Here is a 121896-nt window from a genome sequence, read left to right on the forward strand (position 1 = left end):
GCGGGGGCCGGGCGGGGGGCGCCGGGGGCGCCGCGGCGGCGCGGAGGCCTGGCGCGCGGGGCGGCCGGCGCGCGGGGGGCGTGTGCGCGCGGCAGGTGCGGCCGCGGGTCGGTCCCCAGTCGGGGTGGGGGCGGGGGGGCGGGGCCGGGGACGGAGGGGGCCGGGCCCGGGAGGGGGCGGGGCCCCGGGCCGAGGTGATCCTCGTTTTTCGTGGGCGGGGACCCACCCTTCTCCCTCCTCCGGGCGCCTCGGGAGAAGGTTAACCGTGTGAGCACTGGAGTTCTCCCGGCCGCCGCCACGCCTCGGGTTGGTCACCACGCTCGAGGAAAACCCTCCATGGCGGGCACGCGAGGCCGGGGACGCGGGGAAGGGGCCTCCGCCAGGCTCCCGTCCTCCTGCAGGCGGCTGGCCTCGCCCTAAGCCTTACCGCCCCGAGACGGCGGAGACCTGCCGGGGTTAGGAAGAAGGGGTTTGTGTTGTCCTATTGCTGTGGCACTGCACAGCCAGTGACCGTTCCCGTGTCGCCAGGGCGTGGAGGATCTGCTGACTTGTGAAAATATACCAGGAAAAAGGGGCTCTCACCCAACACCGGGCACAATGTGAAGGGGCAGGGCGGGGAGACCCACTGTGATGTGCGTGTGTCATCAGCACTTCACTGTGAGTGGCTGGCTTGGTTTTGGGAGATGCTCTCCATGCCCACGGTGGAGACCGTGCGTTTATTTTCTTTTGAAACTTCTTGTGACACCTTGCCTTGCCCTTGGGGTACACTTCATAAATGCACTGGGGAGTAAAGGGACATCACAGGCATTCAGCAACCCAGTGAACTGGATATGACTACAGCGTGTCCATTTGGGAAATGAGGAAGGAGCGGCACAAAGGGTTAATTCAATTTCTCAGTAAGTGGTGGCAACTGAACACCAGAACTGACTCACTGCGCAGCCCAGGCTCTTCCTAATATACCTTACTGCCTGCAGGAGAAAATAAAATGGACAGGCAATAATGAGCACGGGCATTTGATAAGTAGTTACTATGTACCACACACTCTGCTAAGTCCTTTCCATATGTTATCTCAACCCTCATAGCCATCCCCGGGAGATGAGTACCATTTTTATCCTGATTTTACAGATAAGGAAATTTACTATTCCAAGATCATGCAGCTAGAAAGTTAGCCAAGGTTCAAACCCAGGGCTGCCTGCTATCGGCAGAGATTTTAAATAAAGAACTGGGGAAGACTTAAAAGATGTTTAGTAATAAGTAACAGCACAAGTATATTTTTAAATTTTTTTATGGAATTCAGTATTCTGTGATTTCAATAGAAAGGTTCAAAGTATTTGGTAAATTATGATTACTCATGGGAGGTTTCCTGAAGGAAGTAGATTTTGAACTAGTGTGTTTTTTGCTTGTTTCCTTATGTTTTAGAACCTGTTTTAATGATAAGATGATATTATATGTGATAATAACATGATCCTTGACATAATGGGATTAACCAGACCAGTTAAAGAAGCAAGTCATTGAATTCATTTTGAAAGTTGCTATTTTCCTAATGTTGTCACCTAAGCAAAACACACTTTTTCTAAAATATACTGTAAGTATTCAACTGCTCAGAGCTAAAAATCACCCCCAGTTTTCACATGCAACATGTAATCATGGCTGAGCTAGTGATCAGGAGGCTCCTGAGTTGTCTTATCAGAATCAACTCCCAGTGGGAAACCATTAGTAATGACTTACCCTAAGGATCAGTTCCACAGTTCCAGGCAGTATCTGATACTCAGAGCAGTTTTCCAACTCCAAACTCTTTGTTTTTAGTTACATCATAGCTTCTTGTTGAAAAGGAGAAAGGCTGGGCTGCATGGGAACTAACATGCAAATTAAAAGTGAAAACATACTTCCAAATTTCTGAAGAGGCAAAAAACAAACAAACAAAAAACACCTCCAGATTTTTTTTTAAACATCAGATTTCATTAAGATATTTTGCATCTGTATCTGGTGGAAATAGCCAGAAAGTCTTGGGGACTAATTAGATCTCAGTTTGCATGCATGTGAAATATGTGAAATGAAGACATCGTGCCTGATGGTCTTCACTGGCCTTTCCAGCCCTAATATTCTGTGCCTAGGATGACATATGGTCTAAGTCCTTTAAGTCATATGCATAATTGAAGCTGTAAATCAAGCATGGGATAGATTTGTGATCAATTTCTATTCTGTTTTTAATTACAAAAAAAAAGCTATCTATTCTCCAGGTTTTTCTAATTGAATAGTTTTATCAAAATCTCTGTTCCTGCCGAAACCGGTTTGGCTCAGTGGATAGAGCGTCGGCCTGAGGACTGAAAGGTCCCAGGTTCGATTCCGGTCAAGGGCATGTACCTGGGTTGCGGGCACATCCCCAGTGGGAGATGTGCAGGAGGCAGCTGATCGATGTTTCTCGCTCATCGATATTTCTAACTCTCTCTCTCCCTTCCTCTCTGTAAAAAATCAATAAAATATATTTTTAAAAAAAAATCTCTGTTCCTTATTCTCAATATTAATAACAGTTGTAAGTGCATATTATATACCAGGAATGATACTAGATTCTTTTTCTCATTATATACTGTATATATAATTGTATATATAGTATACTATATATACAATGCACAAATTCGTGCACCTTGGAAGGAACTGTGGGCCGCAAGGCAGCAGTAGGCACAGGGGCAGATCTTGGCCCATCCTCCGTGCCCCTGCCCAGCCCCTCTCGCCACAGTCCCTGGTCCCCTGTCTGCCAGCAGCCCCGCTCCCACTGCCGCTCCCACGCGCTGACGGCGCTGGCCCCCACTCACACCCGCTGACAGTGCAGAGCAATTGGGGCTGGCTCCAGCAGCAGGTGCAAGCGGGGTCGGTGCCTTCAGTGGGTGCAAGCAGCAACTGCTGCCCCGATCGCCCCTCAGGAGCAGGGGAGATGGAGAAGCCTCAGGGGCAATCAGAGTTGACAGCTGCCACTCGCACCCACTGATGGTGCTGAGCAATCAGGACTGGCGCCAGGCACCAGCAGCATGTACAGGTGTCAGCATCAGGTGCAAGCGCCAGGCGGGACTGTGGTGCGCAGGAGCAAAGAATTTTTAATAGCCACCCGAGGCTCACCCCAATGACAGCCACTGGTGCCCCGCCTTGGTCTGGTGCCCCCACTCACCTGCTCCACCATCTTGCCGCAGCCCACACCCACCATGTTCCACACACATACCCTAGTGGTCAGTGCACATCATAGCAAACGGTTATTCTGTTGTTCAATTGTTCCACCGTTTGGTCTATTTGCATATTAGCCTTTTATTTTATAGGATATTATTGTATTATACACACACACACACACCTGTACCTGTCAGAATTAAATGAGACAAAGTAAAGAATCTAGTATCTTTCCTACTACATAATAACACAATCCTATATAATAAAAGCCTAATATGCAAATTGACAAAAAGGCAGAATGACCAGTCGCTATGACACACACTGACCATCAGGAGCCAGATGCTCAACACAGGAGCTGCCCCCAGCCCACAGGCCCTAGTCCAGCCAAGGCACATGTGGGCAGGGGCCACCCAATTGCCCTACCGGTTGCCCCACAGATCAGCCCTGATCACCAGCCAGGCCGTGCACGAATTTTGTGTACCAGGCCTTTAGTTTTACTATATTTATGTACACATAACGTATATTATATATAACCATATGATATCTACCCTTTGAGGTAGATATTATAAAAAACCTCTGAAACCCTTATTATAAAACTGATATATACAGATCTAATTGTGTATACTTTTTGGCAAGTTGAGAATTATTACTCCAATATACACATATTGCAATTCACTCCTCTTGGATTAATAAAAAGAGGTACTAGGGATTGAGGCTAGAAAAAGGAGATAAAGCAAAAGACAAAACAAGTATAGAAGTGTTTTCACACCCATTAAAAAAAAAAAAAGCCTTTGGAAACATAAATGGAAGGAACATTGATCTTGATCAATCTTAGAATTATATACCAAAGTCTCTTTCCACTGAGGAAGAGAAAATGATGATGTTTTACAGCATCAAGTTATCAGCTGAGCTAGGAGAGGATAAACCTGTGATTTAGGGAGTGGGTTTGGAAAATATCTACTTTATGTCGAGCTCTGCAGTTACTGGGACTGATAGGCTGTGGGATAGAAGTCAACAGCTTCAGGTTACAGAACGTGAAGATACTAGATATCTAAAAAGAAGACCACGCTTTCACCTTCTGCATTTCATTTGTTTGTCTCCTTACACCTACTTGGCACAAACTCTGCCTTTCATTGTCTTCCTGAGGAAACCCAGGCACCAAGCATATCACGATGTTTGCAGTCTTTTTGAATTTATGGTCATGAGTGTTGAAGGCCATAGAATATCAGTCACCCATGTTCTCCAGGTTCTAACCAACTGAGAATAGACACAGGGAATCAAATGAGCGTCTCACTAGAGCATCATCTTTATTATCAGATCAAGTAAGTATCTAATATCCCTCACAATGCAGGGATCCCTACTAAAACTAGACTGAAAATGAGACTGGGGCCTACCTCTCTGTAAATGTGCACCCTGAGACCTGCCTATGGAGAAAGCTGGATCTACAAATATGACTTTACTAGAGGTCTGGTGCACGAATTCGTGCATGGGTGGGGTCTGGCCACCTGCCCTGAGGGGACAGAGGAAGTTGGGGGGAGGGAGTGATCAGGGGCGGGGCAAGCTGTGGGTGGGGGACTGCAGGAGGTTGGCCGCCCTGCCATGCCCAGGTCAAGGTTGGGGGACCAATCGGGGACCAGGTTGGTCAGAGGGAAGGGATGAGGGAAGTTGGGAGGGGCCAATCAGGGCCCCAATCGGACTGGTTGGCCGCCACAGTGCACATCATAGCAACCAGTTACTTTGATTGTTCCATCATTCTGGTCACTTGGCTTTTATATATATATAGGTACAGCCAACCAGACTAAAGCCTGTCTCACAAGGGCGTGTCAGAGGACTGGAGAGAATGATGTTTTCAGGGCTGCCTTTGGAAAGCATGCTGAGACAGGTCCTGATCCAAGTATGCCCACCATCTTGGGGTAGGAATTGGAAGAAAGCTCACTGCCCTTCTTAGTGATTCATAACACAGGGACATCAAGACAGAAAGAAAGCCAGAGTTGCACCAGAATCTTGTCTAGAAAGCAAGGTAACCCTACCCACATAGATCTGCCAGAAGAGAACTTTAGGAGTATTACATTAAGTAACCTTGGGCAACCAGTTGGCTATACATTTGACCAGTTCTGCCCCTTGCACAATTTTTCATTGAATTGAAATATAATGCAAGTCCTTGACTATTATCAGCAGTTATATGACATCTGGTATCCATGGGGTGTAGGAATGTTCTTGGAAGTTTTGTCCATTACTTATTTAGTGAATTCTATATTGAACCCCACACTTACATTAAACTATACAGGAAAGTTTGCTCCCCCTAAGGAATTCATTTTCTGATAATATTAACTAATAAACTGACTTTTACTTTCCACATTAGCTCTCAGGTAACTCAACCAAATTTAAAATTTGATATATTTTTGATCTTTTTGCATCCTAGTCATTACTCTTTACATATTTTTGCCTTAATTTTTATTGATATTCAGTTATATTTTATTCAATATGTTTTTATTATAAGAGATATGTATGCATCTGTATTATTGAACTTGCATCTGTATTATTGAATTTGCTATATGCCATATTCTAAGTACTAGAATAATGAGTATAAACAAACATATTCTCATTCCTCATGGAGATTCCATTGAAAGTAATTTTAAAAATGCCAGGAATTAAGGAAAAGTACCCTGTTCTCTTTCTTTTTCTTTTCTTTTTTTTTTTCTTTGGTAATTCTTTCACTTATTCTCACATGAAAGCAGGCATAGGGAATATCTTAGAGATTGCTTCTCCTTCAAAAATTTTATAAGAAACAAGCTTATTTTGGCTTTAAAGATATAAATAAAGTATACATTTCTCATCTTTTCATTCACTCATTGTCTGTGATATGCCAGGAAACTCACTAGGTGCTGGTGATTCATCAGTGAACAAGGCAAATATAGTCACAACTGCCATGGAGCTCACATTCTTTTCAAGAGCAGAGACATGGAACAAGTATTCACAAATGTGCCGCGTGCTACAAAGAAGATGCCATAGGGCTATGGGTGTGAATAACAGGGCCATCTAAGTCTTAGAGGTGAGCACAAGGCCTGAGACCTGAGCGATAAATGGCAAAGAGAAGCAGGTGGTGGAGATAGAATGTTCCAGGCAGAGAGCTGTTTGGGAATCACTACACCTTGCTTTTTAGAGGACAGTCTGGAATTATACTCTCAGAACTAAATTCCCAAGTCGCCTCCTGCCATCTCTTTCTTTACCTTTGCTCTTACTTTATTCATTCACCTCTCCCAATCACATTTGTATTCTTATGAAATTTAAGTTTATTGTTGTTATTGTTATTGCACGTTCTTAATTTCAAAATTATATAAAGTATTATCCAAATGCTTTTTCTAAAGATAAAGTTGCTTTTTTTACTTGTATATGGCCTCTAGTTCCTTTTTTAATCAAATTAGCCCCCTTCAAAGAGGTTTCCCTCTTTCTTCATATGAAGAAAACCCAAATAAGTAAACCATGGCTTTTTTTTTTTTCATGTCTAGGTATACTTTATGGATCAATGAATAGGAATGGGAATTAGTTGCATGAAACAACATGAAAACAAAGCTAAGCTGAATATGAAAAATTAAATCGTTAATTCTAACTATAACTGTCCAGCATACATATGCTTTCTAATTCTCTTACGCTAACAAAGAAACATGTGCAACTAATTATTTATTTGCCACAATCCAAAGTCCTCCCACCTTCCATATTCATGGGCCAGCTTCTTCCTGTCACCCAGCTGAGGTCCAAGCCTGCCAACTGGGAGACCAAGCTGGGCTGGATTTGCAGCCAAGAACAGAAGGGAAGTAATTGTGAGATATTTTTTCCTGGACTCAGTAGCTAACATCATCTGTCTAAATGGATGTGTCATCTTCTACATTGGTACCTAAGTGCTTTCCAAAGCACTCTTTCCATTATACCATAAATTATGGTTTTCTAAAAGAAAAGGCACTAGCATTGTGTTCAGAAGACCTGGTTTGCAATCCTTGTGTGACCTCGTTTTAGCTTAGGAAACTTCTAGAAGTCATCAGTGTCAACGCGGAAGTGTAACACACACCTTTATAAGTATATCAGTAACACAGTACCACAGACTGGGTGGCTTCAACAATTGAAATGTATTTCCTCACAGTTCTGGAGGCTGTAAGTCTGACATCAAGGTGTCAGCAGGGTTGTGTTTTTTAAGGCCTCTCTCCTTGGCTTGTAGATGGACATCTTCTCCCCATGTCCTCACCTAGTCTTTGCTTTATGTGTGTATGTCCTAATTTTCTCTTCTTCTTAGGACACCAGTTACATTGGATGAAGGCCCATTCTAATGACCTCATTTTAACAATTTCCTCTTTAAAGACCTTGTCTCCAAATACAATCACATTCTTAGCTATTAGGGGTTAGTAATAAAGGCTAATACCATCAACATATGTATTCGGGGAGGATACAATTCAGTTCATAACAACAGGGTTGATTGATGTTTTGAGAATCACATTAAATGAGACTAAAGAAGTGAAGGCATTAAGAGATTAGCTGAAGAACATATCTGCATAGCCCGTGGACACAGACAACAGTGTGGTGAAGGCCAGAGGCGGGGCAGGGGGTTGTGCGGGAGGATGGGTGGAGGTGGGCAAAGGTGGGGGAAATGGGGACATCTGTAATAGTGTCAACAATTTAAGAAATAGTGAAGGCATTTGACTTACTAAATTTTAGATAATCATATACTTGACAAAGCGTTCTCTCCAATATTACAAGTACCACATACATGGTAATTACAATATTATTGACTATATTCCCTGTGCTTTGCTTTGTATCACCATGACTATTTTGTAACTACCAATTAGTACTTCTTAATCCCTTCACCTTTTTCACCCAGCCCCTCAACCTCCCTCCCTTCTGGCATCCATTAGTCTGTTCTCTGTATCTATAAGTCTGTTTCTATTTTGTTTGTTCTTTAGATTCCACATACAAGTGAAATCATATGGGATTTGTCTTTTTCTGTTTGGCATATATTTTTTTTTTTAGAATAATACCCTCTAGGTCCACCCATGCTATTGCAAATGGTAAGATTTTATTTTTTTATGGTCGAGTAATATTCCATTGTACATATGTACAACCTTTTTATAGACTTGTCTAGTGATGGGCACTTTGGCTTACTTCCATATCTTGCCTATTGTAAATAATGCTGGAATGAATATGAGTGCATATATTTTTTCAAATTCGTGTTCTGGGTTTCTTCAGAATATACCCAGAAGTTGGATCACTGGGTCATCAGGCACTTTCATCTTTAATTTTTTTTAGGAAACTCCTTACTGTTTTCCATAGTAGCTGCACCAATCTGTATTTCCCACCAACAGAGCATGAGGGTTCCCTTTTCTCCACATCCTCACCAACACTTGTTTGTTGATTTATTGATGACAGCCATTCTGACAGGTGTGAGGTGATATCTCATTGTGGTTTTAATTTGCATTTCTCTGATGATTAATAATGATGAGCATCTTTTTTCTTTTAGGACAAAGGAGATGTATGTATTTCATCTTCCCAACTTCCTCCCATCATCTTCCTAATTCTTTCTTTGTTTTATATTTTTATTTAAGAGACAAATGTCTTCTCTCAAGACAATACTCATAGAAAAAATGGCATTTTGAAGGTAAGATTTAACTTCAAATTAATCTGATATATTTTGTTAAATTGGAGGAAAGGTTTTTTTATATATAGCTCTGTAATTTGTTATATTAAATCTTAAATTTGTTACTTTCCTCTTCAATGATTGTTACTGCAATAAACTATTATACCAGAAAAACATTTGTGAATTACATTATTGACAGTTGGCAATATGTTCATTTCTTTGTCAACAGAAATACTATTCTTTTTGACTGCTCCTAAAGTCTTAAGATTAGAAGTTTTGGTCCAAAATCAGAATAAGTAAAAAAAAAAAAAATGTATTCTTCTTCTAATAATAGATTATAAAAGTGGTTGCAAAGATTATGAAAAATAATAAATAGCTAAATATTGATTTATTCATTTATACATTTTTATTCCCTGTGTAAACTGTTCTATTCATTTTTGGCAAATAATATATTTTTCAGTGACTTGACCAACACTTACCTTTAAAATGTTTAAAATTAATATATACATATACATTTACTTTTATATGGCCTCTGATCACAAATATAGACATTGTGATCTCAAAATCAGCTATAAAACATATTTTTATTATTTATACATTCCTGAATTTGTTACAGACAGCTAAACTTCAAATAAATGGAGTGTTACTGAAAACTTTACAATTATGTTAAATTTATAATCTCACAATTCTATAACTCAAATCATGATTGCTATCAAATTACAATATGATTAGGATTTTTAAATTTTATAACTGTACTGAACAAAGACAATTATGTTTTGTACAAAATGGATTGTTAGGCTTTTTAAACTAATGTTCATCAGCAACAATTTATTTGCTAAATAGAAATTCTTTTTTCATTTTAAGAGAAACCACTGTGCCCGGCCACCGTGACTCAGTGGTTGAGCGTCAGCCTATGAACCAAGAGGTCACGGTTTGATTCCCGGTTGGGGCATATGAAATCAATAAAAATATATTTTTTAAAAAGAGAGAGAAACCACCTTCAGGTTTAATGGACACACCCTTAAAACCATTATTGAAGCATACTTATATAACATCAAATTCACCCACTTTAAGTGGTTGTATGAGTTTTAGTAAATATACAAGGTTGTGCAACCACTACTGGAATCATGTCTGAGAGTACTTTAATCACACTCAAAATTCCCTGTTTCCCATCAAGCCGGCCTTCATCTGCAGCCACAAAGCAAGCACTGAACTGCTTTCTACTGTTATTTTTTTTTTCAGAATTTTATATTCATTTCATGTGTTTTTATGTCTGGTTTCTTTCACTTACCATTATGCTTTTGAAATTCTTCCTCATTGTTCTGTATACCAATAGTTTACTCTGTTACATTTGCTAGATTGTATTATATTGAATGCATTTGCCACATTTTATTTATACATTGACCAGCTGATGGACATTTCAGTTGTTTCTATTGTTATTATGAATAATGCTGCTATGGATATTTGTGTACAAGTCTTTGTGTGGACGTGTATTTTCATTGATGGGTAAACACCTAGGAGTGGCATTGCTGGGTCATGTAGAAGGGGTTTGTTTCCATTGTTAAGACACTGACAAACTGTTATCTCTAAGGATAATACTTAGAGATAAACAACCATGTTCCATGGCTTCCATTGAAGCAGACAATTTATCAAAATTTAAATACAGTAATAGGCAAACAAGGATGATTAATATTTCTTAAAATTTATTCTTTACTACACAGTTTAAAGCAAAAGTCATAATAAGATCATTTCAGATTTTTTTTAACTGGTTTTGAAAAAAATTAGAAGGAAAAGCCTATTGCTTGAGGTAGTAAACTATTATAAATACTGTGTTGCTTATATTCATTACATTCAAATTTAAGAGGGTTAGCCCTGGCCAGTGTGCTCAGTGATTAGAGGTTGGCTGCCACATCTTTACCAACACTTGGCATTTCAGTCTTTCTAAGCTATTCTAATAGGTATGTATCTCATTACGGTTTTAATAAGCATTTTCCTAATAACCAATGATGTTGAGCTTTTTTTGTTAAATACCAACCAATACAGATATTTTTTCTGTTTCTTCCTATTGAGTTATCTTACTATTATGTTGCAAAAGTTCTTTTGTTGTTGCTAATCCTCACCCAAGGATATTTTTCCATTGATTTTAGAAAGAGTGGGAGGAAAATAGACAGACAGAAACATCGGCATGAGAGATACACATCACATCTATTGGTTGCCTCCTGCACATGCCCCAACCAGGGCCAGGGATCAAGCCTGCAACTGAGGTACTTGCCTTTGACTGAAATCGAACCCAGACCCTTCAGTCCTCGGGCCAACACTCTGTCCACTGAGCCAAACTGGCTAGAGCTGTTGCAAAAGTTCTTAATCACATCTGGGTATGTCTTTTGTCAGATATACTATGTTTTGCAAATATTTTTTCCCAAGCTGAAGTTTGTCTTTTCATTTTCTTAATGGTTTCAACAAACAAAAGATTTTAATTTTTTAAAAAACTCATCAGTTTTTCCATTCATGGTTCATGCTTTTTCGTATCTTATCCCAGGGTTACAAGTATTTTTCTTCTATGCTTTGTTCCATAGAAAGTATGTGTTTTTGCATTTAGGTCTATGATGGTTTTTGAATTAATTTTAGTGTATTGTATGAAGAAAGATCAAAGTTTATTTTTTTTCTATGTGGATATATGGTGTCCCAAAAACATTTCTTGTAAAGACTATATTCTTTTTAAAAAATTCTATTAGCCCTAGCCAGTTTGGCTCAGTGGATAGAGCATCAGCCTGCGGACTGAAGGATTCCAGGTTCGATTCTGGTCAAGGGCACATGCCCGGGTTGCAGGCTCTATCCCCAGTGGAGGGCATGCAGGAGGCATCCAGTCAATGATTCTCTCTCATCATTGATGTTTCTCTCTCTCTCTCCCTCTTCCTTCCTCTCTGAAATCAATAAAAATACATTTAAAAAAAATCTTTTTCTATTAAATTTCTGTGACACCTTTACTGAAAATCAATTCACCACATAAGTGTGGATCCATTTCTGGATTCTTAATTCTGTTTCATTGATCTATATGTCTATCCTTATATATCCTTTCATTTTAATCTTGCATCCCAGATAACACTTAGGGAAAAATAAACATGTTCACTGCCCTCCATTGAAGCAGACAATTAATCAAAATTTAAATATAGTAATAGGCAAACAAGGATGATTAATAGTTCTTAAAATTTATTCTTTACTACGCAGTTTAAAGCAAAAGTCATAATTAGATCATTACAGACATTTTTTTTAACTGGTTCTGAAAAAAATTTGAAGGAAAAGCCTATTGCTTGATGTAGTAAACTATTATTAAATACTGTGTTGCTTATACTCATTACATTCAAATTTAAGAGGGTTAGGCCTGGCCAGTATGCTCAGTGATTAGAACATCAGCCCTTGCACCAAAGGGTCACAGGTTCGATTCCCTGACAAAGGCACATACCTGGGTTGCAGGTGAGGATTAACAACAACAACAAAAAATTTAAGAGGGTTTAAGAAGCATGATTATTAGACAATTAAAGCACAGTAAGAATACACATAGTTCCGTTAAACTGGTTAAGTCTTCAGCCACAGATGACTTGCATCCATGCCTATAAAACATAATAATACTAGGTGATATAATGATAGAATCATTGTCACTAATTTTGAGAAATGGAGAAGAATGCAAGAGTTCCAGAAGACTGAAGATGGCCCTAGCCCGTGGTCGGCAAACTGCGGCTCACGAGCCACATGCGGCTCTCTGGCCCCTTGAGTGTGGCTCTTCCTAAGCCTTAGGAGTACCCTAATTAAGTTAATAACAATGTACCTACCTATATAGTTTAAGTTTAAAAAATTAGGCTCTCAAAAGAAATTTCAATCGTTGTACTGTTGATATTTGGCTCTGTTGACTAATGAGTTTGCCGACCACTGCGTAGCCAGTTTGGCTCAGTGAGTAGAGCGTCGGCCTGCAGACTGAAGGGTCCCGGGTTTGATTCTGGCCAAGGGCACATGCCTGGCTTGTGGGCTCGATCCCCAGTGTGGGGCGTGCAGGAGGCAGCCAATCAATGATTCTTTCTCATCATTGATGTTTCTATCTCTCTCTCCCTCTCCCTCCCTCTCTGAAATCAATAAAAATATATTTTTTACAAAAAGACTGAAGATGAACAGATGTTTACATTTTCAAAACATAAAAAAACAGATTCCAGGAACTAAATACTAATAAGCATGACATTGAAAGCTGGCAAAATTATAGAACAGATGAAGCACATAAAGCACATAGCTTATCAAGATCTTTTCAGGTGATCACAGAGGATAGATTTTTTTCACCGAATTAAATTACTTAAATTATACACCTGAAAATGACTAACATAGATCCTGATTTATTGTGAATATTTTTTAAATAATGCAACCTCAAACCTTTCTCTGAGAAACATAATATATAATAGAAAGAAATAAAGAAAATGAAGTAAAAAAAAAGGAAACTAAACAAAATTATTTTTAAAATATCATGTATAATCTACAAGTAAAACATAGAAAATTTATAAAATAGACTCATCTCAAACGATTAAAATCGATGCCCCTCCTCTGTGCTTGGCCAGTCTAGTGACACCAAGTATAAACTGAGAAAGACCCAGGTGGAAGTTAAGTATATGAGTTTGAGTCCAATTAAGGAGTCAGAGCTGAAAATATGAATATGGAAATAGTCAATGTGTCTGTGGGATTTAAAGCGGGACTGGAAGAGATCTCCTAGGAAATAAGTATGGACAGGGAAGAGCCAAAACTGAGTCTTGGGACACTTAGGAATATAAGGAAAACTCATTAAAAAAAGATTGAGAAGGGGCAACCAGTGAGGTAGGGGGAGAACACAGGCTAGTGAGTCCTGAAAACCAAATGAAGCAAGTGTTTCAAAAGCAGGAAATGATCAACTGTGTTGATTGGTCCTGAGAGGTCAGATATGATGAGTACTGAGACCTGAAGCAAAGTGGAGATAGAACAGTTTCAGTGGAATAGTAGGAACAAAACCTGATTGCAGTTGGTTCAAGACAAAATGGGGACAAAAGAGAGAGAGGGACAGGGAGGCAGACAGTACTTTGAAGAGCTTTTCTCTAGAAAGGAGCAGAAAAAAATAGAAGCTGAAGGGGAATGTATGTATGGTCAAGGGAAGTTTTTTGTTTGATTTTGTAGGTTGAAAGATTTACAACACGTTTGTATACTGGTAAAAATACTACTATAGGAAAAGATATATGATGTGGGGGAGAGAGGAAAACAGAGAAGAAAAAGCCTCGAATGATTTAGAAGCAATAGTATTCATGCAAATTGAGGATTTGGCCTGAGTTAGCAGTCCACACATTTCACTTATGCAAGGCACAGAAATTGTTAGGCCAATAAATTTAGGGAGTGTTTCAGGTTCAGAGGGTATGTAAGTTTTCCAAGAAGCAGACACTGAGGCAGGGTGAGGAGCCTAAAATGGTGACTGGGAAATGACGCCTATGAAAGGAAAAGACCTGGGTCAGGGGAGCCATCACATTACGACGTAGACTTCTGCAATGCTGTCCTAACAATCTGTGCCAGCCCACATGCAGGGTCAAGGCTGCGTTATAGTAGCCCCGTCTTGAATGAAAATGGATTTATCCTTGCACACCACCTTGCTCTGTCATTGTCTGGGGGCCTTTCAAGAAGCCCATGGTTAAAGCTTGAAAGCTGAAGTGGACCCTGAAGGCATTAATAGCTGGAAGCTATCAGCCAAGCACACACCTAGGAACTGGGCAACAAGTCCTTTCTTGAAGGGGTGTCTGAGTGGGTACACATTTTCATATCTGACACAGGGTAAGAAGATATAGAAATTCTCTTTTATTTCCATCATCACAGTAAACAAGCAGTCCTGGACTTGAGTGGGAGAAGAGAAGGAATGTTAAAGGTTTGTGGAAAGAAGAGAAATCATGACATAGTTGACTTGAAGAGGATAACTGATTATAGAGGGATTATGAGGCAGCCCTGATGATTTAGTAATGCTTGTCATTAATTTAAAGCAGTCATCAGAAGAAGGATCAGGAGAAACCAGAATTATTGAAAAAAATGAAGAAAACTTTTAGTATCTGACTTGAATCTGCAAATTTAAAGGCCAAGAATCAAGAAAAATAGAGACCAACGGTTATACATGCTACAAAGTTTTTTTAAAATATATATTTTTTAATTGATATCAGAGAGGAAGGGAGAGGGAAAGAGAGAGAGAAACATCAATGATGAGAGAGAATCATTGATTGCCTGCCTCCTGCATACCCCACACTGGGAATTAAGCCTGCAACCCGGTCATGTGCCCTGACTGGGAATTGAACTGTGACCTCCTGGCTCATATGTTGATGCTCAACCACTAAGCCACCCCAGCTGGGCAAATATTTTTATTTTATTTTAAATATTTATTTTTAAATATTGCTAGCAATCAGTCGACAAAAACAACTGATATATAAAGGAACAAGAATCATACTGTCCTTATATTTCCCCAGTGAAGCAAGGAACAACATATAGAATTATAAGTTGTGTACCAGGAGATTTTTAGAAAACCCAGTACAACTATAAGTATAAGCAATAAAGCAAATTTAACATCTCACATAAGAACTCCTAAATTGACGCTCAGACTAGTTAAGTTAGTGGCTCAAGGACCTGAGTTCCTTCCATCATTCTGTTTTGCCAAGCTCAGGGGACCAGTCTTGTCCTGAGCTACTCATTATTTTATTCATAAGAATAACTGTCCACAGTTCCAGACATTACAAGTAGACATTATAATATCAAGCAGAAGAAAGATCGCACTGGCCAGACTTGTGTCACATGCCCATTCTTAAACCAATCACAGAATGCAACTGGCTTAGTATAGTGCATGGCTGGGTAGAGAAGGATGGATTATCCAAACAAAACCAGAGATCTCATCGTAAGAATGGGAAATGGCTGTTGGGTAGGCAACCAACAGTGTTACGTTCATGAGAGGACATAAATATTGTAACATGAAAATAAAAAGCCACTAAACTGTTTTGTTGTTATTTTAATGAGGACACATTCTTGGACATAAAATGTTTAGAAAAAATACATCACTGCTGGGCCAGTGTGGTGCAGTGGTTGAGCATTGATCTATGAACCAGGAGGCCATGGTTTGATTCCCAGGTAGGGTACATGCCCAGGTTGCAGGCTCGATCCCCAGTGTGGGGTGAGTGGGAGGCAGGTGATCAAAGATTCTCATCATTGATGTTTCTCTCCCTTCCTCTCTGGAATCTATCTATCTATCTATCTATCTATCTATCTATCTATCATCTATCTATCTATCTATTTATCATCTATCTATATATTTAAAGAGCCAGTCTTGAATATATCACCCATTTATCCTTCATGAAAAATTTTCTTGAAAATATTACAGATGACTGAAAGGACAATCAAAACAACTCCAAAAGGGGAAGTCATGTTATAAAAGAGGTGGTAGTAATCAATGAATCCAGTAAAACAAAGTAAAGTCTACTTGTCTGTAATAAGCGTATCTGCATATTATATTAAAAGCCAAACACTTAAATGGCATTTAAGTGGGGACTTGAAAACTGAGAAGTAAACTGGTAAAGAAATGGGAAAAGGGCATTACAGACAGAAGGAACAACGTGTGAGCATTTCCTTAAGGCTGGAGTGGAGATAAGCACAAGATGGATTAGTCAGAAGTCAGATCATGCTGAGTCTTGTGAGACATGTTAGGGATTTGGAGTTCTATTTTAAGTATATTGAAAATCAATGCTGTATTTTGAATAGAGGAGTGATGTATCTGTATTCTGTTTCAAGATCATTCTGGTTTCTCTTTAAAAAGATAGATGGGAGGTGAGCAAGGATGAAGTTGAGACAATATTGAAGGTAAGAAATTATGTTACTTGGACTGGGAAGGAGTGTGAAAATGGTGAGCAATTCTTATATTGGAAATATGTGTAGAGACTAAACAGGGCAAGCTGATGGATTGCATGTATATGAGGAAAAGTTGAGAGAAATTATAGAAACAAAGATCCAAGCTTTTGGCTGTGTGAATGATAGTGCCATTTACTAAAATGAGAAATACACAAAGATTCTCATGAATGTTAACATGGGAAGAGGAGAGGGGAAAGTGGGACCAAGAGCTCTATTTTGAACATTTTAAGTGTGAGGTTGTGACACATCTGAGTGAAGATGTTAAGGAGGCATTTTGAGTTCAGACAGTAGTCTGAGCTAGAAATATATTTTTGGAATTCTTGGCACATAGAAGATACCTAGAAACCACAGGAAATGAATAAGATTACCTAAAAAAAAAAGAAAAAGGCAGGGAATCCCAGCATATAAAGGTTGGATAGAGAAGAAAATAAAGGGGATGGAAAAGGAATAGGCATGAGTTATGAGGAAAACCAAAAGTGTTGGAATCTTGGAAGCCAAGAACAAGAAGTATTTGTGTCAAAAAACTCCAGAAACTCTAGTAAGATGAGGACATGTGCACTTTCATTAGAAATGGCAACATAAAGGGTGATGGTACAAAAGCAGTTTCAGTTGAATGGTGGTGGTGAGGTGGAACTTCAGACTGCAATGGAATCCTACCCAAAAAATAAAAAAGCCTAATATGCAAATTGTCCCCTTGACCAGGAGTTTGACCAGGGGGTGGGGCAGGCCTGCCAGGTGCAGCGGCAGAAGGCGGCCAGGGGAAGGGAGGCCCCGACCGGCAGCTGGTCACTAGGGACCCTACTCATGCACGAATTTCATGCACTGGGCCTCTAGTTGAGAATAGAGTGTGCGAAGATATGGAGACTGTTTTGGATAACTCTTCTGAGTTTGGCCATGAAGATTGGAGCAATATCTGGATAGAAATAAAAACTCAAGAACTAAAGGGGAATTTTTTTTTATATTGTTATTGATTTCAGAGATTGGGGGGGGGGGGAGAGAGAGAGAGAGAGATTGGCTGCCTCCTGCATGCCCCACACTGGGGATGGAGCCCCAAACCTGGGCATGTGCCCTGACTGGGAATTGAACTGTGACCTCCTGGTTCATAGGTTGATACTCAAACCACAGAGCCACGCTGGCTGGGCAAATTTGTTTGTTCTTAAAGATGGGAAATATTATATTTGTATGTAGATAAATGATCTGATAGGTTGAAGATAGGGAGATGGAGTTGAAGGTTGTACAGTGAGTCCCTCTAGAACTCAGTCATCAGAACAATCAATTTCCTTAATGTCTCCCTTATTCCTTTTACCTACTTTATCTAACTGAAGCCTGTCTCTTCCCTAAGGGCCTTGCTTCTCCTACAGCTCTCTCAAGGAGTGGCAGTTTTTCCTCCTGCATCATTCATATCACAGGGCCTTGGGTGGGATAGATGTTTTTCTTGCACTTTATTAATGTTTCAAGAACATTTCCCCTCCCTGCTCTCTTCAAAAACAGTCATCTTTGAATCTTGTAGCATCAAACCATAGCACCCATTACTCATTCTTGTTGAAGTTATCTTCCAACACCATAGCTTACTCCTTCTTGGTCCATGAACAGTTTACTCTCTGGATCACTTCACTCTCTCTAATACTCCTTTTGTCATTATTCTTGGGGATTTCAAGATCCTCACTGTGGAAGCCATCGACACCCTGGACTCAGTTTTCTTGGTCTTCCTTGCTTCAATGAGATTGTCCTTCACTCTTTGTTAGCTACTCACTCCTAATGTCATTCTAGATCTTTCACTACCATTCATAACCCTTACATAATCTCAATTTCAAACATCCTATCCTTCAATCTCTACCTTATTTCTAGATTCCCAACTCCAAGCACCCTTCAATATCACTGGGGTCTATAATCTACTGATTCTACCACTATTTCATTATCTCTTATCCCTATCTAGTCCTTCTTTTTAAAATTTTTTTTTTTGTATTTTTAGAGAGATAAGAAGGGAAGATAGAAATATCAATCCTGCACAACTCTTACCGGGGATTGAGCCCACAACTTGGGTACGTGCCCTGACCAGGAATTGAACCAGCAACCCTTCGGTGAATGGGATGATGCTCAACCAAGTCACAACTGGCCAGGACATGCTTACTTCTTTTTACTCAGGTGTTATAAGTTGACCTGTGTCCTCCCAAAATATATGTCGAAGTCCTTGTACCTGCATCCAGTATTCCCCAGTACCTATGAATGTGACCTTTGAATATAGGAGCTTTGCAGATGTAGTCAAGATGAGGATGGGCCGCCGAAACCGGTTTGGCTCAGTGGATAGAGCGTCGGCCTGCGGACTGAAGGGTCCCAGGTTCGATTCTGGTCAAGGGCATGTACTTGGGTTGCGGGCACATCCCCAGTGGGAGATGTGCAGGAGGCAGCTGATCGATGTTTCTCTCTCATCGATGTTTCTAACTATCTCTCTCCCTCCCTCTCTGTGAAAAATCAATAAAAATATATTTTTTAAAAAAAAGATGAGGATGGGCCTTAATTTGATATGACTGGCATCCTTACAAAAAGAGAAAAAATTGGATAACCATATGAAGACAAGGTAAAGATCTGAATTCTGCTACCACAGCCAAGGAACGAACGCTTGGGATTACTAGAAGCTGGAAGAGGCAAGGAAGGATCCTCCCTTAAGCTTCAGAGGGAGCATGGCCCTGCCAGCACTGTGATTACTGACATCTCGCCTCCAGACTGTGAAACAAATTCCTATTGTTTTAAACTACTGTCTGTGGCACTTTGCTACAGCAGCCCTGTGAAACTAACACACCAGGTTAAATTACATATGGCCAAATACAATAATCATTAGTGAAATAAAATCATTCCCTTGCATACACTCTGAATCCCCTTGCTTTTTCTTCAATGTACTAAATAAACCCTGATTAAACTCAGTGTTCAGCTCTGACCACACCTGCAGTGAAACCTGACTTGAAAAACACAACCACGTTGATTGGTCTCACTTGAACACGTGACTAAATGCAATTGGACTCTAATGGTGCTTGGCAACCATATCGAATCTATCTACTCTGTTCATTCACTTCTATAAAACTATTTCATATCTTCTCTTCTAAAACCTTCAGTAACTCCTCCCTAATCCTCACTCTCAGCTAATGACCTCACTACCTATTTCAATGAGAAAGTACCTTTCTAAGAAAAGTTCCATGACCTTCCATAATATCACCTTCCTACCTTTGTCCCCATATTTTTTGCCTTCCTACCTTTGTCCCCATATTTTTTGCCTTCTATCTGTGCCCCTGGCTAATAGGCCATTCCACATGTGCACCATATACTACCCCCCACCCCTGGTTACTCAAAGACATCCCTACAAAAATTTTTCTCCTCCATCATAAATCTTTCCCTCTCTTCCAGAGATCATCCCTATTGCCTATTATTTCTCCCTTCTTAAAAAAAAAAGTAAACCAATTAATCCAGCAAATCCTCTTTCATAAAATGACATTTGTTGTGACAGTTCGTTTATACTTGATTAAATTTTGGCTTAATTTATTTTTTTAAAATATATTTTGATTTTTTACAGAGAGGAAGGGAGAGGGATAGAGTCAGAAACATCAATGAGAGAGAAACATCGATCAGCTGCTTCCTGCACGCCTCCCACTGGGGATGTGCCCGCAACTAAGGTATATGCCCTTGACCGGAATCGAACCTGGGACCCTTCAGTCCGCAGGCCAACGCTCTATCCATTGGGCCAACCCAGTCAGGGCAAATTTTGGCTTAATTATTAATGGTGCCCTTTGCAAACATGTTCCAGTTTGGATTGTAAATTATGTGGTTAGCTTACCTTTTAATAGAAAACTCCTTGAAAGTGGTGTCTATGTTCAGTCTCCCCAGTTTTTCACCTTTTATTCTCTCCTGTGCCCCACTTCAAACAGGTCTTGATCCTATTTGCACTGAAACTGTTTTCAAGTTCACCAAACGTCATTATTGTTAAATCTAATTGTCAATTTTCACTCATCTTTTGTTACCTTTGAGCAACATCTGACATAGCCAATCATTTCCCTCCTTTAAAACAACCTTCCTACTTCCCTTTCAGGGCACACACTGTCCTGATTGTCCTCCTGTCACTGTTCTGGGTATCCTGTCCTGGTTCTTCCTTACCTGTCTGACCTATGAACACTGGAGTGGCAAAGAGGTGTGTCTAAACCTCTTCTGCTTTTTATCTACTTGTTCTACTTAGGGAAGGAGCTAGAATCCATCATACTTACACACATACATAGTTACACAAAAGAGATGTGCTCAAGTAAGAATAGATAGCTCCCAACTTTGTCTAAGAAGTTACTGCAGGGATTTCGTTTGCTGAAGGTGGTGTGCAATCGCTGCACAGTTGCTCAGGTGAGAAACAAACACCAATCCTAGTCTTCTTTTACACAACCAATCCAAATCCTCAACAGATGCACCTTCAAAATGTATCAGGCTCCAACCACTTCTCACTTCTGATCCTGTAACAGCTCCATCCCTACTCTTTTCAGTTGTTAATGTCACACAAAAGTACATCTTTGTATGTTTGGTCCAAAAACATAAACTAGTAATTTTTAATGCCTTAACCTCTTAAATTATATAGAAAATAAAATACGTAGTTACAAGTTACTGCCGGGAGCCGGTCCATGCTTGTTGTTTCAAGGGACCTGGCATATATGGCATACTGTTCTTAATATGTTTGCTCACCTTCTTGGCACTATGTGTTTTAACCAAGGTCGCCTCTCTGAGAAAGGTTGTTTCCCCAGGTAGGGATTTTCCCCTGAAGTTAGGGAGGGAATAAAACCTCTTAACTAAGTGCCAGGCAGGTAATTAATCACTTTAACTATGAACAATCATGCTTAAGCTACATAATCTTTACTCCCTGGAATGGAGATAAGAAACGCCCTAACCTTTGTAATAGAGATTGATAGGATTGAATCAACTGGTATAAATACAGATGTAAGAAGACAGAACTTAGGAGACAGAGAGAGAGACGGAACCTAGGCACAGAACCTACACAGAATGTTCTCTAGAGACAGAAGAACTTCGCTGGAGAGAACATGGCAAAAGATCCTGGACTGAACCTGACTACAGAAATTGGCAAGAGAACCTGACTAGAACCTGGTGACTGAACCTGGCTGGAGAACCTGGACAGAACCCAGCTGGAGAACCTAGCGAGGGAACATGGCTACAGAACCTGGCTGGAGAACTTGGAGAACCTAGCAAGAGAACATGGACACAGAACCTGGCTGGAGATCCAAAGCAGAACCTCTCTGGAGATCGAGACCAGAACTTGGCTGGAGATCCTGGCTAGGCTGCTGATCAACTGAACGCTGTCTCCGTGTCATTCCTTCTTCGCCAACTCCGTCTACGCCTTTGGGGACCCCTGGACCCGCTGGGGTTGGACCCCGGCATCTGGCCCCCGAACAGGGACCCCAGGTAAGCGCCCCACACTCGGGACGGATAGGACTCCACCGTAGGAAGAGGGTGGATAGTCTTCGCCGACTCCATCCACACCTTTGGGGACCCCTGGACCCGCTGGGGTTGGACCCCGGCAAGTTACAATACTAGCTTTCAGACTAGCAGTTTTTTAAAAATGTATCTCAAATCTTGTAGAAAAAGTGGAGTTACACAACCACTGCCACCTATTATAACTGCTTATGCATTTACTGACATTTTCACTCCTTCATATGACTCTGAGTTATTGTGTAATGTCCTTGCATTTCAACCTTTGTTTACTTTGTTCTTATGATGATATTCACTACTGGTAACAGTGCTTCTGAGGATACAAACTTTGCTGAAGTCTTCTGGAAAGCAGTTCCGATCATAGGAAATTCATGGCCTTTCATGGAGTTATTCTACTTTTGGGAATCTATCCTAATAATCCAACATGTAAATAATCTTTTGGCACAAAAAGTGTTCATTACAGTTATTTATAATAGTAAAACATTGGGAAATCCCAAATGATTAATACAGCAATTATTAAATTTCAGTAATCTACTCAATGAAATATACAATAAGATGACAAAGAACACATAGTGATATGGTGAAGTAAATTTTCATGGTATAGCAAAGAGGAAAAGTATTTCATGATTACATAAATGCAAATGCCAAGTAATTTGTATAACTAGAAAATGAGAAGTAACATTAACAACAAAAATACTTAGAATGCTCATAAGATATATTAAGAAGATATTTTAGAACTAGTGGACAATCCAAGCAATTATACTAAGGAAATAAAAAATGGAACCAAGAGTACAAGAAGGTTGTGGTAAGTGGAATAATGGTACCCACCTCCATCCCCAGCACGTTGTATGTTGTTTTACAAGACAAAAGGAACTTTTGCAGTGTATATTTTTATATTATTTGTGCTTCAGTTTCTAAAATTGGTCACATTATAATGGCCACCAGATATAATAATGGAACTACACAAAAAGGTAGATCAAAAGGAAGTCAAAGATGAAGCTACTCAGTCAATATATTAACAAGAAACTGAATTCTGAAGGCAAAAGGGAGGGAGGGGACTTATTGAAGACTAGAGACCCGATGCACGAAATTCATGCCAAGAGTAGGCCCTCCTTCCCAAGGATGCCAGCACCGGCTTCCCTCTGGCACCCGGGACCTGGGCTTCCCTTACACCCCCGGCTTCATCCAGAAGGTCATCTGGTCTAATTAGCATATTACACTTTTATTATTATAGATACAGGGGGAAATGGCAAAGTATTAACTAGACTCCCACTAGACTACAGATAAGGCTTAAATACATTACAGTAATTCTCAAATATGTATGCTAACACAAGACCCTATCACTTTTAATATACTTGGCTTTTGCATGTTTTTATATTGATATGATAATATGAGAATGTCGTAAGTTCTGGAAATTTATAGAAATAGGATATTAAAAAGTTGCTTTATTTGCTCATTTTTTATCCCTCTTTAAAACTCTTTTGCCTTCAAAGCTAATATTTACTATAGAAAAATCTTGTTTGACTGCAAGGAATGGAGAAAGTAAAACCAGAGAAGCACCAAATCATTATCATATCTATGCTAATTATACTAATAAGAATTATGAAGTAAATATACTGAATTCAGATAAATGCTAAGATGCCACATTAGTTTGATACAAATAAAACGTCTCCAATAGCAATGAGTGCCCTATTAATATCAAAATTGGAATCAAGATTTCAATAAAAAATTTTAAATCTTCACCCGAGGACATTTTTATTGATTCTTAGAGAGAGGGGAAGGGAGATAGATAGACAGACAGACTGACTGATAAACATCGACTGGTTGCCTCTAGTACATGTCCTGTCCCCAAAACTTCTGCAATGTTTGGGACCATGCTCCTACCAATTGAGCCACACAGGGCACAACTCAACAGATATACTTTTGGGGCATATCATTATTCACAAAAATTCTGAATGTGCCAATTTTTGCATATTAAGTTGGAGAATTTCTGTATTTTTTTGCTTAAGGCTTTAATTCATTATGATACACCAAGTGAACTTTTTATCATAGATCTTTCTCAAGTGTTTATTATAATTTTGTTCAACATATTTCCTTGCACAAGATTTGTTCAGTGGTTACTTTTTAATGTTCCTGCTCTGATTTTACTGTATATCTATCCTTATTGATTTTTAAATATTGTGAAAGATGGACTTTGATCATACCCTATAAATTTATTTCACCCATATCCTACAGGGACTCTTTTAATCTCTACTTATTTAAACCTTTATTCACATGCCTGTCTTTAAAAATATTCTCACTTATTCCTGATGACATTTATCATACCAACAAAAACAATTCTGCCCAATGATCACAAGAAAAAGTTTAATCACCTCACTGTACTCTCCTAACCACCACCCAGAAAGTATTTCTTCACTTAAACTATCAATTTCTGCACATAAAAATTAATAAAGTCAAGAATGAGAAATTTTACTTACCATTCAACCAGTTAAGTATAACATGTAAAGAATCAATTGACTTTTGATTAGTGATGCAAATTGAAAATAAAATCTAATTTATAAGTGTTGCTTTTTTTGTCCAAATATTTTTTCACAAGTTTTTTAAAACCAGATTACTCTTCTTGGTGATTTAGATACCTTTTTTATTCTAAGATCAAAAAATTATCATACATTTTTTATTATATAAATAGAAAAAAAGACATTAAGTTGATTTCACATTTTTCTATTAAAAGAGTTTCAAACTCTGACACCTGCCAAGACTACATAGAAGTGTTGGTAACAGATATGCTGAATTTCAATATTGTAACATGAATTTCCTTCCACTTTATGATAATCCATTAGGTTAATATCTAATGGTTTATAAAAACCATCATGCTTACTTTATTTGCTTCATGTTACCATAATTTTTGTATTTCTCAATAAAAACTGCAAAACATTTATGAGAACTTATAATTGAATGAATTAGTGTTTTAAAAGCATTACTATATTAGTGCTTTTATGTCCTGTGTGATTTCAACTTTCAATATCTTATGTATTCTAAAAGGAAACCGAAACAAGTTCAAAATCTACTTTACTTTAGGCGTAAGCTAAAAGAGATAGTTTGCACTTTAAGGAATTAGACACAACAGATCCTGTGTATCAGTCAATTTCTCAAAATCAAAAACTTTCAGCCATTACTCTCTGGGCCTCGTTTCCATTCTGTTTAGCTGATGGGACAGGCACATTTTGACAGTCACAACACCATATGCCACAATCAAAGCCAGATGACATTCTGGCACTGTAGTAGTATTATCAAGTGATATGCTAATTTTGCTTTGTGATGGCTTGCGATAAATTAACTAGAAGCTCAGCTATTCAAAATTCTGAAGAACACAATATGGCAAATTTCTCCATCCCCCACCTTTTCCCCCAAGGACTCAAGGAGACTGTTCCTTTTAATAACCACCACCTACTTTTCTGCCTACATTCCATCTCCCCTCAGTCCAACTGAGAGGAAGAACTCAATACCTGAAAACATCCTTGATACCTCATCCATTTTATTCAACGAACTTATTGAGCACCTACTATGTGCCAGGCCCTGTATGAGGCATAAGAAATACAAAGGTCAACAATGACAACAACAAAACATAATTCCTGTCCTCACTGAGTTTACAATCTTCTAGATGATCTACATTAATCAAATACATATAAAATTACAAAGGTGTTCAATGCTAACTGGAGGTATGTGTTCATGTGACAATGTGTCCCAGCAGTTTTGCTTTGTGATAGAAATTAGGGAATGAGCTGAGATATGAAAGATATGAAATAGGAGTTACATGAGTAGGGAAAGGTATTTCAAGCCAAAGGAATAGCATGAGCAAAGTTTCCAATGTGGAAGAAGTACTCTATTCTCACTTATTCCAGATACTTAAGTAGAACACAAAGCAACTGAAACATAGTACACAATGAGGCTAACTAAGCAGTAGTAACAATAACTAGCTCCTACTGAGTGCTTTTTAAGGTGATGTGTCAGCCACTGTTTTAATTTTATGAGACATTACCTCTTCTAATGCTCAGTTATTCTATAAATAAATGATAGACCTAATGTATGTGACCTCATAGGTCACAACATATTTTTGTTTTCATCTTAAGAGCAATTAAAAGTCATTAAAGTGGCTTAAGCTGTGGGTAAGAATGAGTAGGTTGCCTTATATCCTGTGTGATTTCAAAACGAGAACTCTGCCTGGATATACAGAATGAATCGTAGTAGGTTCAGAGTAGCTGTAAGACGACCAGTTAGGAGGCAATTCAAGTAATGCAGGCCAAACATGCTGATGGTAGCTTAGATTTAAAAGGTGGTGAGAAGCGAAGATAAGTGGACAAGTTTGAGAGATGTTTGCATGGTAAATTGACAGGCAATAAATTGACAGGGAGGGAGGGAAGGAGGGGGGGAAAGAGAAGGAGGGGGGGAGAGAGATAATATGAATGAATTAGAGAGAAGACAGTGTCTAAGATGAATTCTAGGTTACTAGTTTGGGAACCAGGGTGATGGTGTTGCCATTTACTGAGATAGGATGATGCTTTGAATAAACTGGAGGTTAATAAAAACCTGTTAGAGAGGAAATTATAACTCCTGTATTGGCAAGTATCGAATAATAATAACTACAATAAAAACCCATATATATTTGCCTGCAATCATACCCTGCCATACTAACATGCCTTAAATAAAAAATAATGCTTCAGGCCCTGACCAGTTTGGCTCAGTGAATAGAGCGTCAGCTTGCGGACTGAAGGGTCCCAGGTTCAATTCCAGTCAAGGGCATGTACCTTGGTTGCGGGCACATCCCCAGTAGGGAGTGTGCAGGAGGCAGCTGATCGATGTTTCTCTCTCATTGATGTTTCTAACTCTCTATCTCTCTCCCTTCTTCTCTGTAAAAAAATCAATAAAATATATTAAAATTAAAATAAAGTTTGTATCTTAAGCCTGTTTCACTTAAAAAAACAAACAAACATGCCTCTTATTTAAAAAATAAAAAAATAATGCTTCAGCCCTGGTCGGTGTGGCTCGGTTAGTTGGAGCATCATCCTGTGCACCTAAAGGTTGTGGGTTCGATTCACAGTCAGAGACACATACCTAGGTTGCAAGTTCAATCCCCAAACAGGGCACAAACATGAGGCAACCATCTATATTTCTCTCTCACAGCGAGGTCTCTCTCTCTTCCCCTCTCTCTAAAATCAATAAGCATGTTCTCCAGTGAGGGTTAATAATAATGGTGATGATGCTTTATAGTGTCACAAGACGGTCTTCTGAAATTCTAGGATAAAATATGAGAAAAGGGAAAAAAATACAAGACACCAAGAAAATGTTTTTTGACATACACAAAATTAAAATGCAAAACTGATTACATCGCCCTTACCGGTTTGGCTCAGTGGATAGAGCATCAGCCTGCGGACTGAAGGGTCCCAGGTTCGATTCCAATCAAGGGCATGTACCTTGGTTGCGTGCACATCCCCAGTAGGGAGTGTGCAGGAGGCAGCTGATCAATGTTTCTCTCTCATCGATATTTCTAACTCTCTATCCCTCTCCCTTCCTCTCTGTAAAAAATCAATATTAAAAAAAAACAGGGAGGAAACTAAGATGGCGGCATAGATAAACACCGGGAAATAGTCGCCTCCCACAACAATTGAAAAATACCCTAAAGGAAGGAGCAAACATCGTCCAAAACAACAGGAAGGCTGGCTGAGTAATTTCTAAAACTAGAAGAAAAGAAAAGCACGCTGAGAGCCAGAGGAGCTGCGAAGGCTGAGTGCAGAGGTACGGCGGCAGCTCACGCACGCGGAAAGGGGGTGGCACCTGAGGACACGGCTGTCTTTTTGAATCACAAGCTCCCGACTGCTCTGAACTCCGGTTCTGGGAAGTCTCTGGGGACCCAGGACTCATACGGGGAGAGGCTGCTCTGTCAGGCGGCAGCGGGCGAACTTGAGGGCGGATTTCCCTCAGAGGTGCTTGCAGCCGTTACCGGGACACTGAGATGCGCGACTCCAGGCGCGGAGAATCACCATAGCTTCTTTCTCCGCCCTTTGATTCCCTGAGACCCCGCTCCACCCAGGCTGCAGCAGAGGCTTTTGCATGTGAATGTACCTAACTACAGGCCAGCCAGGCAGACCCGGAACTTCCAAGAGAAGGCCCAAGGCCCCGCAGCGGCTTGCATTGCTTCACAGCTGAGCCTCTTCCTGGCTCCTGCTGTGTGGCCTCAGGCAGGGGCTGAATTAGCACCTCCTTAGATCCAGGAGCCACTGTACCCAGTGGTCAGAGGAGGACCATTCTCCCACTTCAGACACAGCTGATTCCCACAGCCAATTGGCCTGGAGGTCAATTCCTCCCAGTGATCCTACAACAACCAAGGCACCAAGAGTGCACCAAGAGTGTCCACCCCAGGTAACTGAGGAGGCTGAGCTACTGGGCCCTACAGGACACCTGGCGCGCAGGGCCACTCTATCAACACAGGGAAGCAGCCAAAATGCAGAGACAAAGAAACAGGTCACAAATGGCAGAAACGGAGGAAAGCAAACGACTGGATATAGAGTTCAAGGCCACGTTTATAAGGTTTTTCAAGAATTTTATGGAAACCGCCGATAAATTTAATGAATCCCTCAAGGAGTATAGTGAGACCATGGAGGACATGAAAAAGGACCAACTAGAAATTAAGCATACACTGACTGAAATAAAGAATAATTTACAGAGATCCAACAGCAGACAAGAGGATCCCAAGAATCAAGTCAAAGATTTGAAATACAAAGAAACAAAAAATACCCAACCGAAAAAGAAAAAAGAAAAGAGATTCAAAAAATATGAAGACAGTGTAAGGAACCTCTGGGACAACTTCAAGCGTACCAACATCAGAATTATAGGGGTACCAGAAGGAGAGAGAGGGCAAGATATTGAAAACCTTTTTGAAGAAATAATGACAGAAAACTTCCCCCACCTGGTGAAAGAAATGGACCTACAAGTCCAGGAAGCGCAGAGAACCCCAAACAAAAGGAATCCAAAGAGGACCACACCAAGACTCATCATAATTAAAATGCCAAGAGCAAAAGACAAAGAGAGAATCTTAAAAGCAGCAAGAGAAAGACAGTCAGTTACCTACAAGGGAGTACCCATACGACTGTCAGCTGATTTCTCAACAGAAACCATGCAGGCCAGAAGAGAGTGGCAAGAAATATTCAAAGAGATGAATAGCAAGAACCTGCAACCAAGATTACTTTATCCAGCAAAGCTATCGTTCAGAATGGAAGGTCAGATAAAGAGCTTCACGGATAAGAAAAAGCTAAAGGAGTTCATCACCACCAAACCAGCTTTATATGAAATGCTGAAAGGTATTCTTTAAGAAGAGGAAGAAGAAAAAGGAACTCTTACCATTTGCCACAGCATGGATGGAACTGGAGAGCGGATAAATACCACAGGATCTCACTCATTTTTGGAATATAATGAACAACATAAACTGATGAACAAGGACTGATCCAGAGACGGAGAGGCATTGATTGGACTGTCGAGCCTTGGAGGGAAGGTAGGGGAGGGTGGGGGCAAGGGGGAAAGATCAACCAAAGGACTTATATGCAAGCATATAGGCCTAACCAATGGACACGGACAACGGGGGGGTGAGGGGATGAGCTGGAGGGGGGGGGGGGTAGAGGGTACACATATGTAATATCTTAATCAATACAAAAATTAATTAATTAATTAATTAATTAAAAAAAAAAACAACAACATGATTACAATTTCCTTCCACTGATCAGTAAAGTCTTACAGAGATTTAGAAAATTTTTTTTTCAAGATTTGGCAACTTTATTTCTAATATGTGGTTTACTTCTATACTTTTCAATCACCAAAAAGGATGGGATTCACTTAATCAATCAAAAATCCTCCCACTAGCTTATACATAGTTTGCATAATACATCTCTCTCTCTCTCTCACACACACACACACACACACATAATTAAAAGTACTTTATTTATCTTTAAAAGAAAAACAGATAAGAGACAGTGATTCTCCCCACCCCTGGCAAAATCTGCGAATTAATGACCAAAGTAAAATAAAAGCATATAACTGGGATTTAAGTCAAAAGAGCAAGTTATTAACTATGATTTCAGTAAAGTCACTTGTCCCTTCTGAGCCTTAGTGTTTTTATTTAACTTCTAAAATGTAAATAATACTCAGGTTTTCTTGTGGGAATTACATGAGATAGTGAATTTTAAATCTCTATAAAAACAGTACCCACTATAAATTTTTTAAAAATCCAACATTGCAAGTAGAATGCTCAGATCCACATTAATTATCATATCTACTGTTTGTATGGCTTTCTTGAGATGGCCAATAAAAAGGAATAAGACAGACATTTGGCTTCCATAACACTAAACAACTGTAATATGCCACAAATTTAAAATTTCTATAGAGCAAATCGGTCAATCCTGAGAAACACTGTCGGCTCTGAAGAAGTTAATGTCCCATCAAATCCGTTTTTCTATATGAGACTGCATTCGTTGAATATATGCTTATAAATCAAAAGTACTCTACAAAGGATATTAGCTATAATATTAAATATTGAATTAGACCTTTGTTTTTAATCTAAGACTATTACATAGTTTTAGATTAACACAGTTTAACATAAGTTTTAAATACTTTGAGGTAAAATATTCACAATTTAAATCTGTTCTTTGCTGTAGCCTCAGCTCCCAAAACAAGGCCTGTATTAAAGTCATGCCAATGAAAATGGATGTTACAGAAGAAAAGACCAGTACTATTTTAAATAAAATCCAAGTCACTCCAACACTTAAGTAAATGAAGCCTGTATTCTCCTCCAAGTGCTCAGACATAGGGATGGCTGTACGTCCTGCCAACAAGCAAAGCACCATAAAGTGTCGTAACGTGGTTTAAAATTGTCAAGTACCTTACAGAACAAGTAGTCCAGCTGTTTCATGTTCTATCTTGGATATACTTATATTTAAGAATGCAAATTTTAAAATAGACTATCTATTTAAGTCTGTCTGTTTAATTATATCACAAATATACTTTAAGTCTTCAAAAGCCTCTCTTGCTTAAACACTAGGAACTTTTATTTCATAATGCATGAAAGAGATTCTCTCTCATGTTGGTTTCAACCTCAACAATTCCTAGAAAATAGAATTCAAAATTTACCAGTCATTCTTATTATAGAAGACAGTATATATATCACAAAAAACTTTAATCAAAACTAGCTATATAAACTGGATATGTGCAAACATCCACCTAATCTGATACTATAAGAATGGTATGAAATTTTTTTTGTATGTATAAAGAAAATACTCTGAAAATTTTACTCTTAAATAGAGAAAAGATAAAGGTAAAGAAATAATATAAATCGTATTAATTAAAATTCGTAGTTACAAATGCTGCCAAATTTAGCTGGTTACTCTTTTACTTCTAACAAGAAATGTTCCAAAGAATGTACAAGTAATGCTTTTCAAATCAGTTGGCCATAGACTCTATTGCAGTGGTTCTCAACCTTCTGGCCCTTTAAATACAGTTCCTCATGTTGTGACCCAACCATAAAATTATTTTCGTTGCTACTTCATAACTGTAATGTTGCTACTGTTATGAATCCTAATGTAAATATCTGATATGCAGGATGGTCTTAGGTGACCCCTGTAAAAGGGTCGTTTGACCGACAAAGGGGTCGCGACCCACAGATTGAGAACCGCTGCTCTAATGTTTTGTTTTTTACAGTTTGTGCTTTTTATTTTTACCCTTGTACCATTTTTTGTTGCAAATTATAGTCTCAATTTATACAGTTTACCCATCATTTAAAATGATTTCTTTTTCACATTTCCAAGTTACTTTATAAGTTCAGTAGGGTGATTTGCCAGAATTTTCAAACCCAAAATTATATAATTTATTGTCTGATTGGACTTTTTACAGTAATTAAATACTTATAGATTTAAGTACATTATTTTAAAACATTTAAAATGTAAGCCTTTTATTTTACATTAGCCCTAAAAGCATTTGAATCTTTGTAAATCATAGTAATCATTAACAGAGAGTGATCAATTCAATAATCTGAGGAATACAATAGGTTTTCATTTTTCTTTTTAAAAAAATGCCTATAGTGTGATATCAAAATTAGGAAATGACATCTTCATTAGGCATGAAATTACTTTACAGTATGTGTTGACTTCCCTATATCAGACCAGTTTAAAAGAGGGTTAACAAACACAAAACAACCAAAGATTGTAATGCCCATACCTAATTACTTCCTAAACTAGCTTTGGACTAGTCACCACTTCATCACATACCATTTAATTTTATTGTCTTTTCATTAAAAGAAAATTCTCCCACTCGTTGGTAACATCACATTATAAATATAACCTCCCGACTGCAGAGCTATAATTTGGGTTTTGACTGCCACTCCTGCTATTCAGCTGTCATCTTCTTTATATGATGAAGAAGAGCATCTTTCTCCAGGTGAGCCTCTGCAAGAGCCATTTTAGCTTTAGCCAATTCCTGCTTAAGAGATTCATTCTCTTCCATGAGCTGAAATGATAAATTTGAAAAATCAGAGAAGTTAATCATTTTCAGAAAATATAGACAATTTATATATCAACTAAAGGTGTGACACTTGGAACAGAAAAATAACCAATGCTGGCAAAGGTACACTTATGCTGAAAACTGCTTTGAGAAGCTATTTGGAAATACATATCAAGCCCTTAAAAATGTTCATAAGTACTGACCCAGCAATTCAAAACACTAATTAAAGCCTACTTTCGAAATCTAGCAGTGACTTAGTCTAACTTTAGTTTCCCTGGACCTCTGTGGCGTTAGACGCTGCGGACCTCTCTTCTCCTTCCTACGCGTCTCTCCTCTCTGCCTTTCCTGCCACAGCTCTTTCATGTTTATCCCTCCCACACACGGACTTTTTATCCTCTCCTCCACTATGTAGGAACCCTTAAATTTTAATGTTCTGTTAGCTTCCATAATTGGTCATCTTCCTTTATCACTGAGTCATTCTCTTAGGTCATCTCATGTACTCCTGTGGCCTGATCCACTATCAATCACTCTCGAGCTTCAGACCCACATTCTGAATATCTTATTAGATATTTTTATCTAGATGGCTAATAGGTCTCCCCTCCTCATTAAGACTCCGTTCAGGTATTTTATCTTCTTAGGACTGTTTCTTAACCCCTACTTATGAAGATTTGATAAAACTAAGTACTTTCTCCCCAGAAAAACGCATTTACTAATACGTGAAAATATTTGCATTTAATTTCAAAAAGTTCTCAGATTTCTTTGGTACAGCTTAAGAATTCCTGTCTTATAAACCAAGCTGGGTACTTGACTGTCTGTCCTCAATTGCTAGCATAGCATTACACAGTACATGGTAACCAAAATTCGCACACCCCTGTCTTTCCCACTAGTCTTTGAGTTTTTCAATAGAGAAGAGTAGTATACTGTCTAATTCTATATCCTAGCTCAGAGCTGACATCCAACAAATCCTGTTGAACAGATGAAATAGCTCATTCTGTGGTTCTATCATAGAAAATTAAACTTCTACTGGACATTTTATTTATAGTGGCAAAAAATAAGAAGCAACTCAAATGTTAACAAATATTAAGAGGAAGGTTTAGAAATGACAGTACATCTGCATCCATATTACTCTGTCATTAAAATAAATATGAAGCATAAGTAGCAATATCCAAAAATAATTGTTAAACAATGTTAAGTAAAAAAAATACAATATATACACTAGAATAACAACTGTTTAGGAAAATTATGGAAAAGAACCTAGGAAGAAAATAAAGTAGTATTAATAGCACTGTAGGAGGTTAGAATATATTTAAGTTGTTTTAAATATTTTTATGAAATATTATAACACTTTTGCAACTTAAAAAAAGACATCAAAATGAATATGTCATCTAGGAAGTGTTTCTGGATTCCAGAAACCAGAACTCTTTCCACATTTACTCCTCTATCTCCCCATGAGACTACAACCCCTCTGAAGGCTGGGCCTGTCCCTATCTTGCTCAACAGCGTAATCCTCACTAGGTGGGGGTTCATGACAGGTACTCAGTAAACATTACTTAGATAAGTAAATAACTTCTTAATTATTTAGTATCTAACATTTATTTTAATTACTGACACTGAATGAGAATGAATTAGTTTTTCCCATTACCTGTTCCCGAGTGAAGTTAAAGGAGCGCTCGGGAGAGTGAACTGACTGAGAAGGCCAAGGTGTCTCTGGACTTGTCTGAGTGGCTTGAGTGACACTGTGCTGTTCCTTCAGATCATACTTTCCACTGGAAAGCTGCACTGATTCACTTGTGATGTTTTCTTTCAAATCATTCCCAGTGTTAAGCATCTGAGAATCTGAACAAGTAAAATGCTCAGGTAAAACATTTTCAAATACTTGATAAATCTGAATTTTTAATGTGAAAGACGAATTTTAAAATGAATATATATCTATTAGTATGAAGACATTATTATGAAATAGAAAAAACAATAAAGTCAATAAACCAAAAGCTCACTTACTGTAAAGATGAACAAAATTGACAAAACTTTAGTTAGATTGACCAAAAAAAGAGAAAAGAAATTATTAGAATTAGAAATAAAACATGGGACATTACTACCAGCCTTAATGAAATAAAAATTATTATAAAGGAATACTATGAACAACTGTATTCCAATAAAGATAACTTAGATGAAATAGAAAAATTCCTTGGAAGACAAACAACCAAAATAGACTACAGAAGAACTAGACAATGTGAAAAGACATATAACAGTTAAAGAGATTGGATCAGTGATTAAAAAAAAAAAAAAAGCTACCCATAAAGAAAAGCTTTCAAGTGAAGTCTACCAAACATTTAAAGAAGAATGAATATCAAATCTTTACAAACTCTACCAAAACATAGAAGAGGAGAAACATTGCTCAGGTCATGCTATGAAGCCAATATTACTGATTGTAAAATCAGACAAAACTAAAATCAAAATGTTCATAAATATAAACACAAAAATCCTCCACAAAATATTAGCAAATCCATATATATAAAAGCCAAGCAACCAGAACGATGGAATGACCAGTTGCTATGACTCGCACTGCAGCGACCAACCAATCCGATCAGGGCCTTCCCCCAAGCCAGCCTGGCACCCCCTTCTTCACCTCCCCCAGCCCGTGGCCGGCCCCTCATCCGGCCAGCCCTGCCCCCAATCGGTCCCCCACCCCCATCAGGGGCAGAGCCGGTTGGCCAACTGCCTGTGGCCTTCTACCCTCCCCAGCCCAGCCCAATCAGCCCCGCAGCTGGCCGGACCCCACCTGTGCACAAATTCGTCTACCAGGCCACTAGTATAAAAATAATTGTACACCATGGCCAAGTGGGATTTATCTCAGGAATGCAAGTTTGACTTACTATCAAAAAGCAATTAGCATAACACATCACATTAACAGAATAAAACAAGTCACATGATTATCTCAATAAATGCAGGAAAAACATCTGATAAAATCCAACGCTTTCTCATGATAAAAACACTCAGAACTAGGAATAGAATTTCTCAATCTGATAAAGGCTAGCTACAAAAAACCCACAGCCAATATCCCTCTACTTAATGGTATAAGACTAAATGCTATTCTCCTAAGATCAGAAATAAAATGTTTGCTCTCACCACTTTTATTTAACAACTAGTAGCCCTGTGCACGAATCTGTGTGCCAGTAGTTCGCTGCGCCCTCCTGTAGCTCTCTGCCAGTTCCCCTACCCCCCACTCATAGCTTGCTGCCCTGCCCCCTCCAGTAGCTCTCCACCTCCTGCTTGCTTGCTGCCCTGCCGGCTCCTTAGCTCTCCACCTCCCACTTGCTTGCTGCCCTGCCCACTCCTGTAGCTCTCCACCTCCCGCTTGTAGCTCGCTGCCCCACCCTCCAACTGATCTGGTCATGACTCAGTCAGTCATTATGCTTCATAGCATAACGACCATTTGCATATTACATCTTTATTATATAGGATGTCCTAAAGGTTTTAGGTAAGACAATTAGGAAAGAAAAAGAAATAGAGGAGAAACCAAGATGGCGGCATAGGTAAACACCGGAGATTGCTGCCTCGCACAACCACTTCAAAAATACAACTAAAAGACGGAACGGACATCACCCAGAACCACAGGAAGGCTGGCTGAGGGGAAATTCTACAACTAGAAGGAAAGAGAAAAGCATACCGGGACTCAGAGGAGGTGCGGTGCGGATGTAAAATATAAAGGTGCAGAGGTGCATGCAGAGCTGGCTGGCAGCTGAGGGCACGATTGTGTCAATCGGGAGGGAGTCTCAGGATTTGGGCTCCAGTTCCGGGCAAGTCTCTGGGGACCCAGATTCAAACGGGAGAAGCGGGACTGTCTGGCATCGGTCAGAACTCGAGGGCAGCTTTCTCTCCAAGGTACTTGCAAAAGTTGCTGGGACACTGAGGCAGAGCCTCTGAGGATGGGACTGAGAGCAGCCATAACTGCTCGCTCCGCCCGCCCGCCCTGTAGATCCCCTGGGACCCGCCCTGCCCAAGCCTTGCACAGAGGCATTTGTGGGATAGCCTCAGGCAAAGGCTAGATTAGCACCTCCCTAGAGGACAGAAGTTCTCCCACTGCAGACACAGCTGATTCTTACAGCCAGTTGGCCTGGAGGTCAAATCCCCCCCAGTATTACCTACAACAATCAAGGCTTAACTACAACAAGACTGCGCACTAAGACCACAAGGGGGTGCACCAAGAAAGCATAAAAAATGCAGAGACAATGAAACAGGACACAAATGACAGAAATGGAGGATATAGAGTTCAAAACCAAACTTTTAAGGTCTCTCAAGAACTGTCTAGAAGCCGCCAATAAATTTAGTAAGATGCTCGAAAAGACTGGTGAGACTGCCGATAAATGTAGTGAGATCCTCAAGAAATCTAATGAGACCCTCGATGTTGTGATAAAGGACCAACTAGAAATTAAGCATACACTGACTGAAATAAAGAATATTATACAGACTCCCGACAGCAGAACAGAGGAGCGCAAGAATCAAGTCAAAGATTTGAAATGCGAAGAAGCAAAAAACACCCAACCAGAAAAGCAAAATGAAAAAAGAATCCGAAAATACAAAGATAGTGTAAGGAGCCTCTGGGACAGCTTCAAGCGTACCAACATCAGAATTATAGGGGTGCCAGAAGAAGAGAGAGAGCAAGATATTGAAAACCTATTTGAAGAAATAATGACAAAACTTCCCGCACCTGGTGAAAGAAATAGACTTCCAAGTCCAGGAAGCGCAGAGAACCCCAAACAAAAGGAATCCAAAGAGGACCACACCAGGACACATCATAATTAAAATGCCAAGAGCAAAAGACAAAGAGAGAATCTTAAAAGCAGCAAGAGAAAGAAACTCAGTTACCTACAAGGGAATACCCATACGACTGTCAGCTGATTTCTCAACAGACACTTTGCAGGCCAGAATGGAGTGGCAAGAAATATTCAAAGTGATGAATACCAAGAACCTACAACCAAGATTACTTTATCCAGCAAAGCTATCATTCAGAATTGAAGGTCAGATAAAGAGCTTCACAGATAAGGAAAAGCTAAAGGAGTTCATCACCACCAAACCAGGATTATATGAAATGCTGAAAGGTATCCTTTAAGAAGAGGAAGAAGAAAAAAAAGGTAAAGATACAAATTATGAACAACAAATATGCATCTATCAACAAGTGAATCTAAGAATCAAGTGAATAAATAATCTGATGAACAGAATTGCCGGGAGCCAGTCCATCCTTGCTGTTTCAAGGGACCTGGCATATATGGCATACTGTTCTTAATATTTTTGCTCACCTTCTTGGCACCATGTGTTTTAACCAAGGTCTCCTCTCTGAGAAAGGTTGTTTCCCCAGGTAGGGATTTTCCCCTGAAGTTAGGGAGGAAATAAAACCTCTTAACTAAGTGCCAGGTGGGTAATTAATCACTTTAACTATGAACAATCATGCCTAAGCTACATAATCTTTACTCCCTGGAATGGAGATAAGAAACGCCCTAACCTTTGTAATAGAGATTGATAGGATTGAATCAACTGGTATAAATACAGTTGTAACAAGACAGCAAGACACAGAACTTAGAACACAGAACTTAGGAGACAGAGAGAGAGAGACAGAACCTAGGCACAGAACCTACACAGAACGTTCTCTAGGGACAGAAGAACTTCGCTGGAGAGAACATGGCAAAAGATCCTGGACAGAAACTGGCCTCAGAACCTAGAGACAGAACCTAGCGAGAGAACATGGCAAAAGATCCTGGACTGAACCTGACTACAGAAATTGGCAAGAGAACCTGACTAGAACCTGGTGACTGAACCTGGCTGGAGAACCTGGACAGAACCTGGCAGGACAACCTAGTGAGGGAACATGGCTACAGAACCTGGCTGGAGAACCTGGAGAACCTGGCTGGAGAACCTAGCAAGAGACCATGGACACAGAACCTGGCTGGAGATCCAAAGCAGAACCTCTCTGGAGATCTAGATCAGAACTTGGCTGGAGATCCTGGCTAGGCTGCTGATCAACTGAACGCTGTCTCCGTGTCATTCCTTCTTCGCCGACTCCGTCCACGCCTTTGGGGACCCCTGGACCTGCTGGGGTTGGACCCCGGCACAGAATGAACTGGTGATTATAATAGAATCAGGGACATAGAAAGGGAATGGACTGACTATTCTTGGGGGGGGGGGGGGGAAGGGGTGTGGGGGATGCGGGAAGAGACTGGACAAAAATCGTGCACCTATGGATGAGGACAATGGGTGGGGAGTGAGGGCGGAGGGTGGGGTGGGAACTGGGAGGAAGGGAGTTATGGGGGGGAAAAGAGGAACAAATATAATGTGAACAATAAAGATTTAATTTAAAAAAAAAAGAAAAGAAAAAGAAATAAAAGGCTCTCCCTTCCCCTGTCTAAAATCAATAAAATATAAATAAAATAAAATAAAATAAAAAAGAATTTCTGACCCACTAATGGTACTTATAGTTCTTTTGCAGTATTGTTATAACTTTATTCTTCTTTTAACATATTTTATGTCATTTGATGAGATTTTGGTAGGCAATGAATGCATGCACATATCAGTCCCTCATATTTCGCTCTGAAGTAGCTACTAACAATTGAGGAATAGAACACCTAGGTCTATGGACTCAAGCAAGCTCTTTCTACTACTCCACACTACCTTATAAGATATAATCCTTACATTAGAGACCTTAAAAATCTTGCTAGAATGAATACAGACATTAAAGCAGAACTAAACACATGGCAATATACCATAAGTAAAAAGGGAAGCTACAGATAACCTTGGAAGAAAATTAACAGTTCTACTGAGGAATAACAAGCAATAAGATTATAGAAGTGGGAAAGTGGAAGACAAATTCCTATACAGGGAGTATAACAGGTCGGTCGAGCAAATGTACAAAAATTGTGGGAAATAAAGCTAGGAAAGAGATCAAATAAGAGACCCAAGTAAGATCAAGAAAGATGTAGGACCATAAAAACTATCTTGCTTCATTCAAAACACATTTGTAGGATAGGTACTAAATCAACTGTAGATGAGTTATTTCTGAAGTAGAGATCTACACATAGGTAATATTTTATTACAATGTATGGAAAGTGTCTCTCACTCATCTACTCCTGCATATGTGCACACATATAATGGTAGTAGGGGTGAAAAGAAACAATCAGCATGTAAATAATTTAATTCCAAATTTCAGTAGGTATTCACTTAAATTGTTTTTCATATATACCTCTGATATGAAAAGAGCCATCGTCATTTCTCTCTACCACAAGATGATCAATATGAATGGCTACAGGAGCTGGTTCAAGGGATATTGTACCACTACGAGGACTGTCATCCTATAGGAAAGAAAAACAGTATCAGCATGTTGTTATTAAAGTAAATGATAAAATCAAGATTATCATTTTCTTAACACATATTACTTCAGTCAATATTTTTAATGAGTTAGAAATGTATCTTTTAGTTAATACAGAGAAAACTGCCTATTCTATTTTTATATTTTCTAATTTCTATGAAGGATCTCCACATCATTCACTAAAAACACCAACATATTCATTTCAATACCGGTAAAGTATATATTACAGGGAAGGCATATTCTCAGGCATGAATCCGAAGTTCAGGTAGGCAAAGTTAACATGTATAATATGAAAATGTGAAAATATTTATTGACATACTTTTAAATTTATTTTTGTATTAGAAACTTGTATCTTCATTGGCATCACTGTTGCAACAGTATCATCTTCCAAAAAATGTTGAATATTCGTAAGAGAAGATGTAAGAAACTCAGTGCTAAAGTTTTCTATATGGCATTGCAGAAATCCATTTTTTTCTGCAAGTAAAGAGTGCATTATAGCACCAGGCCCACTTTCAAATCTCAGAGTAATCTCAGGAGAGGATTTGGAATGAATAACAGCTTTATGATCAGAACCTACGGAAAAAGAACATGTAAAAATTGTAACTTGAAGTACTACTCAAAAATGTCACTCTCGTATGTCATTAAAGGTTACAATCATTTTATACAATGGGAAAGCAGTAATAAGGTTTAATATTCACCCTTAATTTAAGTGATAGTTACAGTACTTATACAACACTAGTGGTCCAGTGCACAGATTCGTGCACATTGAAAGGAAATTAATTAGAAGAAAGATTCGTGCGGTAATTACGTTACTGCAAAAAGTTATACATCAAAATAGTATATATAATATAGTATTATAAAATTAAAACACGCATGTGATTGGCGCCAGCATGAGCTTCATATGTATCGATGCCGGTCGGGTGATGAATAAATCGTAATGTGGTTCATGTTGAATGTCAACTAAAACAACCAAATTCACAATCAACAATGACAGATTGAAACACATGTGTGCAAATGACGCCAGCTAGAGCTTTATATGTATCATGCATGCGCAAGTCAACATTTATTTATTTAGTTAGTTAGTTATTTTAGAAGAAAATGTCTTTATGTCTCCGGAATAGGAAAGTGTTTCTTTTTTTTCTTTTTATTATTATTATTATTATTTTCTTTATTGATTAAAGTATTACATATGTGTCCTTATCCCCCCATTACCCCCCAACCCCCTCAACATTTATTTTTAAATTGCTAGTGCACGTCTTATGTACCAGCCGGTTGGTAGGTCGGACGGTCGGACAGTCTGTCATTTAGCCTTTTATATATATAGATACCATATATAACCCTCACATCCTATTTTATAGATAATTTTATACTGAAATAATGTTCATTTGTCTCTATTTTCTACTTTTTGGTAACATGAAACAACATACCATGATATAAATCTGATATCATATAGACATATACAATACTTTCAACAATAAAGATTTCATAAAAAAGAAAAGAAACATAAATCTGGTATCCTGCATACCTCAGATACTTAAGAGTGTATCTGGATATGTACCTATCTACAAATTTGTAATATAATGGACGATGGTCATGAAAAAACATTCATGGCATTTAAAGTAAGTGACTACTAAGACATTTCTCAAGAAGTAATGAAATGGCTTTGCACCTTCCTCATTAAAACTGGGTATTAAATATTTACATTTATTAAGCCTTGGCCTTGTTCAAAAAATTTTTAGGTAGCTTACAGGCATATAAATACTTGAGTTCAAAAACAAATTTTAAAACTTTAATAAAGCACGTAAAGAATATCCAACTTGCCCTAACCGGTTTGGCTTAGTGGATAGAGCGTCAGCCTGTGGACTGAGGGTCCCTGGTTAGATTCCAGTCAGGGGCATGTACCTTGGTTGCGGCACATCCCCAGTGGGGGGTGTGCAGGAGGCAGCTGATCGATGTTTCTAACTATCACTCTCCCTTCCTCTCTGTAAAAAATTAATAAAAATATTTTAAAAAAGAAAGAAAAAAGAATATCCAACTAATAAAAGAAAAGTTTCTAGTGGAATCACTGAAGTGAATTGACCCTTCTGGTAACTACTTTGTTTATTTTACTTTACCCAACTCTTAAAAGAACAGGAGGAAACATGCACATGGCATAATCAGATAAAAAGTAAGCAATAGAAAAATAAGAACAGAAGGGAAAAGGAAAAAATAGGTAGGAAAGTTAATAACTCAAAATACATTATTTAAGTTTCTGTATCAAAGGTAGACCAAAAATGAGCTTTCCAGCAACAGAAAGAAAAATACGATCCATTTCGCAATTCATAACACCCATGAGTTAAAAACAAACTAATTGTTCTGGAAAGGCAAAGAGGTATCAATTGTTGAGGAACCAAAGTTATCTGTGCCATGGGTCCGCATAAGAAACCCCACTAATTAAATTCATGAAATGTTTATTTTCCCTCAGCATGAGTGTGAACATGTACTTAGATATGTTAGTATTTCCTATATCAAGAAAAAATAAGTTAATTAACTTGTCTATTCTATATAATAAAAGCCTAATATGCAAATTGACCAAACACCATAACGACTGGTGGAATGACTGGTTGCTATTATATGCACTGACCACCAGGGGGCAGCCACTCAACTCATGAGCTGCCCCCAGCCCACAAGCCCCAGGCCAGCCAAGGCAGGTGCCACTGGGGCCTCCCGACCACCCTGCCGGTCGCCCTTCAGAGGGAGGCGACCGGCAGCAGCGGCAGGGAAATCAAGGTGCGAGGCTGGCTGGCAAGCAGGCTGGTGCCACCCCCCGGTCACTCTGCCAGTCGCCCCACAGATCGGCCCTGATTGCCAGCCAGGCCTACTGACCCTACCCATGCATGAATTTCATGCATCGGGCCTATAGTTTAAAAATAAGAGCAATTAGAAACAACTTGGTATATGTGATTTCATAGTATATTTTAATGATCTGTACATCTACATATCTATGTCTACACATACACACACACACCAGATACATACTCCAGGGAGGTGAGAGCTAGAAGTAATTATCTTCATTAGTCAAATACCATTCCTCCCTACTATCACTTATGTCATGAAGCTATTACAGTAAGGTCTTCCTATTAAAGGAATCCAAAATCCACATATTATAGAAAAACAAAAACAAGCAAACAAAAGCAACCAAATACAATCTTTGTTCATATGTTAATAATGTTTGAAATGCTAAAGCTAATTTTTTAAAATCTTTTTTAACCCTTTCCCCATACTTTTCCTCTTTCTCTCTCCTTGATTTTTTTGTTTGTTTGTTTGTTTGGGGTGTGTGTGTGTGTATGTGTGTGTGTGTGTGTGTGTGTGTGTGTGTGTTTATCCTTCTAGCAACCAGCTGAGTGAGACAGTTCAGAAAAATTAAGGTATTAGATAGCACCGACTATATAACCCAGCCGTGGGCAAACTACGGCCCGCGGGCCGGATCCGGCCTGTTTGAAATGAATAAAACTAAAAAAATAAAAGACCGTTCCCTTTTATGTAATGATGTTTACTTTGAATTTATATTAGTTCACACAAACACTCCATCCATGCTTTTGTTCCGGCCCTCCAGTCCAGTTTAAGAACCCATTGTGGCCCTCGAGTCAAAAAGTTTGCCCACCCCTGATATAACCCATACATACAAGGCATTTCAAATGGACTTCTTCATTGAAGAACAACAGGAATGCCAAACCGGTTTGGCTCAGTGGATAGAGCATCGGCCTGCGGACTGAAAGGTCCCAAGTTCGATTCCGGTCAAGGGCATGCACCTTGGTTGCAGGCACATCCCCAGTGGGGGGTGTGCAGGAGGCAGCTGGTCGATGTTTCTCTCTCATCGATATTTCTAACTCTCTGTCCCTCTCCCTTCCTCTCTGTAAAGAATCAATAAAATATATTTAAAAAAAAAAAAAGAACAGGAATAAAAGTAATAAGGTATGATACTAAATGAAGTATAAAAAAAGTTAAGAAAATAATTGTGCAACTGGAAATAATCTATGAATGTACAATTAGAAAAGTGGTTGAGTTGTATATAGAACACGGTCTAGGTTCTGAAATTTTATGTTCAAACTTTTTAAAATTTTTGTCCATTGTAAAACCTTTCCAACGATATACTTAGTTTCCTTCTTTTTGCATGTTATTGGAATTTTACACTTGCTAATATAAAATTCTTGACATTTTTTTTTTTTAGCAGATACATTGTAAACTACAAGGCGTACACACAGAAAAAAGCCAGGAGCCAATTTTTTCCATAATGGTTTATAGGAAAACTAGAGGCCTGATGCACAAAATTCATGCATGTGTAGGGTCCTTAGGACTGGCCAGCAATCAGGGCTGATCTGTGTGGTGACCGGCGGGGCAACCAGGGGGCCCCCGCTGGCACCCGCCTTGGCTGGCCTGGTGCTGCCTGCTCACAGGCCCCGCCCCCGGCAGGGCGATCAAGGGGTGGCGTCAGCCTGCTGTCACCAGTCGCCTCTTTCAGTGGGGCAGCTGGTGGGGTGACCAGGGAGCCCCACTGGCACCTGCCTTGGCTGGCCTGGGGCCTGCGGGCTGGGGGCAGCTCATGCATTGAGTGTCTGCCCCCTGGTGGTCAGTGCACATCACAGCAACTGGTCGTTCCACCATTCTGTCAATTTGCATATTAGGCTTCTATTATATAGGATAGCAAATTTATCTGCAATTCCCATGATGTGAAGTGATAGCATACTTATTTGATATCATGTAGGACTATATGTATTTCAACATGTTATATATCAGATACAGCATTCTGTATATATGGCAAAGAAAAACATTACAGGGCTGTGATTTTTTTAAAACATTTTAAAACTTAAATATTGTCATTTTAAATTCTTAGTATAACTAGTCTATTAAATCATTTCTTCAAATGACTAAAAACCATAAATATCTTTATTTAAACTTTGAAAAAGGGATGGCTTCCTCTTCATACCCTGCATTTTTTTTGTTTATATCCCTCTATGTCCAAGGGAGAGTGTTGATCTTAGAATACAGAACCACAAGAACAGGATACGTGATTTTTTCAAATACCAAGTATTTGGAAATGTTTGCTTATAAACAAAAATATGGAATATAGAAATTGACACTTATTTTAGTATGGACCTAAATCTGACCTTCTAGGATTACTATATCACTCTTTTCATATAGAAAGAACTCAGTTTTCTCAGACCCTTATATCCTCAACAGATTATATTTCTAAATCAAAATGAAAATAAACTGATGTAAAACAAGTCTCTAATGTAAACGTAATTTTTCTTGAATTCATTTATATGGTAACTAGTGACCCGGTGCATGGATTTGTGCACATTAAAAAGAAATTAATTAGAAGGTGGCCAGTGGGGCAGTACTTGGTAAGATGGGCCACACACGCCCTGGAGCTAACCTCCCACAGTCCCTCTCCAGGCAGCCGCACCTGGGGTGGCACTGTGGCTCAAAGGGCATCTACAGAGTAAGCAGGGTCCCTCCGGCAGGTAGGGTCCCTCAGCCGGGCCTGCAGGGATTGGGCCGAAGTCAGCTCTCCAACATCCTCCAAGGGGTCCTAGAGTGCAAGAGGGCACTCGGCAAAGTTGCTATCGTACAGGGTGTGAAACACAAATGCAAGTGTGCAGTAAACCAGATTCAGGGCCGACAGTGCCCCAGCAACAACATAACCCACAGCTGAAGGTGAAATCACACGGCCCCACGAGGAATCGGGCTCCCTCCTCTCTGGTTTTGGGGTGCATTACCCGAGAACTGCCGCTGCAAAGTCACTGCCACTAGGCAGCTCCTGCGTTGAGTGCCTGCCCCATGGTGGTCAGTATGCATCATAGCAACCAGTTGGACGGGCGGAGGGACACTTAGCATATTAGCCTTTTATATATATAGATGAGTCACAGGTATTAAAAAATAAAAGTTTAAGTCATATTAAAATCTCACCTACTGAACGATTGGAAAGGTAATTCCGAAGACTGATATTGCCTAATTGATCCGGTGTCACTTGGTCCACTTGAAGACAGATTTCTGTATCTTCCCCTCGGATGTGAATCTCCCCATTAACACCAGTAATTTTAAACATCACGACTGACATCTAACAATGATTACATAAATAATATTAGTATACCAAGTAATTAAAACAAAAATTTTAAAAAATAACTCAAGAAACTACAATCTCTAAAAATACAACTTAGGCCTAATAAACCAAATACATACTTGTGATCAAAAGAATGTGGTTACTACATTATTGTCATAAATTTCAGCCCCCTTTCTTCTTACTCAGTCAAGAGAATTTTTTGAACACAAAGACTAATTACATGACATTTTCATGAGAAATTATTTTCATTAAAAGCTGAACATATTTTCCAAATCATCCACAGAATATCTCACTGGGTGAAGAGGCTTAAATAAACCAGTAATATATTTCTTTTGTAGAAAGCCCCTCATAGGAACTACCAACCTTATCATCAAACTATTTCAAAGTATATTTAAATTGAAACTAAAATAAAGGTGAAAAATAAAAGATGAAAAAAGATAGAACCTCCCCTCCTCAATACAAAAAAACAAAATTTTTAAGTGAAATTCAGAGAAAAACAATTCAGTAAGATGAATTTTCAAGAATAGAAAATGAGTTTTCAAGAGAGAACAAAGTGAATCACCCACAATCTGATCATTTTATATATTAATGTCTTAACATGTGAACACATTAAGTTGGCATTTCTCTTCATAGAATTTCTGAAATGATTACCAGGTCACTATGGTTTTCTTGAGCACCCTCTGAATTTGTACTGATGGCATCTGGAGAGGTTTCACCATAATTCTGTAGGTTTGCAGTGGCATTTGCACTATTTGCTGGGTTCTGATAATTTGTACTTGAGTTCTTTTTAATAACTGAAATAATACAAAATAAACTAATAAAATCAGTTTTACCAATAATCCAAAAATGTTTATTTATCTAACCAAAATGGGCTATCCCTTTAACTTTTTCCAAAGCATAGCCTTGTTTAAAAGACAATAAACAAAGAAAAATTAAATTGTAATTAGTTAGCAAATAATAATAACTTCTCACAATAAAATGTTAGAGATACTTAAGCCCTAAACTTAGTCTGAAATCTACCACAGCTGACTTCAGCCTGTGTTCTCCATGCAGGCACAGTGCTTCTGTAACTAGCAGGTTCGTGGTCAGCCAGCGTGGCCCGCTTTACTCTATTCTACATTGGATAATTCCAGTCTGACCACTTAATTTTTCTTTTTAGTACCCTACAGTAGCTTCTAATGATCTTCTACATGAAGTTAATTCCACTACCATCAATGTAATAATTCTCCACTCTTATCTACCTGCCATACTTTCTCAATGTGCTGTTATTATTTCCATATTTCTCAAATTCTCTGAGGTAAAAGACAATTTTTTTAAGTGTCTGTCACAAATCAATTATTAGAAAATTACTAGAAAAATTAGTAAATTACTAGAAAGACTAGAAAAGCCAAAGACATACAAAACATAGTCTCAATGTTTTTATTATATTTACTACCATATAATAAGCTTCCATGAGCAAATCCTGCTATGGAATTAAGTAGATACAGTCTGGAGTCCTGTCCTAGGACCACATACTTAAGAATCATCATGCTAATTAAGGTCACCTAATCAACATTTCACATATAGAAGTCTCTGTAAGAGTGCTAGTAGCCTTAATGCTATTCTGCTTTATGATCTACTAGAGGCCCGTGCATGAATTCATGCATGGGTGGGGTCCAGCCAGCACACCCCAATCGAGGCTGATCAGGCAGGACCAGTCGGGGGGAGGGGACGCGGCCAGCTGGGAAGGGCTGCAGGCAGTTGGCCGGCCAGCCCCGCCCCCTGGTCGAACTCCAGGTTGAGGGGACAATTTGCATATTAGCCTTTCATTATATAGGATATACAAATAAATGCTAGGTGTCAGCCACACACAAAAAAGAGAAATATATGGTTAAAAGAAGCACATATAAGATACATATATATAATATAAATGCTTTATTGTATTGTTTTACCTTTTTCCAGAAAACTATCACTTCCATCACTTTCTAACAACTGTTCTTCCAATAACGTGCTGTCAAGTGAAATGGTATCCAATGAAGTTTGTGAGGAGCTTCTTTTTATGTTCTTGTAAGATGTACAGTGTGGAACCAGGTTCGATGGGCAGTGTTCCTTAGGCTTCCCACTGTTAACAAACAAAATTATTAGAAGATCATCACATATAAGGTAAAAAAGTCTTTCTAAAAAATACCTCTAACAAAATAAAAATATGTATACAGTATCCACAAATTTATAAATTATATTTTATAAATATAACCTTAAAGTATTTTCATGTTTTGAAGAACCTGCTCTTCCATGTGTTAATTCTAACAATGCCATATTTTGCCATGCGATTTCAGGTCCAAAATATGCTCACACACAAACTCCCCCGCCCCCTCCCAATAGCACACTGTTACCTTAAAGATGACTGTGATTTAAGTGTTCTCACTGTGGGTGCTTCTTCTTTACTGAATTCCAGGTTCTCAGTGAGTGAAGCTGTTTCTGGGAGCAAATCTTCAGCTTTGAAGATCGACTTTATGGTTTCATTTCTTTCACTAGTTAAACTACTTGAAAGCACATTTTGATTACCATCATTATCAAATGACAGCATGTCTGAATGTTCTCTGTAGTTTAAGACACTATTTGAATCTGTATGAGATAATTTCCTTTTGTCCCTTGTTTCTAATCCAATTTGTTCTGAGCCACTTTTGCAAAGAATTCCACTACTTTCATCTTCACTTATTCTCTCTAAATTTTTATCTGACAAATAATCCAGAAAAGAAATACCTTTTTGCAGATTTGTGTCACTAGCTGATTTAAAAAGCAAAGGATCCTTCAAAGGGACATGGCTAAGGTCAACACTCATAGATCTGTTCTCTGACATATGATTAACAGTTACACTTCTAATTTGATTGATACCATTACTAACTTGTTTCCTTTTTGAAGACAAGAATTCTCTGTTTTCTGTAGGCAAATAATCGGGAACTACTGGGTTCACACCTCCAGAAATAGAAGACTTAAGAGTATTTGCTTGTTCCACTGGATGTAGTAAAAGAGCCACTTCTGCACTTTTAAGTAAAATTCCAATGCAAACGGATGTCTGACTAGCAGGACTGCCAGTCACCGCTTCTACATCATTCCTTAAGTTCTCTGAAAGGAGGATAAGTGATTCATGGAGGAAAAGCAAGAACAAATACTGGTAGTGATTGATCTGCATACTGACGTGTTTATGAACATGAACCAGGACATGAATATCTGCATCTGATGAAGAGGAAAATCTTAAAAATGTATCGGAAGATTTCTGCCTTCCATTTGTTAAGGGCTCAGACTCTGTACTGTAATACTCCTTCAAGAGCTTTTTCCGCTTCAATCGGCCAGTCAGATCACTAGATTCACTTTGTGATGTATTTAGAGATATTTGATTACAAGTCTGAAGCTCTTTTTGAGACAGTGCATACCTTGTTGGCTGACAAATCCAGAAGGAAAGAGGGAAAGAGTCTACAAAACTTAGTGGTCGTCCTTTTCCGCTTTTCATCCCTTCATAATCTATCCAAAATTGAGAAAAGTACACAGCCCAAACATCTGTGGCAGCAGAAGTTTTAAGAGTGTGTTTACTCAACTTGGGAGTAATATTTCCTTTATAAACTTCATGCATTTTGGTATCTTGTTCATGAGCATGTCTCTGGAAGATTGGATGTAGAAGATTAAAACTGTCACCTGACTTGGGGAAGCTAGTATATGTTTTACTGAAAAAGTCACAATCTTTAAAGTCTTGAAACAAGGCTTCTAGGTCAGAATGTCGACAGTTTGGACAGTGCCTTGTATTTGTGGCAATCATTTCAGAACTCTGAATAGAAATTGCATGTGGTTGATCTTGATGACATTCAGATTTCATTTCAGAAGGAATAACAACCTAGAAAAGAGAAAATATTTAAAAAAATAAAAATATATTAAAATCCATATAAGATAAAATAATCAAGAACATGACTTAGCTAAGGAATTCTTTTTGATATTACCCCTCAAAATACTAGTTTCCTATCCAGACATAAAATACTCTCCCCCCAAAAAAATCTTTTTATTAAACTGAGTAAAAAGGATTTAAGTGATTTACCACTAAGAAACACTTGAAAAACAAACATAAGTAATGAATAATGTGCATAGCATACAAATATATTTGCATATAACATATCACAAAGTTAAAAATTTTTTAATTAAATCAGTACTATTAAATGCTTACTATGCCCTGTACATATAAGAAAGTGCCAAGTTTAAAAAAGGAAAAATTTTAAAGATATTTGAGGTTCAAGGAATTTGGAGGATGAATACATGAGTAAATGGAATGACTTGATAGATGTTAATCACTTTTCTGGGAGAAAACAATTAAGAAAATAAACTTAAGTGCATAGGTGCAACTATTTACTAAAATAATTTTCCAGAGATGATTAATCCCAGTGCTTAAGATACATCAAAGAATTCAAAGTGATTGTTTTTAAAACTTTTCATACTCAGAAAATGTAAAGATCATTATATAATTGTATCTTAAATTATAATTATAAATATCACAAAATGTGTTTCTTTATATTGAATATAAAGATCTTTGAAACATTTCTGCACTGTAATTGTTAAGTATTATTAACTTCATTTTACAGAGAATTAAAGGTACATAAATTTAGTCTTCCATCAACACTGAAATTTTCATCCATGCCCAAGTCTTATTCTATTTACTACACTAAACTGTTATTCTTTTTTTAATTTTCCCTCCGTTAAAGTTTAAATATCCAAGGAATTCAGACTACTAGTTACCTGGCTATAATTTAAAGCAACTTTCTATTACCTTTGGGTATTAATAATAGAATAAGTGTGAATAAATAATACTTAGATATAATTTTAAAGCTTCATTGTATTATTTACTCTCCTTAAAACAAAATTTTATCAGCTCCGGTGAGAAGTATGAAAAAAATGACTGATTTAAACTTCTACTGATTACCTCCAAATGGATAAGCAATGAAAAATAAATAAAAGAAAGATAAAGAAGCAGGAAAAAGTCTCTTAAAGCTTCTATAACTGAAAACCAAAATTAAAACAAATTTCAAAATCAAAATTAAGATCGCAATGAAGCTGATTTAAATTAAGCACCCCTCTTAAACTCTGGAAATTAAAATGGTGTTAACTTTTCTTCTATAACAATGGTTATGTTCTCATAGGCACTTGTTTATATGGTACCTTTAGCATTAGGCCATCAACTCGAATATCAACATGCTCATCAGATTTTGAATTGTCATTCAACTTGTATATAGCCATAAATTGACTAAGGCTCTGTTTTAAATCCAATAGAAATTGATTTAACCACAGAATACTTCTTTCATCCACAGTAAACTGTAGTGCATTCAGCTGGCTATAAAGGTTGGGAGATGGAACTGTGGAGAAAAAAAATTTTTAAAGATTTTTAATAAACAGATAGTTCTTAACCTTCTCTGAGAACAGAAAAGACATTTTTCACAAGTTTTATTCTTTTTCAATTTAGGTAAAAAGATTTTCAGATGTTCTTTCCAAAATTGAAGTGACACGTGTGGATTGATAGCAAACACATTTAGACAGATAAAAACAATTTTTTGTTTCACTAACTAAAAAAATATGTAACTTAATCTAAAACTAGCTATATAAATGGGAAATACTGTTTACATCTATTTTCCGAATGTGATAGTACCAATTAGCAAACTTCAAAAAACCTTATCTTTTTAATGAATTATGACACCAAAGTTGTGATCGTTAATCCCTTATTTCAATAAGGACTTTTACTACCTGAATCTGAATATGAATCCTCCACAATGAAAGAACCAAGTCTTAACGATTAATTTCTTATGAAAGTGGTAAACCAGGCAAATCTTTTTGACAGGAGGGACCACGTGCAGTTTTACTCTCCCCTTAATCCTAAACCTACCATAGTACTTAGTGCAAAGTGAAAACTCAATTATCCCTTAAATGATCAAATGAATACTCTTTTTCATAGCTTCCCAAAATAGAAGAATGTCTAGGAGTTGATAAATGTTTTAGTGCCAATATATATTCAAGTAATATTTATAATTAGAGTGTATATCGGTTCCTGAAATCCACATATATTTGCATCATAAAAGCCAATATTATGTTCAGATCATTTTGATGAAGATATTTTATTCTAAATATTCAGACCTATTTACTTCTACCAAAGCAAAGTAGTATGTATATGTATGTATGTATGTGTGTGTGTGTGTGTGTGTGTGTGTGTATATATATATATATATATATATATATATATATATATATAAATTTTAAACTATATTAATTTAAGGAAAATAGGCTCAAGTGGTGGGATACCAGTAAAGATAGCATTATAACAATGTCCTGAATAGGATTTATTTGCCTGCTTGCCTGCCTGCCTTCCTTCCTCCCTCCCTCCCTTCCTTCCTTTCCTCCTTCCCTCCCTCCCTTCTTCCTTCCCTCTCTCTTTTCTCTCTCTCTCTCTCTCTCTCTCTCTCTCTCTCATTTACTTTCTTTTAGCAAAGATTCACTGAATGGTAACTAATTTTGTGAATTGTGTTAAGCACAAAGAATTAATTTTTAAAAATAGGGTATGGTCCTTTTCTTAAAAAGTTCATAGTCCATTACACAAGACAGACATGAAAATAGCAAAATTATAATTCAAGTCCAACAGAGAAATTCAATTGGGATGTAGAGGGGCTTGTCAGAAATAGCAAGGAAGTGGGATGCTGAGAAAGGGAAGAAAGGAGAAGGAATCTCAAGTATATATTAAGTGATGATGACAGCCACAGAAGAGACTAGACAGCAAATGTGGTCCTCAAGGCTAGAGCACAAAAGGAAAGGACCCTGACTGAGATCTGAGACAGAGGAAGAACCCTGGTGCTCTAAGCAGCAGAAAGATCTATATGCAGTTTCTAATGGGGGTCTACTTCTGAAATAGATAATTATGTAGCGATTAAAGTATTTAAAATCAACTTGGAGAAACCTAGGATATGCTCATATAATTGAGAGAAAAGAACAGTATGTAAATCAAGTATGTAAAAGAAGCATGCAATAAAAACAGAACAATACAAAAACCAAGATGGCGGCATAGGTAAACACTGGAAATTGCTGCCTCCCACAACAACTTCAAAAAAACAAGGAAAAGACAAAACGGACATCATCCAGAACTACAGGAAGGCTGGCTGAGTGGAAATTCTACAACTAGAAGAAAAGAGAAAAGCACACTGAGACCCAGAGGCGCTGCGGAAGTAAAGTGCAGAGGTACGGAGGCTCGAGCACGCGCACGGAAAGGGGCTCGTACCTGAGGACACGGCTGTCTTTTTGAATCAGGAGGGAGTCACAAGCTCCGAACTGCTCTGAACTCCGGTTCCGGGAAGTCTCTGGAGACCCAGGACTCATAGGGGGAGAAACTGGACTGTCTGGCAGCAGGAAGAACTCGGAACTTGAGGGCGGCTTTCCCTCAGAGGTGCTTGCAGCAATTATCGGGACACTGAGACGTGCGACCCCTTAGGGCAGGACTGAGAACCAGTCATAGCTGCTTGCTCCACCCTTTGATTCCCTGAGACCTCGCCCCACCCAGGCTGCAGCAGAGGCTTTTGCATATGAATGCCCTGGCCCTTTGCAACCTGAAAATTACCTAACAAATTGTAGCTGGGCCAGACAGACCCAGAACTTCCAAGAGAAGGTCCAAGGCCCCACAGCAGCTTGCATTGCTTCACAGCTGGGCCTCATCTGGGCACCTCCAAACTCCAAAAAAGGAAGGGGAATCTGCAGTTCTCTTCGTAGCTCCTGCTGGGTAACCTCAGGCAGAGGCTAAATTAGCACCTCCTTAGATCCAAGAGCCAGTATACCCAGTGGTCAGACGGGGACCATCCAGATTACAACTCTTCAGATCCATAAGGGACACACTCAGGGGGCAGACTCAGTGAGCACCAAAGCCCCACTGAAGCAAGTCTTGCCCCAGAAGGGTGTCTTCAGCACAGAAGTTCTCCCACTGCAGACACAGCTGATTCTCACTGCCAACTGGCCTGGAGGTCAATTCCTCCCAGTGATACCTACAACAATCAAGGCATAACTACAACAAGACTGTGCACAAAGCCCACAAGGGGGTGCACCAAGAGTGTCCAACTCAGGTAACTGGGGAGGCTGAGCCACTGGGCCCTATAGGACACCTAGCACACAAAACCACTCTACCAACACAGGGAAGCATAAAAAATGTGGAGACAAAGAAACAGGTCACAAATGACAGAAATGGAGGAAAGCAAACGACTGGATATAGAGTTCAAAACCACGTTTATAAGGTTTTTCAAGAATTTTATGGAAACCGCCGATAAATTTAGTAAGACCCTCAAAAAGACGGGTGAGACCGCCAATAAATGTAGTGAGATCCTCAAGAAATCTAATGAGACCCTCGATGTTGTGATAAAGGACCAACTAGAAATTAAGCATACACTGACTGAAATAAAGAATATTATGCAGAGTTCCAACAGCAGACTAGAGGATCACAAGAATCAAGTCAAAGATTTGAAATACGAAGAAGCAAAAAACACCCAACCGGAAAAACAAAACGAAAAAAGAATCCAAAAATATGAAGATAGTGTAAGGAGCCTCTGGGACAGCTTCAAGCATACCAACATCCGAATTATAAAGGTGCCAGAAGAAGAGAGAGAGCAAAATATTGAAAACCTATTTGAAGAAATAATGACAGAAAACTTCCCCTACCTGGTGCAAGAAATAGACTTCCAAGTCCAGGAAGCGCAGAGAACCCCAAACAAAAGGAATCCAAAGAGGACCACACCAAGACACATCATAATTAAAATGCCAAGAGCAAAAGACAAAGAGAGAATCTTAAAAGCAGCAAGAGAAAGACAGTCAGTTACCTACAAGGAGTAACCATATGACCGTCAGCTGATTTCTCAACAGAAACTTTGCAGGCCTGAAGGAAATGGCAAAAAATATTCAAAGTGATGAATGCCAAGAACCTACAACCAAGATTACTTTACACAGCAACGCTGTCATTCAAAATTGAAGGTCAGATAAAGAGCTTCACAGATAAGGAAAAGCTAAAGGACTTCATCACCACCAAACCAGTATTATATGAAATGCTGAAAGGTAGCCTTTAAGAAGAGGAAGAAGAAGAAGAATGTAAAGATACAAATTATGAACAACAAATACACATCTATCAACAAGTGAATCTAAAAATCAAGTGAATAAATAATCTGATGAACAGAATAAACTGGTGATTATAATAGAATTAGGGGCATAGAAAGGGAGTGGATTAACTATTCTTGGGGGGGAAAGGGGAGGGGATGTGGGAAGAGACCGGACAAAAATCATGCATCTATGGATGAGGACAGTGGGGGCGGGGGGGGGGGGGGTGAGTGCGGAGGGGGGGTGGGAACCGGGTGGAGGGGAGCTATGGGGGGATAAAAGAGAAACAACTGTAATACTCTGATTAATAAAGATTTAATTATTTAAAAAAGAACAGAACAATACTCTACTTCTTGTTATGGTTTGAACTATGTCCCCTCAAAATTGATATGCTGAAGTTCTAATCTCCAGTACCTCATAATGTGAATGCATATGCAGATAAGGCTTTTAAAGAGACAATCGTATATAGTAAAAGGCTAATATGCAAATATACCGAACAGCAGAACAACCAAACAACTGGTCACTATGACATGCGCTGACCACCAGGGGCCAGACCAAGGCAGGGCGCCAGTCGCTGTCATTGGGGCAAGCCTCTGATGGTTACTGAAAATTCTTTGCTCCCGCGCACCGTGGTCCCACCCGGCGCTCACACCCGCTGCCAGGGCCAGAGCCTCTGCTCTGTTGTTTAAACCACTCAGTGTGTGCTTCTTTGTTATGGCAGTGCTATCACACTAATACGTTTAGGTATTAGAAGAAGTTGCTCTAAATTATAGGCTATTTTTTAAATTTTGGCAGTTTATAAATATATAATAAACATATTACATTTATAATTATTTTAAAAGTTGTATTTTTTTGTGTGTTTTTTTAAATATATTTTATTGATTTTTTACAGAGAGGAAGGGCGAGGGATAGAGAGTTAGAAACATCAATGAGAGAGAAACATCGATCAGCTGCCTCTTGCACACTCCCTACTGGGGATGTGCCCGCAACCAAGGCACACACCCTTGACCGGAATCGAACCTGGGACCTTTGAGTCCGCAGGTCGATGCTCTATCCACCAAGCCAAACAGGTTAGGGGAAAAGTTGTATGTTTTTATTTTTATTTTTATTTTTTTTTTTTTTAAATATATTTTATTGATTTTTTACAGAGAGGAAGAGAGAGAGATAGAGAGTCAGAAACATCGATGAGAGAGAAACATCGACCAGCTGCCTCCTGCACATCCCCCACTGGGGATATGCCCGCAACCCAGGCACATGCCCTCGACCGGAATCGAACCCGGGACCTTTCAGTCCGCAGGCCAACGCTCTATCCACTGAGCCAAACCGGTCTCGGCAAAAGTTGTATGTTTTTAAAGTTAGATAGGTTAACTGAGAAATGAAACATAAGGAATGAAAGTGGATCCCTATACATGGGAATTCAGTATACTACCCTCTTAACATTTAAGTGTGTTTGAAAATTTTCCATAATAAAAATTTAAAACATAACCTAGCAATTCCACTCCTACATATCTAGGGGTCTAGAATTTAAATTGCTGGGAGAAAATTTATATTTGTATCAGAAAAAATGTATAGATTATAGAATGAGATTTTAATTCCTTTGGCACGTGTTAATAAAACTGATTGAAATAAACCTAGATTAGAAGTTAGAAATCCTGGAAACTAGCCTTCACTCTGAAGAAAAATTACTAGTTCAATGATGCATTACTTAAGGAAAACAATTTTGGGAGGTGTGGGAGAGGGCTGGAAACAACAGGATTACCCAATAATAGACAAATGGCTGTGAATGCCTGGGGAAACAGTGGGGAGAAATGAATTTCGATTTAGAAGACCCATGCTTGAGTTTCAGCTGTGCCATTCTACTGTTTATAAGGTGTTGAGCAAATATCTTTATCTTAATTTTCTCATCATTTTAGTCAGAAAGGTAGAAGAAACAAACTAATGAGAAACACACAAGACTGTTGGAAACATAAAGCGGTGAGGATTAGATCCCAAAATCTGGCACAAAGAAAAATTAAAGTGATAAAATAGTTCTATGTTTGTTTCTCCAAAGTAATTTCCAGGCTACCCCCCTTTGTTTTTAAATATTTTTTAAATTTATTTTTAGAGAGAGAAATATTGATATGAAAGCAAAACATTGATCAGCTGCCTCCTGCACACCCCCAGCCAGGAATCTAGCCCACAACCAGGACATGTGCCCTGACTGGGAATTGAACCAGCAACCTTTCATGGTACGGGATGATGCCCAGCTGAGCCACACTGCCCAGGGCAGGCTACCTTCCTTTTATGTAACAACGAAGGCATGAGATCAGAAATCCCCTTTGAAACTAAGAACCTATATTAAGTCAATATTAAACAAATGGGCAAAGTAGGTCAAACTATTTTGGAATCCCACTTTTAAAGAGAGGACGTAAAAAAATTTTTTCCCAATAACATAACCTATTTCATTTAAACACTTTTATTCAACTACGATTTTTAACTGCAATAATGAAAAAGGTACCACATAAACAAGGCAAATTTTAGTTTGAAGGACTCCTAGATCAATGGAGACAAACAAAACAGAATTTTAACATTCAAAGAACACAAATGTAGAATCATTTTAACTTTAAGCAGAGAAAGTAGGTTACAAATAAAAATTCATGTAATATATGTTTAACTAAAGACAAATGCCAAAAGTTGTCCAAGGTGTATATATATATGGACATTAAAACCAGGCCAAAAAATTCTGTGTAGCTAAAAGGATAACTTCATTATTTATTTTTTCCAATTAAATACAGTTTTATATTTATGTAGCAGAAATATCAATGGAGTTTGACTAAAGGGAAAAAATTATCTTAGTCTATAAATAGCCTAACTGTCATTAAACAGTCACCAAGTATAAAAATAAGTAAAAATTCAGGGATAAAATGAAACACGAATACTACATAATTCCTGACATCAAGTATCCTACAAGCTAGTGAGGGAAAAGAACATATGAACAAATAATAATATATTAAAAGGCTATACTAGAATCGTATACTATACACAACGATAACAAGAGTAAAGAACAATGGACCTTTGCTTCTTTTTTCACATTTATAAAACTAAAAAACTTAGCAAGAAAAAAAACAACTTCCCAAGTCTTGAACAAATGATAACAAAACAGGAAACCCTCTTACTTGGAAAATCCTTTCCATCTGGATAGTAATATTCTGTGAATTCTATATAGACAGCTGACATTTCTTGTGGAAGATACAGGGATTTTTTATTGCAAGAAATCATACTTTTGGGGGAAGAACGACATTGTTCTGCTGTAGAGACCTAAAAAAATAATTAAATTTCCTAAAGTAACACTGAATATCAAAGCCCTTATGCAGCATAAATATCACTTCAAACCCTTAAAACTGCTTCCAATAATTTCTGAATGGTTAATTTCCAAAGAAAATTTTATTATATAATTAACTTCACATTAAGTTATTTTAAAATCAACTATTCAGAAAACTATAATCTCTTTGGAATATTATCAATTACAAAATCAACTTGTACAACATTCCTTGCGAACTTATTATTTTGAGCCTTAAGATAACAGACAGAATATTTCTTTTTTTTTCTTTTCTTTTTTTTTAGACAGAATATTTCTATAAGATAATACAAATAAGTCAATGGCAGGGTCTGGACATAGTTCTAAGTCCACAAGATTAAAAAGCTTCTCTAATATATACTTTATAATAATTCTCTACTCAAATTTCTTTATTAAGAAAAGTATTATATACAGTTTTAGTTTGAGATGATAAAAAATTATGAAGATAAACAGTGGTGATAGTTGTACAACAATGTGAATATACTTAATGCCAATGAACTCCACACTTAAAAATGATTAAGATGGTAATTTTTATGTTACATATATTTTACAATAAAAATAATACAATTATGCTCCTCAAATCCTTTAAATTATTAAAAATACACTATTAGTTGTTTTTTTGTTTGTTTGTTTTTTAATATTTTATTGATTTTTTACAGAGAGGAAGGGAGAGAGATAGAGAGTTAGAAACATCGATGAGAGAGAAACACCCAGGTACATGCCCTTGACCAGAATCGAACCCGGGACCCTTCAGTCCGCAAGCCGACGCTCTATCCACTGAGCCAAACCGGTTTCGGCATAAATACACTATTAGTTTTAAGGTTCTCATTATACTCACCCCAAAACTGATGATTTATAATTATATTAAAAATGTATATACTAATTTCCCCAAAGTTCAACCAATAGAGTTTTATCAATTTCACTTATTTATGCTTACTTAGTAGACTAGAGATGTATCTACAAGTAATTTTTTTCATTCATTCAACAAACATGTATATTTCTCACAAAGTGAAATGCTTTTTCAATAGTTTTCTCCTATGTAAGTTACTAATCAAACCTTTTGATTATTTGTAGTCTATAAATTTAAGTCAGTTCTTTATATTATTTAATTAAGAAGCTTTTCTCTGCATATGTGAAAATAAATCCTTTTCAAGTCAAAGTGTCGTTATTTTAATAGTCAATGGCTTATTCCCCCTTTTTCTTTAATAGTTAGAAAGTTATTAAAAATGGAATGAATATCCTATTTTATTTTCTTCCAGTTACTGTTGTTTTGTTTTCGTGTATTTGTATTTGTATATGTGGAATTTCTTTACCATATTTCACCTTCAACCATTTGAGATTATGGATAATTCATTACCATTTAAATTTATCAAATCTTCCTAATTTAAAGTCTGTTTCAAATGAAATGCACTATGTATAGAATGTAAAGAAAGAAGCAAGTGCACAATAAAAAACACACACACACAACTCTTAAATCAGGATTTCCCAAAATTAGCACCATTTAGGGCCAGATAATTCTTTGTTGTGGGGGTCATCCAGTACATTGTACAATGTTAAGCAGAATCACTGGTCTCTACCCACTAATGTCAGTAGCAACCTCCTCCAACTGTGATAACCAAAATTGTCCTCGGACAATACCAAATATCCCCTAGGGAGCGAAATTGGCCTCAACTGAAAATCAATGAGTAAAATGAAAACTTTTCAGATAAAACTAAGTTCAAAGTCATAGGCTTATCAAAATAAATGAGAACATTTCATAAATGCTAATACACATCTGAAATACTTCCTTTTATTTTTAAAAAATACATCACATATTCTATTGTGTTGGTCTCAAGGACTGTGAGGTTAGACCATGTTGTGAGATCACAGCCTGAATAATATTTTTAGTGGAAATAGGATATAGAGTTCTTAGCTATAAAATTATGTGCACTATATAGACAATACTTGGTAGTTCAATAAAGCAAAAAGGTATTTTAGTTTCTTCCACTAAGACAATTGTGTAATAAGGAATCTGGACTACAGAGGAAGGTCTGGCCTTTGTCCCTGCCCCTGGGAGGCAATTCTAAGCTACTGGAATTTCCTATTCATGGTGGATGACTCCAGGACCACAACACGATAGTTTATGCCCACAAGATGTCTCAGAGTAGGACTGGCCACATTTTGATTGCCTTAGTAGTGACTAGGGTGGACACCTTGGGTCACGGGGTATCAGTCTACCTAGAGACTGAATTCAACTACGTGGGCAATATTTCATGCATACTGGTATATGTCCATGTCAGGAGGCTAAGGTATCCTGAGGAAAAAAGCAAGTTCTGAATTTAGAACCCTCCCAGGCTCCATGTTATGCTCTCCTATGGCTGATTCTAATTTATATTCTTTCCCCTGTAATAAATGTGACTCTGACTATAATTGATTTCAGCAAGTTCTGTGAATTTTTCCAGTGAATTCTCCAATCAGTGGGCAGCTTATGGAAACTCCTGAACTTGAGTTGCTATCAGAAGTCTGGTGCAGACTTGGCAATTTAAAAGGACTTCGAGCTTAACCACACAATGAGCCTAACCCTGGGAAACTACACACACAGAAATTAATGAACTAATATTTTCTATCCTATCTAATTTAGTCACTTCACAAAACTAGTCAAGATGTTTTAAAACAAAATGGTGGCATTAGTTTAGAAAAGTTGCTTGCAGAAGATACTAAATGTATTTATCAGAAGATTTAATTTAAAAAGTGAAACATACCTGATATATATTGAAATCTGCAAGTCTAACCACAACAGAACTAGACATTAACTTAGCTTTGGACTGTTGAGAAAACACTGAATGTATTCTGGAAGTCCCTTTCACAGCAGAGTCTTTCTCTGTGGGAAAAAAATTCCTTTCAGTTTACTGCAAATATTTTTTTCTAACAGTCATTCTTTTACTGTTATGACAGCTACTAAAAATAAAGGGAAACTCTGATTTCTCAAATGAGATAATATATGTGGAAATACCTAACTAATATATGTAAATTGATATAAAAATGTTAAGTTATTGTGATTATTTTTTCATGTTGATTAGCCCTTAACTAGGAATCACATCACATTTAAGGTACTTTCATGTGATAACTTTTGGCTGAAATATTTATTAAGAGAAGTCTAAACATTTAAGAGTCAAATATTCTATCTGGGTATTAGCTTTATATATTTTTAAAAAGTGCTTTGTTCCATACACATATGGTCTGAATGAGATGCAGGATATTCATACACTAATTAAACACAATAGTTATTCACAGAAACCACCATTTTATGAACACACACATACACACACACACACACACACCAGGGTAATGCCATGAATACAATATCAGGGGAATGCCATAATGTTGTTATAAGTAAAATACCTGTTTGTGTGTGCTGGGGAGAGGCATGTGTTGGGGATTTAGGTGGTGAACCTACATTATGATCCTTTATAGCCTGTTTAAGCATTTCAACGTTGCACTCAAATTCATGTAACAACTCGTCAGCCCATCCATTTTTTGTCTTGGTTGCATCACTAAAATACATCCAATGATTACAACTATCTCCTGAAAAACAAGAAATTGCACTGAAAAGTTCACCATTTTCATTTATTCTCTTATGCTTTTAGTGAGATTTATTCATATTCAAGGGATTCTTCACTTTCCCAATAAATTTATAGCCTTTACCTACTACAGGTTTTAATATTCCTAGAAAATATGAGCAAACATTTGGAATAGAGGGAAAGAAGATCAAAAGGAAATAATCTAGGAGGGTTTCCACCTAGAAGCAACCCTTGCTAAAATGTCACTAATAGTTTCCAATGGAAGCAGCACTGCTGGTGTACCTTCACTGAATGCTCCACCACCTGGTATAGCTCCACCAGACAGAATCCCAGAGAACACCAGCATAGAAAATAGTCTTTTCATCAAAGATCCATTGAAAAGTGATTGACAAAAACTTACCCATAAAAATGATGAGGATTATTAAAAAACTGAAGAAATCAATAAAAATTCCCAAGATAGACATCAGTCATAAAGATATCTATACTAATAAAAGGATAATATGCTAATTACACCGGACGTCTTCCAGACCACCTTTGGGATGTCCTTCCTGACAAAGCCGGCCAGGGCAAAGCTTCCCAAGGTCCCAGGCACATGTGGCTGCAGCCGGCCTGGGCAAACCCACCCCTGTTCCCAGGTGCCTGTGGCTGGCCAGAGAGAGGGAAGCCCAGGTTCCAGGTGCCTGTGACCGGCCCAAGGAGGGGAGCCTGGGTCCCTGGTGCGGGGCCAAGGCAGAGGCAGCTGGGGGCAATCAGATCAGCAGGGGAGCAGTTAGGGATGATCAGTCAGGCAGGCAGAGGTGGTTAGGGGCAATCAGGCAGGCAAGCAGAGGGGTTAGGGGCGATCAGGCAGGCAGGCAAGCACTCAGGAGCCAGCGGTCCCGAATGTGAGAGGGATGTCCCAAATTGGAGAGGGTGCAGGCCAGGCTGAGAGACCCTACACCCATCCGCCCGCCCCTCCCCCCCCCCCGGCCGTGCATGAATTTCTAGTATCTATATAGAAGTTTTTACAGAAATAATTTAAAAATCAGGATTATGTTTCTCTGTAGCAACTAATGAAAGAAATCTACACTAATAAAAGAAAAAGACGCTAATTGACCGTACCTTCGCTATGCCCAAGCCACGCTCACCAGCCAATTAGAGCGACTATATGCAAATTAACCAAACCAGGATGGCGGCCAGCAGCCACGGAGCTGGAGCAAGCCAGAGGCTTGGTTGCCCCAGCGATGGAGGAAGCTAAGCTTCCCGCCTGCCCTGGCCGGCTGTGGCCTCCACAAAAGGCAAGAAAGTTTCAATTATAGAAGCTAAATAAATCCCAGATACCTGCTTCCAGCCAGCCTCTACTGGGAGCTTGGGTGGCTGTGGGCTGTGGCCAGACTGCAAACAGCCATCAGCCCCTCACCCAGGTTGGCCAGGCACCCCAGCAGAGAACCCTACCCTGAAGGGGTGGTGGCCAGCCTGCAAACAGCCATCAGCCCCTCACCCAGGCTGGCCAGGCACCCCAGGGGGGACCCCTATCCCTGAAGGGGGTGTGGCCAGCCTGAAAATGGCCCTGAGCCCCTCACCCAGGCTGGCCAGGCACCCCAGGAGGGACCCCCATCCTGAAGGGGCTGTTGCCAGCCTGAAAACAGTCATCAGCCCCTCACCCAGGCTGGCCAGGCACGCCAGCAGGACCCCCCACCCTGAAGGAGGTGTAGCCAGCCTGCAAACAGCCCTCAGCCCCTCACCCAGGCTGGCCAGGCACCCCAGCGGGACTCCCACCCTGATCTGGGACATGCGTCAGGGCAAACCAGCCAGTCCCACCCATGCACCAGGCCTCTATCCTATACAATAAAAGGTAATATGCAAATTGACCCTAACAGCAGAAAGACTGGGAACGACTGGTCACTATGACACAAACTGACCACCAGGGGGCAGATGCTCAATGCAGGAGCTGCCCTCTGGTGGTCAGTGTGCTCCCACAGGGGGAGCTCTGCTCAGCCACAAGCCAGGCTGACAGCTGCCAGTACAGCGGTGGTGGTGGGAGCCTCTCCCGTCTCCTCAACAGCGCTAAGGATGTCCGATTGCAGCTAGGCCTGCTCCCCGTTGGCAAGTGGACATCCCCCGAGGGCTGCCGGGCTGCCAGAGGGATGTCTGACTACCAGCTTAGGCCCAATCCCCCGGGAGCGGGCCTAAGCCAGCAGGTGGTCATCCCCCAAGGGGTCCCAGACTGCGAGAGGGCACAGGCCGGGCTGAGGGACCCTCCCGAGTGCACAATTTTTTGTGCACCGGGCCTCTAGTATGTATATAAAAGGGTTAAGAAAAGAAAATCTACTTTATAACTAAAAGTTTTACCTCAAAATATGAATGATTTCTACTGTTAAAAATATTTTAGGTATATGTAGCTAACTTATGAATCCGGAGAAATAAAATATAAGAAAAAGCCCCTCTAACAAAAATCAAAACAAATAGTACAATCTTTAAAAGCTGTCAGGTAGTGATATAGAAAGGACAAACAATGGGAGATAACAAATTGTAAACAGAAAAATGTTATCACTTTTTAAAATCCTAGAAAACTTAGTTATTTGTGTGAATTAAAAACAACAAACCACATACCACCAAAATGCAGAGATGTGCATAAGGTCAAATTACTTAATTTGGCCATAAACATACATTCTTTTGCTTTTATAAATTATTTGAGGTGAGGAACCTATCACTATTTGATTATTAAGGAGCCTAATTAAATCTTATTGACAAAATTTCAAAAATAGAGAAAATTTTTTTTAATGTACCTGGACTTCTATGACTTTGCTAAAATCTTTTGTTATTCTTTTGCTTTAAATTCTTTTCATTTTTTAAATATCTAAAAATATCATTAAAAAATTTAAACATATATTGATTAATAAACTTTTTGGGTAACAACAGAATTACACAAATATATATCCTCTGTATTATGATTTTTTTAAAAAGTTTTAAATTAGTTATTTAGATTATTGCCATTGTCTAACAACTATACTTTCTAATAATCTACATAAACTCAATATAAAATGCATGAAAATTTCCTATGGCAGTTATATTTTCTTGGTAAGACACTATAGGGGGGGAAAAAACAAAAGCCTTGATTTCCTTTTGCTTTAAAAATTACATTAGCTCTCTAAGTGTGAAGAAGAGAGCACTCCATCAGCAGAGGCCCTGCCACACAAGGAGGAATGAAAGGGTGGACTTTGTTTTTCTAGTGCAGTTTGGAGAAAAATAGATAGGATGGAGCTCAGTCTGAAAAGAGCAAGAACACGAATACGCTAATTTAGGCCTTTGTCTTCATTTCAATTCTAAAGAAAAGAATGCAATGAAGAGTTCTATCAGGGGAGAGGAATAAACTGGAATTACAACTGAAATACGGAAAGGCTTCCTGAATAATCAACGGAAAACTCACAAGAGAGAACCCTGATACCCAAGGACCAAAGGTGGAGACCACAAAGAGACTGGTAGGAGGGGCGGAGCTGCCAAAGGGCTGGCCGGGCACCCACAGATGGCAAGTGAAGTCCCAGAGAGATATCTCAGCTGTGTGTGTGTGTGGCGGGGGGGGGCGGCGGGGGGTAGTGCCACTGAGAACTCTGGTATCTAATCCAGAAGCTGGGCTCCCAAGCAGAGAACACCAAACTGCAGAAGGTAGCCAGATAACAACTAGCTGTGAAAAGCAGTGGGGTGCTGTCTGCCAGGGAGTGGCAGCTGAAAGTTCAGGCACCGTATTAAAGGGCCAATGCACAAAATTTCCCTGTGGAGCCACCCACCTTGTGCTCTGGCAGAGGGAGGGTGAAGTGGACTGGAGCTGTGAGACCAGAACCCAGGACAGAGGACTCGGAGGACAGAGTTCAGAAGGCAGACACCCCAAATTTCCAGGGCTGAATCATTCCCTCACACAGCAGAGGACACCTTTCCCACATAGACATCTGCCTTGCCTGGGGAAAAGACAGTTGACACATCCTATTGGAAAACATCTTGCGCTGGGGCCACTTAAGAGATAAAAAATAACAATTAGCCTCCAGGCAGAAGCAACTGCTCCACCCTGCTGAAAAACTCTCACTACACCTTAGGATGATTGCCTTGGGGCAATTCAAATCAGAATCCTATTAGTCTGTAGACAGAGGCGGTATCTGGTGACTTTGAGTCTTTGCCTGATCCAATTAGTCAGAAACAGCCTTTAACACTGTCCTGCCATAGAGATTGAGAGGTGAAGAGAATCTACCTAATACATAGTCATAAATTCAAACAGACAACCAAAACGAGGAAACAAAGAAACAACCCCCAAATGAAAGAACTAGTGAATTCTCCAGAAGAAGAGATAAATGAGGCAGAGATAAAAAATTTATCTGAAACAGAGTTTAGAGTAATCATGTTAAAAATGCTCAACAGGAGAAATCAAGATGGCGGCATAGGTAAACAACTGAAATTGCTGCCTTGCACAACCACTTCAAAAATACAACTAAAAGACAAAACAGACATCATCCAGAACCACAGAAAGGCTGGCTGAGTGGGAATTCTACAACTAGAAGGAAAGAGAAAAGCACACTGAGACTCAGAGGAGGTGCAGAAGTAAAGTACAGAGGTACGGAGGGGCACGTGGAAAGGGCTAGCAACTGAGGACGCGGTTTACTTTTTCAATCCGGAGGGAGTCACAAGCTCTGGACGGCTCTGAACTCCAGTTCCAGGTGAGTCTCTGGAGACCCAGACTCATATGGGGAAAAACTGGACTTTCTGGCAGCAGGTGGAACTTGAAGGCAGCTTTCTCTCAGAGGTGCTTGCAATAATTACGGTGGGACACTGAGACCCGAGGACTCTTAGGGCAGGACTGAGGGTAAGCCATAGCTGTTTGCTCTGCCCTGTTGATTCCCTGAGACCCCGCACCACCCAAGCTGTGCACAGAGGCTTTTGCATATGAATGGCCTGGCCCTTTGCAATCTAAAATTACCTAACAAATAAAACTGGGTCAGAGAGAACCAGAACATCCAAAAGAAGGCCCAAGGCCCCACAGCAGATTGCATTGCTTCACAGCTGGGCCTCATCTGAGCACCTCTAAAACCCAAACAAATAAGAGGAATCTACAGATCTCTCCCTAGCTCCTGCTGGGTAGCCTCAGGCAGAGGCTAAATTAGCACCTCCTTAGAGATCCAAGAGCCAGTGTACCCCGTGGTCAGAGTGGGACCATCCAGATTACAACTCTTCAGATCCATAAGGGACACACTCAGGGGGCAGACTCGGTGAGCACCAAAGCCCCACTGAAGCAAGTCTTGCCCCAGAAGGGTGTCTCCAGCACAGAAGTTCTCCCACTGCAGACAAAGCTGATTCTCACAGCCAATTGGCCTGGAGGTCAATTCCTCCCAGTGAATACCTACAACAATCAAGGCTTAACTACAACAAGACTGTGAACAAAGCCCACAAAGGGGTGCACCAAGAGTGTCCACCTCAGGTATTTGGGGAGGCTGAGCCACTGGGTCCTATAGGACACCTAGGACAGAAAGCCACTCTATCAACACAGGGAAGCAGCCAAAATGCGGAGACAAAGAAACAGGTCACAAATGACAGAAATGGAGGAAAGCAACCTACTGGATATAGAGTTCAAAACCACACTTTTAAGGTTTTTCAAGAATTTTCTAGAAACCACCAATAAATTTAGTGAGATCCTCAAGAAATCTAGTGAGACCCTAGAGGATATAAAAAAGGACTAACTAGAAATTAAGCATACACTGACTGAAAGAAAGAATATTATACAGACTCCCAACAGCAGACCAGAGGAGCGCAAGAATCAAGTCAAAGATTTGAAATACGAAGAAGCAAAAAACACCCAACCGGAAAAACAAAACGAAAAAAGAATCCAAAAATATGAAGATAGTGTAAGGAGTCTCTGGGAAAACTTCAAGCATACCAACATCCGAATTATGGGGGTGCCAGAAGAAGAGAGAGAGCAAGATACTGAAAACCTATTTGAAGAAATAATGACAGAAAACTTCCCCTACCTGGTGCAAGAAATAGACTTACAAGTCCAGGAAGCGCAGAGAACCCCAAACAAAAGGAATCCAAAGAGGACCACACCAAGACACATCATAATTAAAATGCCAAGAGCAAAAGACAAAGAGAGAATCTTAAAAACAGCAAGAGAAAGACAGTCAGTTACCTACAAGGGAATACCCATACAACTGTCAGCTGATTTCTCAACAAGAACTTTGCAGGCCAGAAGGAAATAGCAAGAAATATTCAAAGTGATGAATGCCAGGAACCTACAACCAAGATTACATTACCCAGCAAAGCTATCATTCAGAATTGAAGGTCAGATAAAGAGTTTCACAGAAGAAAATGCTAAAGGAGTTCATCACCATCAAACCAGTATTATATGAAATGCTGAAAGGTATCCTTTAAGAAGAGGAAGAAGAAAAAAAAAGTAAAGATCCAAATTATGAACAACAAATACACATCTATCAACAAGTTAATCTAAAAATCAAGTGAATAAGTAATCTGAGGAACAGAATAAACTGGTGAATATAATAGAATCAGGGGCATAGAAAGGAATGGACTGACTATTCTCAGGGGTGGGGGAAAGGGGTGTGGGGGGTGCGGGAAGAGACTGGACAAAAATCATACACCTATGGATGACAACAGTGCCGGGGGGGGGGGGGGGTAAGGGCAGAGGGTGGGGTGGGAACCAGGTGGAGGGGAGCTATGGGGGGAAAAAAGAGGAGCAACTGTAATAATCTGAACAATAAAGATTTAATTTAAAAAAAAATAATAAAATAATAAAAAATAAATGCTCACCAGTATGAAAAAAGATATAGTAACTATGAAAAAAAGAACAGTCTGAGATAAAGAATGACATAACAGAAATAAAGAACACATTGGAAGGAATACACAGCAGCTTAGGGGAAACTGAAGATCTAATCAGTGAATTAGAAGACAGAGTTGAAAATATCACTCAATTAGAGAACCAAAAAGAAAAAAACAACTAAAAAACAGGAGGACAGCTTAAGGGAGCTGTGGGGCAATGAGAAACGTAACAATATTAGAATAGTAAGTGTGCCAGAAGAGGCAGAAAGGAAGAAAGGCATAGAGAAGGTGTTTGAAGAAATAAACTCCCTAACCTGGTACAGTAAAAAGTCACACAAGTTCAGGAGGCACAAAGAACCCCCAACAAGAAGAGCCCAAACAGACCCAGGCCCAGACACATCATAATTAAAATGCCAAAAAATTAAAGACAAAGAGTGAATCTTAAAGGCAGCAAGAGAAAAGAAAACTGTTACCTACAAAGGAGTTCCTATAAGGCTGACACCTGACTTCTCATCAGAAACTCTACAGGCCAGAAGGGAATGGCATGAAGTACTCAAGGTAATGGAAACAAGGATCTGAGACCAAGATTACTATATCCAGCAAGGCTATCATTCAAAATAGACGGTCAAATAAAGAGCTTCCCAGTCAAAAAAAAAAAAAAAAAAAGGCTAAAGGAGTTCATTACCACCAAACCAGCATTACAAGAAATGCTAAAGGGATTTGTTGTAAGGGATTGCCAAGAAGAAACAGAGATAGAAACCTGGCCATACAGAATTGAAATGGCTATAAATAAGTACTTATCAATAATAACCCTAAATATAAATGGATTAAATGCTCCAATCAAAAGGTGTAGGGTAGCTGAATGGATATAAAAACAAGACCCAACTATATGCTGCCTAAAAGAGACCTACCTCAAAACAAAAGACACACACAGGATGAAAGTGAAAGGATGGGGAAAAATTTTCCATGCAAATGGAAAAGAAAAAAAGCTGGAGTAGCAATACTCATATCCAACAAAATAGACTTTAAAAGCCTCATACTAAGCGAAATAAGTCAGTCGGAGAGAGACAAATATCATATGATCTCACTCATTTGTGGAATATAATGAACAACATAAACTGATGAAAAAAAAGAGAGCCAGAGGGGGGAAAAATATTCTAGAATGTAATAGAAGTAATCCTGTTATTTGCAGATTTTTAATATTTCCTACAACTTTCGTGATATCATACTATGTTAGTACAGTTTTGGTAACATTATTATACTTAAAATCCTTTTATTCTTGAAATATTAATGTATACTGTATGTAATATTATTATATGCAAGATCGTTTTTCTTGAATAATTGGTGTTTATTGCATATAACATTATTATATTTAAGATCGTTTTTCTTGAAATATTAAGGTTTATTGCATATAACATTCTATTTAAAATCATTTTTCTTGAAATAAAAAACAAAAAAATTACATCAAAGTAAAATAAATTGGTTTTATAATATAATGCAAGATTTATGTCATTTAAAGAAATTGTTATACATACCTGCTTTGTGATACGGATAATAATCTATAGTCAATTTTGTAAAAGACAGTTGCATAGCCCCTCCAGTAATACGTCTATTCGACTCTGGGAAAAGAAAAAAATGGATTTGAGAGAAAGTGAAAAGAATATTAAGCAAATATCAGAAACACTTAATTTACCACACCTACAGTACAAGCAGTAATAACTGTCTCTCTATTATCATGAATAATACGTTAAAGATTTTAGGAAATGCAATTCAATCTAATAAGTATTAAGCCTCAATCCCTTGCAAGGTACTAGGATTAAAAATGAGGATGCAATCTACTTTTATATTTATAGCCCTAACCACATGTCAAGCATTGTTTTAAATACTTTAGGTAGACTTACTCATTTGCTATTCATAACAACCCTATAAGATAGGTACTATTATTAGTAGTATGCCCATTTTCTAAATAAAGAAATTAAGACACAAAGAAGTTAAGTAAAATAGGCCAATGTCATACAGCCAATAAGTGTAGAGTTGGTTTTGAACCCAGAAAATATTTACTACTACACTATATCATGTTTTCTCTTACTGAAGAGGAAACTGAGTCTATTAGGTTGGATTAGTTGTCTAAGATCACATAGCTAAATTAAGGTCAGAAGTACCTAAGTTAATGTAACTCCAACATAAAAATCAAATTTTATAATAGCATGGACAAATCAAATACAAATTAAGACAAAAGCTATGTACATACTCTCTACATTCATTTGATAACTCTAATTTATTTCAACTAGCAGAATTTCTAGTACAGACTTACAACCACTCATTTAAAACTCCTGGCCAAATATTTCAGAATTCAGGTTTTTTTTTAATATTTTATGAAAGTAATATGGTATCTATATATGCAAGACACATCATATTCTAAGCAGATTTGAAGGCAGCACCAAGTAATAAAAAATAGTAATTATTCAGCAAAACTCAAATATTTACACTAAGTGGATAAAATAAAGATGATAAATAGCAATGTGTTTAAGTAGTTTTTCGAGCAAGTTTTTCACAAACCTAAGAAGAAACATTTCAGAACTTTCTGGATTTTAGAATAGCAGAGAACTAATCACACATCTGTACAACAGAAATACTGTGTTTTGGTAGAGGGGCTTTCCAGTTAGTAACATCATTCAGCTTATTCTCTGAGGGAATATATAAAGTAAGGAATGAAAGAGCTTAGAAAACACTTTTCTCTGTTCTTTTGCTTATTATTTAACTTTGACCCCTCTTTTTGTTATTTTGGTTTGTTTTAATTTTTTGGATTTTCCTTCCAAATCACTAAAACAGAAGATACCAACTATGTCAAATGACACAAAGGACGGACAACAAAGCTTCTCCAAATTCCAAATATTCACCTTTTATGCTCCACCCTTTGATATTATATATGATGAAGGCAAGATGTTTTCTACTGCTAAGTATCCAGTACAGTTGGGCCTTGACTTACGAGTTTAATTCGTTCCGTGATGGAGCTCGTAACTCAAATTACTCGTATGTCAAATCAACAGTGAACGAGTGAGACACGTGATGCTGGGCTGATGTTGTGGTGTTCACTGTGACGTTCGCTACGCCAACTAGCGGTGGGGTATCTGAAGCTGGCTCGTAACCCGAATTTTAGCTCACAACTCAAAGCAAAAAATCGGCCAAGAGACGGCTCATATCTCGAAAAACTCGTTAGTCAGGACACTCGTAAGTCAAGGCCCCACTGTATCAGTCTGAATATTCACTCTCATAGCTTTAAAAATCCAGAGCAGCAATTGTCATAGCTATCATTCTGATTCAGGTCTGAGGGACACAGGTCAGATATCCCCATTTTAAAAAAATCCTCCCCCGAGGGCTGCCGGGCTGCCAGAGGGATGTCTGATTGCCATCTTAGGCCCAATCCCCCGGGGAGCAGGCCTAAGCCAGCAGGTGGTCATCCCCCAAGGGGTCCCAGACTGCAAGAGGGCACAGACCGGGGTGAGGGACCCCCACCCCGAGTGCACAAATTTTTGTGTACCGGGCCTCTAGTTCAAAATTATAAACAAGTTAATTCACAGGTTAAGTCTAATATTTATCCTCCTCCAAGGATGTCATCTACTAAGTCTTTGATTTTATTTAAACTTAATTTTATTAGCATTGATAGCTAACAATTATGCTGAAATACTAAATACTAAAGCAAAATAACATTTCATACCAATATGTAATGTCTATTTTTTAATTAAAATACTGTATTTACTTAGAGGCATACAGAATGTCAACAAAACAGCTGCAACTGTTTTTTCAATTACAGAGTGACACTGAGTTACAAAACAACCATTATTTCGTATTAGTGGCACCAGAGACAACTGAAGATGAAAATACTACCATCCCCACATAAACTAAGTTGTTCTGAGCACCAAGAACCTGCTTTAAATGTCCATGCTAATTTATAACCCCCATACTGTATAGCAGGCAAGGTTAGTGGCTACTGAAAATACCACCAAGACGGGAGTATCTAACGTCACATTCAGTAGTATGTTAACTATAAAAAAAGAAAAAAAAAAGACTCTGTACAGTTTAAAAACAAATCTTACTCAACCTTACATTTCAATTTTTTTTCTCTAAAATGAGTGAGTTGTGTACAGGGCAGTTAACTACTTTATAGATAAAAAAAAAAAAAACCTGTGCTAGAACCAACTTATTCATCATCATCTTCTTCTCCTTCTTTCTCCTGATCATCATCCTCTTTACCTCCTTCCTCTTCCTTCTTTTTCTTGCTTTTTCAGCCATGATGACACCCTTCTATGCCACATCAGGCTCTCCCCATAGCTAGTTATGCAGCAATCTCCTTTCCATGTTTCTCCTTCAGCTTAACAGCCTTGTTTTCATCTGGCTGCTTGTCATCTGCAGCAGTGTGAATCCATATCTCTCCTAGCTTTTTTGCAGCATCACCCATGGATAGGCCAGAATGCTCATTTTACTTTGATTTTTGGGTGATATTCAGAACAAAACAAGAAAAAAGCTGAAGAAGGTGGCCTCTTGGGTGCATTGAGATCCTTGAACTTCTTGTTTCCCCTTTAGGAGGGCTGTAAGTTTTCATTTCTCTTTCATTAACAGGCCTTGTCCACCTTTGCCATGTCTGCAAATTTTCCTTTCTCTTTAGCAGACATGGTCTTCTACCTCTCTGAGCACTTCTTAGAAAACTCTTGAAAAGGTGACTGAAGCACCTGGAGGTTTCTCCTTGTGTTCCTCCCAGCAAGTTTGCACAAAGAAAGTATATGATGACATTTTGCCTCTCAGCTTCTTAGGATCTCCTTTTCCTCAGCAAGCACAGTCACCCAGTGCCTGCCAACTTCCACTTGCCTGAGTGTGTTTCTATGGAGCTCAATGTACTGTAATCTACAATGTTTAGCATTACACCTTTCATGCATGTATCTCTTATGAATGATAAAGTTATGACCAGTTATCTTATGTACATACTACATAATAAACAATCCATTTTATAGTAAATTCTAGGAAAACCAAAATAGTTTAAAATAAGCAGCTTTAGTTACCTTTTTCTTTAGCATGAATATCATCACATATGTGTAGGTCTAGATGAGAAATCACTAAATGATGGGAAGTTTCTTTGACATCGAAGTCATTGAACAGTTTCACGATTGCATCATTTAGATCAGGAGCATTTGAAGCCTGGGGTGACTTCACTTGCTGCGTAGATGGGGCTGCTGTGGAGCTCTAAAAGGTTCAATACCGCCTTAGCACTGCAGGTTAAACACTTGCAATTCCCACACAAGAAAATATAAGTATTCTTAGGAATAGCGATGAAAAATAAGCTAATACATTTTCTTTTGTATCAACTATACACAATTTGAATATGAACCCAATATGTTTTGGTAAATAATTGAATAGTTATATTCACATATTTGTAGCCTTTCTTGTCTTAGAAAACATACTTATTAACTACTAAAGGCAGTTTATTTATTTATTTGACTATTATTAGTTCTATCTATTAAAGAGAAAAGAAATGTGAGCCCTGTATATATCAACTGTATACACTATTATATATCCTGTAGAAATTAATCATTTCTTTGTAAAAGCCCTTGTGTAAGTGCTCTAGTGCCTCTTATAAGATGCGGTGTGTCTTTGAACTTGGATATATAAAGAAGCTAGAAAGCAGAAGAGACATAAGAGATTTTAAGTTCAAAGTCCTTTCTCCCCCAAGAGAAAAAACACAGAATAGTGAAGTGTATAGATATATGTGTACCTCTAATAGCCTAAAACAATTCTGCATACATATTCTGATGACATATTAGCCTTAGAACTGTACGTGAAACACCAATGGATGTTTCTCTCTCACATCAATGCTTCTCTTTCTCTCCCTTCTTCTTTCTCTATTATAATCTATTTCACATAAACAAAACAACTAACCATTCTGATTTTTAAACCATTTACAGGTAAAGTAGAGTTTTCGTTCCTGTTAACTTAATAGCATACCTGTGTAGGTTCAGAAGCCATACTCTTCCTTTGGTCTGTTGATTTTTCTATTGCTTCACTAAGAGATTTTGCATATTGTACCATAGCCTTCAACTGAGAATCCGTTAAAACCCATAACAAGTCATCCAATATTAGAACTAACTTTGTTGCAATGACGTTGCAGTCCTTTAACTGTCAAAAAAAATTGATTCGTAAAATGAAGCCAAGAAGTAGAACTTATAATGTACTTTTATTTTTTAATTTAATTTTTGAGTAGAAATATGGATCCTCCGTTATTCATCAAATATTTAATGAGTTCCAAAAGTATGGAAAGAATATTTCTTAGTATAAGCAATACAGTGGTAAAAAAAAGCCTGACAAATTCCTGTACCTAAATAGGTAAAAGCTATATAGGTACGAGTATCTAAATAATTTAATTTTACATTTAAAGGTAATAAATCATTTAATTACCTATGTTAATTTTAATTCTAGTATAAAAAAGGGCATTAAAATTCATTAAATACTAAAATGCTATTTTAACCACATATTCTAAAAAAATTCTTTTCCAACTTAATTTAGTATAGTAATGTATGTCCGGTGATACAAAACATGTTATTGAGACTTTAAGCCGTGGTTAAAATAAGTCATTACTCTGTCATTAGATTTCATCATAATCCACAGCGGACTTTCAGCTACTTAAATCTTTTAGTACCAATCTTCCCTATTTATCTTAGTTACCAGTCAATATCTTAATAACCTTCAAAAGCTAGTAGTTTTGGTTACTGTTTACTTACTCTTGAGCGATTCAACAGGAGAAATAAAATGTTAAAACTGTTAATGCTCAACAGTTATTTGGCAACTGAGAAATCTATTCAATCATAAGAAATAAAAATCTAAGTATTAAATCCAGAGGACTGAAAAATGTTATTATAGTAGGTTTCTTCAAATATTGGTTTAGGCACTATATTTTATTTTGCATTCTTTTAATATGCCAATATTTTGCTTAAAAATTATTTTAATAGTTATCACATGAATCACAAAGGAAACCCTGTTAACTTACTCTTCTTTTAAGTGTAACTCTGATTTTTGATTGGTTGGTTATTAATCGAACAGGAGCGCACATAATTTCAAGATGTGAACTTTGGGTAGCATCTGCCTCTATTCGAATCATCTGCCAATTTATTTCTTTAAATGTCAAAACCTAAAGAGAACACAGAGATTGGCTTCACTTATACAAAAGAGAATGGGAAAAATGTAGATTAAAAAAAAAAGAAATAGAAACATATCTTCACTAATTTTCATGACATTCTAGATAGTCACTATGATTTTATTTTTTGAAATTGTATACTTCCAGCAAATTCAGTAACACATCTTAATAATTATAGTCCTCATCTGTAAAGCTGTTAATACTTTTATTCTAAGTAATTTAATTTTACTATAAAGTACAAAGATCATTTGAATCATGGGACCAAGAATTTAAATGACATATTTTAGTTTGGTAAATGTAAACTTCAATTCTGAGTAGCCATGAAGCTAAAATAGATTAGCTCTGAGTTGAAAGATTACAATAATGATATTAAAATATGCATATTTAATAATGAGTAAGATTAAAACAGAGATATAGTTAAAAAGCAAATCCAGTAGTATGTGAATCTAAGTTACCATAAGAAGTAATTATTTTAAACATCCTCTTTTATTTATCAGTGACTAAAATAATTTTTAAGCCAACAACAACAAAAAAATCTTTACCTCTCCTCTCTGTGGATCTTGAATACGAGTAAATCTTAAATCTCCATGCTCCCAGTTTGCATTCACGCTATAGATCCGCAGCTGGGAAAGTTCAAAGGACGCATTGAAGGCTTTTGCTCCAATGCGGATGACAATAGAATTTACAGAAACAGTGATTCCCTCAACTACTTTTTCAGCAAAGCTGTATTCACTGGAAAACAAAATATAATGTGCTAAAGCCAAAAAATCATTTAAAAAGTTATCTGTTAATATTCTCAAACATGTTCACAAACTATCATATTTACTCATTTTGGCTTAAAAGAACAAATTTTTGTTAAAACAATAGCCTAGCCTGGTCACATGTAAGTTATAAAAATGCTCTTCTCAAAATGATAAAAAGATTTTTTAAATTGGAGGTTATTTCCTAAGTTAAATTAACAATATCAGTATCTCAAAAATTATCAGTTCAGAGAGCAGGCATTTATAACAAATAAGGATGACACAAAGAAGGATGAAGGAACCAGTGAAATAATTTCATCATTTCAGAATAAGGTTAAAAAAGTTTACATTCTCTAATTCAATTCAGCAAATACTTACTGAACATCTACTATATGAACAACACTGTGACATAAGGAAAACTAAAATATAGTTATGGCATTATAGGGCTCACAAGTTACTTGGGGAGGAAAAAAAACACCCTAGTAACTAAAACATGAGGCAATCTGTAATTGTTTTTTAAAAGGAGAATCATCAGTACATTTGGTAGAAGAAGAAATTGCGTATAACTAGGAAGATATATATCCAGGAAAAAATGATGAAGTTTCCGAAGGGAGAAATAGGAAGGAAGGGAAACCCTGGAATGGAGAAAGCATGAGCAAAGGCACAGATAAGAGAGCAGAGGTTATGTTTCAATAATGGTAAGTAGTACAGTATCTATAATAATAAAAGCATAATATGCTAATTAGACCAGACGAAGCCGGAAGGTCGAAGCTGCGGTGGCACAAATTTCAGGCATCAGGCCTCTAGTAACTAGAATATAAACTATCAATATATTTTGGCAGGAGGGAAGGTAAAAGTTTGCCCAACTAGTATATTACTTCTATGATCATCAATCAATATAACCATTATTCCTAAATCTATGTCTTCATCCAGATCTGGAACTTCAGACTATAAACTTCAAATGTCCCCTGGGGAGCAAAATTGGCCTCAACTGAAAACCAATGAGTAAAATGAAAACTTTTCTGATAAAACGAAGTCTCAAAATTATAGGCTTTTATCTATCAAAATCCAATTTGCAAGCATTCTTTACTTAATGAATTTTATAATAATCCAAAAGGTCTAAAATTTTTTAGGCATCAATTTAACTCTTAAGAATCATAAAAACTCCTTTGATGCATAAAATAAATGATATCCATCTGATTTATAGAATGCCTAAGCTGTGCTGCTTTCATTTTCTGCTACTGCTCTGCCTTTGGTTGATCGTTACTATTTAAATATCAAGAAAAACAAGATGAATAAAAGAGGCTAAAATCACTTCTGCTACTTTTGTAATGTATATACTAAAACTGTACAATGTGTGATGGGAAAGGTGACTGAAATAGAGACTGTCTGAGGTTAGTGGATTTTATGTTCCCTTACTACAAATAATAGAGATGACTATCGGTAAAAATAAAGGAAAAAAAGAAAACACAAAACAATGAATGCATAAATCAACCAATGATTCAACCAATGGAACAACAAATTAACAAGGAAAAAAAGTAGAGATGACTCTAGGAAAGAATTCCCTTTGCCAGTCATACAGTTTAATGGAAATAGCTTACCTCTGTCCTGAAGCAGTTGCAATTGGTGATGGGCCATTAGGATTTCGTGGTTCTTCACATGTACTCATTTCCATTATTACTTTATCTAAGGACTAATAAAAATGCATTAAAACTGTAAGCAATTAGATATTTTATTTTATGTATATTATAAAAATACTAGTGGCCCGGTGCACGTAATTTGTGCACATTAAAAGGGAATTAATTAGAGGAAATATTTTAATATTGCTATTTGCCCTTTCTCTATAAATAGAAGTGTCAGAGATGAAAGAAAATTAGTAAAATGTCTAAGAAAATCTCCCTCCTGTCAGAGTCTGGGGTGCGCCGCAGGACCCAGAGTCAAGTCGGAGAAATCACTTGAGACTCAGACCCGCCAGCTCCACCCCCACTGAGCACGACCCAGAGCCAGCTCACCATACACCTGTCAAGCCCTCCCTCCCCCGCAGCGTCACGTCAGCGCTGGGTGGCAACGTACCACGTTCCCAGCAGGGGACACAGGCAGGCAGCATCATGTTAGCACTGGGCAGGCCTCCGCACGCCTCCACCGGAGGCCGCCCCCGGGCCAGGCTGGGCCGCACAGAGGCCCTCCTGGTGATAGCAGTCCCTGCCCACCCACTTCTGCTGTGCATGCCGCCTGCTGAGCGGTCATGACATGACAGCATCCCAGATAATTTGCATATTCCTCTATTATTAGTATAGATTTAAGACTATATCCTCTTTCATTTCTTTATGAGCTAAGTAAACATTAAGTGAACAGAGTCATTTTAAGTGCCTCTCTAAAGGCCTAAAGAGACTAGTATCAAAACAGAAAACAATGCATTCAGTCCTTTCTCAAGGCACTTACTATATGGTGGGAAAATTGTGTGTTTTATAGGAGTGTAACAGAAAAACAGTAAGAAGTAGTCATATACTGCTGAGAAAATCATATTTTATACAAGTGCAATTTCTAATCCTAGAGTGTGTTAATATTAAAAGTTAGATGCTTAGATAAATGTTTATTTCTGAAGCAATTCAGAACTCACCAAACAGATGGGATGTGTTTTCAGTTTTGTCCATGGGATCTGAAAAAAAGAAGTTTATTTCTTTAAAATGAATCATTAAAAAGATGTAAAACAGTAACCAACACAGTTTCTTTCTTAATATAGTGACAGATATACCAAATTGTATCAGATGACTTCTTTCTTAAATTGCAAAATAATAAAATGAGCAATTCATTCATACTCTTAAAATTAGATGTCCCTATATTACATAAAAGACTACTCATATGTTTGGTCATCATTTTAAATAAAAATTTCAGGTTGCCTTAAATATCTTCTTTTCCCAGCCCTTAAAACACATTTTAATTTCATAATTTAGTTAAGACTTCCCAGTAAAGCATAATCAGTGTTTTGTTCACTTAACAATTTTTTATATTCTACAATTCTGACCAATCTTTTTATAGATATTCAAGATAAATACAGAAGTGAGGCCATTGCTATAAAATGTAGGCAATGTCAAATAAATATTATTCAAACATAACCTGCACTAAAATACCATGTAATTGAAGATATTTTTGTTTAAAGAGGTTAAAAGAAAAAATTAAAGGAGATTATCTTTTTTCCTAAAATCTTCTCTTTGGTGCCCAACTTTAATTTTATGAAACAAATTAGCATTCACTATTTCCACTGAGCAGACTTTAAAACTAGGCCTAGTCTTTAAGATCAAAAAGTGATATGACATTAGTGTCAAAGTAAGTAGAAATAAGTTTTAATTAGTAGTAATAATAACAAAAGACAACTTTAAAATCCTCAAAATAAGAAACAAATGAGAAAAAGAGATTAAACTTCAAATAAAAATATATAAAGATAACTTATCAGTCCTCATGTCTTCATTTAAAATAAAGTGTTTACTTATCACAAATTTAAACTGTCACATTTGACAAATCCTATAAAAACTTTGAATATTTTACTAATTCCCAATAATTTTATTTAAATTATATTAAATGTTTTAAAATTTAGAATCTATAATTTAGTAATTTATATTAGTATATGACTAAATTCATAAGGCACATATTCATGTAATTATTTAGACTAGGGCGTGGGGAACATCCCGCCGGTGGGCTGTGTAGTAAGGCACGCAAAATCATTTGGTCTGGCCCTGCCAAGGCATTAGGGGTGAGTTAACTAAATGTTTGACCAAATATAGCAGGCTAATTTTTGATCATTTTGTATGACTCTCGAATAATGTTATAAATATGTAAATGGCCCTTGGCAGAAAAAAAGTTCCCCACCCCTGATTTAGACAAAGGTATTTGTCTTTTTAAATTATGTTAATAAAAATGCTTCTTTATAGAATTATCTAAAACAAAGTATTTATTTTAAAATATAGAGATGAAATAAAAAATAAAAAACAGAAAATGCTTTTCACACATATCAAAATCTCACCCTAATAGATGCCTTATTACAAAAAACTTTGTTGATAGCAAGCCATGTTGGCAAATCCAACATATTCTGGAGCACCTCTTCATCCAACTCCAAATTCTTCAGTTCACCTTCTCCTTTAAGAGTACTTAGATTTATCTTGTCAGGAGATAAATTTTTAGTAAATCTGAAAAAGAATATATATTGACATTTATTTTAGCATCAGTTATGGTAGAGTCATTCTTGCAATATACAGAGCATTAAAAATGTAATAGCAGCACTAAGAAACCCAAAACTGTGTGACAGTCTCTACTTTAATCCATGTTTTTCAACATGGTTTTATTTTTTGTTTTCATCTCTGTTGTCCGTAGCTCTATTAAAGAAAACCTAGTACTTTTGTCATACATTTAAATCATATTCCCATATGTAATCAAGCTCTGGTTCTCACTGTCTTGCAAATTTATGAGTATTTACTGAGTATCCATTGTTTCCCAGGCACTATGAAAGGCAGTGCATATCACATTTTGTTCACTTTGCTATACACTACATCACAAGAGGGGATATTCCTATTCTACTAACCAACCTACAAGGAAGGTTAGGAAAAATGAGACCGTTCAGAAGTAGGAACAGCAGCAGTAATTACCACCATTCCTTTTCTTTTTTTCTAATTTGTTTTTTAAATAATTTTTCATTTTCAACTACAATTGATATACAATATATTAGTTTCAGATGTGCAACCCAGTGACTAGACATTTATATAACTTATAAACTGATCACCCTGATAAATCTAGTACCCATCTGACACCATACATAGTTATTAAAAAATTATTGACTATATTCCCTATGCTGTAATTTACAAGACAGGCCGTTTGTATGGAAAATCCACTGGAAACAGCATGGGTGGGCCAGCAAGTTGGATGGGGTGGGGGAATCAGTGTTAGTCAGATTAATGGAAACTCAAATATGGCTCCCCTCTGCTGGCTCTGTGGGGGAGGGCTCAGCAAAGAAACAATGGGCTCTGCCAGCACTTCTGTAGGTGGGGGAGAAAGCTACAATGTCCCTGGTGCTTTTAGAGCTACTGCCCCAGCACTAGTGCTCAGAGCAAATGGGTACAAGTAAGTCCACGTTAGTACTCCTTTTATTTTTGATTGATTAATTTTAGGGAAAGAGGAAAAGAAAGAAACGTCAATTTGTTGTTCCACTTATTTATGCATTAATTGGTTAATTCTTATGTGCCCTGACTGGGGATCACCCTGACAAAGTGATCACTTTATAAGTTACATAAAGTTTGGCGTTTCAGGGCCACACTCTAACCAACTGAGCTCCCCGGCCAGGGCTGCCACTCCTTTTAAAATCATCCAGTGCTTCCCAGCTTTAGAAACTGACCCAGATCATTCTAGAGATAAATAATAGTACACACTAGAGGCCCGGTGCATGACATTCCTGCACTGGGGCGGCAGGGAAGGGTCCCTCAGCCCAGCCTGCGCCCTCTCACAGTCCAGGACCCCTCAGGGGATGTCTGCCTGTCAGCTTAGAAGCCAGCAGTCAAATATCCCTCTCGCAGTCAGGGACCCCTCGCTCCTTACCGCCCACCTACAGAGGAGGCGGGTGAGGCTCCCGCCACCACAGCTGCGCTTGCCAGCCCTGAGCCCGGCTTCTGGCTGAGTGGCGCTCCCCGGCTGAGTGGGATCTCCATAGGAGTGCACTGACCACCAGGGGGCAGCTCTTGTGCTGAGTGTCTGCCCCCAGGTGGTCAGTGCACGTCATAGCAACCAGTCATTCTGCCATTCGGTCTTTCTGCATATTAGGGTTTTATTATATAGAATAGAGGCCTGGTGCACAAAAATTTGTGCACTCGGGGTGGAGGGAGGTCCCTCAGCCCGGCCTGTGCCCTCTCGAAGTCTGCGACCCATCGGGAGATAATGACCTACTGGCTTAGGCCTGCTCCCGGGTGGCAAAGGGCAGGCCCAATCCCTAGGTGCAGCGCCTGATTGGGCTCAGAGCAGGGCTGATTGGGGAGTTGGGGCGCCGCCCCCTGTCATGCACAGAGCAGGGCGGATCAGTAGGTTGCGATGCCACTCTCAGTCACGCTCAGGGTATGGCTGATTGGGGGGTTGGGGCACCGCCCGCTGTCACACTCAAGGCAGGGTCGATGGGGAGGTTGCGGCGCCACCCTCTGTAACGCACAGAGCAGGGCTGATCAGGGGGTTGAGGAGCTCCCCACTGTCACTCACAGAGTAGGGCCGATAGGGGAGTTGGGGCACCGCCCCCTGTCACACACACAGCAGGGCGGAACAGGGGGTTGGGGCGCCGCACCCTGTCACACTCAGGGCAGGGCCGATGGGGAGGTTATGGCTCTACCCTGTCACACACAGAGCAGGGCCCGTGGGGGGCAGTTGGGGTGCCGCCCTCTATCACCCACAGAGCAGGGCCGATCAGGGGGTTGGGGCACCGCCACTCTCACACTCAGGGCAGGGCCGATGGGGAGGTTATGGCTCTACCCCATCAAACACAGAGCAGGGCCCGTGGGGGGGGAGGCGTTGGGGCGCCGCACCCTGTCACACACAGAGTCGCAGAGCGATCAGGGGGTTGGGGAGCTCCCCCCTATCAGGCACAGAGCAGGGCTGATCAGGGGGTTGGGGCGCCTTCCTGTCACGAACGGAGCAACCAGATAGGGAGGTTGTGGCCCCGCCCCGTCACACACAGCCGCAGGGCGATCAGGGGGTTTGGGCGCTGCCCCCTGTCACGCTGATCCCGGTGCCGGGAGGCCTCTCGGCTCCGCTGATCCCGGTGCTGGGAGGCATATTACCCTTTTACTATATAGGATAGTGGCCTGGTGCACAGGTGGGGGCCAGCTGGTTTGCCCTGAAGGGTGTCCTGGATCAGGGTGGGGGTCCCCACTGGGGTGCCTGGTCAGCCTGGATGAGGGGATGATGGCTGTTTGCAGCTGGTCACACACCCTTCAGGGTGGGGGTCCCCACTGGGGTGCCTGGCCAGTCTGGGTGAGGGGCTGAGGGCTGTTTTCAGGCTGGTGGGTGACCGAAGCTCCCAACACTCCTTTTTTTCTTCTTCTTTTTTTTTTTATTCTGGGCCAGCTTTAGCTCTGAGGCTTGGTTCCAGCTCTTAGGCCTCCGTTGCGGTAAGCCGGTATCTGGTTCGTTTGGGTTCTATAATCAAAACACTGTTTCAACTCCAGCTCTGAGATCCCGGCTGGCTGAAAGCAGGTTTCTGGGGTTTTGTTTAGCTTCTATATTTGTAACAATGTTTCAAACTGCAAGCTCAGAGGCCGGCAGCAGCAGGCGGGGAATGTTGGAGTCCTCCGTCACTTAAGCAAGCAAGCCTCATGTTCGCTTCAAGCTGCCTGGCTGCCGGCCGCCATCTTGGCTGGAAGTTAATTTGCATATCGCCCTGATTAACCAATGGGAAGGGTAGCAGTCGTATGCCAATTACCATGTTTCTCAGGCACCCCAGCAGGACCCCCACCCTGATCCGGGAGACGTTTCAGTGCAAACCAGCCGGCCCCCACCCGTGCACCAGGCCTCTATCTTATATAGTAAAAGGGTAATATGCAAACTGACCCTAACAGCAGAAAGACTGGGAATGACTAGTCACTATGACACACACAGCCGCAGGGCGATCAGGGGGTTTGGGCGCTGCCCCCTGTCACGCTGATCCCGGTGCCGGGAGGCCTCTCGGCTCCGCTGATCCCGGTGCTGGGAGGCATATTACCCTTTTACTATATAGGATAGAGGCCTGGTGCACGTGTGGGGGCCGGCTGGTTTGCCCTGAAGGGTGTCCTGGATCAGGGTGGGGGTCCCGCTTGGGTGCCTGGCCAGCCTGGATGAGGGGATGATGGCTGTTTGCAGCTAGTCACACCCCCTTCAGGGTGGGGGTCCCCACTGGGGTGCTTGGCCAGTCTGGGTAAGGGGCTGAGGGCCATTTTCAGGCTGGCTGGCAATTGAAGCTCCCAGCCTCTCCTTTTTTTCTTTTTTTTTATTCTGGAATTTATAATCCCAGAATTACCTTCTATAATTGAAACTTTGTTGCTGTCACTGGTGCTCCCAGCTCTGAGGCTGCAGCTGGCTGAAAGCAGGTATCTTGGGTTTGTTTGGCTTCTATAATTGAAACTTTGTTGCTTTTGGAGCTGTTGCTTTCGGAGCTTAGAGCAGGCCGCGGCAGAAGGGGAACCTTGGCTTCCTCCATCACTGGAGCAAGCAAGCCTCCTCGCTTCACCTGCGTGGCTGCCGGCCGCCATCTTTGTTGGCAGTTAATTTGCATATCTCGCTGATTAGCCAATGGGAAGCATAGTGGAGGTATGGTTAATTACCCTTTTTGTCTTTTATTAGATAGGATTATATAGGATATTTTGTTCTAAAAGGTCTCTGAAGTAGGGACTTATGCAACTCTATTTAGCAAATGATGTTGGTGTTCTCTATGTGAGACTCGAGTTTACTGTATACCAGGCTCTTTGTTGGCATGCACTACTACCTCATCTAACTCCCAAAATTACCCATTAGGGTCAATACTACTTTTATCCCCACTTTTTACATGAATAAACATAATGCATAACTTATTTTCCTAATGTCACAAATGATAATAACAGTAATAACAATAAAGTTCACACATTTTAAAGTACTACCATATACATTACTTTAATGCTTAAAGCAACTCTAAAATATATAAAATTGCTAATTTCACACAGCAAATACTTTTTTAAAGTGAAACTACATACAAAATTTACTGGCTAACAAGAGTTACTAGCTAGTCTTTTACCTTTTCCTGAAATTAAATAAAGTAGCAAAATGTACCAGGTTTTCACATGCCCTACACATCAACAAGAATATAAATCAACTAGAGGCCCAGTACATGAAAATTGTGCACTGAGGGGGGGGGGGGGCGGTAGTTCAGGGGGTCAGTCCCCTCCTCCAGCCTGCACCCTCTCACAGTCTGGGAGCCCCTGGGAGATGTCTGACTGACAGCTTAGGCCTGCTCCCTATAGTGGGCCTAAGCCGTCAGACAGACATCCTTAGCGCTGCTGTGGAGGCAACCACCGCTGCACTTGCCAGCCATGAGCTTGGCTTCTAGCTGAGCAGCTCTCCGCCTGTGGGAGTGCACTGACCACCAGGGGGCAGCTCCTGCATTGAGTGTCTGCCCCCTGGTGGTCAGTGTGTGTTATAGCAACCAGTTGTTCCGCCTTCGGGCTGAAACTGGCTCTCTGACATCCCCCGAGGGGTCCCAGATTGCAAGAGGGCACAGGCCAGGCAGAGGGACCCCACCGGTGCATGATTGGGGCAGAGGAGGGATATGGGAGGTTGGCCAGTCGGGGAGAGGCTGCGGGAGGGCTCCAGGGTGTGTCCAGCCCGTCTTGCTCAGTCCCAATCAGCCAGACCCCAGCAGTAAGTTAACCTACCGGTCGGAGCATCTGCCCCCCACTGGTCAGTGCACGTCATAGTGACTGGTCGACCAGTCAACTGTCTGCTCCCTGGTGGTCAGTGCACATCATAGCAAGCAGTTGAGCGGCCTTAGCATATCATTAGCATATTACACTTTGGTTGAATGGCCAACTGGACGACCGGACACAGCATATTAGGCTTTTATTATATAGGATATGCACATGCTTCTCCATTTATGATAAACCAGAATTCTTGAGCCACATTTTATTTATAGTCATATCTTCTCATGGAATGTCAACTGAGAAATACAAAGTTCATATCTAACCCATATTTGACCAATAATGCTGGGTTATAATACTTAACTATCAATCATGCTTAGTTTAATACTATGAAGTTTCCTGATAGCCCACCATTCCTAATTATGTAGAAATGACCTACCACTTCCTTAAGGCAGGACATTAGAGCTAGAAGGGAACATTCAATAAGGACTAATTGAGGATTCACTATTCAGACACATACAGTGGCAAGCAGAACACTCAAGGTCCCTACTTTTGTGCAGGTTTCAGTTTAGCTGGAAAGAGGGAAGATCAAATAATATGACTGAGAGAGCATACAGTAGGGAGTCTTAATTCAGAGCTTCTTTGAAACAAGAAATTTTGAGTTGACATCTAAAGGATGAGTAGTAAACACCCACTACAGAAGGAAAAGAAGGTGGCAGGGCAAGAAAGAGTATTACAACCAGAGGAAATAAAGCATCTAAAAGTTCTGAGGCAGGAGGGAGCGTGGTATAAAATAGAACAAACAAAAGATCAGCATCTGGAATGTAGCAAGAAGGACAGGACAGTAGAAGATAAATCTAGAAGAACAAAGAGGAGGCCAATTATCCAAGGCCCTGACCATTTTGTTCATTAACTCATTCATTCAATTAATTTTAATTGATACAGCAGGTCCTCAAATAATGTCATTCTGTTAGAACATTGATGAGACACCACAGGAACTTAAGTCTTGTTTATATTCATTAGCCTATGAAAAATTGGTTTCATTATACATTCTTTTGTCACAGTTCCAAGAACCTGTTGACAACATTAAGTGAGGTCTTACTGTTCCTATAATTTAATAGGCACTGGGAATTTTAACAATTAACAAGATAAAAAATTTCTGCATTCATGGAGCTTAATGGGGGTGGGGAGGGGGGAGAATTAAAAAATACAGAGAACTAAAAAATAAGTTAAATATATATTAAGCCAGGTTCTGATATATATGGAGATAAAAATATAAAGCAAAATAGTAATATAGGAGGTATAAACAGAGGACCTTTTAATTTTTATAAGGGTGGGCAGGAAAAGCCTCATTGAAAATTTGACATTTGGGCAAAGAGCTTAAGGAAGTAAGGTGCTAGCTATGCAAATAATGCCCCAGGCAGAGGCAAAGCAAGGACAAAAACTTGATGTGGAAACATGCTTAGCATGTCTAAGGAACAACAAGAGGCCAATGTGACCGGAGGACATGAACAAGGGCAAGAGTAACAGGAAATAAGGTTAGAGAAATAACAGGGGCTAGATCATGCAGGATCATTTAAGCCACTCTAAAGACTCTGGCTTTTGCTCTGAGTAAAAATGAGAGTGACTAGAGATGGTTTTAACTAGAACAGGAGACTTTCGTTTTTAAAGAATCACTCCACTGAAAAGATATAACAGGAAGACATGGGCAGAAAAAGGGAGCCCAAACAGGAGGCTACTGCAACAATCCAGTTAAGAGAAGCTGCTGCCTTGGATCAAGTAGGAAGGGGTGAGCTGCTGCCATGGATCAAGTAGGAAGGGGTGAGAAGTTTAGATATATTCTGAAGAAAAAGCCAACAGAACTTGATTATATAGACCAGTGGATCTCAACCTTCCTAATGCCGCAACCCTTTAATACAGTTCCTCATGTTGTGGTGACCCCCAACCATAATTAAAGCATAGTGATTAATCACAAAAACAATATGTAATTATATCTTCAATATGTGTTTTCCGATGGTCTTAGGCGAACCCTGTGAAAGGGTCGTTCACCACCACCCCCACAGGGGTCGCGACCCACAGGTTGAGAACCGCTAATATAGACTGAATTCAAGGATGACTCCAAGGTTTTTGGTCTAAGTAAATGGAAGAATAAAATTGCCATTTACTGGGGTAAAGAGGTAGAAATAAATTGAAATTCAGGATTAGAATTTAGGCTTTATAAAGGTTAGTAGTTAGATATACAAATCTCATTCAGTAACTACAGATAGAAATTTTGTAATCACCAGTGTAATAGATGGTATTCATGGTTGCAAGATGGAGATGGAAAATGAAATGGCTCAAAGACTGTGGCCAGGGATCATTAAGAAGCCAAGGCAATGTATAAGAAAGAATGAAGGAGATTAAGAAGAAGGGCCAATGAGAAAGGTTTGGTTTGGTTTTCAAGTGAGAAGTCAGCGTGCTTATATGCTGATGACAATCATGCGGGGGGGGGGGGGGGGGGGGAGCTACTCTTGATGGTACCAGAAGGACAGACAATCCTTGATCAGGAGACAGCAAATAAAGTATACAAGAGAAGGGGTTGGCTTTAAATAGTTCTGACTTTGGAAAGCATGTTAATGTTCTACATATGTAAAAAATAAAATAAAATGAGAAAACTGAAACTGAAAGACAAACAAACAAAAAAACCTAAAACTGAAAGCAACTGAAACAACTGAACCTAATTGTACTTCAAAAATACTATAACCACACTCAAGGAGAAAACAGAAAGAAAGGAAGGAAGGAAGGATAGACAAAGGGACAGATGTACAAAGAGTAATTAACCTAAATGACTCATGAGCACAACAATGACTGGTTATGTACAAGAATGTTCATCTCAATGATATTTACAAAGGGAAAAAAAAGAAAGCAACTATATGTCCAAAAAGGAATAAACCGTTTAATTATGATACATTATATTATATACATATCAAGTACTATATTTTGACAATATTATAAAGAAATGCTTATATTAAAATGTCTGGTGAAAACTCAAGATTCAAAATTATACCATGATTTCAATTATGTAAAAATTCATTATAAAATCTCAAATACCAAGAGTACCTATGTTGTGGGCGAGATTTTAGGTTTACTTCTTCTTCATACCTTTCTGTATGTTTAAAATATATACGGAGCATATGTCACTATTATAAAGACAAAAGTTCAACCAAAACCCTAAAAGACAGGCCTGGCAAGAGTAAAAGTGAAAGATGAAGATTAAAATACAAGTAATTCGCAAGAAATTCTATCTTCTAATTAGTTCGTAACAAAGAGATAACATCTGCAAAGATCATGGGCCTTAAAGTCAGACAAAAGGTTTGAATTTTAGTTCAGCCACTTACTGTGATAGCTCTCTAACTCAATTTGTTCATCTGTAAAATGGGGAAAATAATACTAACCTCAAAATATTTTAGCGAGGATTAAAGATAATATGTAAACCATCTGATACAAAATAGATCTTCAACTGAATTCTCTTTTTTCTTCCCTCTTTCTATTTAGTTTAAATTATTAACACACTGATTTTAGTTTTAACTGGAGCAATATAAGAAAAATCATGCTTATCCAAACAGGATTTTTAAATGACTGAGCTATAGAGCTAATTTTGAAATCACCTGAGAGTAAGATATTTTTTAATTAAAAACATTTTATTTTATTTTTAAATATATTTTATTGATTTTTTACAGAGAGGAAGGGAGAGAGATAGAGAGTTAGAAACATAGATGGGAGAGAAACATCAATCAGCCGCCTCCTGCACATCTCCTACTAGGGATGTGCCCGCAACCCAGGTACATGCCCTTGACCGGAATTGAACCTGGGACCCTTCAGTCCGCAGGCCGACGCTCTATCCACTGAGCCAAACCGGCTTCAGCTAAAAACATTTTAAAAGGGTGGGGGTGGCCAGGGAGAGTTCAATGGCGGAGGGGGGGCGGAAGGGGGAGGAAGGAGACATATGTAATACTTTAAACAATAAAGAATTTTAAAAAAAGAAACAATAAAAAAACATTTTAAATAGAAAGCTGAAAATATATTGGTAACTCTCACATCCACAGCTATTAGAAAGCTGGTTTCTTATATTGGGTAGGCAATGTATATATGAAATTATTTATCTTCTATTACTCATATGCTAGACTTTAATTTACCTATGTTTAAATCTGGCACAAATGTTTCCCAATCATTTATTAATATAATTATGCTTTTTCCAAAATCAGAAAGGAGCAAATGGTTCTTTAGTCACAGGTGTTATAATTTAACTAGAGGCCCGGTGCACAAAAATTTGTGCACTCGGGGTTGGGGGGTCCCTCAGCCCGGCCTATGCCCTCTTGCAGTCTGGGACCCCTCGGAGGATGTCCACCTGCTGGCTTAGGCCTGCTCCCTGGGGGATCGGGCCCAGGCTGGCAGTCAGACATCCCTCTGGCAGCCCGGCAGCCCTTGGGGGATGTCCACTTACCAGCGGGGAGCAGACCTAAGCTACAGTCGGACATCCTTAGTGCTGCTGAGGAGGCGGGAGAGGCTCCCACCACCACCGCTGTGCTGGCAGCCATCAGCCTGGCTTGTGGCTGAGCAGAGCTCCCCCTGTGGGATCGCACTGACCACCAGGGGACAGCTCCTGCATTGAGCATCTGCCCCCTGGTGGGTGTCATAGTGTGTCATAGAGACCAGTCATTCCCAGTCGTTCTGTTAGGGTCAATTTGCATATTACCCCTTTATTATATAGGATTGATATAGGAAAAGCATGAAGTATATACTAGGCAAACAAAGTGAATAATATACACAAAAGAGCATTAAGGCATAAAAGAGAAATGTGTCTACCTATGCTTTTTCCAAGTGTTGCTGCCAGCTCTTTGGACTAAATTGCCACTTGAATTCCCCAGATAACTAGCTGTATTATTCTTCTAAACATTATAACTGAGAAGTGTTATAACACTAGGCCTTATCCTAAAAGGAATAAATTATATCTTAAATAAACCATTCCAGCTGACTAAAGAATCATTTAAAGGTGTAAAAAGGTATATAAACATTTTAAAGTGAACTTTTAAAAAATGGTAGAAATTTAGGTCAATTAATTAAACTCTGAATAACTACTTACTTGGTGGAGATGAGGGTGGGGGTGGGGAATGGAAGCATAAAATCTATAGAAAACCAAAGTACTTATCTTAACAAAGGCTCAAAACAAAGATAAGAGAAAAATGATTGACCTAAATATGTCAACATTATAACTGCACAGAAGAAAGACATACCACATAAGAAAGATAAAAATGGCACAACTCTTACTGACATTTTAAAAATTCAGAATGCACACGACAGTTTCATTACTATGTACATTATGGCATGCAAAGAGGTTTTAAAATAAACGTGGCCCTGATTCTAACATTAGTATTATATAAAATAAACTTCAATGTGAATGTATACATTTTGTTGGTTAACTTTCTCATATTTTAAACAATGTAACAACTTAAAAACATACGTAATATATAAAAACATGCTTCCATTTTATCCAAAACCTTCTTTAATTACACATAGTAAAAGAAATGTACTGTTTTTTTCAGTATTAACAATAAAAATAGCTAACTAAAATTCTCAGGCAAATAAAAAATATATGGGTTTGATTTATATATACAATTTACAATCAATACATATTATTAGAGTATAAATTAAGTGCTATGCTAATAAACATTTAGGGCAAAAGCAAGAGAGTAAATCCACATAATCAAGGTTCATAATTTAAGAGAGCACAGCATAAATGCATGAATACTCAAGAAACCCAGTTCTCTAGCGGTGGGGGGTGGGAGTGGACTAGAAGGGGTCAATGGGGGGAGGGGGACATATGTAATACTTTTAACAATAAAGATTTAAAAGAAAAAAAGAAAGAATTCCAGCTCTGCAAGAAGACAAATACCACTAACTAAACATCTCGGTATCTCAGTTTCCTGATCTGTAAAATGGGGGTAATAATAGTACCTGCCTCATGGTGCTGTTTTGAGCATTAACTGAGTTAGAACACTTAAAATGCTAGGAACTGTCCGTAACACAGAGGAAAACTCAGTGTTAACTACTATTAATATTAAGGTACAGGTTAAACAGGAATATCAACAATAGAGGGACAGACATTACATAACTAGTGATCACAATTTTCTTTAAAAAATTTTGACTTTCCCCTGGCCAGTTTGGCTCAGTGGATAGAGCGTCAGCCTGCGGACTGAAGGGTCCCAGGTTCGATTCCGGCCAAGGGCATATGCCCAGGTTGTGGGCTTGATCCCCAGTGGGGGGGGGGGGGGGAAGGGGGCAGCCAATCAATGATTCTCGCTCATCATTGATGTTTCTATCTCTCTCTCCCTCTCCCTTCCTCTCTGAGATCAATAAAGATATATTTTAAAAAAATTTTTTTTGACTTTATAAAACGTTAAGTATGGCCCGGCCAGTGTGACTCAGTGGATTGAGCATCATCCCATGCACTAGGAGGTCGCTGGTTTGATTGCTGGTCAGGGTACATGCCTAGTGGGCTCAATCTCCAGTAGGCGGAGTGCAGGAAGCAACCGATCCATGTTTCTCTCTCATCATAGCTGTTTCTATCTCTACCTCTCCCATCCTCTTTCCGAAATCAATAAAAAAAATAAAAACAACCCTTATCTGACGTTCTTCCACACTTATCTCTTTGCATCATATAATAAATTTCTTGATCTACCTTATCCTGAAATTGTTTATGGATTCTATTATTGTACATGTTGTTAGAGATTCATATCAAGACCTACTATTTTCCTAAACTTAAGAATTAGCTCTGCCACTTGATAATATTTTCTCAAATAATAGTTGTAATTAGAAATAATCATTTCTATTCTATGACATTTCATGCTATAGCAACTAGATTTTAGAGAATTTAACAATGCATGTTTAAATTGTTTAATTAAAAAATTTAAAGTAGGCACTTTTTTAGATAGTAATTTTGCCTATGGTTTTATTTATTTTTTATTTTTTTACATTTTTATTGTTGAATGTATTACATTATGTCCCCTTTTTTCTCCCATTAGCTTCTTCTAGCAAGCCCCCGCCCCCACCCCAGGCCTTTAAAGTAGGCACTCTTAATCTGAAGTTCATGGATGGGATTCAAGGGATTCAGGATATTTTATTATATTTTCAAAAGGGTTTTTGGACACCAAAAAGGCCAAGAACTATTGCCTTAAAGAAAGAAAATTAATTTTAACTACTATCCAGAAAATAAATGATTCCAACCTCATAATTTGATTTTTTAATATCATTAAATTAAATTAACTTATTAATTAACAAACACTTCTTAGGGTGGCTGCCCAGCTATAAGTGATTTCATCTTCCCAAAGCAAGGCTACAGACAGGGAAAGTTCCAAATCTAAGACAGTTTAACATACATCCTTGGTTACAGCTGATCTAGAGTTTGACAAGGCTTCTAGGCTGTTTAATCAGATTCTTTGCTTCAAAATTTGAAACTAAAGCATTACCTTAGGATCCTGATCACAAATAATAAAAGAATACATTTGAGAGAAAAACACAGATCCAACATTTTAGAACTTACAGGTACCAAAAAAATTCTTCCCCCATCATGTTCCATTCTCCATAACTGGACCCAATTCAAACACCCTTGAAAGGAACAAGTAATTGAAAGCACTAGCAAGCATCTCTGAGCTGTGGGTCCCTACAAGGATTAAATTTCTCATTGCATATGAAGACATATTACAAGAAGCGATATCTTTGTGTAAGCAAATTTAACAACTTCTGCTTGATTTTATTCAAAACAATATTTCAAGAAGAGAAAAGTACCTTACAACCACATGTTAAAGTCATACAAGAGAGGATGTTCTTGGAGATACTCCCCAAAATCTGATAGCCTGCCAAGTCCTTCGGCTAGGAACATCAAGTTATTAATCTGCAACTAATTACACCCTTTCACAGTCCAGCAGCTTCAACATGCAGCCATAAAAACCCCTCCAATCAAAACTAAGAAACAAAGCAGGCTTTTCTAAAGAAACCCACATGTCTCATTTTCTCCCTTACCCAACACCATTTTTTTCACCCAAGTTGTATTTCCTTTCATCTGGCATCCTCCTCTTATGGCCAGCTGCGTTCTTTCCCTACTTTATGCCTCATTATCTTCAGGCTCAAAGTGAATTAATTATTTTTAAATTTAAAAATATGAGCTAGGTCAAGAAATACACTGTTACAATCTAATACACATACATAATTGAAAAAAATTTCACAAAATAGTTTCATACAGTCTGACATTTTCTATTCTATTTCATTCTTTTGAAATGGTGATCACAACCTACTACAATAATTTCACAAGGCAAGCTATGACCCGCAGTTTAACAAATAATATATAAGAAGTACAATACAACCCTGACAGATGTCCCCCAGTGGTTAGAGCATTGGCCCCTCACACTGAAGGGTCGCAGGTTCGATTTCTTGGCTCAGTAGTTGAGCATAGAACTATGAACCAAGATTTCATGGTTCGATTCCCTGTCAGGGCACATGCCCGGGTTGCGGGTTCCATCCCAGTATGGGGCATGCAAGAGGCAGTTGATCAATGATTCTCTCCCATCACTGATGTTTCTATCTCTCCCTCTCACTTCCTCTTGAAATCAATTAAATATATATGTATACATATTTATGCTACTGGAACTAATAAATGAGTTCAGCAGGTTACAGGGTGTAAGACAAGTATAGCCGAAACCGGTTTGGTTCAGTGGACAGAGCATCAGCCTGCGGACTCAAGGGTCCCAGGTTCAATTCCGGTCAAGGGCATGTACCTCGGTTGCGGGCACATCCCCAGAAGATGTGCAGAAGGCAGCTGATAGATGTTTCTCTCTCATCGATGTTTCTAACTCTCTATCTCTCTCCCTTCCTCTCTGTAAAAGATCAATAAAAAATATTAAAAAAAAAAAAAGACCAGTATAAAAAATAAAATAGACTGAAGAGACACAGGAGCCACATAAAAGATCTCCCAAAAGCCAAGGCTAGAACAATTTGAGCAACAAAACGAAACATAATTGGATTATAACCCAAACTGTAAAATAAGTATACATGGCTGAAACCGGTTTGGCTAAGGGGATAGAGCGTCGGCCTGCGGACTGAAAGGTCCTAGGTTCGATTCCGGTCAAGGGCATGTACCTGGGTTGCGGGCACATCCCCAGTAGGAGATGTGCAGGAGGCGGCTGATCGATGTTTCTCTCTCATCGATGTTTCTAACTCTCTATCTCTCTCCCTTCCTCTCTGTAAAAATCAATAAAATATATTTAAAAAAAAAAAAAAAAAAGAATAACTTTACAGTGAGAACCTGACAAACACGACATCAGTCAGGTAATCAAGGTCAACATCAACAACACTAAGACCCGTTGATACTATGTTCCACTGATATGACATAATAAAAATACACTTAACCTCTGTGGTCTTCCTGCCAAAAATTCATAATCCCATTCTAATCATGAAAAACAAAAAGACAAATCTTGACTGAGAGACACTAAACAAAACATCTAATACTAAGCAAAACTCTCAAGGTCATTAAGAGCAAGAAAGGTCTGAGAAACTGTCATAGCCAGTAGAAGTCTAAAAAGACATGAGGACTAAATATAATATGGTATTTACAATGGAATCTTAGAGCAGAAAAAGGACATTGGGCAAAAAACTATGGCAATATGAATAAGCATGGGGTATAGTTAATAATAATTTATAAATACTGGTTCACAACTGTGACAATTGTACCATATTAATAATGCTAGTAATAGGGGTGATGGGATGCATGGTATATGAAAACTCTGTGTATTATCTTTAAAATTTTTCTGTAAATCTAAAAGTATTCTAAAATAAAAATATTACTTAAAAAATAATTAAGCTGCATAGAAAGATATATATATATATAAATTTTACTCAATAAAAAGTTAGTGTAATAAAAGTATCAGTTGTGTTTCCATATTCTAGCAACGAACAACTGAAAACCGATATGTTAAAGTACCATTTACATTAGCATTAACAACGATGAAATTTTTAGGGATAAATCTGACAAAATGTGTACAACACCTATATACTGAATACAACAAAATGTTGCTGAGAGAAATTAAACAAGACATAAATAAATAGAAAAATAAAACTATAGGTAGATCAGAAAACTTAATATTAACATGTCAAATCTCCCTAAAAATGATTTATAGATTCCAAGCAAAACACCAAGAAGGCTTTTGGGTAGAAATGACAAAATGATTCTAAAGTTTATACAAAAATGCAAAAGACTTAGTATATCAAAATAACTCTGAACAGAGTTGGGTGCCTTATAAAACCAATTTTAAGTCTTATGGTTAATGGAACAAAATAGAGTCCCAAAACAGACCCAAACGTATCGTCAGCTAATTTTCAACAAAGGCACAAAAGCAATTCAATGAGAAAAAGGCAGTATTTCTATAAATTGTGTTGGAACAATTGTATAGCCATATGTTAAAAAAAAGGGGGGGGGGAGTTGGGGAGAGGTCAATGGAGGAAAAAGGAGGCATATGTAATACTTAAACGATAAAGAATTTAAGTTGAAAATAAAGAGGAACCGTGACACCTCACACCAAAAACAAAAAATCAACTCTAAATGGATCACAGACTGAACTCTAAAAACTAAAATTTCTTGGACATAAGACACTGGGGAGTAGGGGAGACCAGGGGATTGTCAAGGGCGGGGGGAAAAAAAGAGACATATGTAATATTCTTTGTAATACTTTAAGCAATAAAACAATAAAAAAAAACCCTAAAATTTCTGGAAAAAAAATACATAGGAGAAAATCTTGAAAATCTTGAGCTTGGCCAAAATTTCTCTAACGTAACAAAAAAATGTGCGAACAATAAAAGAAAAATACAATATACTTTATCAAAATGAAATACTGTGCCCATCAAAAGACACTATCCTATGACTAAAGGACAAACCACAGACTAGGAGAAAATATTGATAAATCTTGTTCGAAAAAGCACTTGAATCTACAATATAAAAAGAAGTCTCACAACTCAAAAATAAGACAACCCATTAATAAAATAGACAATAGATTTAAAAAGACCTTCAACCAAAGAAGACATACTGATGGCAGATGTACATCACCACCAATCAACAGGAAACTGCAAATTAAAAACCACACTAAGATACCCCTACTTATCCCATCGGTTCTCAACAGGGGTCGCCTAACACCATCGGAAAACGTATTTTCTTTTTTTTTTTTAATTAAATCTTTATTGTTCAGATTATTACATTTGTTCCTCTTTATTCCCCCATAACTCCCCTCCTCCCAGTTCCCGCCCCACCCTCCGCCCTCACTCCCCACCCACTGTCCTCATCCATAGGTGCACGATTTTTGTCCAGTCTCTTCCCGCATCTCCCACACCCCTTTCCCCCCCAAGAATAGTCAGTGCATTCCCTTTCTATGTCCCTGATTCTATTATAATCAACAGTTCATTCTGTTCATCAGATTATTTATTCACTTGATTCTTAGATTCACTTGTTGATAGATGCATATTTGTTGTTCATAATTTGTATCTTTACCTTTTTCTTCCTCTTCCTCTTCTTAAAGGATACCTTTCAGCATTTCATATAATCCTGGTTTGGTGGTGATGAACTCCTTTAGCTTTTCCTTATCTGTGAAGCTCTTTATCTGACCTTCAATTCTGAATGATAGCTTTGCTGTGTAAAGTAATCTTGGTTGTAGGTTCTTGACATTCATTACTTTGAATATTTCTTGCCACTCCCTTCTGGCCTGCAAAGTTTCTGTTGAGAAATCAGCTGACAGTCGTATGGGTATTCCCTTGTAGGTAACTGAGTTTCTTTCTCTTGCTGCTTTTAAGATTCTCTCTTTGTCTTTTGCTCTTGGCATTTTAATTATGATGTGTCTTGGTGTGGTCCTCTTTGGATTCCTTTTGTTTGGGGTTCTCTGCGCTTCCTGGACTTGTAAGTCTATTTCTTTCACCAGGTGGGGGAAGTTTTCTGTCATTATTTCTTCAAATAGGTTTTCAATATCTTGCTCTCTCTCATCTTCTGGCACCCCTAGAATTCTGATATTGGTACGCTTGAAGCTGTCCCTGAGGCTCCTTACACTAGCTTTGTATTTTCGGATTCTTTTTTCATTTTGCTTTTCCAGTTGGGTGTTTTTTGCTTCTTCGCATTTCGAATCTTTGACTTGATTCTTGCGCTCCTCTGGTCTGCTGTTGGGAGTCTGTATAATATTCTTTATTTCAGTCAGTGTATGCTTAATTTCTAGTTGATTCTTTATCACAACCTCGAGGGTCTCATTAGATTTCTTGAGGATCTCACTACATTTATCGGCGGCTTCTAGACAGTTCTTGAGAGACCTTAAAAGTGTGGTTTTGAGCTCTATATCTTCCATTTCTGACATTTGCATTGTGTTTCTTTGTCTCCGCATTTTTTTATCTTTTCTTGGTGCACCCCCTAGTGGTCTTTGTGCACAGTCTTGTTGTAGTTAAGCCTTGATCGTTGTCGGCAATCCGGGGGTGATTTGACCTCCAGGTTAACTGGCTATGAGAGTCCGCTGTGTCGGAGAGCTTCTGTGCTGGATCTCTAGGGCGGTGCTAATCTAGCCTTTGCCTGAGGCTATCCGGCAAATGGCTCTGCAGCAGGGCTTGGGCGCGGCGGGTCCCCAGGGATCTACAGGGCGGGCGGAGCAAGCAGTTATGGCTGCTCTCAGTTCCGTCCCTAGGGGCTCTGCTTCACAGAGTCCCAGCAACCGCTGCAAACCTCGGAGAGAAAGCTGCCTTCGAGTTCCGACCGAAGCCAGACAGTCCCGCTTCTCCCGTTTGAGTCTGGATCCCTAGAGACTCGCCCGGATCTGGAGCTCAGAGTCTGAAACTCCCTCCTGATTGAAAACAACAACTGCGCCCTCCCCCGCCAGCCCGCTCCGCACGCACTCCGCACCTTAGTATTTCACTTCAGCACTGCGCCTCCTCTGAGTCTGGGTATGATATTCTCTTTCCTCCTAGTTGTAGAATTTCCACTCAGCCAGCCTTCCTGTGGTTCTGGATGATGTCCGTTCCGTCTTTTAGTTGTTTTTTGAAGTGGTTGTTCGAGGCAGCAATCTCCGGCGTTAACCTATGCCACCATCTTGGTTTCTCCCGGAAAACATATTTTCAATGGTCTTAGGAACCGAGACATTGCTCCGTCTCCAGGCAGGTCTGCCCACATGCAGATACGCCCACGTACGAGTACCTGGCGTGATGACATCATCGCACCAACCCCATCACATACACCCCGTACAAATATAGGTGTATGTGACAGGGTTGTCACCATAATGTACTTATTCAGACCAGTCACATATGTGTAGAGAGCAGCTGCTGTGTAGAAAGAGGCTACTGTGTTGAAAGCAGCAGTATTGGAGGTAAAATGACACTTCATAAATTATAATTACTGGGTAAATGTAAAATCATGCACTGTAAAATCATCAACTACTGCAAAAATAAAAAAATATCTGTATCATGGGAACTTAATCTGGAAGCTGATCGGTCTTTTTATATTTAGCTGTGGTTGATGTGAATACTGCCCCCTTGTGATAGTAACAGGTATGTAAAAAAAACAACAGAGAATGGTAAATCATAGGAAACTTTAATGAACTGTATTGACTGAACTATGCCATGTATCATCTTTTGTATTAGTAAAGCTATTGTTATATATTATTTTCATTAGCAAACCATCCCATGACAATGGATCTTGTAGAGAAGAACATTAAGAAAAGAAAATATAGTGAGGATTTTTTACAGTATGGTTTTACCTCAATAATCACAGCAGGAATTGAGAAACCGCAATGTGTTATTTGTTGCGAAGTTCTATCAGCCGAATCTATGAAGCCGAACAAACTAAAACGCCATTTTGATAGCAAGCATCCAAGCTTTGCCGGCAAGGATACCAACTGTTTTAAAAGCAAAGCTTATGGACTCAAGAAAGCCAGACTTGACACTGGTGGCAAGTACCACAGACAAAACTTAGCAGCCGTTGAAGCTTCATATTTGGTGGCACTCAGAATCACCAGAGCTATGAAACCTCACACCATTGCTAAGGATTTACTGTTGCCAGCGGCCAAAGACATTGTTCGAGTTATGATCGGAGATGAATTTGTTACGAAATTGATAACAATTTCCTTATCTAACGACAATGTCCTCAGAAGAATAGATGACATGTCTGCTGATATTTTGATCAGGTAATCCAAGAAATTAAATCTGCTCCACTTCCAATATTTAGTATCCAGCTTGATGAATCTACAGATGTTGCAAACTGTTCACAGTTACTGGTTTATGTGAGGTTTATTAATGATGGCAACTTTAAAGAAGAGTTTCTTTTTTTTGCAAACCTCTTGAAACAACAACTACTGCACGTGATGCATTTGACACAGTTGGTTCATTTCTGAAAGAGCATAAGATCTCTTGGGAAAAGGTTTGTGGTGTTTGCACAGATGGTGTTCCAGCTATGCTAGGATGTCGATCTGGATCTTAACGTTAGGTACTGAATGAGTCACCAAAAGTCATCGGAACTCACTGTATGATTCATTGGCAAATATTAGGAATAAAGACGCTGCCACAAGAGTTACAAGAAGTAATGAAAAGCGTCATAAGTTGTGTCAATTTTGTAAAGGCGAGCACTTTAAATAGTCGACTGTTTTTGCAACTGTGTAACGAGTTGGATGAGCTGCTATTTCACACTGAAGCGAGATGGTTATCGAGAGGAAAAATTTTAAAACGTGTTTTTGAGCTTCGTGATGAACTCAAAATGCTTTTTAATCAGAAAGCAAGACCACAGTTCAAAGCACTTTTGGGCGATAAAAGTGAACTGCAGTAAATAGCTTACTTGGTTGACATCTTTGCCATCTTGAATGAGTTAAATTTATCACTGTAAGGACCAAATGCAACATGCCTCGATTTGTCTGAAAAGATCCAATCATTCCAAATGAAACTTCAGCTTTGGCAAAAAAAAAAAAATGGATGAAAATAAAATTTACATCTTGCCTACCTTATCTACTTTCTTTGAGGAACATGACATTGAATCAGACAAAAGGATTATGATGATAATTTCTGTGAAAGAACACTTGCACATGCTTGCCGATGAAATTTCATCATACTTTCCAAATCTACCTGACACCCTATTTGCACTTGCCAGAAGCCCATTCACAGTCAAAGTTGAAGATGTTGCTGAGACAGCACAAGAGGAGTTCATTGAACTTATTATCAAAAATGCAGTGAGAACTGATTTCTCTACAATGCCAGTTATAAAATTCTGGATCAAGTTTTTGCAGTCATATCCTGTTCTGTCTGAGACTGTGTTGTGCCTTCTTCTTCCATTCCCAACAACTTATCTTTGTGAAACAGGGTTTTCCAGCTTGTTGGTTATCAAGTCTAAATACAGAAGTAGACTTTTTGTGGAAGATGATCTTCGCTGTGCTCTTGCGAAGACTGCCCTGAGAATTTCTGAACTGGTGAGAAAGAAGGAATCTCAACCTTCGCACTGATGTTGGCTTTTTACGCATACTGTCATAAAATGTAGCAATGTAGTTTACTGTTGTTATATTAAGACTGTTACCCATGCTACACCATGCTTCAAGACAAAATTTCATTTATTTGTAATTAGAAATAAATATTTCACAATATATAATTACATATTGTTTTGTGATTAATCACTATGCTTTAATTATGTTCAATTTGTAACAATGAAAATACATCCTGCATATCAGATATTTACATTATGATTCATAACAGTAGCAAAATTACAGTTATGAAGTAGCAACGAAAATAACTTTATGGTTGGGGGTCACCACGACATTAGGAAGGTTGAGAACCACTGACTTATCCACTAAAATGAGTAAAATTAAAAAGACTGACCATACAGCTCAGCCTGGTGACTCAGTTGGTTGGAGCATCATCCCATATACCAAAAGGTTGTGGGTTCAATCCCTGGTTGGGATGAATGGTATGGGAGGCAACCAATCGATGTTTCTCTCTCACATCTATGTATCTTCTCTGTCTCTCTCCCTTCCTCTTTATCTAAAATCAGTGAATACATCATCAGGAGAGGGGGTAGGGGGAGGAAGGAATGATACTGACTGTTGTTAAAGATATGAAGCAAGTGGAATTCTCATATACTTGCTAGTGAGAATATAAAATGTACACTGGAGTCATTCTGAAAAGCTGTTTAGTAGTTTCTTAAAAAGTTATTTATATGTACCCACACATAACCCAACCATTCTACTAGATATTTACCCAAGAGAAATGAAAAGCATATGTCCTCACTAAGACTTACACACGAATGTTCACAGCAGCTTTATTTTAATAGCTAAAAACTAGAAATAATCCAAATGACAGTCAACAGGTGAGCAGCAACAAGTTATGGTATATCCACAGTGGAATATACACAGCAATAATATAGAATGCATAAAACCAAAATAGATTAATTGTAAAATAATTATGCTGCAGGGAAGAGGCTGGGGGAAAAAAAGTATACTATATGATCATTTATATAAAATTCTAGAAAATGCAAACTAATCCAAGCAAAATAAAATATCCTATCTAATAATAGAAACATGGTAATTAGCCGTACCTCCGCTACCCTTCCCATTGGCAAATCAGCGAGATATGCAAATTAACTGCCAGCCAATATGGTGCCGGCAGCCAGGCAGCTTGAAGCGAACAGGAAGCTTGCTTGATTCAGTGACGGAGGAAACCAACGTTCCCTGCCTGCCTTGCCGGCCTCTGAGCTTGCAGTTTGAAACATTGTTACAAATATAGAAGTTAAACAAAACCCCAGAAACCTGCTTTCATCAGCTGGGATCTCAGAGCTGGAGTTGAAACAGTGTTTCGATTATAGAACCCAAACAAACCAGAGACCTGCTTTCAGCAGCCGAAGCCTCAGAACTGGAGCCAAGTCTCAGAGCTAAAGCTGGCCCAGAATAAAAAAAAAAAAGAAGAAAAAAAGGACAGGTTGGGAGCTTCAGTCATCCGCCAGCCTGAAAACGGCGCTCAGTCCCTCACCCAGACTGGCCAGGCACCCCAGTGGGGACCCCCACCCTGAAGGGGGTGTGACTAGCTGCAAACAGCCATCACCCCCTCATCCAGGCTGGCCAGGCACCCAAGCGGGACCCCCACCCTGATCCAGGACACCCTTCAGGGCAAACCAGCCGGCCCCCACACGTGCACCAGGCCTCTATCCTATATAGTAAAAGGGTAATATGCCTCCCAGCACCGGGATCAGCGGAGCCGAGAGGCCTCCCGGCACCGGGATCAGCGTGACAGGGGGCAGCGCCCAAACCCCCTGATCGCCCTGCGGCTGTGTGTGACAGGGGACGGGGCCACAACCTCCCTATCCGCCCTGCTCTGTTCATGACAGGGGAAGGCGCCCCAACCCCCTGATCAGCCCTGCTCTGTGCCTGATAGGGTGGAGCTCCCCAACCCCCTGATCGCCCTGCAGCTCTGTGTGTGACAGGGTACGGCGCCCCAACCCCCTCCCATGGGCCCTGTTCTGTGTGTGACGGGGTAGAGCCATAACCTCCCCATCGGCCCTGCCTTGAGTGTGACAGTGGTGGCACCCCAAACCCCTGATCGGCCCTGCTCTGTGGGTGATAGAGGGTGGCGCCCCAACTCCCCCCCACGGGCCCTGCTCTGTGTGTGACAGGGTAGAGCCATATCCTCCCCATCGGCCCTGCCCTGAGTGTGACAGGGTGCGGCGCCTCCACCCCCGATCCGCCCTGCTGTGTGTGTGACAGGGGCGGTGCCCCAACTCCCCTATCGGCCCTACTCTGTGAGTGACAGTGGGGAGCTCCTCAACCCCCTGATCAGCCCTGCTCTGTGCATGACAGGGGGAGCTCCCCAACCCCCTGATGGGCCCTGCTCTATGCGTGACAGGGGGGAGCTCCCCAACCCCCTGATCGACCCTGCTCTGTGCATGACAGGGTAGGGAGCCCCAACCCCCCTGATGGGCCCTGCTCTGTGAGTGACAGGGGGCAGTGCCCCACCCCCCTGATCGGCCCTGCTCTGTGCATGACAGCGGGTGGCACCGCAACCTCCCCATCAACACTGCCTTGAGTGTGATTGGGGGCAGTGTCCCAACCCCCCAATCGACCCAACCCTGAGCCCAACCAGGGGCTGCACCTAGGGATTGGGCCTGCCCTCTGCCACCCGGGAGCAGGCCTAATCCAGCATGTCATTATCTCCCGAGGGGTCCCAGACTTCGAGAGGGCACAGGCAGGGCTGAGGGACCCGCCCTCCCCCTCGAGTGCACACATTTTTGTGCACCGGGCCTCTAGTATCATATAGTAATGAAAGACAAAGCAGGAGAGAAGGAAGATTACAAAGAAGTATGAAAAAACTTGAGGGCATATGTCAAAATGTCATCATATTGTACATCTTAAATATGTGCAGTTGATTGTTTATAAATCAATTATATTTCAGTAAAGCTGTTTAATAAGACATATATAGATGTAGCTATATATACTAGTTATACAAGATTGGATTACTTTCTTTATTTACAAATCATAAAAATAATTAAGCCAAATAAATTCTGTATATTGGGTCCTGGGAATACTCAAAAAAGGGTAATTTATCATAAGTACATCCTGATATAGGTAGAGCCATAGGGTAGTGTTCATACTAGCAAAAAAATATCATATAATTTTATAATTGGAGCACCTAAATAGTTCCTCTAATCTAAAGTCCTCATTATATAATAAAGAATTATAACCAAATTTGTACAAGTCTAACTTAAAAGGTATTTTAGTTAAATTCCATTATCATACTGACCAATTTTCAATTCAATAATATTTTAGGATCAATTACCCTTCCATTATCACACTGATCAAATTTCAATGCAACTTAACATTTCCTAGGCACTATAGGAGTACATGGCAATTTTCACCCTCGATCTCAATTTGTGAGGCTTATTATTTAAGGCATAAGTATTATTACTATGAAACCTACAATGACAATAATGGAACAAGGATCAAGGAAGGTACACACATAATAAATTACCTTTCTTTTAACATTCTCAATTTACAGACTTTGTTTGGCTTGGGTAGTTTTGTAATATGCATGTAAAGAATCAAATCTTATCTAACCAGTTTTTCCACAAAAACATGTAAAGAATGGAAGAGGTTGAAAATTGTTAGGCTGTGAGCTATACTTTACCCAGAGATATGTTTTGTCTGGCCTGCATAGTGTGCTTTAAAAAACCTGATTTTGTGGCTAACATTTAAAATGGGTGAACCTTTGCCCTGGCCAATGTGACTCATTTGGTTGAGCGTCATCCCATGCACCGAAAAGTTGCCGGTTTGATTCCTGATCAGGGCACATACCCAGGTGGCATGTTTGATCCCTGGTCAGGGTGCATGTGGGAGGCAACCGATCGATATTTCTCTCTCATAGTGATATTTCTCTCTCTCTCTCTCTCTCTCTCTCTCTCTCTCTCTGAAATCAATAAAAACATTTATTTTTTTTTAAATGGATGAACCTTATATTGAAATCTGGGTTTCTGAATTTTTGAAACATTGGAAGATCTGACACATACATCCTTCATGGCAAAAACTGAGTGCAGATTAGGCTCTTGGGCAACTTAGATAAATAAGGCGTAATTACTGCTTTCAAAGACATCAGAGTTTATCACTAGAGACAAGCACACAAATAAACTATCGCAGTACATTAAGTTCTTACTATGTGCCAGGCACTGTGTGACAGATATTACCATAAAAATGAAATAGGATAAGAAGTAGGCACAAGGGAAGAGGTGATCAATTATGTTAGAAAGAATACTACTTGGCGCCCGGCCGGCATGGCTCAGTGGTTGAGCGATGACCTATATAAATCAGGAGGTCATGATTCAATTCCTGGGCAGGGCACATGCCCAGGTTGTAGACTTAATCTCCAGTGGGAGGTGTGCAGGAGGCAGCCGATCAATGATTCTCTCATCATTTATGTTCCTATCTCTCTCTCCCTCTTCCTTTCTCTCTGAAATCAATAAAAAAATTTTTTTTTTTTAAAGAATACTGTTTTAGGAAGGCTTCAAGGAGGAGGCAGCACTTGAGCTGTTTTAAGAGTAAGAGTTTTTAAGAATAAGAGTAAGGACATTTCAAGCAAAGCAGCAGCACATTCAAGGCTCACATACAGTAAGCAAAGATGAAGTACAAGGCATCAGGTAGTTTGGAAAGAAATGATAAGCCTTGAAAGATGGACTGAAGCCAGAGCATGAAAGACTCTTTGTTATCCCATGTCAAGAAATGTGTGTTTCATCCTACACTTTAGTATTGTTCCCAAAGTGCCACTTCAGAAAATTGCTCATGATTCAACGCAGGTGGAAGAAGTAAAAAGGGAAAGGCTATGACAGCTGACCCAATTACTAACTCAACTAGAGGGACTGTACTTTTGTCTATTTTATGCAGTGACATTCTATTTTAATATGTTTTGGACAAAAATATTAGTTTTTATCAGGAAATAAAATAAGATTAGCATTTTGGAAAGATCTTTCTGGTAACAGTGCCAAGGATGAAAATATGAGAACAGAAGGGAACGAAAATACTTAGTTGCAATAACTGATGCAAGAAATTATGAGTTAAATCTGAGTAGTGACAACAGAGATATTCAAATATTACTGATATCTACTTTATGCCAAGAAGTCGGCTATGTGCTAGGTTCAGGAGAAAGAACATAAACTCAAGAATTATTTAAGTATAAAGGAATCATAACTGATTAAAATGAGAAGGTAAAGAAATTACCAAGTAATTAAGCTTGATAGGTAACTTGAATAAACTCATGAATAGCTGTGGTTTAAACTCAGAAAGAAATCATAACACCACATCCCAACAGGCTTAGTACAAGCCAGGCCAAAAAAGATAGATAAGGAGCTGCAATCTAGAAAAAGCAGAGGATTACAGTTATGACTATACTTCAGGAGCAAAGGTCCCAGTGGATTTGCTAGAGGTATATACAAAATCAGAACTATCTTTGAATGCCATTATAAACAAGTTCTTAACCATCGATATCCTAGAGAGAATCTCAAAGGTTTCACTAATGGTCTACCTAAGTAAGGTTAAAGCATGGCATCTCTCTCTTGGCAATTATGAGACCCAGACACCGAAACGATAGTATGGAATCAAGGCAGACAAGAATATGGAAAAACAGTACTTATCATCAAAGCTATACAATTGCTAGCTAACATATGGCCAACAAGTTTATCAACTGTCCCATTACTAATAGGGTATGAATATAATGAGTTGCACAATTCCACACATGGCTATTCTTTAAGTATCGATTTCTTACTAGACTTTTAGAATAGATTCAAAATATTTATGTGGATATATTTTCCAAGCATTAGAAGTAGTCATTGATATTGAGTTTCTAGGATTTTCACAGAACCCTAAATTGAAAGAAATTCAGCGCCATTTCCACATGAATCTGGTTTTATAACCTAATTGCTTTCTCTGATAATGAATTTTTAAAAAGGAACAGGGCGGAGGAGAAAAAGAATGGGGTTGGGAGCCCTTATATTCTTCAAAAATGAAACCTGTTTTCACTGCTGCTCATGAGTTATTTCAATCTCCTTAATAAAGAATATAATGAACATTAAGTAGACAAAATAAACTCTTAAATCCTTCAGTAAGAGAATTGATCAAAACATTTTCTTTATCAAAAGAGCCTTCATACCTCATTAATTAAACAGACTATGAAGTCTTACCCATTAAAGAATGCTAATTACTATTTTCAAGTATCTGACTCTAAATTATAAAACTCTTCTTTTGGCAACATCAGAAAGAGCCGATTATAAATGCATTGCCAAACCTTATATATTAGAAAAGATATTCTAAGAGAGGAATTGCACGAGCCTGTAGCTACATTGCTGCTGTGTGTTTTTTAATGCAATTGGTATCTGACTAAAATAATAAGAAATTGCTCTCTAAGTATCTTTGAGATGGGCATAAGTGCTCACATTTATTGAAAGAAAACAAAACCGTGGGGAATAGAATTATTACCTGAGGGCAGGAAATTTCAGACAAAAGGTCCCTATTCCTGGTGAAAGCAAGTAGCCAGTTGCCAAGGTTTCTTAGACTCCTCTGGTACTCATTTGGGTGATTATGAAATTCACAGCACATCAATCTCCACCATAGCCAGCAGGGATCGCTGCAGGGAATGGGTACACAGGGGACACAGAAGGGAGCACGTTTAAGGGAAGGAAGAGGAAAGGAATGATATGATAAAAATATTTAGCTGTGATTCATTTAGAAAAAATACAGTTGTATTTCACACTGGATTAACTAAAGACAAATACTGCTAAAATTCTAAGATAAACTATTTATGATTTCTTCATTCTCCTTACCACTGGAATTACTACTATGCTATTAAATTAATATGTATGTTTTAAATTTTATATTAAAATGCTAATTAACAAAAATGAGATGGCTATATTGTACAAAAGTTATACAAAGACTGAACTGTATAATACAACATTAAATGAAACCAATTAGGACAAGCACTCTAAAAAATACAAATAGTCAAGTTAACTGTCAAAAGGCCCAGTTAAAACTAATAATCCTCACTTCATTTCATAGAGAATACTTAAGTTACCTATGAAAAATAACAAAACAAAAAAAAAAGAAAGGAAAATCCAGCAATAAACTACATCTGTATATTCAAAAATAAATAGGAGAAATATAGTATTTATCAGGAAAAAAGTTTTGAATCTAAATTTTTTGGATATGAATCAACTTTTTAAACCAGTCAAAAATGGATTCAGGGTAACTAATTCATGCTCTATGTATCCTATGAAGACCAATGTATTATAAAGTTATTTCTCCAGTCAGCTAAATATGTTTCTGAATAACTGCTATGTACCACAGTACTATGGCAGATGTTAAAGATACAATGGCGAACAAGACAAGCACAGTCACTGTCCTCAGAATTCAGAGCCTATCAGGATGATTCTGCCCTTTAAAGAGATGACAATCTGCAGAATTAACAAATAAAACAAACAATATATTTTAAGACCTAAAACATTTCAAAATGAAGATGAACAGTGAGACTAGCCTAGTTAAAGTTGCCTATGAAGATGTACAAGTATAAAATGAAGCCTGAGAGGATGTCCTTCCTGAAGGGACACAGACAATTTGGCTGCAGGAAAAAACAAAAGGTGGGTGAAAAAGTGGGGATGGGGAAAGAAATGTAGCATTGGGAAACAATGAAAAATAAAATTGCAGCCAAATTTGGAAGACCTAAGTCATCCTTGACGTCTCTACATACTTGCCTTAAAATACTCTCTTGGTATGCATGCTGTAGTCAGATAAAATAGATTTAATAACTACCCATTTTATATCACCAAGCTGTCATTTATGTGCTTTATTTCATTATTGCTTTACAATTTTCTCTGACACTTGGACTACCTCCATCTCACTGTCTCTAATTCTTTAAAAGTTGCAGATAGTACTCTGTGCCTCTCTCAGAAAACTAATATTTTATCTTAAATTCTATTTACTCACTCATCTACCATATTGTTTCCAGAAGACATTCCTAAGTCTTAGTTTTATTTATATCTTACAGAACTTTCTTTAAATACTGGTAGGAAAAATAAATGAATGACTTATCAATGAGGATATTTATAGTATTTCTTAAAAATAAATCTTACATATTATGAATGCACCTTTTTATAGTGTATTTCATTTATATATAAAGCATCAGAGCAGAAGAAAAATTTGGAGCAGAAACCCAATTTATTATCTAAAAACATACTTACTGTTACCAAATTTTAATATCTCTAAGTTTTCTGGTACTTACTACATTTATCCCTAAATATTAATTCCTAACAATAAAATTACAAAAGGTTTACAAATACACAACAGCAGACAAAAATAACACTTGATGCTAATAGAGTAGAGACAAAAGAAGCCAGATAATGTTTCTATCAATAGTATTTTGGGGTAGAAAAAGTATATATACATAAAATTAAGCCGTAAAAGACAGACTAATATGGAATTAAAAACTAATACACTACATTCATTTCGTCTGGGAGAAGTCTCAAAATAAGTCATTGAATTATCAGACAGACCAGTAGTAAATCTAATGCCTGAAAAAAATCAAACAATAAATTACTATATCCTGAATCATATTTGCTTCAGCTCTCAATTTTGTTTTAATAACTTGGTCTTGATATAACTGTTCATATTTCACTCATAGAAATAGTCATTAAATCTTCTATTTGTAACTTACATTCAATCTGAGCTCCAATCATGAATATCAACTGACTAAATACCAATATTAAATAGAAATATTAAATTACTCATCCTAAATATTATAATATGCAGAATTTAAAACATGTATGTATAACTGATAAGGGGTCAACTTATTAAGAAAATGTTTACACTGGAAACTGTAGTATTAAGATAAAGTGCAATATTGTAAAAAGTAATATTGCAAAAAAAATTATGCAAGTAAAAAGAAATGGTAAGAAATTTGTTGGGGAGCATAAGAGACTTGGTTGGAAAGTTTGTAAGGAGGACATTCTGATAAAATGGAAATGCGTGGAAGGCCGCCTGCCCTGTTTATCGGAATTCTGACTTAATTATTCCTTGACCTTCCAAACAAGCCTGTGCATATGCAGACGTCTGGGTGTTTACTGGAATCCTTATGCTTAATCCCTGGATGCCCTTGCCTAGAGGACAATATAAACATGTGTCCTCCCAAGATTACTCACCCTACTGATTGTATCTAAAGATAAAAATTCCAAGGAAGGCCTAAAAAGGCAGGCAACAGAGGCTGTTCTGGCTACTAAAGCCAGGGGCCCCTTAGCCCTCTCTTGCACAGTCAAACTGTGTCTGAGTAATCTGTTCCTCCATCGCTCAGGGGCTGCTTGTCAGCCCCAGCGGAAATTATGCTTCCACAACTTCAAAGAACTGCTGAGTCAAAGAATTCCCAAGTTATAAAAGAATCTCCTAAGGGATATTGCAGCAGTATGGTGAAACACCATGAGAGTACTAAAAGAAATGCTGAAAATGGAGTAAAAGAAAATCAAACTATTAGGTGGGAACAACGGCCTGAGCAGGCGGCATAGAAAAATCAAATTAAAAAGGTGCTGGATCAGTGACGCAACCACTCAACACCTGTCAAACTTTAACCTTAGGCAGATGACACATTTCAATCTATATATATGGTCAGTGTGCATCATAGCGACCGGAACACCAGAACGACTGGTCGCTATGATGCACACTGACCACCAGGGGGCAGGCGCTCAACACAGGAGCTGCCTCCTGGTGGTCAGTGCGCTCCCAGAGCCAACCTCCTATGGCCGGCCAACCTCCCCTGGTCCTCCCCATTTCAGCCAACCTCCTGTGGTCCCTTCCCCCCTCCAGCAGGCCCTGGCCGGCAGCCGGCAACTGGCAGGAAGGTGAGGCCAGCCAGAGGAGGGTCAGGGGAGGAAGGCTCTGGCCAGCCCTAATTGCCAGCCAGGCCTAGGGACCCCACCTGTGCACAAATTTCATGTACCAGGCCTCTAGTGTTTTAATAATTACCTTCTCACAGACTGCAACAAATCCCTTCTGATTCTAGAATGGTGATATTACAACATTCAGTGGACCAAGCATCCATCCCCTCTTCACCTAAAGTTTTCAAATTAATCTCCTGAAAGTAACTTTTGCAAGAATCAATCTGTTTTTATGTGAACATTAATGTGAAATAAACAGGCACCTGCTTGCTTTCAGATACTTCTATATAATGCAGTTAATAGCCAAAATAAATAAATAAATAAATAATCCACACTTAAAATTCTGTATTGCATAAATACAGTGTAAATTAATTCACAAATAAAAGGGATCTTCATAGATAACTGAAAGGTATCCAAATTAGCGTGTTCAAACTCCTGATCTTCTTCCATAAGCCTGTGTCCTCCAACTTAGTGAACAGCACCTCCACCTTGTCAGTTGCTTATGTCAAAAACTCCTGAGTCATCCATGACTGCTCTCTTTCTTTCTCAATCACATTTTATGTCAACAAAATCCTGTAGTTCTACCTTCAAAATACATCTAAAACCTGATATCTCAACAACTTCACTGCATCCACCAGGTCCAAGCCAGTGTCTTTCTCATCTGGAGAGCTAACACCTAACTGAGCTCCCATCTGCCCTTGCCCTCCCATTACTTATTTTCCACTTGGGTGCAGAGCGGTCCTTGGTTCCAAGCTTTCCAGTGGATTCCAATCCCACTCAGTTAAAAGCCAACTCATTACAAGGCCCCACAAGACCTGGACTTTGATTTCATCTTCCTCTCCTCACTCCAAGTCACCTGTCACCTGTATTCCTGGCCTAAATATATATCAAAATAACAAGCAAGCTTCCACTTCTGGATCTTTGCATTTGCTTCCACCTCTTTCAGATCTCTTCTCAAATATCACCTTTTTCAATTAAGGCTTCTAGAATCAACAGATTTAAAACTGCAAACCCCATCCCTACCTCCACGCACTTCTTATCCCCTTTCCTGCCCCACCCCCAACCCCAGCACATACCACAAACTGATAAAATGTACTTCACTTATTTATTATCGGCATCCTCTGATTAAAATGTAAACTCCATTGCCCTGGCCAGTGTGGATCAGTTGGTTGGAGTGTCCTTGACCTGTGCACCTGAAGGGTCATAGGTTTGAGTCCCAATCAGGGCACATACCCAAGTTTTGGGCTCAATCCCTGGTAGGGGTAAGTACAGGAGACAACCTATTGATGTTTCTTTATCTCGTTATCTTTCTCTCTCTCTCTCTCTCTTTCTCTCTCTCTCTCTCTCTCTCTCAATAAAAAAAACATATTTTTTTAAAAAACAAAAAGAATACTGTCAATTTAAGTAACTAAAAGTTACCTTAAAAATCCCCAAATTTATTAAAAAAAAATTTAAAATTAAAATTTAAAAAAAATCCCCAAATTTAGCCCTAGCTGGTTTGGCTCAGGGGATAGAGAGCTTCCGCCTGCAGACTAAAGGGTCCTGGGTTTGATTCCCATCAAGGGCACATGCCTAGGATACACGCTCAATCACCAATAGGGGGCGTGCAGGAGGCAGTTGATCGGTGATTCTCATCATTGAAGTTTCTATATTTCCCTCTCTCTTCCTCTCTGAAATCAATAAAAATATAGTAAAAAAAAAAAAATCCCCAAATTTAGCCCTTGCCAGTGTGGTTCAATTGGTTGGGCATCGTCCTATGCACTGAAAGGTTGCTGGTTCAATTCCCAGTCAGGGCACATGCCTCAGGGTTGATTCCCTGGTAGCGGGGAGGCAGCCAGTGGATATCTGGCTCTCACATTGGTGTTTCTCTCTCCCTCTACCTTCCTCTCTCTCACAAAAATGTTTAAAAATAATCCCTAAATTTATAAAGGTACATTTATTAATCCTAAAAGGGAACATTAACTCAAGTTTTCCCAGTTGCCTAATCCAAGTAAAACAAATCTCATTAATTTCAATGGCAGTATATTCTATAAATAGGTTAGATTCAGTTATGCTTATTATGCCTGAATGAGAATTACTGAAGTTTTCCAAGAACTGAGACCATATCTTACCCATCTTTGTATCTCTAATACCAAGTACTCAAGACCTAGTATACATAAACTTTCAAAAATTAATTATTGATCGTTGCCATAAAAGTGGAAGATGTAAATAATTAGCCTATCAATAATTATATAAAATTATCATTCAAGAAAATAATTTGACAGTCTAAATAATCTGTTGTATTTCCTTTTAAGAATGTCCAGAGGAACGATTATAGATTTAACAGTATTCATCTCCAATTACATGCACCTTAACTTCTTCAGCAATTAATTTCCACAGCCTTATGTGAAACCATGTACTAAATTAGGCCCATTCCACCTCTAAAATCTTGAACTTTAATATAACCCTTTCAGACAAAACCACCAAATCTTCCAGTTCTTTTATTTGTTTTTCTCAACTGCTCTTCCACCTAGATAAAATCTCCAACCCTTGGACGGTTCTTTCCTTTTCTCAACAGGCTATCAGCTGCTGCCCTCCTCCTTCCTTCCTTTCTTATGCAACCTAAACCAGCCCATCAATACATTGTGAGGCAATCTAAAATCTATTACTTTGCCAGTCAGTCACAATATTCTGCCAAATGCTCAACCCTTCCTAATCTCTATAACATATATTCCAAATACTCAGCAATCTTGTCAGGCCACCCTCCCTTTCTACTTGTTCCTTTCCCTTAGTTTAGGAAACGTGTCTTGTAGAGATGTCAGGTAGTTTCTCCTACCTAGATGCTTGGAGCTAGCCTGGATCCAGTCCCTTTCCAAATCTGGTTCTCTAACTTTCCCATAAATTCTGTGAGATACTGACATCCTTCCAATACATTTCTATTCTATTTAAATTAACCAGAGATCCTCCGCAGATTCTTTATTTCCACCCCAGACAACTGCTCCTGAACCCTGGACTTCAGAAACCAAACTGATAACCAGGCATCTTTAGTGATCATGTCCTTCTTTTGTCTGGAATTCCTTATTAAGTCACCTCCTGGGATGAAGTTAAATTTGAGGCCCTTTGTCATGGAATTTAGTGCAGTGCCTATTAAAGACAACAAGCCTGACTCAAAATACTAGTTCTTCCCATGACCATATCTTTACTGTACCTATAATTCTTTGCCATTGCTAACTGACCAATGGATAAATAGAGCTGGGCCATACAGATTCTCTCTCCCAGGAATCTGAAACTTGACAGGAAAGATCACAGATTGGGAGTTGTGAGAGATGGGATAGCACCCCAAGCAGTGGTTCTCAATCAAGAGCCTTTTTGCCCCCAGGGTACATTTAGCAATGTGTGGAGACATTTTTCATTGTCAAGACTGTGGGGGTGGCTATGGGCATCTAGTGGGTGGATATTAGATATATTGCTCAACATTCTACAATGTTCAGAGCAGCCCTTCACAATAAATAATTATCTTCTCCAAAATGCCAACAGTGCTGAAGTCCAAGATCTCTTTCATGAGGTTCCAGGAGCTGGCTAGTTCTTGACCTTCCCCTTATTCCGTGACCTACCTCAACAGCTTTTGGTTACATTTAACTTTTTACCTAAGTTAAACAGAGCAAGGTTTTGTTGTTTACAGACAAAATAACTTTCACTAGCACAGTAACTCTAGTTCAATCACCTGACATACATGTGTACAATTTAAACCAGTTTCTCAACCTCAAAACTATTAACATTTGCCAAAACCGGTTTGGCTCAGTGGATGGAGCGTCAGCCTGCAGACTGAAAGGTCCCAGGTTCGATTCCGGTCAAGGGCATGTACCTGGGTTGCAGGCACATCCCCAGTGGGAGATGTGCAGGAGGCAGCTGATCGATGTTTCTCTTTCATCGATGTTTCTAACTCTCTATCTCTCTCCCTTCCTCTCTGTAAAAAATCAATAAAATATATTTTTTTAAAAAAAACTATTAACGTTTGGACCAAATACTTTATTGTAAGGGGATGTGCTGTGCACTGTAGGATGTTTAACAGCATACCTGGCCTTTAACCCATAGTCTTTAGTAACCTTAGCCACCCCCCCTTCCCAATGCCCCAGTTGTGACATTTAGAAATGTCTCCAGACATTGCCAAATTTCCCCAGAGGGGCAAAATCACCTCTGGTTGAGAACCATACAAAGGCTCCATCAGGTGCAGTGTATGTCTGTCCTGCCAACTCCCACTCACCAGTAAACCTTGTGCCCATTACAGTGTGCCTGGAGCCAGAGGGGAAAGGGAAGCATTTGTATCTGAATCATCCCTACCCCTTTTTAGGTCTTGGCTTAAATATACCCCATCTTCCAGCTTCTCTCCCCCTACCTCTTGCCTTTGCTCAAGCACTCACTTACATACACAGTAAAAGATAATGAGGCCTTGAGCTGAAAGGTAGCTCCTGCTCTTATTTCCTTTCTGATACTTGTTATAACTTTCTTTAGAACTTTCCATTCCCTTGTGAAAAAGGACACCCCTAGGAAAGCTTCCAAAGCATATTTTGTGCCAATTACAGTCTGAAAGATCGGAGTAATTTCTCCTTCAAAGACTTCCTGTTTCACTTCTCTTAATACTTAAGAACTCCAACCCCCACCTCACCACATACAAATGGCATTCTCTCTCTCTCTCTCTCTCTCTCTCTCTCTCTCTCTCTCTCTCTCTCTCTCTCCCACCTTCTCTCCCAGCCCAGTATCTGTCAGTTTCAGATCAGTTCCAAGTATACAAACATGCTTAGGACAGAAATAAACAATTAGGCAAGGAACAAGTATATAGATTTAAACATCTCAAATAGTTCAGCATTTACTCAGAGCCAGTTTCTCGTGTGCCTCTATTAAGGTAAGACTGGTTTTGAGCTTATAATTTCACCATACTTCAATCTCAAGGCTCAGAGTAAGCATCATCTTTCTCCTGTTGGTTCCCAGATCGCCTTCTTCCTTATTGGAAGACACCCTATATATGAAGAGTCAGTTTCCTAGTCCTTCCTTCCTAGGACACAATAAACAGCACATTTATTCAGTGATTCAATTACCTGTTGCTTCCTAAAAACCAAGGTAAAGTACCATAACATTGGTGGCATAGAGTTTTGCCTCAGTTAAAAAAAAATAAAGGCAATGTGAGGGATAGTCAGTTGTATGGTTGATTGGTGCCATTCATCCATTCATTCAAAAAATAATTGTTGCCCTGGTCAGTGTGGCTCAATTGGCTGGAGCATCGTGGGATGCATGGAAGGATGGTGGCTTTGTTTCTGGGTCAGGTCACATACCTGGGTTCCCCCAGCTGGGGTACCTACAGGAGGCAACCAATTGATATTTATGTCTCTCTCTCTCTCTCTCTCTCTCTCTCTCTCTCTCTCTCTCTCTCTCCCTCCCTCCATCCCTCCCTCCCTCCCTTCCTCTCTCTTAAATAAATAAAAAGCATATCCTTGGTGAGGATTTTTAAAAAATAGTTGTTGAGTGTACATTACACAGACTCAAAACAAAAATCCCTGCCGTCATGGAGTTTGCATTCAAGTGCAGAAGACAGACAAACAGCAAAGATATAGCATGACAGATAAGGATGAATGCTATAAAAAAGTGTGGTCAGTCTAAGGCAGGGGTGGGCAAACTTTTTGACTCGAGGGCCACAATGGGTTCTTAAACTGGACCGGAGGGCCGGAACAAAAGCATGGATGGAGTGTTTGTGTGAACTAATATAAATTCAAAGTAAACATCATTACATAAAAGGGTACAGTCTTTTTTTTTTTAGTTTTATTCATTTCAAACAGGCCGGATCCGGCCCGCGGGCCGTAGTTTGCCCACGGCTGGTCTAAGGCCTCCTTGGAGAAGGTGCCATGGTTGCATGCACGGGCCATATGAAATGTCTATTATTGGAAGGCAATGTGTTTTAAGCATTTGCTGTTAAACTGTATTGAACTGTATGCCAGATAATCACATCAATATAGTGACATCTTCATTGCCAGATAATTTGTAAAATTAAGCTTGACCCAGTTAATTTCAAAGTTCATCACTACTTAAATAACTTACTTATCATCTTATTTTATCTATTGTCATCCTTTAGATTTATAAATAACATCATAACGATGACAGCAGTACCAGTAAGATTATCCAAGAATGCCAAAACCGGTTTGGCTCAGTGGATAGAGCGTCGGCCTGCGGACTGAAAGGTCCCAGGTTCGATTCCGGTCAAGGGCATGTACCTGGGTTGCAGGCATATCCCCAGTGGGAGATGTGCAGGAGGCAGCTGATACGATGTTTGTCTCTCATCGATGTTTCTAACTATCTCTCTCCCTTCCTCTCTGTAAAAAATCAATAAAATATATTTAAAAAAAAAAGATTATCCAAGAATATAAATTTGCTATTCTTCAGTCACCTACATCGTTTTGAAATATGAAATTAAAACTCACGTATTTCAAAAACTCATCTCTGAGAAAAATAAAAATCCTCACTATTATTTACAACACAGATATCAGAGATCATACAAATAATGAATATGTGGGTGTTGTCTATTTTGTGAAGTAAGCCATTACCTTGGCTATTAATTTTTTAAGAGCCCTTCTCAACTGTTCTGCAAGAGAATGAAACTCTTAAGGCACTCCCTGATTGAGTGAACTTTCCTCCCTTGCATCTAGAATGGAACTTCGTACTAACACCCTTGGGAGGGTGAGAAAAGAGAACTGAAATCATTTTTCTGTAGCTCTGAATATTCTTGTGGATGGAAGTGTAAGAGAGGCTGAAGGACATCTGATAAGTCAGACATTGCCTAACTAATCAATGAAAGTTAAAACCTTCTTCCAAAATAAGTTGTTCATATGGGCCATACGTACAATTTCAAAGGAAACTTTTTAATTAGTGGTAATATTGAGAAATGTATATTCATAAACGCTACTATAATTTGTTACTTTAAAAAAAAAAAACAGCCAAAACCGGTTTGGCTCAGTGGATAGAGCGTCGGCCTGCGGACTGAAAGGTCCCAGGTTCGATTCCGGTCAAGGGCATGTACCTGAGTTGTGGGCACATCCCCGGTAGGAGATGTGCAGGAGGCAGCTGATCGATGTTTCTCTCTCATCGATGTTTCTAACTCTCTATCTCTCTCCCTTCCTCTCTGTGAAAAATCAATAAAATATATTTAAAAAAAAAAAACATCTTATTTAATGTGACATGGAAAATATTTGCTGAATCACAGAAATACCGTTGTGCCCCTACATACAACCTGTGGTATACCACGATTTGTAGAATCAAGTCGTCGTACCCACGCCTTTCCCTACAATGAGCTCAAAGTAATCACTAAGTTACAGACAAATAACGGAGAAAAGGATCCTAACCAAGCGCTTCGGGTTCGCGGTTAACACCTTGGACACCAGATCCCACGTTCAGCCTCCGTCTGGAGGCAAATATGGAGAAGCCAGGAGCAACAAACAAACTTGCCAGCGTGACTGAGTCATGTTTCCGACTAAACCCGCTTATGAAATGGAAAGAACGACAAGTCTTGGGTTTCTGGCCACAGATGCTGACACTCCGTGACATTTATGGGTCTCGGGTTTTTAAAAAGCAAAAAAACTCTTTTGTAAGGACGACGTGGGGCTGAACGCCTCCAGAAAGAGCTTGTCGTCAAAGCTGGGAACCCTGGCTGTTTCCCTACAGCAAATCCGAACTGTGCAAACGGGCACACCCGCTACGGCCTCGGAGCGGAACAATAACAAGGTTAGCGTTTCCCGGAGAAGACGAGCCTCGGCCCTGGGAGTCCGGGCTGCGCCAGGCGCCCGCGGTTAACGGACCCGCTCTGCTCCGAGGGGACGCGAGCCCGAGCCCGATCCCGATCCCGATCCCGATCCCGGGTTCAGGCCACCGCGGACCCCGCACCTGGGTGACGCGGGCATCTCCCCTCTCCGCCGGGACCGCCAAGAGGTGTCCCCGGACGCCCCCGGACGCTGTGCCGGGGCCACCCCACCGCCGCCTCCGCCTCCGCCGGCCGCCCTCCGCGCTCCTCCACGAGTCGGCCGGCTCTCCCCCGTCTGGGGTCTCACTCGGGAAGCCGCCCCGGGCGCCGCGGGCGGCGGGAGGTGCGGGGCCCGACGGGAGCGGGGCGTCCCAGGGTCGCCTCCGCACGGCGGCCAGTCCCCGGCGTCCCCGAGGGCGCAGGCTGCCCCGGCAGGGCGGGGGCGCACCGGCCCCCGCGCCCGCGGCTCCCACTGACCTGGAGAGGTGTTTCAGAATCTGTTTCTTGATGAGCCCAGCCATGGTGCCAAGGCAGGAGGCGCCGCGCTCTCCTCTCGGTTCCTCGCTGCCCCCTCTCTTCGGGGCCGTCTCTCCTCTTTGTCCGGGTTAACCCGGCAGAAGGAGAGGCGCCTGAGTGCTCGCGCCCGGGAGAGACCCAAGGCCCTGGCCGAGGCCACCGCCGCCGCCGCTGCCGCCGAGGACCGGGAGCATCTCGCTCAGGCCGCCGCAGCCACCGCCGGCGCCATCTTGGCTGCAGCATCACCTAAGAGACCTGAGGGAGGGCGGGGGCGAGCCCGGCTCGGGGCGGGGCGAGCGGATGGGGGCGGGGTCTGGGGAGATGGGGCGGGGCCACCGCGGAGAGGAGCGGGGCAACTCAGGTTCCAGACTGGTGCGGAAGGTATGCTGCCTTGCCACCCTTATTCTTAACCCAGCGGCCCTGCTGCTATTGGGTGCTTTGACTCCCAATCCAAAACCTTCTCCTCCTCTGTTCTTGTTCTTGACTCCATCACTGAGTCTCCTGCCACGTTCGACTTCTCTTTTTCATTTCCTAAGAATTTGTTCCACAAACTTCTCAGCTTATTTTGCTCTGTTTACCTACTCAGCTATATATATATATATATATATATATATATATATATATATATATATATATATATATATATATAACTTTAATATATTCCCATTGATTTCAGAGAGGACGGGAGGGGGAAAGAGAGAAACATCAATGAATGTCTTCTATTGGGGATCAAGCCCCCAACCCAGCCATGTGCCCTTGACCAGAATCAAACCTGGGACCCTTCAGTCCACAGGCTGACGCTCTATCCACTGAGCCAAACCAGCTAGGGCTCTTTATATTCTTGCCTCAGTTTCTTTTCCTTTGCTAAGCTAGTCTGCTTTCCTGGCTAAGTGCTGTAATGTTTCATCTGGTGATTTCCAATCCTAAGGGAAGTAGAAGTTGACAACATGCTCTAATGGAGTCCAGGACATGGGAATTAAAAGGCCTAAATTCAAGTTCTGGCTCTAGTATTTTCTAGCTGAGTTAACCTGAAGAAATTAATATTCTTATTTTTAGCCTCAGTTCAATCATCTATAAAATGAGTTAATAATATCAGCCTTGCCGAAACCGGTTTGGCTCAGTGGATAGAGCGTCGGCCTGCGGACTGAAAGGTCCCAGGTTCGATTCCGGTCAAGGGCATGTACCTGGGTTGCAGGCACATCCCCGGTGGGGAATGTGCAGGAGGCGGCTGGTCGATGTTTCTCTCCCATCGATGTTTCTGACTCTCTATCTCTCTCCCTTCCTCTCTGTAAAAAATCAATAAAATATATTAAAAAAATAATAATAATAATAATATCAGCCTTACCTCATTAGGGTGTTGTATCCAAAGAAATAAAGATGTAAAGTCTCACTTGAAAATTTCTGTAAAAAGGAAGGAAATTGTTGAAATACCAGGGAGAACTGTTACAGCTCTGCACCTCTGCTCCACCCAACCCCAAACCAACATTTTTCAGATGTGAAAATGACTGCCCAGTGATGTCTAAAAGAGGAAAAGAAATTACACTACCTCTGAGGGATATATCAGGAAGACATGGGGGGAAGAGGGTGTAGTTTACACATAGGCCAACACCTTTTCCTTTCTGAAGAAGTGAAAGGAAATATATATGGGTTGACTACTTAATTAGCATTTATCATGTACTATAAACCAGGCATTATTCAGATAACTAGGGATCTCTAAATAAAAACAAATGTTCCTGCGATCAAAGGGTTAACAGCCTTGTGTAGAAGGTCAATTACTAGTGCTAAGACCTCGAGCTCTATCATTAGACTAGTTCAAATGCTGGCTCAGCCACATTGTAGCTGTGTAAACT

General features: G+C 39.2%; 1 protein-coding gene and 1 pseudogene across 2 annotated transcripts; both read right to left on the reverse strand.

Moving 5' to 3' along the window:
• Positions 1-30988: 30988 nt before the first annotated feature.
• Positions 30989-120303, reverse strand: BLTP3B (bridge-like lipid transfer protein family member 3B). Its single transcript, XM_081084501.1, has 21 exons — positions 120008-120303; positions 80936-81098; positions 79535-79573; positions 78516-78607; positions 76717-76906; positions 76028-76168; positions 74989-75159; positions 74049-74229; positions 70527-70610; positions 62021-62203; positions 61381-61499; positions 58458-58599; positions 51355-51548; positions 48549-50044; positions 48108-48277; positions 46828-46970; positions 46023-46173; positions 40393-40646; positions 39948-40056; positions 34359-34552; positions 30989-32722 (listed from the first exon to the last, which is right to left on the reverse strand). Exons 1-21 carry the CDS (start codon positions 120049-120051, stop codon positions 32603-32605), a joined length of 4380 nt encoding a protein of 1459 aa, XP_080940627.1. The 5' UTR covers positions 120052-120303; the 3' UTR covers positions 30989-32602.
• Positions 71373-73909, reverse strand: LOC308512571 (high mobility group protein B1-like; annotated as a pseudogene). Its single transcript has 2 exons — positions 73858-73909; positions 71373-73814 (listed from the first exon to the last, which is right to left on the reverse strand). The product of its transcript is annotated as a high mobility group protein B1-like (transcript).
• Positions 120304-121896: the final 1593 nt, after the last annotated feature.

This window comes from Myotis nattereri (assembly GCF_964212035.1).
Source record: "Myotis nattereri genome assembly, chromosome: 2".
Classification (NCBI taxonomy): domain Eukaryota; kingdom Metazoa; phylum Chordata; class Mammalia; order Chiroptera; family Vespertilionidae; genus Myotis; species Myotis nattereri.

What these genes read in the sequence shown, in the direction of transcription:
- BLTP3B (XM_081084501.1), bottom strand. Translation starts at nt 120,051, where the DNA reads ATGGCTGGGCTCATCAAGAAACAGATTCTGAAACACCTCTCCAG. An exon ending in ATTCTGAAACACCTCTCCAG is followed by an intron (nt 81,099 to 120,007) that starts GTCAGTGGGAGC and finishes ATTCTTTTTCAG; the next exon opens with ATTTACTAAAAATTTATCTC. An exon ending in GCAACTGCTTCAGGACAGAG is followed by an intron (nt 76,907 to 78,515) that starts GTAAGCTATTTC and finishes TTTGTTTTCCAG; the next exon opens with TGAATACAGCTTTGCTGAAA.